The sequence below is a fragment of the Pteronotus mesoamericanus genome, unplaced genomic scaffold (assembly GCF_021234165.1).
Source record: "Pteronotus mesoamericanus isolate MK-2021 breed Mesoamerican mustached bat unplaced genomic scaffold, CSHL_Meso_final scaffold_167, whole genome shotgun sequence".
Lineage (NCBI taxonomy): Eukaryota > Metazoa > Chordata > Mammalia > Chiroptera > Mormoopidae > Pteronotus > Pteronotus mesoamericanus.
The window spans coordinates 49,190,107-49,331,813 of NW_026555308.1; the positions used below are offsets into that span (position 1 = coordinate 49,190,107).

The window sequence follows — 141,707 nt, forward strand, 5'->3', positions numbered from 1 at the left end:
TGACAGATTGAGGTCATTGAGCAGGTCGAATATGTCACACAAGTAAGCAAGTTTTTCTACCCATTCTGTGCCACTGATGACTGTTTTCTCTGGAACAGCTCTCATAACTCAAAACCGCTGGCCAGTGATCTAGCTTTAGAAAGCCATCTCACAGAGAGAAGACGTGTGTACTCTGTGTCTATCTCCTCACAGAGGTGGGTGAAGAGATATGAGTTAAAATCACGTAATTTATTATGTGATTGATAATTTTAATTACATCCTGTAAAATGTCATTAAGTTCAGGTGACATTTTCCAGATAGCCACCATTAGACTTATATTCAGAAGTGATCTCTTTGATCCAAGTAGTGAAACCAGAAAGCCATCCCATCACGGCAGCTGCTCTGTCCATGCATATACCAACAAAAAATGACCAGTTCAGTTTTCCTGATATGTAGTCATTCAAAGACTTGAATAGTTCTGCAATTGTGGTGTTGGTTGGCAACAGAAGTGTATATAACGTGTCCTCGTGCACATCCACCTGAAAAATACATTACACAAAAACAATAATTGGTGCCTTGTTGGCAACATTGGTAGACTCATCAACCTGGACTCATACCACAGTGATTCATTAATCCTAACAATTGTGCCTCAATATCCTCTTCTACTTCATCAATTCATCTAGTTATGGTGCTAGCCAAAAGAGGAACATGTGCCACCCTTTGAACTGCAGCCTCTCCTAAAAGTTCATGACAAATGTCCTCAGAAGCAGGCAGGAACAACCCTTCACCAATAGTAAAGGACTTTTTAGTTTTAGCAATGCAGTTAGTCACTAAGAATGATACTCTTAGGGTAGACACATTTGATGAAATGGTGGCCTTTAATAATTGTTTCTGTTCTTCGTGTTTTTTTTTTTCTTTTGAAAAACTCTGAAGGCTTGCCTTTTAACACAGGGTGCTTGGTCTCCATGCAGCCAAGCAGTTTTGAAGGTTTCATGGCTTTGTTGGAGACCTGGTCGCCACATATTATACAAAGTGGGTTTGGAGAATGTAGAACTCCTGTTGGAATGAACTAATATTTAAGTATGATGCTTGATATTTTCTTTCAAATGAAGCTTTCTTCTTGTTGGCTGTCTTAGAGCCTTCTGCTGTCTCATCATTGGGTCTTTCATCTTTTTCAAAGAAGCTCTCCAGTGAAAATTTGCTTTTTACTAACTTTGGCTAGGGTTAGCATGTGGGCTTATCAAAACTCTGACTCAGACAAGTGCTCAGTGTGGGAAAGAGGCACAGATAGAAGTGGTAAATAAAATAATGGGTAGACTTAAATTTAAGTGTTGGATTCTGACTTAAGGCCTACCACCAGATGCAGCTGTACACTTGAAGTACATCAACTCATTTGACAGTATAAAGCCTATCTCCAGTTGATGCTAAACTGTCATTTGACACTTACTGTTAGGGTTTTGATATGAGTCTGCAAGCAAATGATTTATTATGGTCTCTGTGCAGTCAAATTTTTCTGCTAATGATAATGTATATTTGCAGCCGCTGTCTAGCACTAGCATCACCGCTTCAGCTCCACCTCAGGTCATCAGGCATTAGGTTCTCATAAGCGACCTAGATCCCTTGCATATGCAGTTCACAGTAGGGTGCACACTTCTATGAGAATCTAATGCTGCTGATGATCTGACAGGAGGCAGAGCTCAGGTGGTAATGAGAGCTATGGGCAACAATTGTAAATACAGATGAAACTTTGCTCACTCGCCTGCCGCTCACCTCCTGCTGGGTGGCCTGGTTTCTAACAGGGTGTTGGGGACCCTTGGCCTAAGGAATAACAAAAATTTGGCTTACACCTGCCCATCCATACATTTATCAGTGTCAAAGGGATTGGATTACACTAATCAATTAAAATTAATCAGAGTGACCTCTAAAGCTGGATTACATGGCCACTATGGGGGAAAGGTGGAATGGATTTTGGATCAATAATGCCAACTTACGTTATGGGCACTTACTATACACATACCACTTATACGCCTACTACTTCACAGAATTATATCACCATATTTATTTAAATCAGTAACAGTGTTAACTTCATGATAGCCATGGAAAAGATGGCAATAGGACACTACGATTTTATTTCCTTTCTGTAGAATTTTTATGCTTTACTTGTAATTTATAATTGTTTTTAAAAAGCCCACAAAATTTACTTTTAACATATCCTTAAATTTCCCAAATCTTTTATCATATCAGCTTATGTAGGAGCTTATTTTCTAGCAGGGGAAAAGACAGGAGATATGTAATATAAGTGAAGTGAGGCAACTATAAATCATAATCATTATCGTGAAGAAAATAAACAATATAACTAGAAAAAGTAACTGAGGAAGGCCTCTCTGAGGAAGTGACATCTGGTCTGAGACCTAAAAGATGACAAATAGACTGTAATGAGAAAGCTGAGAGATGCATTCCAGGCCTGGAAACCACCACAGCAAAAGCCTACAAGTGGAAAAGCATTCGGCTGGCTGAGGAGAGAAAGAACGCCAAGTGCCCGAAGCACAATGAGTAGGGGAGCAAAATGAAGGGTAAGACTTTAGAGAGCTAGACTGAAGTGGGATTATGCAAGCTCTTGGAATACTATAGAAAATAGGTTGGATCTTCCATGGAAGGGTGTTAAACAGTGGAGCAATGTCATTTGTTATATGTTTTTAAATGCTCCTCTGGTTTCTATGTTGATAGTGGATTTGGGGGAGGGGAGAATAGGACAGAAATGAAAGTATGAAAAACAGGCAGGATACTATTATCACTTTCTTCCAGATAATTATCCTAGACTACATTCTGTCCTATATAGTTTTTTAAGAATAAGTTTGTTCAGCCCTGGTTGGCATGGCTCAGTGGACTGAGCACCAGCCTGCAAACTAAAAGATCCCCAGTTCAATTCCCGGTCAGTGTACATGCCTGGGTTGTGAGTGAGGTCCCCAGTTGAGGGTGGTAAGAGGCAACCAATTATGTTTCCCTCCCTTCCCCTCTCTCTAAAAAAATTAATGAATTAATAAAGTATTTAAAAAAAATAAGTTTGTTTATACAGTTTTGAAAATGTCCAATTAGTTTTATTTATTACTGTCTCATCATTTAAAATTAGATATTAATTTAATGATGAAGACCCATAAGACATCCAACTTCAACGAAGTACTTGAACTTATTTTCCCTTCCCTTCAAACATGTCTATTATTTGTCTTGGCTAATTAATTCAGATGAATCATGTAGGCTCACCCACCAACTCCTCTGTAAGTTTTCTCAGTGATATGTATGAAATAGTTTCATGTAACTTTTACTTACATTTCTCTATTTAAAGTTTTATTAACTAGTCAGAGGGGAAAAAACAGGTGATCCACAATAACATATAATATTAAGAAATCATAAAATCAAATTCATTTTAAAATAGAGCATCTATGCTTTCATGTAACTCTTCTACCAAGTCTCCAAATACTTCAGATTTCAAGTTTAAAAATTAAGATCTATGGAGAATTTAAAATACGGAATGAGGTAGAGAAGTTTCTAGCTAGAACACTATTACTTCAATATAAAAATTAGTATGAAATAAATAAATAAATATTAGAGAGAGCTCATTCTACTGAAGTCCATTAGATTTCCTGCTGTTCCAAAAACATAAGCATACTCTGGCCTTAAGGCTTTTGTCCTTGTTCTGTCTTCTACACAAATGACATTGCCCCTGCCAAATATTTGCAAGTCTCTCTCCTTCACTTTATTCAGTTGTAGGCTCACAGGTCTATTACCCTGTGACCCTGTTTAAAATACCATCTCCATCACACTCTATTTCTCTCAGTATATATATATATATTTTTTTTCTTCATAGCACTTACCACTATAAGATATAATAGGTTTATTTTCTGGCTTCCCTCACAGGAATATACACTCTAAAAAATGCAGAGACTATTTTGTTGTTGATTATAGTATCTCAAACACCTAAAATGGCATGATACACTGATATTCAAAGCAGTTGCTGAATAAAATGTGTCCAAATCATAGTAAGATCTATATTCTTTACATTAACTGAGTCTAGGCTGTCTTAAACTGATAATGGTTTAACTATATTCTTTTCAAGTGGAGACATTCTTTGCTCCTATATTATGAAACTTAGGGTCAAGATCTGGGGCCTGCATCCTCCTTGTGTCCAAGAATATAAGCTCCTTTGAAGCTAATGTCATCAGCTGGACCACTGTACCCATTCATTTCTAGTTACTCTCTTATTTATTGCCAATATTAGTTCCTGCTTTACTGTCATATTTTCCCTTTTTGAGACTATATGTAGTTATCGTCAATGACTTTCAAAATATATGCAGATGACCCATGCAATAGAAGTCTCTTAATTCTTTTCCGTTACAGTGTTTTTGGTTTTTAATCTCCAGCATTTCCTTTTGGTTCTTAGGGTTTCCATCTCCGCTTACATTACCCATCTGTTCTTACATGCTGTCTACATATTAGAACTCTTAGTATATATTAATCATAATTGTTTTAACTTCTGGCCTGATAATCCCAACGTTCCTGCCATGTATAGTTCTGATGCTTGCTCTCTGCCTTTTCAAGCCCCCCCTCTTTTTTCTTTTTTTGTACACCTAGGAATTATTTTTCTTGATAGCTGGATATGTTGTACTGGGTAAAAGGAACCACTGTAAATAGGCCTTTAGTGATGAGGCAGTGAGGTGTAGAAGGAAGGAAGCATTCTAGACCTATGATTAGGTTTCAGCCATTTAGTGAGCCTGTGCCTGTGTGCTTCTCAGTTTTTTCTGCCCCCTTAGGTGGGACAGGTTGGCTAGAGCACACTGGAGTTGGTTATTTCCCTTCCCCTAGGTCAGTTAGGATCTGATAATATCCCAGCAGGTTAGGGTTTGGTTAACTAGGTTTCCCTGAAGGCAGGCCTTGTTTAGGACAGAAAGCTCTGACACATTTCAAAGTGGTTCCATTTCCCCTCCTCCTGTTAGGAACACAGGGGATTTTTTTTTTTTTTTTTTTTTTTTTTTTGTCGTCAGATATTTACTGTGGGAACTTAGCTGAGTTCCTAGAGGTAAATCTAATGACACTATACTTTTCCCTCTTTGATTGGGTCCCCTGAGTTTTTAACTCTCATAGTTGCCTGCACTGAGCCTCCAGCAATTCATCATTTCCAGCTTACATTTACCCTGAACTGGTTCCCACAGTGGTTTCTGCTGGTTTCTGTTCAGATAAACTGTGACTCCCTGCATATGCTTTTCTCTCCAATATTGAGGAAAGAGGTTTGTTCTGTGTCCTCCCCCTCTCTTCTGGACCTTTTTCAGTCTGTTACTACTGAGCAGAGACTTCCAAGCTCTTTACACATAGAACTGGAAAAAACTTAATTCTTTAACTTCATCACCTCCAAAGATTCACCCTCATTTCATACCCTGGACTAACCCTGGACCATGTAAGCACTTATAATGGTACTACCTGTGAAATATCAATTTTGAATATCCTATTCAGTCTACCGCCTCCTATCCATCCAGCTCACTTTAGCTTGGCAATCAATCTTTAGCTTCTTGGAGATCTCCAGTCAGGCCATTGAGCACCCTACACATTACTTTTTAATTATAACAAAATCCCAAACCTGCTTGAACACAATTATTTGGTTCTTTGGGCACAGACCCAAGCAACTTTAACAATGCAATTAGGTCACTGATTTCTCTTTAAATTCACAACCACAGACCACAAATGAGCAGTCAAGCCAACCTGGCTGTTCTACCATGCTTCCCTAGGAAGTTCATCCTTATATTCTCTTAGCAAAAAAGGCCATATTTTTTTCCTGTTATCCTAAATTCCTTCACTGTACCCATTTTCAGCAGATGATACTACTCCATAAGTCACTGCAAATACAGAAACCATCAGAGAGAACTTACTTCATTTTTATTCCAACAAATATTCAAACCTCTCTGTATCTGTACTCATCTTCTCAGCCTTCTTTTCCTTAAAATTCAAAGTGTCATTTTTCCTACTGTAGGCAATTTTAACTCTTGACACCTATGTTTTCTCTATATTTTTGCTCTTCAACTATACCATCTCTCTATTACATATCAAATTTTCATCTTCTGCTTATTAGTATTTTCTATTTCAAAATATCCTTGACTTCCTCCACCTACTACCACATCTAACCTTTTCACAACAAAGCTTACACACAAATACACACACAATTTTTATTTAAAACATGATCTACAGTATTCCTCTCTCCACTCCCAACATTTCTAACTCTTTGATTTTTATCTCCACATTTCCAAATAATATGCTTGTGATTTACTAACATATTTAGGTAGTTTGGTAAATGAGAACCTTAACACAAATGTTACTTTTACATCCCAAATTTATGTTGATTCCATCTTCACTACATTTCCAAAACTACTCCTGTAATCCTAACAGCCATTATATACTAGAATACCTTTCTGAGTGGAGAGCCACTTTCACTCCTACTACTAGCTCTACATAGCAAATAGAACAATTTTGGAGAAAGCAAATCAGATTATGCTACTCTTTGGTGTAAAAACTTTCAATGGCATTCTTTTGTATTTGAAGTTAAAAGTTAAAATGTTTTCCATAGCCCACACAGCTCTGGATCAAAGGAGTTATCTCTGCAATCTAACATCAACTCAATTTCTCACTCACTATGCTTCAGCTATACTTGCTTCCAGCTCATCACAGGAACAAACTTTTCTTACCTAGGGTCTTTACATTTGTTTTCCTTTCTGTTCTCCCCATTATTACTGTTATAAGGCTCAGCCTCATTTTTCCAGTTGCAGTTCAAAGAAGCTCTCTCTGACCACCCTAGTGCTCTTTTCATTTATTGTTCTTTACACTCTCTGACATTACATTATTTCCTTGACAGAATCTATCCCAATTTGTAACCTCATTTCCTTATCCATCTCTTCTCTCACTCCACCAAAAAAGAATGTCACTTCAAGTGAGAAAAATCCTTGCCCCATCTTTAACAGTTTTTCATGTACCTACCCTGATAGGCACATAACGACATTGAAAAAATACTTGAATTAAGAGTGCAATCTGGAGTAAATATAAATTTAACTAGCTCAATTTAAGTATACATTGTATCCAGCAGGAGTGGGATAGTAAATAATAAGCCTGGAAATTTTTTAAGGCATGAGTTAATTGACCCACTCCTGCACCCAATCTGGCTGCACCCAATTTGGATTCTTTTACAGTCCTCTAGGGCCCTCCTGACAAGGGATACTTAGGTTTTTCATTTGGGGCAAGGGTACCCTCTTCTGGCTGGTGCAGAGTCTTTTGTACACAGGAACAGGAAGTGCTTGAGGGGTTCAGATAGTCCCATCTGAGGCTCCTTGTGGATATTGTATGCAACTACTCTACGTGGAGGATTGCCTACCAATTTTCTTTTTGGGAGATTTCTTTTGTATTCAGCTAATGCGAAAGGGCCTTATTGGGTTAGGTTTCTCCTTAAGTTGTCAATTCTTCTGGACTTCTGTTTCTTAGCAACAGCTGGGACTCTACCCATCGTCATTGTTCTTTGCCATAGCTTCAAAGCAAACAAGTGAAAAAGTATGCATGGCAGCCTGCAGTTTGCTATTTAGTAACATACCCAGACACAGTGCATTCCAATCCTTGTGGCTATTGATAGACAATGTGAAGGATCATCACACTTTTGTGAAGTATGGAAGGGGGTGGATAGTGGAAAATACTTGGAGATTGCTGAGGAATAGAATTTCCTTTATACCATTTACTCCTCCCTGAGAGTCCTAGTCCTATTCCTAAAATTTCACTTTCTAGTATTCAATGTATAAAGTCATTCAAAACAATGTGGCCAACTTTTTTTTTCTTCAAAATAGTGCTGCAATTCAATCAGCCCCTTGAGTATTTTCTTGATCTCATTATATATTCTTAGACAAAAAGCAAATGGTTTTCCTATAATGTTAAATTTGCCAAATTTTGCACAAGTTGCCAAATTTGTTTCAATCTACTTTTCATCCGGGAACCTTGTTAAGAATTCCTCTTTATTCTTAATGTACTTTTCAAATTTCCACATGTAGTAAATGAATACACTTGACTTTTTTTAATACTTAGCTAACAATTTCTCTAATGCCATGTGTAGCAGTTTATTTTTCCATTGTTAGGTAGTACTCCATTGTATGAATATACTTAATTTTGTTCCAGTTTGAAGCCATAATGTATCAAACTGCCATGACAATTCATATAGAAGAAGACTTAGTAGACACTTGCATTCATTTCTCTTACATATACACTCATGAGAGAAACTGCTGAATTATCGGATAGGTCTAAGTTCAGCAATGATGGATACTGCCTATCAATTTTCCAAAGTTGCTGTAACCAATTTACACACCTACCAGAAATGAGTTTTAGTTGCATTATATTTAAAAAAAAAACAACAGAAAAATAAAGTAGACTACTCACACTATAATAGTCATATTTCTTAGTTCTACAAATGTACTGGTTCTTTTGTTGCTGGTTTTAAGAAGGTTGAGTTTAGACTAAGTGGTTAGGTAGAGTAGATCATTATTCATTAGTAACCTTATCAAACTACAACTTCCATCAAGATTTCACCAGAAAATACTACCTAGCCTGCCATCCTTGATAGTAGACTTTCTCAACAATGGCACTATTGTCATTTGGAGCCAGATAATCCTTTGTTGTAGAGGACTATCCAGTGCATTGTAGGATCTTTAGCAGCATCCCTGGCCTCTACCCACTATATATCAACAGCACTCACACCTTCTTCATTGTGACGACAAAAATTGATCCAGATTTTGCCAAGTATTTGCCGTGGGACAAAATTTCCCCCTTACCCCATTAATAACTTCTATTTTCCAAATAATTGCCCTTGCTTCTCCACACTTCATCTTAACTAAATGTTATGAATCAATGCAGTGTTAATATGATGATGTCCATAGCTTTTCAATAATAATGGCACATTAGAATCATCTTTTAAAAAGGAAAACTTAAAGAATGCATATGCCAAGGACCCAACTAAGAATGGAATAGAATCTCATGAGGTAGGGCTTCAGCAGTTTAATTGTAAAGCGCCTTAGGTAATTCTAAATTTTGGCATAATTGAGACTACCTTAACAGATTGTCCTTCTCAGGAATATATGCTTTGTAATAGATTTCTATCAACGACTTTTCAAACATTAGTAGAGCATGAGACATTGCATATTATTTGGGGACTAGAAGGCTCACAGACATGCTCAATCACACCAATTAGGTGATCACCTTACCTATAGCCCATAACTATAAACAGTGGTTATCTGTTCAGTTCCTGATTGAAAAAAAGATTTTTTCCAGAATCAGACTTTGAAATATTAATGTATTTCATTTTTTGATGATTAATGTGTTGATCCTTTCAGCTAATTTTTATAGCTAACTCCTCTCTTCAACCTCTCTCAAAAGGGCATTTCCCATTTTTTTAAATACCTTAAGTCTTTCACTGACTCCACCTCGCAAAAGACAAATTCATATCCTTTCTCAAGTTAAAGTCAAACCATCTGAAAAATAAACTTATACTCACTGATATCATTTCTTTATCACATTCCATTTCAATCTGTCTTTTGGATCTATTATTCCAACAAAATAGTTTTTGCTAAGGTAACTGATGATGACCTTGTTACTAAATCCAGTTGTTATTACTCAGGCCTTATTTCATATGACCTCTCAACAGCATAAGTCACTACTGACCACTCATTCCCTTACTATCAAGCCTTTGTCCTCCACTGTACAACACCCTTCTGACATCTCAGCTCCTTCTCCAGCTCACCTTCCTCTACCTAGCCAAAAATTCAAAGTTCTTCACTGCACACTCCTAGGCTGTCTTCCAAGTCTACTTCACATACTCTTATGTACACTCAAGACTTTATAACATCTCCCTACACTTCTTTTCAGCCTAGGTTTCCCTTCTCAGTTCCAGACTTCAATCCAAAAACTCAGTAAGTCCTAGACAAAATTTATGTTTCCATACCTACACATCTCCAAAATTACTATTGTTCAAGCGGATGTCATTAAGTTCCATATCAGTCCATTGTATGTACCATTTCTCTTCATGTCCTAACCTTGAATCCAACTGCATCAACAAATCCTGTAGATTATTTCCTTCCTTTTCTACACTTTCCACTTCCAAATTATTACCCTTATCTTAGTTATTTCTAATCTTTTAGCACCCTAGCTCATTTAAGATTTTTTATCTACTTCAATGTGCCGCGAAGCTTTTTTTGGAATTTACAGCTAAATTTTTCAATTTGAAAATTCCATCATCATCATCCAGTTCAAAGCCCTTCAAAGGTTTCTCCTTGTTCCAACAACAAAAAAATCTGTATCTTTCTCCTGGCATTTGGGTCTGAATGTCCTAGCCCCTATGTAACTTCATCTTCCTCAGTGCTGTCTGTTCCAGTAGTACCATGCTTATTATAGTCCCTTATAGATATGGTGACAAAGTAATTTACCATTTAAAAGGTGGCACTACTGTAAGTAAAAAAGGCCTATCTGTGACAAAGTGGGCTCTAAGCTGACATCATTTCTCTGGCTCCAGAATTTTTGTCAAAGCTCTTCACTTCCTTTTTACCTGTCTAATTCTTACCAGTTCTTCAGTTCTCAAATTATGTCACTTCCTTTGGGAGACTTTTCTAACTAGGGTTCTCCATTATGAATTCTTACAGCACTACATGCTTTATACCATTTTTTTGGTTAGGATTTTGTTGTGTGATTGTTTCCTGCACTAGACTCAGCTATTGAAAATGCCTTTTTGCTCTATTATAACCTCCTCTCCCCTGCCCCACCAGAATGTCTGGTATACAATTTACTGAATGAATGTCAATATAGTGCACTGGGGACACACAAAGTCTGTGTTCAAGGCACTCGCAATATATAAAAACAAACGCTTTATTACAATGACATGCTGCATTTACAGAATACACAATTTGATATGCTAAAAGGGAGCTGAGAAAACTGCCTGACATGTTTCATAGGGTGTCAGTACAATTATATCATGGCACTCAACAGTTCTTGATGATTTAAATAAACCTACAAGAGACTGATTCATAAGATAGATGGATGATATATATTTAAAATGAGAGATACACCTTTCCAATGACCTGAAGAAATGTGTAGCTAGAGTGTCAAGTGTCTGCTGAGAATGATGGGAGATACTGGAGTCAAACTGTGAAAACACTAAATAATTAAATTATGTATGCAAATATACATGGTATACTTAAACATACGTATTTAAAGCAGAGGCGTGATTTCAGAAGATTTCAAGTCTGAAGGAAGCCTACAGGGTGAGCTGGAAAGAAAGATGTAGAGAAAATAAGGACTAAATAAACAAAGTAGTGGGGATTAAGAATAAAAGCTGAAGACAAAATAGATGAGGAAAATGGACAATAAATAAAGGATCTGGAGAAGGAATGATATAGCACTGATGCACTAATTTGGTATTTTGAGGTTAGCTACTTTTTTTTCCTTACTCTGTGTACACACTTAATTGTGTAAGTGGAGAAAACAAAATCTTTGTATCCACTTAAATGCCTATTACATTTTATACAGTGTCTCTTAGTATCATCTATAATAACTTTCTATTTGTAATATAACTTATGGTGATTCATGCATACATTAGTACAAATACACAAACACAGTGGCTATAAACAAGGTAGATGAGCTGTTGGTAGATTTCAGAACAATCCAGGAAATTTTTCCAAACAATACCTAGGACCTAGAAATTCTGTGTTATCAGAAGGGGGAGGAACGGGAGTGTCAGGCATGTGTAGTTAGGAAAAAATTTCCTAGATGACTGTCTCTTGCCCCCTCAGCCCAACACTGAGAACCAGAGCTCCTCAGGTTCTTCTATAAATTTTATGATTAAGAAAATAAAAATAACATCAGTAAATTTCCACTATAAGGTGGTTTGGAACTTTTTAGGTTCTATTTTAGAGGACTTTGTAAACTTAAGTATCATATTTGGAAAGCTCTTCTATTTGGCAAGGACCTGGGGGACAACGTCATAGGTTGAGATTCTAGGGTATTTTAATACTGATTGTTTTAGCTGTTTCTCATATGCAAAAACCTCTAGGCCACATGAACATAATTATGGAATTAAAATCTTATCATGGCATCCAAATGTTAACAGAAAAGCAGACTTGTCATTGTATGTTACAAATCTCCACCGAAAGGTACTTACCCATTAGTAACTAATCCTAGTACAGCATACTAGAATTAAAGACTCACAAAATTCTGTCTAGATTTTGTAAAAGTAATATTCTTTTTAAAGAATATAAAATTTCTCAAGTGGAAAGTCAGATGGTAATAAAGACCTCCTGATTGATGTTAATTTTCAGGGACTTTTACAAGACATATGTTGAGATTAGCAAGAGTTTTTCTACTTTTTTAGTATCAATAATTGAGATAGTTTATTCAAACTAAGTGAAACTGAGGGCTTAATAGTGCAGCAACAAATTGTAAAAAAACATTGTTCCAATTTTTCACTTACCTTGCATTTCTCCACATTCTCAACAGTCATTCTAATATTTTGTGCCAGTGTAACCCCAATAAATTTGATAAAAATAAAAAGTGAAATTCTGTGGAGTCAAGTTATACTAGGATTTTATCAGGTATATAAACCTCCGAGCATATCACATATGTATATATGCAGCATATCACATCTAAATGGCAAATCAGTAGTTTAAAAAGTTTTGACATGTGCTTTCAGAAAACATATACATTATATCCATACAGTAATGATAAAATGTAGCATAGTTTTATTTAAAGGTTTTATCTGATGAATACTTCCAATTATAAAATTCTTTATCTGCCATGGCTATTGCTTTTCTGGGGATTTAATTTTTTTACTTACCACTCTAGTAATCAGTGGTAAGAAATCAGCAGGAGGTACAGGAAGTTCCCATCATTAAGGCAACTTTACCACATTTTAAAAACATAATATTAAAAATTAGCACTCAGTTCCTACTTTTAGGGACTTCAGGATGGAGTTATTCCTCACAACCCAGCATTATAGCTATTTGATAACTGAGGGAAAAGGAAAGAAAGAGGCTGAGCACAGATCATTTTACAAAGTATAGTAGTGTTTCCTTTTGTTGCACTATTTGTTGATCACAAACTTTTTTTTTTTTTGAGTAGACCACGTGTACCTGTTTGTTTTTCCCTATGCCCCAAGGGTGAAGATACCCTTACATATAATTAACACATATTTGGAGTTATTTTTTGAGATCGTCTTTTGAAGGCTCTGAACCAAATTTTTATAAAACTTATTTCTCACATGTTGAAAGAATTACTTTGGGAATGCAGTTGCCACATTCAAACTCATCTGACTTGGAAGGTGGGCCTTCAAGTCAAATCAAATAACTGAAGAATAGGATTAAACTTTCAAAAATTAACGTCTAATGATTCAAGATTGATGTGTACCAAAAAAAATAATGAAATGTAAAAGATTTTTGATTAAAAAAAATGCTTTCAAGAAGAGTGAAGCACACCACCATCCTTGAAAAGATAGTGTTTTCATAGACACCTCTAAAGGACTGTGTCTGAGGCCGCAGTTAGTTATGAAAGAAAATGTCAACTAAATTGGAGCCCCTTAAACTGAGACAATTACTAACGTCCTTCGAATTACTTTTTTTGTTGCTATTCTGCACTGCATCCTCCACCCCGGTCTCCAGGGAAGGAACCTAGAAAGTTGTAAACGTTTTTTTTGTTTTGTTTTGTTTTTTTCCTGAACCAGGCAGGCGCAGCCCACAAATGAATCAAGAAGCTGCACAGGATGTCAACAAGTAGGTCTCTATTTTCTCCCGTCTTCTCAGGTGCTGCCCCGCCCACACAGAGCATTAGGCCCCCGAGGGAGCCTCTGTTGCAGGTCGCCTAAGCGTAAGAGACGGGAGGGTGACCACAGTTGCCCAACAGTTAGGTTCCCAGGATGCCTGGTGTGACGCAGCAGGCCCTTCCCCACCCCCTCCTGACAGGCACTCACACCCGGGCGAGGCCTGGGCGACAGGACCTCACGAAAGACCCGGCCCCTCCAACTTATCCAGTGTACCCCTCCCGCAGGTACTCGTATTCCACCATATTCTTCAGTATCACCCCACCTCCCTGCGTCCCCGTTCCTTCTCAGCCTCTCAGCCTCGAGATCCTTGCGCAACCGTCCAGAATAGCGTCCATACCCGCACGGAGCGAGCCTGCAGTTACCAGTTCCCGGAAATCAACTCAGAGCCGCTAAGGGAGTGTGCCCAAGCAAGGATCCGCGGCCCACAGCCCTGGTCAGAGTCCGGCCGCCTCCGCGCAGCGGACGTGCGCGCTCCCAGCAGAGCGCGTGCGCGCGCTCGCACGCCTCCCAGACTCAGTACCAATCGCTCTCTACGCCCTACAACTCCACAACCTAGCCCCTCCCACCGCCCGCGTTCCAGTCCGAGGGGTTCGGCGTGCTCGCGCCCGCTCGCCCGCCGGCCAGCCTCACGCCGAGTGGGGAAGGGGAGTGAGCCGAGGAGCTTACGTCGCGCGGGAGGCGGAGGCGACGGCGACCTCGGTGGCGGTGGCGGTGGAAGCGGCTACGACAGAGACGGTTGCGCTCGTTCTTTCGGCGTCATGGCGGCTGCTGAGAGCCGATAAGCGGCGGGAGCGGGAGCGCGCGCGTGGCCGCGGGGGCGACGACGACGGCTGATTACTTCTCGATCTTGCTGCCCTCTCCGTTGGTGCTTCAATAATGAATTGATTGTTGGATCAGATCCGTAGGGGTTCGCGCTTGGTGCCGCGGGCCGGGGCTTCCCCTTTCCCTCCGCGTCCTTCCCTTTCCCCCTCCCCTTTACGGACTCCTGCTAACCCCGAGACGCCCGGAGCCTGAGGACTCACTCGGCTGGAGAGACCGCGGGCCGGGCGCAGGGGAGGCCGCCGATCAGAGTCGGCTCTCTCCGCCCCGCGAATCCTGCACGCTAGCCGGTAAGAAAGGGGGCAGCAGGCGGGTCAGGATGTGGCGGGGAAGACGGGAACCGGTCGGGCGGAGGGCGGAGGCGGCGCGGTGGCCGGGCGGCGGCCCAGCGGCTGGACTCCGGGCGAAGGCCAGGGCGGCTCTGCGACGGCCGGCGGCGGCGGACGGGCTCGGCGCGCAGGGGGCGTGTTTGTGGCGAGCGCAGGCCGGCGCCGCGAAACGCATCCTCGGGCCGGACGGGCAGGCGGCTTGGCCGGTTGATCTCGGGCCTCCTCCGCATGGGGTTGGCGGGGCCGCGAGGGGAGAGCTGCGAGGTTCAAGCACTGAGCATTTGGCTGGTACGTCGGTCCCACAGCTACCCGGGCTCCCTGCACGTGGGGAGCGGCGGGGAGGGGGAGGGGGCGGCGGCCCAGGCGAGCCTGGGAGGGCGCGGGGCGGGTCTGCGGGAAGTTTGAGGCGGGAAGAGGGACTCCCGAACCGGGATGGAGGCTTTGGGAGGCCCGCGGGCGGGGGCGGGGTGGAGTGGGGTGGTTGGGCTGGGGTGGTTGGGCTGGGGTGGGAGGCTGATAGCGGCGAAGCTGCGGTGGAGAGATGAGGGAGGGTTTCCAGTCCTTTCGAGTACTGCCTCGAAAACTTAGCGGAAGCAAAGCAACTGTTAAAAGACGAGACGCAGAAGAGGATTGAAGAGGTTTAACGAGTTAGGGAAGAGTCATTGTTAAGACGCTTGAAAGGCTGGAGAGAGCTGCGTGTGCTTGGAGCTTCAGAACTTGGGGTTGTGCGAAGGGTCTCGGAAAGAGGACTTATTCGGAGAAGGAAGATGAGCGGGAAAAAGGAAGTTACAGTGTACAGAGAAAGCCATTTTGAGGGGCGAAAGGAAGGTGAAAAGGAAAGAACGAAAAGAGGAGTGAACTTTCTCTACGAAGAGGGACTTCTCGGGAAAGAGGCAGTTTGTTAAAGTACCTAAATTTTTAATACCATTGTAATAGTAAAGCTCTTTGACTAGCTGCAATGAATATTTAACATCAGGAATCAATGTTGCGGGGAATAGTTACTTTTTGGATAACCAGTTCTTGCAGAGTGTACTGGACTGCAGTCCCTGGAGAATGAAAATTTTGATCTAGATGCAGAGTTTGCTTGATCTAGATTGAGTTGGCAGCGATTTATTCCCCCCTGCTCTTTTTTTTTTTTTTTTTTTTTTTTGTGGTGTACAAATCACCGTAGGAGTGAATTCTCTTTGCTGAGGTCGGAGGACAGCTCTGCTCTCAGTCCGCTGTCTCGGTCGGTACTTTCTGGCTGGGGAAGGATCTGACGTCTCCTTCCCCCGCTTCTTCCTCTCCCTCCCCTGCCAGAGATCTCCTTTGTTTATTCGTGGATGGCTTGTAGGTGACTCTCCAGTGTTATGCTGATATCTTGAAAGGTAGAAATGCTGTGTCTTGATCCCTGATTTTTTTTTTTTTGCCCCAAATCATATTTTATTACATTTTTTAAAAAAATGGAATCTCTGCAAGTCCAAACTGAATAAAATGTTTTTTTTTCAGTCCACTGTCGGTTTACTTGGGAAAGAACATCTTTATTTTTGGCTCTACACATTTTCGTTAAGATTATGATACACTTTGATTCTGCCTTCATGTGAGCATTTTCAAAACTTTCCCTCACTCATATATATGAAGTTCTTAATAATAGGTATTTGTCCTCTATTAAGGGTAACCTTTTCCCCCTTTATTTGTTTGACCAGGTATTTAATAAGACTCCATTTTCTTTTCTTGGGGAGTATGTATATAACCACCACTTTTCTTTAGTTATCTATTACATATATTTATATATTGCTACACAGTTGCAGTTAGACTAAAAGTTTTATCACTCCACAAATATTTTAATTTCTTCTGTCAAAAATAAGCAGTGGTGTGCTAAATTATAGTAAGTAGTCAGGAATGTAGTTAATAGAAACAGGTATTTTGAATAAAAGACCCCTACCCCTTCCTTACACTGACTAATCCAGTGGCTTAGATAGATTAGTTTAAGTTGTACATAGACTTCTAAATATTTTTTTCTCAGGAAATTTTCTTACTTTCTTAATATATATATTTTAGGTGAATCAAAAAAGTTCCCAGGAAACCTGTGAATGTTGAAGAAAATTCATCTGTGAATTTTTGATATTGAAGGAGGAGTCAGTATTTATATTCATCTTTTAAACTGGGAAGATTTATATTTCATTTCAAAACTTGTTGATATTTACAATGAATGGACATAGTGATGAAGAAAGTGTTAGAAACAGTAGTGGAGAATCAAGGTAAGCACTTACTATCAAGTATTTATGAAGAGAATTAAAAATTTGTGATTGTTTTAGTTTTCCTGTTAGGTGACAAGAGTTTTCAAAATCAGATTCTGTTAGCTATCCAAATAATAAAAAGTAAAAAGTTTCTAATATATGAAGCTTTTTTGGTCATATAGATTTTAATTATTTTTCCTTTGAGATACACAAAGAAGAATTTATAGAATGTCTTATATCTCTTTAGATGTTTATATTGTTTGGGTTAATAGTTAAAGCTAGACCAAGTTTAAAAAAAAAAAAAAGACACTAAAATTGTCTCTCCAAATAAAAGCAGTAAGAATGCCTATACTCATCTTTTTTCTGGCATTTTGTCTTCTGCACCTGTACTGTCCAATAGTATGTAGTAGCCACTAGCCATGTGTGGCTATTTAAATTTGAATTAATTAAAATTACAACATACTCAAAATTTAGTTACTCAGTCACACTAGACACATTTCTAGTGCTAAATAGTCATTTGTGGCTAGTGGCTACCATGATGGACAGTACAGGCAGAAAACATTTCTATCACTGCAGAAAATTATTTTAGACATTGCTAGTCTGGACATTTGCTAAAGTATTGCAGCAGGACCCCTCCCCCCATTTTCTTTCACATTTGAGTTTTAATTACATATGAATGAGTTAAAGGTTCTTATTGGGCCATGTCTTTGCAAAGAAGATACAGTTTATGGAAATAAACCGTATTAAGCTATTTTAATATGTAAGAAATCTTTTGAAATACAAAGTCTTTAAATTCTTTTGTAGACCCCAAAGTTTGAATTATCTGCACATTACTAATACTATGCATGTAGTTTTTACATACCTATCAAATGTGGACATTGGGAATATGGACATTGGAGTCAGACTGCCTGATTATTTATCCCAGTTCTACTTATTAGCTGTGTGAATAAGGACAAATTATTTAATTTCTGAGGCTGTGATTTTTGCACTTATAAAATGGGGATTACAGTATTATTTATATTATGTAAAGTTAAGGATTGTGATGCTACATGTAAAGGACTTAAAGTAGTTCTTGATATAGTATGTGCTTAATATTTGCTTATTATAATTAGCATCATGTTTTATGTAACATGGGATACTACACAACTGAAACATTAATTATAGTGACGGACAGGAAACAGGAAAGTTTTGACAGGAGAATTTCAGAAAAAATGTTGGATAGACAATGAGGCAGTCGTTAGTGTTTGTTGAGGCTTGGGATTTTCTGGTCTTGCTGGCTCTTCTTTAGTTTATCACCTTTTACAGGCAGACTGGTTAACAAGAACATCATAATGAAAAAGGAGCAGTTATGGAAAGCAGCATGATTTAGTTGAACAAGTACTGGTTTAGGAGTTACAAAACCTGGGTTGACACTATCTTTGTACTAACTAGTTCTCTGAATGATTTCATAACTGTAAATGATTTTGAAGTTTCATCTCACCACTTAGTTTACAAAATACAATAATGTTTCAGACAACAGTTATACTAGAATCATCAGAGCTAAGAAGCTAAATTACAAGACTTGAATCTCAGCTTTGATTCAGTCTCTGCAGGTATATTGACTGTAGTAAGTGAATAGGAGAATCACGTTGTTCATATTCTCTTACTCATTAGATATCTAGAGGAAGCATAGGAACCAAGCTACTCATAAAATAGGAAAGGGATTCTTGAGAGCAAGAAATCATGTTCTATTATATTCTGACCTTTTCCAGTAATTTTTTATATATTTTGCTGCCATATCTAAAGCACAGGGAAGTACAGTAGAGAGTGAAATTTGGTAGTATAGGTAAAAAACAAAAACCAAGAAATGAATTTTGTTAATCTTTTATAATGCATACTTATTTTAAATAATTGCAAATCATATTCCCCAGTTTTTCTGAGTCAGTATTTCACCCATACAAGTTTTATGTCCTGAGAAATGTTTTCTAGTTCTTTAAACTGCCTTGGTGTTTATCAGAAGGAAGACCTGTTTCTACTTTACTTTCATTTTCTTCCTTACTGCTGTTTTGCTATCCTTTTCCTTTACTCTATCTACTGTCACTGTTACTAACCCGCAGGTCCCACCCCCCCCCCCGCCCCGCCCCCCAGCAGCCTCCACCATGACCCAAGCTTTTGTAACAAGGCAGTACAGAGAAGGGAGATTGTATCTACTTGAAGGGGGGCGGGGGGGGGGGGGCGGGGAGAGGAGGTAAACATTATAGATACAAGGATTTCCTTGCAACAAAAACATGTTACCCTAACTATGAATATTAATATAGAGTGATGAATGAAGAAATATACTGTTTGGAAAATACATATATTGTAAATTTGCTTTTTATTGGCTAGAATTTTTAAATGTATTTTTGCTTCAGATTTTCTCATTTTTCTTTGTGGAAGTTTATGAAATGAAATTGAATTAAGAAAGGCCACTTGGCATTTGAGGATAGTATAATTAGCTTTCTACTAAAAATGTTTTTGATTCTTTCCATGTAGAAAGCCCTCTAACCATTGACTGAAAGGAAGAATATACACAGGAAAATGTCTCTTAGGCTATGCTATAACTGTCAATTTTGAAAGTTATTTACTAAGAAATGTGGGTCAGGATGCACCTGTACATCAGTTGCAGCTGAGCACAAAGTTTATTACAGCATTGAAGTTAAGCTTTCTAAAGATACTATTGGAAGATTTGAAAGCATCAGTTCCCACCTGTGCAGATATATGTTGTTATTTGCAACCAAGTTTTTCTAATCCTAGTTAGACATTTTTTAATTTTTAAGTTATCTTGAATGATGATATACTTCAGAAATAGATTTATGGGTAAAGACCAGAAATATATAGTCATATTTTGTTAATTTTTGGATGATTGATATACATGCTTAATACTCAGAAGAAACTCTGCCTGTAAATTAAATTTTCAGTGATATAAGATTGTCCATGTAAATTTGAGAATTTATTTTAATCACTGTAATTACTCTCTCTATATTTTACTTCTGAAAGTTCTTACAGAGTGAGAGAACTTGTTGGTGATGTGTGATAATGTTCTGAGTCATTTAGAATTAAAATATAGCTTTGTTGACTTGATTCTTAGAGTTTTTTTCCTTTTATTTCATTACAACTTTTTATATTAGTAACAGTGCTTGATTTAATATATATATGTGTGTTTTAAATATGTGTGTGTATAAATTTTATAGTTACTTAGAGGAATGCTATGTTGCACTTATATTTCCTTGGCTTATAGAAAATATGTTAATCATTGTTTTAAGCTTCAAGAATCTTTAGATTTCAACTTTTAAACTATTCAAGGTAGGCAGTGAGTAGGAAATAGAATCAATGGAAATGTTCTAAATGAAAATCTCCTTTAGAGAAGTGCTGCCTTTAAAAGACATAATGGCTTTGAGAAGTCCAACAGTCTAGATGACTTGTTAAATTTAAGGAACACCAAGTCAAAGTGAAATTGAACACAGGATACATTTCTTACCATCTAACTGTTTCAAACTTGCATATATTACACTTACTTTGTGATAAACAGTTATATGTTGAATATTACTATGGTACACCATTTTTGGAAACTTTGCATTTATGTATACACGTACTAGAAAGATTTCTTGCCATCAGAATTAATTTCTTTCACTAAATAAATCTGAAAAAAATTTAAAGACACAGTACCCATTAAAATGTTGTTTCCTGAGCTTACTTTACAGTTAGCTCTGAGTTTTTTTAAAAAAAAGTTCATTCTTAAATTTCAGAAACGGGTGCTGAAAAGCATTTTGAGGAAGATAAGAAAATGTGAAATTCCAAAGGTAGAATGGCTAGAAATCATTGAAATAAGAAAACTGGTTTTAAATTTCCTGTGTTGTTAATTCTAGGAAAGTGTGCAATTCATATTTTGTTAATTTCTATTTTTCAGTTGATACTGTGCTTTCTGCATCTTTTCATATTAATTTTTTCTTTCCTCAGATATCTTTATATGCTCCTGAATCTAAGATCATCTTCTAAGACCATTTCTTAGGCTTTGAAAACTCAAACTGTTAAGCAGGAGCCTAAGTAGTGGGTTACTTTCTCTCAAAATAGAATTCACTCAATTAAAAATTTCTCCTGTACTAGGATTGTGGTTAGTCTAGGTCTGTAAAGTATTCAGACTTTTAACTGGTATGGATAAGAAAATTATATGTTACCTTTATCACCATATGTATGAGATAATGTGGGCAAACATTAATGTGTAGTTTCCTCATTTTAATATTGCCTAAGTAGTTGCTTATTTAAGATCTTGATGACTGGCGAGTTACATCGGGTACAGTCCTGTTTTAAAAATAAGGATATTGTGGTCAAAAGGTAAAGGATAGAAGGAGAAAACTTTTTGTTTTACATTTTTTATGGAAAATTTAAAAACATACAGAAATAGAGAAGTTGCAGCTTCAGTTATGGTCCTTGGACCAGAAGCATTGGCAACATCTAGGAGCTTGTTTGAAATATACGACCTTAAGCATCAGTTCAGACTAACTGGATCAGAACCTTTTTAAATGGATTCCCAAATAATTTGTTTTCATATTACATTTATATGCACATATATGAAGCTCTTTGCCTAAAGTCATTAAGCACCTTGCCACTTTTCTTTTGTTGTGGATGTTGTTGTTGTTGTTGTTATTCATACTTTTTATTTCCTGGGGATCCCATAAAAAGCAGTATCATAGGCAGTGCCAGCAAGAGGCTAGATATATATCCTTTCTCAAGAAACAATAATGATAGCAACCAGTAATTATTGAGCTCTTACTCTGACAGAACCAGGCATAATACATATAGTGTACTGTGCATTACATGAGTTTCTCGCAGGTCACCGTAACAAAACTCCTGTCAACATCGCAGTATTGATGATTCCCATTTGCCACAGGAGAAACCTGATTTATAGCCATACTTAAAAACCTTGTTGAAAAAAACTATTAACTAAATTGCAGGCTTTACTTGGAATTCATTGGTTTTTCCATTGATTTGCTCTTTCTATTCCACGATTTAACCTAGAGTACCATGTTGTATTTAATTGTCAACTCTCCCCAGTGTCCTCTGGTTTGTGAGAATTTCTAAGTCTTCTCTGGTTTCTTAACAGTCTTGAGAAGTACTGGCCAGGTATACTGTAGTATGTCCCCTAATTTGGCTATTTGTCTAATGTTTTTATTAGGCTAAGCTAAAGTTCTCAGTTTTTAGGAAGAATATCACAGAGATAAAGTGCTCTTTTAGTCACATTGTATGGGGAGCATATTTACATGGCATTACTGATGATGTTAACCTTCATCATTTGGCCAAGGTAGTATTTGCCAGATTTTTCCACTGTAAAGTTACTATTTTCCCCTTTCCATATTGTATTATTTTTTGAAGAATGTCACTCTGTCTAGCCTACTCTCAAACAGGTGAGGGTAGGAATGAGAATTAAGTTAACATAATCTGTTGGGAGGGGATATTTACATATAATAAGTGGATCTCTTGTGTAAAGAAGTCATTTCTTCCCTGTTTAGTTAATCATTTGTTTATATAAGCATAGATTTACATATATGGATTTTCTGTTTTGGGTTGTGATCCAATAAATTATTTATTTTGTTGCTCACATTGTTCTAGGCTTTCCTGTTGGGAGCTCTCTTTCAGGTTGGCTTCTGTGTCTTTTTTACTCCCATCCTTTTGCCATAGAATCAGCCATTTCTCCAAAGAACGCTGATTCCTTTCTTGGAGAAAAGCTTATTAGAAACCAAGATTTGGGTGCTGGATACGTTTGTTGCTCTACAGGTGTCACTGCTTCTGAGCCTTTTGAGCAGATAAAGCAGGCAGCTAAGTAATACAGGTATCTATACTAAACTATGTGTATCTATAGATCTGTAGTTGTTTCTTTATCTGTCCATCTGTATAATGTAATCACATGAGTTTTTACAGATGTCTCTAGTTCTAATCCTGTTCTACAGCATTCATCCTAAACTTCCTTTCTTGTTCTTTGATAACTTCCATCTCCAATGGAAGGACAGCTGGCTCTCACCATCCGTGCATTTCAACCTCAGTATACAAGTAAAGCAGTTTCAGAATTTCTAGACAATACTGTGAGAACTTACCAAGTAGAGTACAAAGTTTATGTATAGTGTATAGTTGCTGTTAAACTTAGCCTTAAGTTTATAGTCAAAAAACTTCTTTTCCCACGTTATTCAGGTTAGCTTCTTCTCTATTTCCACCTTCTTTGTGGTTATATCATAAATGTGTGTTGAAGTTAGATTAATTTGTTAACCATATGATTTCTTCCATCTTGGGATCCTCAGTCACATGGATTGTTGTTGTGTTTTTTTTTTTTAAACTTGGTGTATTACATTTAGTCGGTGAAATACAGTTTTAGGAGTTTGGACAAATATGTAGAATCATTTATCCTCCACCTAGGTACTATGTAGAAAGATTCCTTTATCCTGAAAGTTCCCATGTGTGTTCTAGGTCTGTTGAGTCAGAATTTTCATTTTAACAAGATTAATGCAAACCATTCACATTAGCTAGTTTACATCTCTCCTGTTGCTGCATACAAAATTCCCAGGAAATTTGTATGCATATTAAATTCTTATGCATTTATATGAAGCTATCACCTGGAGTCATTCAGTATCTTGCCTTGTTTTAAAATTATAAATTAACTTGAAGAAAGATTATTATGAGATGGCAGTGATAATGGAATAGCTGATTTAACTATACAATCAAGAAAGTACACTCAGATTTATGGGGCCATATAGTATGCAACTAAGGTGAAAGAAAATCAAATGGGGCTCATTACTGTAGTAATGTAGTGAGCTATATATGGGAAGTTTTGTTATGGAGCTCTTTAACTTTTGTAATCTTAATAATGATGAGAAATGCTACAGTTTTGTAAAGAAAGGAAGAACAAGTGGTATGTATTTAGAAGATTGATGAAGAGGAAGGTTTTTACAGAGATCATAGTCCTCCAGTAAGGAAGTGCACATTCCCTAATAAAGAGAACTTTGCAGTTCTTTTCTCTCAGATTTATTCAGTGTTATGCTGAAGTTTTTGCATGGTGTACTCCCAGGTGGATAAAGAAGAAAAAAGAAGGCATAGCTGAATAAATGCTGCATTTATTGAGAGATACCCATAAGAGTATATTACCCATGTGAATGGACTGGCCAGAAGCATTGGTTTTAGGGAAAGACTTTAGAAATCTATTGTTCCAGAATCGAGTTCTTCTATATGAATAACTGGGGACGTTATTGTTTATATTTAAGAGTATATTATGTCACTATAATGTGAGGTAACTGGTTACCTCAAAAGTCAAAAAGTCAACTTTAAATAAAAAACTGCATTCAAAAGTTTCATTAGTGTGCATAGATTAAGTGAGCTCTGTTTATCTTTGAGATTAAAATACAGAAGACACTCAAAGTTTGGCTAAACAGTACTGGCTTCTGGGATCCCAACATCTGCAGTATCTCTCAGAGTTGAGGCACAAGGCACAAAAATAGTGGGTAGCTTTTTTCTTAATGCAAACCATTCACATTAGCTATTTTACATCTCTCCTATTGCTGTTTTCATAAATACAGTTCTGTATCCTGAAATATTTATTTAGATAGTAATTCTTAACCTTTTTCATCTCATGGTACACATAAAGTAACACCAAAAAATACATGTTTTGTTGATCTGACCAAAAAATAGGGATACTTTTCGCTCATTCACATTGGAAAGCTATTGTGTTGGCTGTTGTCATTTTCTGATTTGACAATCTAAGGGAAAAGAGGTCAGTTTCCCAGACTAAATAGTCAGGTGTTGCATGTTTTAAAAATTCTTGCGGCACACTGGTTCAAAGTCACTGATTTAGATGATTGAGCAACTACAATACTATGTGGTAGATATCCTGAAATGCTAAAATTTGAGATTCTTGCCACAAATCTATAATCAAGAAAGAGACCTAAACCTTAAATATTTGTGGTATCAGGTGGATATGGTAAATACAGGGAGAGACAGTCTGTAGCAGCTCAGATGTAGAAGACAAGTTAGGTCATAAGATGGTTAATTTCTTCATCAATCCGAATATCAGGATGAAATTTTAAAAAAAATTTTAAAGGTAATTTAAAACCCTGGTAATCTTAAATATTGTGTGTGTGAAAAGTCCTGGCAATGTGGCTTTTATAAGGTGAGGTATCTTGACAGGTTTAGGCAAAAAGTAATTTTTATACCCAGGAAAAATGATGTTAGAAGGAAGTAAACACCATGATGAAGAGCTTTTACATAAAGGAATGATGCTGTTGGTGAAGTGGAGTTACAGTCTAAATTCCCTCAAGAAGACTATTCCTGTTTTTGTGCTTGAGTTAGATTATAATACGGTTATTGCCAATTGATGCAGCTACTGCAGTATTCCCAGTTATGTGACTAAATTTTGAATTACATTAATAAAAGGAAGTTTGATATGAAAGGAAATTGTAAAAGAAGAATGAAAACTAGCTGTACACGAGTATTAAAAATATAATCTCTTTATTCCAGTTTTAGCATCTATTTTATACAGAAGGATTGGCCTAGAGTGGAGTAGCTTATTCCAGCCATACTATATTACATTGATTAATTTATTTTGCTATATGACTCAGTAGTTGGAGGGGTTTTTTTGTTTTTATCTTCACCCTGGGATATGTTTATTGATTTTAGAGAGAGGGAGAGGGAGAGAGGAGGGGGAAAGAGAAAGAGAAGAAGAAAGAGAAACATGGATGTGAATGAGTAACATTGATTGTTTGCCTCTCATATGTGCCCCAAGCTGGGATCAAACCCTCAACTTAGGTATGTGTCCTGACCGGGGATTGAACCTGCAACCTTTTGCTGTATAGGGTGATGTTCCAACCAAGCCACTGGCCAAGGAATGGTGTTTTTTCGTTTGTTTGTTTGTTTGGGGTTTTTTTAAGACTTTATTTATTTATTTTTAGAGAGAGGGGAAAGAAAGGAGAAAGAAAAACATTGATGTGGGAGAGAAACATTGATTCTCTCCCATTGAGAAGCATTGAAACATATGCCTCTCGTTTGGTGCCTCAGCCAGGACCAAACCCACTACCCAAGCTTGTGCCCTGACCAGGTATTGAACTGGAGACTGACAATGCCCAACCAACTGAGACACACTAGTCAGGGCATGGAGATTGTTCTTATGTGCATCACACTCCCATGGGTATGTACAGATTGTGATAATTTTGTTAGAAAATAAAACATATAGTACTGGAAACTTCGTGTGGTTTTTTTTTTTTTTTTTTGACAGTATTCATTAATTTTAAAAGCATATACATATTTTTAAAACTTTTTAAACAAATTAATCAGTCTCTTCACAATTGAACCTTTAAATGTAGACATTTATTTGTGCCAACTTAAGAGACTGTATATAATTGCAGGCATATGGAAAAGCAGTGGTAACAGTAAAATGAACCTTCATGTACCTATCTAGATTCAACATATTTCATCTCATGGCCAATCTAGTTTAATCTCTAAATTCTACCTACTACTAACCCCTCCTACTCAATTATTTTAAACATTATTTTGAAACATCATATAATTTGTGACTATATTAGACTACATGTGATAGGTAATACCAGTGAGAAAAAAATTTAACATTATTAAGCTTTACCTACCTGTTGTAATTGTAAATTATATAATTTGAAATTAATCATGTCATTAATAGTATAACAAATTTAATATATATTATAGAACTATGCTCAGTGACTTCCAAGTATATATACATATAGCCCTTATTTCTCATCTTATTCCTGAATGCTTACTACAGAAACTTTTGAATTTACTGCCCTTAACTTGGAAGTAACATGACTAAATGTAAACAGTCATGCTAAATGTTACCTGCCCTTCCTAATATCTATTTGTAGCAGTTTTATTCTCATTTATTCAATTAGAGACTTTAAGCTGATAGAATTATACTGTATTTTAAGAAAGTTTTAATTTGTAATAGGAGTTTTGTTTTGGTTTGGTAATTTATAATACTAAAAGCTGTTGTATTTGTTTTTCAGTCCTTAAAAAGCAGTGACACTAACTTGTTTTCAGAACCATACAGGCAGATAGATAATTTCTGGATTTTTCTCAAATCTTTTCATGGTTATTTTATGGTTTGTAGTAAAAGATAAAATGGATAACAAATTTTAATACAATATAATTTTATAGAATTTAAAGGTGGTCTGATCTAGGTCATCATCTGGCGAGCTGAACCCTTCTCATTTTGTAAATGATTTGTTTTAGGCTAATATATTTTAAATAAGGAGTTGCAATACATTACAGGACCATGATCAGATATTTTTAAGTGAAGGAAATAATGTAAGCTAGAATAGAAAATATACTGTTCTTGTCCTTGCTGGTGTGGCTCAGCTGATTAGAGCATCATCCCATAACCAAACGGTTGTGGATTTGATTGATTTCCTATCAGGACACATATCTAGGTCACGGGTTAGATCCCCTGTATGGGCATGCACAATCCCAACCAGGGGCATGCAATTTTGGTCCGGGAGCACAGGGGAGGCAGCCTGTCGCTGGTTCTCTCTCACACTGATGTTTTTCTCACTGCCTTCCTCTCTCTATAAAAGCAATGGGAAAAAAAAGTATCCTTGGATGAAGATTAAAAAAAAATTACACTATTCATGTAGAGTATTTCATTAAACTATTATGTTTACATGTTTGCACATCCATATGTATTGCATCATAATCTAAAAATACGTTATATAAGTCATGGTCCAAAAAATTTGAAATCCATTGCCTTTGGCCACAAATTCATTTTTTAAATTGTAATTATTTACTCAATTCTTACTAATTTCTATAGTGTTTTTCTATTTTCATTAAAGTGGATCATAGTCTATAAAAATAACTAAAATAAAGGCCCTGACTTAATGAATTCCAGGGTATAGTTAGATGAGAGATACTGGTATAAAAATAATTGTAAGGGAATTATTAATAGCATGAACAAAATATTGTGAACAGATGGGATGGAACAGTGACCTATACCTGGAGAAATTGGAGAAGGTTACACAAAGGATATGGTATTTTTGAGTAAAGAGTAGGAGGAAGCTTAATCAGTTGCTTCTCAGAGGAAATGTTCTCCAGAGGGAAAAGTATGGGCTATAATACCAATACAGAGCTCTAAAATCACTCCCTCCATAAAGCCTTGCTCCTGTTTTATTTCCTTCAACTCCAGTTCTTCAATCAGGAATTGATTCATCTTTACATCATTGATCCTCATAAATTTTACTTTTGCCATGGTATTTTGTTCCTACTAGACACTCTTGCGTAGTATTTGTTTAGTTGAAGAGATGAGCAAATGAATTCAAATTATATATGTACACAACTTGTTCTTTGAAAAAAAATTTTTTTAATTTTTAATTTTTTTATTTTTTAACTTTATTTTTTCACATACATTTGTCTCTGCCTTCCCCCCACCACTTTCCCTTGCCCCTCTCCCTCCTCCCTCTCCCTCAATCCTTCCCCTTTGGTTTTGTCCATGAGTCCTTGCTATATGTTCCTTGACTTTCCCCTTCCCTTCCTTTTCCCCCGCCCCCTCTCCCTCCTTCCCTCTTGTCTCTGTTGGTTTCTTTTCCTTTCAGTGTTGCTGGTCTTATTTTCCTTGCATCTTTGTATTGTTGGTTAGGTTCCACTTATAGGTAAGATCATATGGTATTTGTCTTTTGCACCCTGGCTTATTTTGCGTAGCATAATGCTCTCTAGTTCCATCCATGCTGTCGCGAAATTTAGTAGTTCTTTTATTCTTTCTGCTGCGTAGTATTCCATTATGTAAATGTACCATAATTTTTTGATCCAATCATCTACTGATGGGCATTTAGATGCTTCCAACACTTGGCTATTGTAAATTGTGCTCCTTTGAACATTGGGGTGCATAGGTTCTTTTGAATTGGCGTTTTGGGATTCTTAGGGTACAGTCCCAGCAGGGGAATCACTGGATCCAAAGGCAGTTCCATTTTCAGGTTTTTGAGGAAATTCCACACTGCTTTCCACAATGGCTGCACCAGTCTGCATTCCCAGCAACAGTGGACTAGGGTTCCCTTTTCTCCGCAGCCTCGCCAGCACCTGTTGTTTGTTGCTCTGTTTATGATGGCCATTGTGACCAGTGTGAGGTGGTATCTCATTGTGGTTTTGATCTGCATTTCTCTGATGGCTAAGTGATGGCGAGTGTCCTTTCAAATGTCTCTGGGCCCTCTGTATCTCTTCCTTGGAAAAGTGTCTGCCCAGGTCATGTGCCCATTTTTTGATTGGATCATTTGTCTTATTGGAGTGGAGTCGTGTGAGTTCTTTATATATTTTGGAGATCAAACCTCTATCTGATGTATCATTAGCAAATATATTTTCCCATACGATTGGCTCCCTTTTCATTTTGCTGATGTTTTCTTTTCAAAAAATTTTATTATATGAACATAGTAATTGGAGAACCAATTAAAGTGCTATTTATGGGGTCGAACAAAAGTAGGCTTACAGTTGTGAGAATGCAAAACAGTTAACTCTTATCTTATTATTCATTGATGATTGTATTATTTTCCATACAAACAACTGTGAATCTATTTTTTCCGCACCCTATATATTAGAGACCTCAAAGCACCAGGGCTCAAATACAGTTATTTTTCAATTTCATAGTGAGCTCTAATACTTGGTATTATCCAGGTACTCTGGCTAGTGGGATAGCTTTACCTTTAACATGTGGCTTATATTGCTCCAATGGTTGTCATTTTTAGCCAGTAGGAAGAGGACGGGAGTGTGGAGAATTGAAGGCAAGCCACTTCATTTTGAAAGCTATCACATTGAAATTCCACATCACTTCTAGCCATCCCTCATTGGCCAAATCCTGTTCACATGTCCATACCTAGCTAAAAGAGATTCTGGGAAATGTAATCTATAGCTGGATAGATGTATGCCACTGAAAACTGAAGGGACAATTAAGTAATAATAAAAAGTAAACAGTGGATACTGGGTGAATGGGGAGGAGCAAGTAGACAACATACATATAGTACAAACCTAAAGGAATGCTATTTCAAAATAAATTAATCCTGTCACCCTAAAAATTAGGGGCTTCCATTTTTCCGAATTTTCTTTCAATTCTTGATATATACTCATAATTTGTACCCTTATGGTATTGGTATTTGTTTTCTTCACTTAGTCTCTCTGAGCATCAGTTTGTTTGTTTGTTTATTGTATGAAAATGAAAGAATTAAGGAGAACCCAATCTCTGGTCCATAGCAGCAGGTAGTAATTATTGTGTCTTTTTTTTTTTTTTATTAAACTTTGCTTTGAAATTTTAGTATATCTATAGGGTTTTTGTTTTTAACTCTCAACTGAGGATATGCATTTATTGATTTTAGAGAGGAAGGGATAGAAAGAGAAAAACATCAGTCAGTTGCCTCTCATACATTCCCTGACAGGGAATCAAATCTGCAGCCTTTGGGTGCGTGGGACAATGCTCCAACTGAGTCACCTGGCCAGGGCTTTGTAGGTTTTATTCATAGGCATTTTATATATTTATACTTAAGGCAGTCCAAAAATCACCTAAACCAAACTTTGATATAATGATTCTGATCTTGAACTCAGGAAAAAAATGTTTTTCTAAAAAAATTTCTAATAGGTATTAATGTTGAACTCCTGTATTTCAGACAGTAGGCTTTACATCTTTTAATGTTCACAGTAATCTTTACATGTGTTCATTATTTCCATGTGGCAGAAACCTGAAATTCACGGTTGTAGGGGTATAAATACAATTACAATGAGAAGAAAGGGCTAGAAAACTAGAAAGCTAGGAGGAAGTAAGTCAGGGTTGAACTTCAGAACACCATCAAGTGAGCTTTGAATTTTCTGTCGAGCGTCTGTCAAAAAATATTTTCAGAGGGGAGGGGAGCATGTGGCTGGGGGGGGGGGGACTGGAAGAGATAGGCCGAGGAACATGTATGCAAAGCCCATGGACACAGACAGTAATGTGGTGAAGGTGGGAGTTGTGGGGGAGGTGGGGGAGGGAAAAGGAGAGGGGCATGGGGGATATCTGTAATAGTGTCAACAACAAAATTTTGTTTTTAATCTTTCAAAACTCCCCCAAGAAGTCTTTTTGAATGGCATTGACACTTCAGCAGTTAAGGAGAAAGGGAGCAAGGCATTAAATGAGAAGTTAGTGCAATATCCTTGCTCTTCAGAGTAGTAAATACAATTCTTTGATTGTGTATGTATTAGTGAATTTATTTGTCAGTCATATGGTTCTAGTTTTCTTTGTATTTCTGTGGAAAATCAGTTTACCTTGTACTAATATATGCTATGGCATTCCTTCACCTCCTCCCCAGTCTTAATCTATCTACTTGTTTAAAAAATAAGAAAGTGTTCTGGAAATGGCATGAACTAGAAAGAAAATCTTTCTAGGGACAAAAGAAGTAAATGGATACATTATTGAAAAGAATTAAAATGAGAAATCATTGATCGAAGCCTTTGATACAGGTGGTCTAATTTACATATATTTAAACATGCAATTTTTTTTTTTTTTTTTTAGTGCTGCTGTTCTGAGATCTTCTTTTCATTCCTCCTCAGTACTTTTATACCCACCCCAATATCACTTTCTTGACTTCTTTTTATCTATTCCAAGAATAAACAGGGTCATATTTTTTCTATTGGTGATCTGTTGGTAAGGAAAACACCTGCCCATTGCTACCATTTTTTTAGAAGGTCATTCGCTATTTTATTCATTCTTTCTTTATGTGCCATTGCAGACTAGTTCTCAATTCCTGTGATTAAAAAAAAAAAAAAGCAAAGAATACTTGTAAAATAGAAGAATCTTTACATATTTGAGAATACATCATTCTCATGTATCCAGGACAGGTCTCAGTGGTGTTTTATTTTGATTTTTTGGTTTTGGTTTTGTTTTTTTTTTGTTACGTTTTTTAGCTTAAAGGATTTAAGTGGAGAGTTGGTTACAGAAAGTGGAGTTTGCTATTCTGCCATATTCTGGGCTGAACTAATATAGACTCTCATTCTTACACGCAAGCATATGAAAATGCTAAATAAAATAAAGGGAGAAAAAGTAGGCGCATTGGTGAACTTCAAAGGAATGCTTTCACATGCCAGGATCAAAAGGGATCTCAAAGTCAGAGCAGTAAGAAACAGCTCTGAGCAAACATGAGAGCACAGGGGGTATTTGGAGGGATAATAGGCCCCTATGACAGGAGGTTGGGGTTGGGATTGGAATTAAGTATTTAACTGTTGAATTAAGTCTCTTTAAACCTGGGACCCTGTAAGGGTTGCCTCCTCTCCAAAGAGTCTAGAAAAACCCTCTATGTATGCCTACAAAGACATTTTTGTTGTTGTTATAAGGGTAAAATGCAATATAGTATGAAAATATTTTGGAGGTTGTGAAAAGATATTTTACATTTCATCTTAATTGGTGTATAAATGAGAGGAAGAGCCATAAGGGCCAAGCAGATAACATAAATGAATGAAGCTGTCCAGGTATAAGACATTGGGGATAGGGTAGGTCGGGGACAACAGGTGAATTGGAGATCATATGTATCATTTAAAGGAACAAGTGCTACTTAGTAATAGACAGTTGTGACTGTGTGATAAGTGGACTCAGTGGTTTCAGCTTTCTGATTTGTTAAAAGAAGCTTCTTACTGCACCCCCTCCCCACCACCCTATCCCAAGATTTAAAATTAGATAGATGACTTGGAGGGAAAAAAAATACAAAAGAAGAAAAGCAGATACAGAGAAACCAGGAGGAAAGAACAAGAAAGTTTAGTCCATGTACCTTAATCAACTAAGTCCATGAAGGATTTAGGCTTATGATGTTTATAAATAAACAAAAAAGCAAAGAGGAGGTAGTACTAACCATTTATTAATTCACAAATAACGTATACTCATATTTTCAGAGTCTGTCAGATAAAGTGCTAGAAAGTAGGGATACAGTTGTTAAGTAAAACACCCCTGCATTCATACTAGCTTATGTGAAGAGTGTACTGAGTGCCAGACATCATGCTAGGTGTCTTACATAGTCTGGGAGTGGAAGTCTAGGAAAAGCTCAATTTGAGAAGTGAAGGATGAGTAGAACGGGAGCATGAGGGAAGAAGGTGGGGTGGGGATTAACAAGCTTTCCAGATACAGAGAACTGTTTTGCACCAAGGCTACGAGGCGAGGACACAGGGCAAATTCAAGAGCTGAAGAAGTCAGGCTAAGGTGCAGGCTAGAGGTAGAGGAGTGGTTTTAAGATGAATTTGGAGAGGAAGGCAGAGATCAGATTTTATCCTGAGAACAAATGTAAGCCATTAAAACCCTCAAGATCAGACATAGGGCTGCTGGCTTCACCGCAGAATATAGGATGGGCCCCAAGCACATTTAATTAAAAAAATGGAGAAGGATGATGGTCTTGATATTTGTTAGAATTTGAGAAGCATTTCTGTAATCTAATCCATAAAGAATTGTAACATTTTAGTTATATGGAATTCATGACGATAGCTACATTATAAAGCACCTAAAAATTTAACTTTAAAAAACAATTTAAAAATGGATTACATGCCTTATTGAACAGAATGTTAATTTTTTCTGGTCACTTAAATCATTAAGAACATTGGCTTATAATAATCTTGGGGATATTGGAAAAAAAGTATTGGCATCTATAAGAATCTGTGAAGATGTAAACTTTGAGTACTTTTTTCAGCCTTTTTTTTTTCTGTCAGTTGCAAACTTTGAGGGCAAATTAGAAGAGTGGGAAAAAAAAAAGAAAGGAGTACTCTCTAGCTTAGCCTCCACTGAACAGTCTTTTGGGGAGTACAACTTAACATTTCTGCCTATATCTTATTTGTCAAAGCTTAAGCTAATAGTAGCCACGCTAAGTTGTAGGGAGTTTATGCCATATATTCTTTTCTACTGAGTGACCATAGCATTGAAATTTCTGTTATTAAAGAAAAGCAGATGACGTACTGAGTTAGGCGCCTAGCAGTTTTTAAGTCAACTGTTCCATACAAATGGTCTCTAATTTTGCCTCCTTAATATTTTTACCTTTCCAGGTCCCTTGATGCCATTTTTATACTTTTACCTATTTTGACCCTTTAATGGATTGATTGTGTAGTAGATTTATTTTTCATGCCATTGAATTGCCTTCTTGCCAGTTTCATGCTCATTTCTGTGGCTTTTAAATATTTTCATCTTTGTACCTTTTATTGTCTGCAAATGAGATTTCACAGTACTGAATATAAATGACAAAAGCTTGTGGTATTGGAAAACATTTTTTTATTGACATTTATACTTTGAAATAATTTCTAATTACTGAAGAGTTACAAGAGTAGTACCAAGAACTTCATTGTATAACTTTTGCCTACGTTCACTATTTAAAATTTTGCCATATTTCCATGTTACTCTTTGTCTCAGTCTTCTTTCTCTTTCTCTTTATGTACACACACACACACACACACACACACACACACACACAGAATGTATTCAACCATGTAATACGAAAAATAGAAACATTTATTGAAGAAGATACACGATACAGGAAACATTGTACATTGGAAAATGACACTTCAGCCCCTTCATGTAGGCACCTTGGGACCTTACACAGTTCTCCGAGTGTCTCTTCTGCTGCTCAAAACAGTGCAAAACCCTGTGTTGGAATTGCCATCAGCTGCCCTGTCATATTTTCCTGAATCTCACCAACGATCTGAAGCCTTTTCCCTTTCAAAGGTTATTTTAGTTTTGGGAAAACCAGAAGTTATAGGGCACCAAATCTGAGCTGTAAATGGGGCTGAGTCACCTGGGTGATTTGATGTTGTACAAAAAAAATTTTGCACGAGACATGACATGAGTGAGTGCGTTGTGGTGATGAAGCTGCCATTCACCAGTTGCCCATAGCTGCAGCTGTGTTCATTGTATTGTACCTGTCAACCAATGGAGAACATTAAGGTGTAGTACTCATTAATTGTTTGTTCTGGAGGGGCATACTTGTGATGGACAACACCTTTCCAATCAAAAAACAGTTATGGTCTTGATCTTGCTGTGACTTTGCCTTGCCTTCTTCAGGTGTGGAGAACCAGGTGATACCATTGGGACAGTTAGGCCTTTGTTTCTGGATCATAGCTGTAGACCCATGATTGATCTCCAGTTATGACCTTTTTGAGGAAATCTGGTCCACTGGGAGTAGTTTGAATCAAGTCATTCACAACTGAAGCATGATGTTGCAGATGGTAGCAGAAGCTGCAGAAAGAATTTTGCCATGACATGTTTCATGCCAAGATCATGCTAAAGTCCTGCATCAAAATCTCAGACACAGTGGTATTTGGAGTCCCCAGATCAGCTTCTGGTTCTCGCAGTGTCAGACAACAATCTTTGTTGATTGCAGCCTATATGGATTCAACATTCTCAGGTGTTCTGCCTGAGTTCCAAGCCTTCCAGAACATGGATCACTTTCAGCAGATTCTCAACCATCTTTTAAGAGTTTGTGCCACACTTTTATTTGCTCTGAACCCATTGCATTGTCCCCAAAAGCCTTCTGAATCAATCAAATAGTTTCCACAGAGGAACGTTCAAGCCTAAAACAAAATTTGATGCAGATTTGTTGCTCTCTTTGCTCAGTCATTTTGAATGCGATGGCCACACAATACACATGCTCACTCAGTGGCATCTGCCACTTCCACTGACAGTGAAGTCATCATTGTTCATGCTTGTGCATTCCAGTCCACCCCTCTTGGCTGCCAGGTTACATCGATATCACACAAAACATTCTCTTTATATTAACAATAGTTGGACTTTTTCCTGAATTATTTTTGAGGAGGTTGAAAAAATCATGCCCCTTTATACATTAATAGTTCAGTATATATTTTCTAAGAACAAAGGTATTCCCTTAAATAAGCCTTATATTGTTACTAAATTCAGGAAAACTTACATTGATATAATACTTTAATCTTTAGTCTTTATTCCAGTTTGGTGAGTCATCCCAGTCATCTTTTAGTACAAAGTCCAGTCTAATATTACATATTGCATTTGGCTGTCATGTCTTTTTAGTTTTCATTTTAAAAAGTCTTTAATCTGGAATAGCTCTTCTTTTTTCGTTTTTCATGACCTTAGTATTTTTACAGCCATAGGCTAGTCATTTTATAGACTGTATTTCTCAAAATAAGTTTATGTTCATTTATGATTAGATCCAAGTTTTGCACCCCCCTGCCCTCTGCATCGTGGCTGGAACACTGTGTAAGTGATATGTCTTTCTCAAAGATATATCTGAAGGCTCATAGTGTCTGCCTTTTCCTGTGAGTGATATTAGTTTTGATCATCAGGACAAGGTGGTATGTGGTTTCTCCACTGGAGTTTCTAATTTACCCACTATAGCTAATAAACAATTTCTAAGAAGATGACTTTGAGACTATGCAAATGTCTTACTCATGAAACTCTGATTCATTGAGCAGTTCTTGATGATTTTTGCCTGAACCGGTATTTTCTGTAATTGTAAAATGGTAATTTTCTAACTCTACCATCTTGCTAACATTTACCAGTTGGCATTCAGAGCTCTTTAAGGGTCCTCTCATCTGTCTGCTTACCTACCTAACCTACCTACCTACTCATGATAGTTGTATCATGAGCATGGACTTGAGAAATTTTGTTTTATTTATTAGGTAGTAATCCTTTGCTTTCTGTTTTGATACTCAAATCAGATATGGCCAGTGGAAGGTCCTTCAAGTTGGCTCCTGTGTCCTTATGTCCTGGTTTTAACCCTAACCCTTTGTTCTTTTGACAATGCCCCATTTTTTAAAAAAGTATTTTGCTTCTTGGCACAGCAAGGTTGTTTAAATTCATCTTGCACCTTTCCTGTCCCTGCCTGAGAACCTGCCATTTCTCAAAGGACTTACAGTTTATGTAACTGTGGAATAGTATATAGAAATCAATATCTGGGTGCCAAAGTGATTATAAATTTAAAACTTCAAAGGGGCTATGTTTACATTTGTTAATAAGTAGCAAATAAGATATACCACCATAAATACAGAAAGAAATGCAAAAGGCCATTTTATTTTGTATCACTATTTGTAATGCCAAAGGATCTTTGAGGGGCAAGCTGAAACAATGTTGTGTCTACACAATGGAGTAAATGTAGTTGCATAAAGGAATGGGGAGTATATCTACTACTGAGAAATGATCTCCAGGAAATAATGTGTGTATATAGATGCTCTTCAACTTATGATAGGGTTTCATCCTGATAAACCAGTTTTAAGTTTAAAATATCAAAAGTTGAAAATGTGTTTAATAATTTAACACATTTCAGTAGAATAACCTACCAAACATCATAGGTCAGTTTAGTTTAACTTAAATGTGCTCAGAACATTTACATTAGCTTAGAGTTGGACGATAACCATCTCAGTGCCATTGCCCAGCATCACGAGAGAACATTGTATTACACATTGCCAGCCCAGGAAAAGAACAACTTTCAAAGTACAGTTTCTTCTGAGTGCCTATCACTTTTGCACCATTATAAAGTCAAAAAATTGTAAATTGAACTATTATAAGTAGGGGACCATCTGTAACATACTTATATCAGTGTAAATGTGATTATTTATGAAAGGAGAATATAAACATTCTTATTCATAATGTATTTAAAAAGGGGAAAATAAAAAAGTTTTAAAAAATCTTTTTTTATTACTAACGGGAAGAGAGAGCATACTATAGAAAGGGCAAGAATGGAAGCTGGACTTTAACTTTTGCAGCTCTCAGTTTGGATCCAAGTAAATAATAAAGCAACATTAAATCAAAATGAATAAAAAGCAGTCCCTAAAAGTGAGTAAACAGCAAACAACCCAGTTAAACCAAGTTTGTGGCTATACACAACAGAAGTAAAATATTTGAGTTGACTTAATAGCAATAATGTGATTATGAGTATATTTCTGAAGGACAAAAAGAATTGTAAATAATCTTAACATTTAGTAATCACATTATTAGTAATAATGGTATTATTTTGAAACTATAACACATTCATTTTTTAAAGTTTTTTTAAAAAAGATTGTATTTTTAGAGAGAGGAAGGCAGGGAGAAAGAGAAGCATGAACCTGTGGTTGCCTCTCGCATGTTCCCTACTGGGGACCTGGCCCACAACCCAGGCATGTGCCCTGACTGGCAATCAAACCAGCAACCCTTTGGTTCACAGGCTGGTGCTCAGTCCACTGAGCCACACCAGCCAGGGCACAAACATTCTGTGATAAACCAAGCAAATAATTTTATTAGTGGTTTTTGGAACCAAGAACCTCAACCCAAATGATGCTATAATGAATATGAAATCAACAAGTAAAAAACCTACAACTTTGAATTGGATATACTGGTATAAATTCTTAATGCGTCTCTAGAAATACACATATCCTATCTCATTCCATTAACAAAAATCTTAAAAACAACGACCAATCCACTAGTAAGGCCCACCTAATACACAGATTGCAATTTAATTTTCAATTTAAGTGGAAACTGGACTTTTTGAGCAAATGGCTAAGTTATACTTTGAGGCAAGATGAGTCTGGTTTGCTCATCTTGTCAGACCAAAAAGTGAGGATGCTGTCAAAGACTACTTGAGGTCTTGCCAAAAGGATTCCGGAACTAATAAAGGGTTTCCTGTTGACTAAAGATGGGGTAATTTGGACCTCAGCAGCAACAGTGACAGTGGCTTAAATTCATCAAATAATTCCAGATCCATGAGTTTACAATGAGACTTGAAAAGAAATCATATAATTTTATCAAAGTGCTCATAACTGTGATGGTGGATTTTCTTTTGTAAATTGAGAAAGGTGAGGAAAATAATTCAGTGTTTTTAATAATCTCCCACCTTCTTACTATTGTGCTAGTGAGATTTAATGTAATTAATAAGGATAACTCTTAAATGATATACAGACACTTATGTTGTGTAAAAGATTAGTGGCATTAGGTAAAACTGAAATAAAATGTTAGCAGGACCTCAGAAACATTTCTTAGAACCAAATTATATTTGTGAGTTTTATACAAGAATTCATATGTGTACACAAGGTCTGTCCAAAAAAAGTCCAACCATTGTTAATCTAACGAAGGATGTAACCTGGCAGCCAAGGAAAGTGGACTGGAATGCATATACATGAACAACGACAACTTCACTGTACTTATCAGTGGGGGCAGTAGGCAGCGCTGAGTGAGCATGTGTACTGTGTGGCCATCACATTCAAAATGACTGAGTAAGTAGAGCAATGAATCTGCATCAAATTTTGTGTTAAGCTTGAACATTCCTCTGTGAACCTATTTGGGTGATTCAGAAGGCCACAACTATGGGCAAATGGTGATTGGCAACTTCCTTACTTCAGCATGCCTGCTCATGCATCACATCTCGTGCAGAGTTTTTTGGCAGAACATCAAATCAACCAGGTGACTCAGCCCCCTTACAGCCCATATTTAGCACCCTGTGACTTCTTGCTTTTCCCAAAACTAAAATCACCTTTGAAAGGCAAGAGATTTTAGACTGTTGGTGAGATTCAGGAAAATAGAACAGGACAGCTGATGGCAGCTGGAACTGTGTGAAGGTCCAAGGTGCCTGCTTTGAAGGGAACTGAGGTTTCTCTGTCCTGTGTACAGTGTTTCTTGTATCTTGTATCTCCTTCAGTATCTCTGTTTTTCATATTATATGACTGGGTACCTTCTGTACAGACCTCGTATATCTTTGGTGTGTTTGTTTTTATGTATATCCACACACCCATCAAATAGATATTGAGTTCTTTAGTGCTCAGCATACAAAGGGCAACAAGTGAAAATTCCAGTGCTCTAGAAACATGGTAGAATATCAAAGGTATAGAATACCTATAAAGCAAAAGAAAACAAAATTACAGTAAATACTATGTGGTATTCTCACCATGTAGTATGTGTAGATAGCAATATGGATAGGATGTATTTGGAATGCTAAAGGAGGACACCTGATTTAATATTGGTTTGAGAAGGGAGTCAGGAGATATTTATTGGAGAAGTACCCATGAAGCACAGCCGAGGTAGGAATTACATAGTGGGGTGGGGAAAGAGAAATTTGTACTAAAGCAGGAAGTGGAAAGAGAAACGGGCTCTCAGAGAATTATAAGTAGTTTGCCACTGTTAGAATTAAGGGTGTAAGTAGGAAACTGGCAGAGACAAATTCCTGAATGGCCTCATAGGTGTTTAAACTTGGTTATAGAAACACTTTAGATTTATAAAAGAGTTACACCATGATCAGACTTTTATTCTAGAAGGAGCATTTGCAGCATGGGCTGAAATATAATTACTTTATTAGGAAAAGGCTTTTCACCTATTTTAGTGCAAAATTTTGTTTGACTATAGATCTCTGCTCCCCTCCCCTGGACCTGTATATATTTTTCTTTCAATTTTTAGGATTTTAAAAAAATGAATTATGTAAAATATTGACATGGTTCAAAAGACAGTGACTTATTTCAATCCATGTTCCTTCTGTTCCCTAATGTCCCTCCCTCTTTCTGTAGGTTGTCATTTTTAACTTATTTGTTGGTTTATGCTACCATTCTTGTGTTTTTTTTAATATAAACAAATATGTACAAATATTTTTCCCTTATACAAAGGAAGCTAACTATAAACGCGTGTGTGTGTGTGTGTGTGTGTGTGTGTGTGTGTGTGTGTGTGTGTGTTTCTTGTTCGTTCCCCAACTATATCCTGGAGATCATTCTTTGACTACATATTAGATATTCCTTACTTGTTCTCAATCCTTCTAAGAAAAACTAAATAAAATAAATATTTCATACTTCTAGTATCTAAGGTAAAAACATTCTAATAATAAATCTATGCCATTAGAGTAGCCTAGGTTCAGGCTGTTTGCCTTTCCCTCCAGCCAGAGCTATGTCTGCCTCATAACAAGGGATTCTGACTAGTTGTCCATTTTGAATGGCTAATCAAGGTGTAATCAAGAAGATGGATCCACAGTTGCCCCCCGCCCCATGTTCACTCAGTCATTCATCTACTTTTCAAGTATTTGTTGAGTTGCCACCTGTAAAAGGTACTATGGTAGAGACTCTGAAAAAACTGAACAGTACCCACAAGAAGCTTATAAGCAGTTAAAATGATACACGTCTGCCTAGTTATTCTTTCTTAAAGAATTAGTTCAACTATGCTTTCTTCTAAATGTTTCTGTACCAAACTTCGTTGTATCTTCAGTGTTCCCCATACACCTGGATCCATTATCTTAAATATAGCATGGAATGGTATTTATTGATTGACGTGACCATCTCTTCATACCAGGCTAGAAGTTCTTTTAATTGTAAGAACTGTCTTACCTCGATCTTATCAGTGACTATCATGGTAGTTCTTAAGTGAAGTTTATTGAATAAGTAGATGTCTCTTACTAGGTTAAAGGAGAAATGAAATTGTGTCTAAGGAGAAATATCTTCTCTAGTACTCTTGCTGAAATTTCTCTCAAGGGATCCAAGTAAAATATGGAAAGGTTTTTGTTGTTGTTTGTTTATTTAATTGAAGGGCACTATGCTGTTTTTGGACCTCAGAACCATTGTGATCAGAGGGTAGAAATTGTGGCAAAAATAATTTTCATATCATAGTCCTTAAGCAAATTTTTGTTTACTGTTTCTATGAAGAAAAATATTCCACTAGATTTTTAAAGTATGTATATATTTGTTTGCATTTAAGCATTTTAATTTATATCTCACTTTTGGAATCAGAAGTCTTCTTGCAGACTTTTATGTCTTTGTTTCCAAAATGTAGAAACTATTAACTTCTTGCTCTTAGATAGGAAAAAGACTTTTAGAAAGGAATTGCTTTTAATACTGGTCTGTTTTCATAGAGTAATACTTCCATCTGGTGGTTTTTCTTAAAACTACAGCAGAAGACATGCAGTATGAGTTTTTTTGTAAACTGCGTTACCTGTTGTTTCTCACAAAGCCAGATGAATTTACATAAAAAGTTGTCTACAGTGTCTATCAAAAATTTTAGTCCCTGGTTTTCAACTATTCAGATGTGAACACCACGTGAAGAAATGATCTTGAGGATAATAATAATTTACACAGTAGTTGTTTAGTTCAGACCATATCTAGGCTTCCCCTAACAAAGTTAGGAATGGAGAAAATGATAGTTTCTCAGTTAACTGTTAATTGCTTTCACATGTGTGTGTATAGCGGTTAGGAAAGATAGAATTTGCTATTATTTCAGATGTATTATTGTGGAATCATGACAGAGTCAGTGATTTTCTCAGAGAAGCAATTACTGATTTTATTTTTTAGTACATTGTATTCTGTCATAGCCTAATTATAATAAATCACACTTACCTGGAATGATAAACTATAGATACAAACTTGAAAACAAGTAGAAACTAAAAACTTCTTTTCTAACTGTTACTATGAGATTTTTCAACACAATTTTTAACTTTTTCTCACACAGGGTCTACTTTATATTTACTACAGCTAACTAGCTTTTTAAGGATATCCCTGTGGCTTAAACTTTCCCAGTTTTTAGCCCAGGATTCTGTACTTGATAGAATATGCTCATTATGTTGGAGGAAGATTGTGATCTGATTGCTTATATTTTGGACCACACTACAAAATCTATTAACCATGTCAGTTACTACTGTATTATTAACAGTAATTCCTTTTTCTATTTGGCTATAAAAAGTTGAAATATGAAATAAAGTTTAATGATTTGGGGCTTTCCGCTGATTGTTTAAGGAAGATTAAATTCCTGATGAATTTTGTTTGAAATCTGTTTATTTTCAAATTGCAGCCAGTCGGATGATGATTCTGGGTCAGCTTCAGGCTCTGGATCTGGTTCCAGTTCTGGAAGCAGTAGTGATGGAAGCAGTAGCCAGTCAGGTAGCAGTGACTCTGACTCTGGATCTGAATCGGGCAGTCAGTCAGAGTCTGAGTCAGACACATCCCGAGAGAACAAAGTTCAAGCAAAAACACCAAAAGTTGATGGAGCTGAGGTAATAAATAAAGTATCCAAAGAAATATAGATTTATAACATTGACTTATAACACTCTTAATCTACCTTTTAGAAAACATTAATTTTAAACGTTAGAATTTACTCTCAGTGATTCACAATTGTGGTTAAATATTGGTGGAATAAATTGGCTTAGAAGAGAATCTGTAACTATGAAACAGCAAGTACAAAATAAACACACACAAAACCTTTTCAACCTCTTCCTGAGGTAGAAATGGAGTCTTATAAATATTCAGTGTCTAACATAAAAATTAAACGCCTTGTGAAATATTTTTGTTAATCCTACAGTGTCCGATCTCTACCTTTAAGATCTTCAAGGAGACACTTCATTGCTAGTAGCTGGAGAACTCTGCTTCCTTGAAGATGCTTGGTAGAACAGACCAAAGGACATTCAGTTTGTAAAAGCTACCACAAGATTTAATAAAACTTGTCTACGTCTCATAATACTATAAAGTAGTGTAACGTAAAGTATCAGTCTTAAGATGCTTGGACCAGAGTTGCAGTCATAGGATGCTTGTACCAGAATATAAATCAACACGTAGCTTTCTTCATTGACAAAATACTGCTATTAAAAAAAAAAGGTGCTTAGTAATGTAGTTGATTTGCATTCTGATTTAAGCTTTTCATGTTCACCTCACACCAGTTAAAAAGAATAAGAAACCACCTTGAGTAACACTGGTGTCTCATTAATTATCACTTTGTTATTGAAAGTTATACTTGTTAACACCAAAGAACACGTTGATTAATACTGTCCTTGAAACTTGCATAAATTCTTCATATATAAGTAAAGTACAACATTTTAATTATATTGCACTAATATTACATATAATGTAAGTAAGGAAAATAGTCTTAATTTATTGTTCGTAGGCAATGAAAATGTCGATGATGCTTTTCAATAAAAGAACCTCTTCAGTTTTTGCAAAACTTGATCCCTCGCTGGTTCATATTTCTATTATAGTTCTGGAAATCTAGCCCTAGTATTCTGGCTGTTCAGAGATCTGCAATGCTCAAGAAGCAGCAGCAGCAGCAACAGCAGCAGCAACAGCAGCAGCAGCAGCAGCAGCAGCAGCAACAACAACATCAAGCTTCATCTAATAGTGGATCAGAAGAGGTAAGTTTTCATTATGAAAGCTACTATTTTAACAGTAGGCAAGGTGCCTAGTCATTGAAGTAGGTAGATACTCATGAAATTATTAGAAACAGGTGTTTTGAAAGAATAGCCATGAAATAACTACATTTGATTATGTATATCAGCAATCTTGAAATACAGACATATTTTATCTAATAATTGTACTTTTAGGGATTAATCTAAAACAAGCAATCAAAATTTATGTGCGTTTGCTCATCAAAGCAAAACTGGAAAAAATCTAAATGTGAATACTAGGAAAATAGATATTCACAAAGACATATATATGCATGTACACATACATGAATGAAAAAAATACACTCTTTAAGTCATATTTCTACAGAATATTGACAAGAGTTCTCAACTTTTTTTTTTTTTAAGATTTTATTTATTTATTTATTTTTAAAGAAATGGGGGAAACATTGATCAGTTGGCTCTTGCACGCCCCCAGCTGGGGATCTGGCCTACAACAGAGACATGTGCCCGAACTGGGAATCGAACCTGTGACCTTTCGATTCTCAGGCTGGCACTCATTCTACTGAGCCACAGCATCCAGGGCTGTCAACATATTTTTAAAAGAATTGGGTGCAGCTCTGAACAGTACAGTTCCTATGTACATGTGAGCACATATGCATGTGTGTTTTAAGAATTGTTTCAAAACCTGCCTAATAAAGAAGAAAAATAGTAAAATTTTATCATAACAGTTACGATTCTTTTTTGAGGCCATACTAGGCAATAATAATGGTTTTCAGAGTTAACAGATTTTTTTTCCAATTACAGTTGACTTTCAGTATTAGCGTCAGTTGTACAGCGTAGTGGTTAGTCATTTATATAACTTACAAAGCAATCCCCTCTGATAAGTCTGGTACCCACCTGTCACCATACATAGTTATTATAATATTATTAACTTTATTCCCTTTGCTGTACTTTACATCCTCATGACTGTTTCATAATTGCCAGTTGGTACTTCTTAGTTCCTTCAACTTTTTCCCTCAGCTGTCTAACCTTGCTCCCATATGACAACCATCAGTTTGTTCTTTGTGTCTATGAGTTTATTTCTGTTTTTATTATTCATTTATTTTGGGTTTTTTAGGTTCCACATAGTAAGTGGAATTATATGGTATTTGTCTTTCTCCATCTGACTTGTTTAGTACAACATCCTCTAGGTCCATCCATGTTATTGCAAATGGTAAGATTTCATTCTTTTTTTTATGGTTAATATTCTATTTTATATATGTCCCTCATCTTCTTTATCCAGTTGTTTATCAGTGGATACTTACGTTGCTTCCATACCTTGGCTATTGTATATGAAATGTTTTACTTTTTTTGTGTCTTTTTATAACCTTTATTTTTAAGTCTACTTTGATATAAGTGGTGTTATGCCAGCTTTTTTTTTCATTTCCACTTGCATGGAATACAATTTTCCATCTCTTTACATTCAGTCTGTGTGAGTGTCTTTCAACCTGAAGTGGATCTCTTGTAGGCAGCATACGTAAGAGTCTTATTTTCATCTCCATTCACTTGCCCTGTGTCTCTTGATTGGAGCATTCAGTCCATTTCCATTTAAAGCAGTTATTAATAGGTATATAGTGATTGCCATTTTACTCATATTTTTTATCTTTTTCTCCCTAAGTTTCTTTAACATCTCTTTTAATACAGGTTTGGTAATGATGAACTTCTTCAGTTTTCTCTCTCTCTTGGTTTTAAAGTTTCTGTTGAGAAATCAGCCTGCAGTTTTGTGGGAGTTCCCCTGTATGTAACAAAGATGAAAGGGTTTAAAGTTTTGTACAAAATCCTGACATTGTGATATTTACCTAATTTCAGTGGCTGTTACAAATTTGAATAAAAATGTTATGAGCCATTCTGTGTGCTAATAGTATAAATAACATAAACATGGGGAAAAGGTTTTATAGATAGTTATTAACAAAGTGAACTTTAAATAGTATGACAAGTAAAAATGTGTGTGATGGTTAAATTGCAATCATTAATAACATTTTGCAATCATTAATAACATTAACTTTGTTTTTTGTTTTTTTTTCTACAGGATTCTTCTAGCAGTGAAGATTCCGATGACACATCAAGTGAGGTTAAAAGGAAAAAGCATAAAGAGTATGTCATTCTGTTTAACTGATTACTTATTCTCATATCAGGAAAATCCAAATAATTCTATATTTCTTTATTAGAAATTGTTGCCAAAAGTGTACTTTTGTAATTTTTTGGTTTATGACATTTTATTAGGTTAATTTAAACCATTAATTCATATCTTTATGTGATGATTTAAGATTTTTGTGCCACTTGTTTATCTACTGTAACTTCTATCCCTCATGTGTTTTTAAATTTCAAATTTTTATTAGTCATAATGTCAGAAAATCTTAACTTGTATAAGGATGTAAGGGATCAACTGATGATAGATACTGGGTAATTCTATTTATGTTAATAGTTATCCTTACTGTTCATCTGCGCATGAAATTTACTTATTCTATAGAACTAATTTAGAAACTCAACAATAATTTCCTAAAGAACTTGACCCAGAAAATGTTAAGGGAGTACTTCAGATTCTCAATTCAGATACCTAGATGGTCTGAGTTTTTTCCTCTCTCATTTTTTCAAGAACATTTTTCTATTGTCTTATCTCTTATTTTTCAATTTTCTTTTGATATTTTATGTTTTCACTTTGGTGCATCCAGCTTTGAATGTTTTTTATTCCACTTTTTGAACTGGATCTTATGCATCTTTAATGTGAAGATTTGTATCTTTTATTTAGCTGCTGAAAATTTAGTCATTGTATTTCTAGACATTTTCTATAAGTCTGGTACTATTAATAGATGTAAATATTATATTTGTCTTGGATCGTACCTGTTGTGTGTATATATATATTGGATCATCCATCCCATCCTCCATGAATCCTACTCTATCATGTGTTCTATCCCTTTATTGCTGTTCTATAATCTGGTTGATTTTCTCAGATCTATCTTCTAGTTTATTAAGTGCATTTTCAGCTACTGTGTCTCATCAGTTAATGTAACTCTCCTCTGAATTAGTACTTTCTAAACTCAGCATGGGTGCAAACAAAGAATATTTTTAAAAACAAGTAATTTGGGATGATGGATAGACTTGCTTGGATATAAAAATCATAATTTTTATTATAAAAATATAAAATGGAGACTTCATATATTCTGTCTCTTGTTACTGTTAACATGTAAACTCTGAAAAGATTTTAAGATAAAAAAGAATTTGTTTCTCTATTGTGTTTTTAATATAAACCAGATCTTACCATATGTACTTGTTTATGTAATCATTAACATATAGTCATTGATGCAGGAGATGCAGAGTAATGGAGTTGAATCAGTGACTCTGAGACAGAATACAGTGTATATGTATAAGAACTAAATGTGTATCTTTCATTTGGAGTTTATATTATGGCAGAATATTATGTGCATCCAGTATTTTTTCTGTACATGTTGATTGGAATTAATAGTCTGAAAATAGTAATAAAACTAATAATTGAATATTTACATGGACTGATTTTTTAAAAAATATTTTTGTAATCTGTTTTAATTTCTTAGTGAACATATACTGTCTTTAAAAATCAGTTTTGAAATGTATATTTCTAAAATCACTATCTCCAGGAAATTAAAAGAGATTGAATCTTTTTTATGTTTTGTTTTGAGAGGGCAAAGTATAATAATTATACAGTTATGCTCTTTAATTAGCATACCATGTTTTCATCCATAATGATAATCAAAATAACAATTACTACTCACCATTCATTGAGGTATAAACTAAATTATTAACAAAATTCTGGAGCTAGAGGGAGAAATCTATGATGAATATTTTCCAGCAGTTTTCTTTTTCTACAGATATTTAAATGTTTTTCATATGTGTGAAAACAATATTTTTAATGTTAAATAGAATGCAATTTTCTGTTTTCCTATTTTTGTATTTTATTAGAGATAAAATTTGTTATGACATAAGTATAAATAAGCATAATTTACTTATTTCATTTACAGTGAAGATTGGCAAATGTCTGGGTCAGGATCTCCATCTCAGAGTGGTTCAGATTCAGAATCTGAGGAAGAAAGAGACAAAAGCAGTTGTGATGAAACAGAATCTGATTATGAGCCAAAAAACAAAGTTAAAAGCAGAAAACCTCAAAATAGGTAAGTGTAGTATATTCGTGGTTTATGCTGAAAATTATTGGTTATAGAAAGTATTCATTCTTTTTGTATATAGTTCCTCACTTATGGTTTTATGCCAATTTTCATGTAAAACACGTGTCTACCCCTGGTCTACCCTAGAACTAAGACAAAAAATGGAAAGAAGATTCTTGGACAAAAAAAGAGACAGATTGATTCTTCTGAGGAGGATTATGATGAAGATTATGATAATGATAAAAGAAGTTCTCGTCGTCAAGCAACTGTCAATGTGAGCTATAAGGAAGATGAAGAAATGAAAACAGATTCTGATGACCTACTTGAAGTCTGTGGAGAGGATGTTCCACAACCTGAGGAAGAGGAATTTGAAACAATAGAACGGTTTATGGATTGTCGGATTGGGAGAAAAGGAGGTATTTTTTAAAAAAACATTTATTTTTTTTAAAAACATTTAATGGTTCAATAATAATATACTGGATGGCCTCTGGCTGGTGTGGTTCACTGGGTTGAGTGCCAGCCTGTGGGCTGAAAGATCACTGGTTCAGTTCCCAGTCAGGGCACATGCCTGGGTTGTGGGCCAGGTCCTCAGTTGGGGGTGTGTGAGAGGCAACTGATCGATGTTTCTCTCCCTCTCTTTCTCCCTCCCTTCCCCTCTCTCTAAAAAACAAAACAAAATAAAACAAAAACTTTAATAATAATAATAATGTTACTAGATTAAATAAAGTACTTCTTGAAGATTTTTCAATTTTGAGAGCCAAGAGGGTAGATTTCCTTCTCTTTTGCTTATTTGCTGTAAAATATACTTTACTTAGCTTGAGTATGTTTTTTCTCAACAAATATCCATTTGACCTCAGTTCATATATTACAGATAATTAGAAAGTTTTTAGCCAGTATACTTGAGTTTTTCTGTTGCCATTCCTAAATAATAGTTATTTAGGTTTGTACTTTAAATTTCACAATTGCTTTGGTTTTTTTAAAATGTGTTTCTGTTTTATTACAAACATGTCGGTTATTTTTAGTTACCTGACATGCATTTTTTCCCCTTTCTGTATTATTGAGATATAGGTGATATACAGCATTGTATAAGTTTAAGATGGACAGCATAATGACTTATGTGTATTACAAGATGATTAGCATGGGAAGTTTAGGTAACATCCATTATCTCATAATGCAATAAAAAAAAGAAAAGAAAATTTCTCTTGTCATAAGAACTTTTAGAATCTACTCTCTTAGTAACTTTCAGATATACCAGACAGCAGTGTTAACTGTAATCATGTTGTACATTATATCCCTAGTACTTATTTATCAGCTTTGAATTTTTCAGCCACATTCATCATATTCCTACATACTGCCTCTGATACTTATAAATCTAATTTATTTTTCCATGAGTTTTTTTTAAGATTTAATATACGAGATCATAGAGTATTTGTTTTTTTGCGTGTGTGACCTATCTCACTCAGCTTAATGCCCTCAGATTCTATCCATGTTGTGAAAATGGCAGGATTTCCTTCCCTTTTTTATGGCTGAATAATATTCATATATGTGTGTGTGTGTGTGTGTATACATATACAGATACATATACATATATATGTGTGTGTGTGTATATAAAACTTCTTTATTCATCTGTTGATGGACACTTAGGTTGTTTCCATGTCTTGGCTTTTGAGAATAATGCAGTGAACATGGGAGTACAGATATTTCTTTGACACAGTGATTTCAGAAATGCAGTTTTGACAAACAATTTTAAATTATATTAGTTTCTAATTATCAGTCTCTCAGTCAACAGTTATTGTAAATTGCTGTGCCACTGTATTTTGAACATGTTTATTCTAATTTTAAAACTGAGGATTAAATTAGATAATGTTTCTGTTCTAAAATTCTGAAGTTTTACTTTATATATATGTATTGTAAGTTCACAAAAACTCTGTGCCCTGATACTTCACTAATTTAAGAGAGCATATATTTTTCTCTTCATACTCTTCAATTTGTTGGTTGAATGGAAGTATCCCTGTAACAGAATTATAGGTAATGTATTGTGCTTTCTTTTTTCAGCTACCGGTGCTACTACAACCATCTATGCAGTTGAAGCAGATGGTGACCCAAATGCAGGATTTGAAAAAAACAAAGAACCAGGAGAAATTCAGTATTTAATTAAATGGAAAGGATGGTCCCATATTCACAATACCTGGGAGACAGAAGAAACCCTTAAGCAGCAGAATGTTAGAGGAATGAAAAAATTGGATAATTATAAGAAAAAAGATCAGGAAACAAAAAGATGGTAAATATACTTAATATTTTATAGATCAAAGATTATTGCCAGGGTTTTTATTAATAAGGAATACATTGTCAAGAATCAAATGATAACCTAAAATAACTTATTTATGGACTTATTTGTATTTTATCTCAAGGTAAAAGTTCTTGAGGAATACCCATACCTAAATCCTTGACAATAGTCACAAAGAGCATCTCATATATTATAAATTTTATTAAGTATATTTTATTGATTATACAATTACAATTGTCCCATTTTTTTCTCCCCTTTATATCCCTCCGCCCTGCATCCTCCCATCCCACCAGCATTCTAGCCACCCCTTAGTTCATGTCCATGAATCACACATACAAGTTTTTGGCTTCTCCATTTCTTATACTATTCCTAACCTCCCCCTGTCTATTTTGCACCTACTGTTTATGCTTCTCATTCCCTGTACTTTTACCTCCATTCCCCCCCCCCCCCGACCTAAAACCCTCTACATGATCTCCATTTCTGTGATTCTGTTCCTGTTTTAATTGTTTGCGTAGTTTTTGTTTTTTAGGTTCAGTTGTTGATAGCTATGAGTTTGTTGTCATTTTACTGTTCATAGTTTTGATCATCTTCTTTTTCTTAGTTAAGTCCCTTTAACATTCCATATAATGAGGGCTTGGTAATGATGAATTCCTTTAGCTTTATTTACCTTGTCTGGGAAGCACTTTATCTGCCCTTCCATTCTAAATGATAGCTTTGCTGAGTAGAGTGATCCTGAAAGTAGGTCCTTGCCTTTCATGACTTTGAATACTTCTTTCCAGTGGCTTTTTGCTTGTAAGGTATCTTTTGAGAAATCAGCTGATAGTCTTATGGGAACTCCTTTGTAGGTAACTGTCACCTTTTCTCTTGCTGTTTTTAAGATTCTCTCCTTATCTTTAATCCTGTGTAATGTATTATGATATGTCTTGGTGTGTCTCTCCTTGGGACTCTCTGAGAAGGAAGTCTGTTTCCTTTGCCAGATTGGGGAATTTTTCTTTCGTTATTTTTTCAAATAAGTTTTCAATTTCTTGCTCTTCCTCTTCTCTTTCTGGCACCTCTATGATGCGGATGTTGGAACATTTCAAGTTGTCCCAGAGGTTCCTAAGTCTCTCCTCCTTTTTTTGAATTCTTATTTCTACATTCTGTTCTGGTTGAATGTTTATTTCTTCCTTCTGTTCCAAATTATTGATTTGAGTCCCAGTTTCCCTCCCTTCACTGTTGGTTCCCTGTATATTTTTCTTTATTTCACTTTGCATAGCCTTCACTTCCTCTGTTTTGCATCCATGCTCAACCATTTCTGTGAGCATCCTGATTACCAGTGTTTTGAACGCTGCACCTGATAGGTTGTCTATCTCTTTGTCACTTAGTTCTTTTTCTGGAGTTTTGATCTGTTCTTTCATTTGGGCCATACTTCTTTATCTTGGGGCACCTATTATATTGTAAGGGTTGGAGCTTTAGGTATTCACCAGAGCAGGGCAACTGACTTTGCTGGGTTGTGGTGCTGCATGTGGGGGAGGGATTCGAGAGGGAACAATGCCACTTGTTTGGCTTTCCGCTGGCCCTCAGTCACTTCCCCTGCTACCCACAAGCAAATTGGGCCCTTCTGGTGCTGATTCCCAGGTGAGTGGTTTGTGTACGTTCTAGGATCCCTTAGGTCTCTCCAGTGAACTCTCCTGTGAGGCTGGGAGTTTCTCCCGCTGCTGCAACCCCCACAGTTTTTACAGCCAGAGGTTTTGAGGCATTAGTTCCTACATTGGAACCCTGGGTTGTGTTGTCTATCTCATGCCCCAACTGTCCCTCCTGGCTTATCCGCATGCAAATGTGGAACTTCCCAGTCTGCCAGCTGTCTCTTGCCTAAGGGTTCAGCCTTGCCACATATCCTCCTTGCCCCCACTGCCCATCTCCACCCCTTCTACCAGTCCGGATGAATGTTTCTTCTTTGACCCCTTGGTTGTTGGACTTCCATGCAGTTCGATTTTCTGGCAGTTTTTAAATTTGTTGTTTTTATTTTGGTTGTATGAGGAAGCAAAGTGTGTCTGCCTACACCTCTCTCTTGTCTGGAAGTACTAAATTTTTCAAATTAAAAATAAATCATACTTTATTTCTGCCTCAGTTGCTTTATTGTTTAACCTAGCTCCTGAGGTAATGGGAGATTTCGTGCTACTGGTAGTTTTTGGGTGGACTGGTTATTTAGGAGAAATTCTGAAGTTTGTTCCTGGATTCAATAATCTTTCAGGTTGAAAAATGCTTCTCCAGAAGATGTGGAATATTATAATTGCCAGCAAGAACTTACAGATGATCTACATAAACAGTATCAAATAGTGGAGCGAATAATTGGTTAGTAATAAGTGATTCTAATTTTAAACATCTGAAAAAACCCTTAAATTTACTGCTTACACATTAAACACAGTAGCTTGCTTTATTACGTTATGATAGACTATTATAAAGCAGATGACTAATTTTTACTTCCAATTTTTACCTAAAATTATTCATTGGATAAGATTTAATGTAAAAAATATATATATATATATCTGATTTATCTCACAGCTCATTCCAATCAGAAGTCAGCAGCTGGTTATCCTGATTATTATTGTAAATGGCAGGGCCTTCCATACTCAGAGTGCAGCTGGGAAGATGGCGCTCTCATTTCCAAAAAGTTTCAAGCACGTATAGATGAGTATTTTAGCAGGAATCAGTCAAAAACCACTCCTTTTAAAGATTGCAAAGTGAGTATTGTTTGACATTTTTAATTACTGATAATGTATTTATGCATCATAAATATTGTAAGCCCAGGATAGCTGGATCATGATTTCAGATAGGCTAAGGAAGAGAATTGCTTTGTTGGTAGAGCTATAGGAAATGGTATTCCTGTAATTACTCTGTGATCTTAGATGTGGTACTGTATTTTAGCTTTGGTAAGTAAAACCATGTCAGAAAGATGATAAATTGGTGGTGATAGTTGTGGTAAGTTGAGGAGACCAAATAGAGACAATCCCTTGGAAACTGGATGTACATGATTGGTTTAAAAGGTAGCAAATATATTCTTTGAAGGTAGGAAAGGAAAAAAGGTGTGTACCTATAAGAAGTTATCCTAATATAAGATTTTTGTACTTCAAGTTACTTTTAGTGATAGTTTTGAGGTCCAAGTAACACTAGAATTTATTTTTTTTTAAGGATTTGTTTTTTCTTTTTTTGAGTCTAGAGAGATGGGAACTGAAGGAGGAAGAGAGGGAGAGAAACATCAATGTAAGAGAGAAACATTGATCGGCTCCCTCTTGTGTGTGCCCCAACTAGGGACCAAACCCACAACCAAAGCCTGTGTCCTGACTGGGAATTGAACCTGCAACCTTTCAATTTGCAGGAAGACTCCCAACCAACTGAGCCAGACCTGCCAGGGCTAGAATTTGTTTTCTTATTATATGATTGAAATAAATTTATAGTGATCATTTAGATATCAGAAAATAAGTGGGAAGGTAAGCCAGTTTTGTGGTTTATTTCTAGGTCAGGACAGGAACAATGGTTAAAGTGAATGAGTAACATAGCTTTTGTTTATGAAATACATAAGACACTGAATATTTCAGCAGGACCTTAATTATCTCTCTAATTTTTTATTCAAAATGAAGATAAAATATATCACTTTATACTATTGTTATAGTTAGAAAACAATCTTTTTTCTTTGAATCTTCAGATACATTTTGAATCATAGAATTTCTGAGTTTGATGATTTGAGATGTTATTTCAAAATTTAAGATTTCTCATTCTTTGATATAATTTCTTACATTTATTTCTACTAAAGGTATTAAAACAAAGGCCAAGATTTGTAGCCCTAAAAAAGCAGCCATCCTATATTGGAGGACATGAAGGTTTAGAATTAAGAGATTATCAACTGAATGGTTTAAATTGGCTTGCTCACTCTTGGTGCAAGTAAGTATATTTTCAATCATTATTTAATTTGAGAGAGTAAGCATTTTACAATTACAGGACTTGGAAAAGATTTCCACCAACATAAAAGATAAGAACTTTTGGTATTTATATACAGGCCTTTGAATTTTCTTGTATATAAACAATACTTATTACATACTAAGAAGCAAAACCAGTGTAGTTTTGAGTTTAACTTGTTTGATTGTCAGAGAACTTATAAGTTTTTATTGAACTTAAACTGAGAATATATACACATTCCTATCCCACACTCGTCCTAGACTATTTCCCTTCCTCCCAGTTATTTCTGATACCCAATTATCCTTTCATTTTTTCCCCTCTCTCCTATGTCCTGCTCCATTATTAGCAATATAAGGTGACTTTAGGGTGCAATTTTTTTTAAACTTTACTAAACGTTTTTTTAAGTTTTTTTTTAAACTATAGTTTTTCTTGCTACATAGTTTTTCTGTCTACTATTTACTTAACATTTTTGAACTCTACCATTTGCTGATGGATTGAGTACTTGGCTACATAACTGATTAATTGAAAAGTACTGTCAGTTTTTAAAATTCTTCTGACCTAAATAGTAAACTCCCTCTACTTCTCTTGAACTATTACAAAGGCCTTTACATTTATTATTTATAGGTAATAAAAGTGTTATTGTGTGTAACAAGTATCAGATTAATTTTATTTAACTGTTTGTATAAACTTGTGATAGGTTATTAAAAAATGTTTCTCTGTAAATTTGAATCTTTGTTGCATACCTGATAATTGTTTTTTATCTTTGTAGAGGAAATAGTTGCATACTTGCTGATGAAATGGGCCTTGGAAAAACAATACAGACAATCTCATTTCTGAACTATTTGTTTCATGAACATCAATTATATGGACCTTTTCTGTTAGTAGTACCACTCTCCACTCTTACTTCCTGGCAAAGGGAAATTCAGACATGGGCTTCTCAGATGAATGCTGTGGTTTATTTAGGTGACATTAACAGCAGAAACATGGTAAGTGGTTTTGCCACCATTTTCGAAATCTAGGCATACTTTTCTTTGAAGACCAGTATTTTATTTGTCTTTACAGTTTTAATTTCTAATACAGAACTTGCCAAAAAGTAAATGCTCAGTACATTTTTAATTAGTTGTAATTAAAAATTAATTTTTGCTTAATGTTACCTTAAAGATCATGTTTTCTTTCTTTTGGAAAGTTTCAAATATACACAAAATCAGACAGAAGAGTATAATAAACCTTCATATGTCTGTCTCAGGCTTCACAGTTTTAACTCACTGCCAGTTTCGTTTCATCTGTACCTCTAGGTTGTATTTTCCTCCTAATTATTGTGATGCAAACCTCAGATATCATATTTCATCTGTAAATGTTATTAAATGAGTTAATCAGTAGTATTGTGTTAACTTTCTTCAGTGAGAAGTGTACAGTATTAAAGACGTCTGCTTTATTTTATAAAAGATTTTGAAAGTGTGGTATTTACATGGTCAGCATAGCCTGTTAGACTAGGTAAAGAATAATTCAAACTATTATATAAACATGTATACATATTTTTGTGTATGTTTTGAGTGAATTTTATTTTAGATATGCAAGTAAAAGTATACTTTTTTAAATTTGTGTCTTAAAATTATGTTTAAAATTTCTTGATAGATAAGAACTCATGAATGGATGCATCCCCAGACCAAAAGGTTAAAATTTAATATACTGTTAACAACTTATGAAATTTTATTGAAGGATAAGGTGTGTATTACCTGTGTTTCTATTTGATGGATATTAATGCTTCCTTTACAATGTGTTGTGGATAAGATGAGAAAACTTAAATCAGTGGTCTGCAGACTATAGCCTGTGGGTCAAGTTTGGCTTATTTTTTTATGACCCTTGAACTAAGAATGATATTTACATTTTAAAAGGTTATAAAAACAAACCAAATAATATGCAACAGAGACCATACATTTGTCTACAAAGCCTAAAATATTTACCTTCTGGCTCTTTACTTTAAAGTTTGCCAACTCCTGACTTTCATGAAACTAGTTTGGTGTAATGGCTATTGATTTATAAGAGGAGAAAGATAGATAGCTAACAGGATTAAATTATCATTGTGTGTAGCACTGTGCTAAATGCTTTATAGCTATTGTCTTATTCCTTTATAGTTAATATCTTAAGTAATTCTTACTTCACAAGATACTGCTCTCTCTATTAGAAAGGAAATCAAGTTTCAAAAAGGTTAAGGAACTTACATAAGGTCATAAAATTATTAAGTAGCAATGTCAGGACTGTCTGTTTTAAGTCAGATACCTGTGTTTATATATGAGAAATCTACAGTTCATAGAAACCATGCAATGAATTATATTTATCATATATATGTAATTGTGTATAATATACATTATATATATATAACTCACTTGGAGTGAGATACTGTTCCAAGTTTATATTTTCTCTAAATTGACATTAATAGAGGCTTTTACTGGACTTTAAAATCTCTCATAAAATTTTTATTTGTTATTTTTTTAAATAGAATTCTTTTATTTTAATCCTCACCTGAGGATATGTGGATATGTTTTATTGATTTTAGAGTAGAGGGGAGAGAGACAGACAGAGAGTCATTGATCGGTTGCCTCCCATACTTGCCCCTAGTGGGGACTAAACTTGCAACCTAGGTTTGTGCCCTGACTGGGGATTGTACCCACAACCTTTTGATGTATGGGATGATGCTCCGACGAGCTGAGCCACCTGGCCAGGTCTCTTGTAAAATGTTTAAATATTATTGGTTTTCTTCCTTTATTTTTTCCGTAAGCTAATACAAATTTTTGTTCGATATATGCTCTGTTTTCTCATAGCTAAATCAGCTATGGAGGGAACTTTATTTTGCATGTTGACACACTTGATTTGAAGATTCCAGTTAATCTTGAAATGATACAATTTTTTAAAAGATTTTATTTATTTTTAGAGAGGGGAAGGGAGGGAGAAAGAGGGAAACACCAATGTGGTTCCTTCTTGCACGCCTCCTACTGGAGACCTGGCCCACAACCCAAGCATGTGCATTAGACTAGGAATCAAACTGGCAACCTTTTGCTTCACAGTCTGGCGCTCAGTCCACTGAGCCACACCAGCCAGGGGAAAATGGTATAATTTTTATTTAAAAATTGAGATAAGTTTGTTTCTAATTTGCTTAATTTTAATAATTTGAATTCAGTTCAAATGGGAAACATAAGTTTGAATTCAATTTTTCATTCAAAATATTAACTGTATTCTTCTGTTCATTTTAAGGCATTCCTTGGAGGTCTAAATTGGGCTTTTATAGGTGTAGATGAAGCACATCGATTAAAGAATGATGACTCTCTTCTGTATAAAACTTTAATAGACTTTAAGTCCAATCACCGTCTCCTTATCACTGGAACTCCTCTACAAAACTCCCTCAAAGAGCTCTGGTCTTTGCTTCATTTCATTATGCCAGAAAAGTAAGATAAATCAGGATGTAAAATTTTAATGTTTTCATACTAAGTTTAGCAGGAAATAATTGGTGTATGTAATGTCACAAAGAGGTTTTATTGCTCTAAAATATTGGACCACAGATTATTAATTTTATATTTGTAGTGCTATTTTAATCTTTTTTACTTTGCAAATAAATAAGCTTGAGCCCATTTATAATAAAAACTAGTTTCGTCCATGTTCAAAGTATACCTTTCTTAAAAAACTCAAAACTGATTACCTTGATGGTAGTCCCATTTTCTGAATGAGGAAAATTAGATTAGATGTGTATAAATAATTTGTTCAAGGTCACATACATATTCTCTCTGTAGCTTCAGAACTTTAAGATTTAAAATATTTGAGAAATATTTTAGTGATAATTATTCCCATATTTAAAAATACTTCATTGTTATTTAATTCAAAGAGAATTATAATTTTTAAAAAACAACTCCTTATATTTTATCTTTATGTAGTTACTAAAAGCGACTAGCGTTAACTAATTTTTTCCTAAAAATCTTTTTTTTTTTTTGTTTACATATGAATACTGTGAAAAATCTCTCATGCAGCTTGACTTTTTTTAGTGATTCTTCCATTTTCTTACACTTGTAAGGTTTTCTTCCTGGGAAGATTTTGAAGAAGAACATGGCAAAGGTAGAGAATATGGTTATGCAAGCCTCCACAAGGAACTTGAGCCGTTTCTGTTACGCAGAGTTAAAAAAGACGTGGAAAAATCACTTCCTGCTAAGGTTGAGCAGATTTTAAGAATGGAAATGAGTGCTTTACAGAAACAGTATTACAAGTAAGTTGTAAATAAGCACATGATCTGAACATTTAATTCTAAATAATCCCCCCATACTTATTACATTGAGGTGTCCCCATCCATCCAATGGGTTAACAATTCTTGAATTTTAGAATAGGTTTATTCTGCAACATTTTGGGGGCAAAGAGAGATTTTATGGCATGTCCAGTGGCATCACCTATCGTGGGTGATATAAGACTAAATAATTCACCTAAAATATCAGTTTCTTTTCTCTCATACTGTCGTAGAGGGTTCTTTTTCAGTGTTAGGATTTCCATGGTACTAGGACATTATTGTGTAATTATAATAATTATGTAATTGGCAGATAGACGTAGAGGTCAGAAAGAGAAACTTAGAAAATAATTTTAGGCTTGTTTTTTGATACTAATTTTGATTACTTTGTATAAATTATGCATGTCACAATGATATAGTAATAAATTTAAAAAAAACTCCTAAGAGCTAAACATTTAATTGCATAAAATGTACTGCTCTATGCATTTGACTTCTCAAAAACATTGTATAGTAAAATCTGTAAGAGCTGTACATTTAAAGAATAAATTTATCACACGAATCTTAGGTTTTTATTATGGAAAATTTCAAACATATACAAAAAGATCATGTAATAAATTCCCATTACTCTAAGTTGTTTTTTTTGTTTAACTTATAGCCAATCTTTTTTTCGTGTGTAGTCACCTCAGCTTCCTCCACCCCCTATCATTTTGAGGCAAATCAGAGATACAAGGTGGGGGGGACCCAAAAAAATCCCCAGAATTTATTTATAGAAAACTGTATTTATTTTTACATGTTTAAACTTTAGTCATTTTCAGAGTTTTCTCCATTCAATGGAATACACCTAGCAAGACGTTTTTTCACTGCTCAGAACAGTTTTTGAACTCATCAATTTTGAGGCCTTTTAGTGTTCCTGCTGTTTTTTATTTTACTTCTTCCGCATGCAAAACATTTCCCTTTGAGGAATTTTTTCATCTGGGAAAACACAAAAGTTGCTCAGGACGACATTGGGTAAATCAGGAACGTGGGTGTGGGGGTCATGCTTTTTTTGGTCAAAAATTGCTGAACAGTCAGCACCGTGTGGACAGGTTTCCTTGTAAATCACCCATCATGAAATGTGCAAACACAATGAGTCTTCAAAAAAAATCCACTGAACCCAAAGGCAGCTTCTTACAACAATGCCAGCTGGTGCACCAATACAGATGGGTTTCTAGAACACTTACCTGGAGGGGGAAGCCTGAGTATATAGGCCCTCCAGAAGATAATTCTGGGGTTTTTTGAGTCCCCCCTCTTAAGTATTTTAAGTACCTTTGTAGACTAACACTGTAAAAAGGAAGAAAATAAAAGGTGGTAGAAAACAAAGTGGATCATGGCAAGACGAAATGTTGTGCTGTATAATCTAGAGTAATAAGATAACCACCCATAATTTTTCTTTAATTTGTATATGTGTTGTGTAATTGTAATTTAGAGAAGACAGTGTGGCTAAACCAGGTATCTGCATGAGGTTTCTTTTAGGTCTATGCATTAGCTGCCTGACAGAGTGAAACTTACAGAAAGATTAAGATAGAAAATACAGTTGACCATTTTTAAAGTAAATTTTTGGGAAAAGGATTAATACACTTTACTCACTATGTTACATTAAGCCTTTACCATTAATTACGTGTAGATAACTAGTTATCATTCGTCTAATGAACGAGGTTTATCAGTCTTGTGAACAATTTTTGGTCCATAATGTGATACTGTGAACTTCATAGTGGTGCAGTTTTGCTTTGGTGAGAGAGAGAGAGAGAGAGAGAGAGAGAGATTGATTGATTGATTTTAGAATCCATCCTGGTAATTTTTCTATGCTAAACATCATTTTCATAATTTTTTTAAACAGGTGGATATTAACTAGGAATTATAAAGCCCTCAGCAAAGGTTCCAAGGGCAGTACCTCAGGCTTTTTGAACATTATGATGGAGCTAAAGAAATGTTGTAATCACTGCTACCTCATTAAACCACCAGACAATAATGAATTCTATAATAAACAGGAGGCCTTACAAGTAAGAATTTTAAATTTCGGTAAAACAAAATTCTAGAAATGTTTATTTCAGTTATAACTGAAAATGGCTTTAATATATTGGTTAGAAGTTCTTTTGATTAATGGTATATCTAAATAATGGTCATTTTTACCTTTTAGCTTTTATCAAAAGCATTTAAAATGATAATTTATTCAGTTATTTTGATCATTTTTCTAAAAATGAATCTTTCTAAATATGGGCTGTTGTAATTTATCCAGCAAAAATCTCATATTTTTAATTGTGAAAAAATTCACTAATAGCAATTATGCAGAATTTGTAAAATGGCAAATAGTATTCTTCAGAAGGCTATCTTTTCTTTTGAGGATTTAAACATTTTATGGCTTAAATTAATGGGGGAAAGGTCAAATGACAATTTTAATAGACTTTAAAACAGTGTACAGGTATAAAACACTGGTTTCTAATTCAGAAGTTGGAGGAAGATATCCAGTCCTTAAACAGTCTACACAATGTATGCTGGTAGATTACATGAAAGACTATGTACAATCTTCAGCTCTTTTTTTATAGTACACAGTCTTAGGAAGACTGTCTTGACTTCACATCTTACCCTTCCTCTAACTTGGAAGACAAATCAAAAGTGTAAACGAAGTGCAGTTGCCAGTCTGCCATAGTAGAGCTTTGAAGTGCTAGGATCATGAAGTTCTGAATGTATAAATTAGAATACACTTTCTTACTCTTTTAGGTTTTTTTTGTTTAATCCTTACCCAAGGATGTGGTTTTTTATTGATTTTAGAGTGAAAAACATTAATACAAGAGAGAAACATTAATCGGTTTCCTCCCCTCTGCGTCCTGACCCAGAAATGAACAGCAGCCTTTTAGTGCACAGGAAGCTGCCCCAATCTGCTGAGCCACGTGGCCAGGTTTCATCTTAGATTTTTTGGAGAAACAGTCTAATAAATAACAAGTAGAATGAAACCGTTGTCTTTTTTCTCTCCTGAAAATACAACAAAAACCTAGGTACTAGAAGGCAAGGAAAATTTTAGCTTAAAGCATAGAACAAAATAATTAAGGTCCTAGAAGAATTAGTAAACTGAAAAAAACTGTTGCAGAATTATGAAAATTTAAAATCTGTTTAATTAAACTGAAGTGTTAAGTGGGGCATTTGTTTCATTTGATTAGTTCTTTTAACTATTATAACAGTTGTGATTTATTGTTTCCTAGCACTTAATCCGTAGTAGCGGAAAATTGATTCTTCTTGACAAGCTGTTAATTCGCCTAAAAGAAAGGGGCAATAGAGTTCTTATTTTTTCTCAAATGGTGCGGATGTTAGATATACTTGCAGAATATTTGAAATATCGTCAATTCCCCTTTCAGGTAAGCATTTCATTTCATTTTTGTTGATTTAAATTTCATATAATTCTTCAGCATGTTCCATAAACCTTTGAAATTCTTTTCTAAATGAAGTAGATTTTTATATAAACTATTTTTAAGAAAATATGTTTAAAAATCCTATTTGTCATTGCTTTCTTTTTTTCTTGACCTTACATTTAGCAGTAAGGCGATTTTTAATTTTTAATTCTGTATTTCTCTTCTATGCTCAAATCTAAAGGGTTTCTAAACCTTATATATTAGGCTTTAGTCTGAGGAAGGAAAAGAGCAGCCCTTGTGAATGTTACCAGGACTGTTGCAGATTCTGAAGATTCATGTGTTCATAGTTATTCTAAAACATAGTTTGCTGAATAAAACTAGATGACTTTAGAGAGGGGACCAGAGACCAAAATGGGTTTATATTCCATCTATGTAGTATTTACTTTGAAATTCATTCAACATAAAGTAAATATGAATGAATGTGTAGTGTTAGAGTCATGTGCTAGTTCCAGTACTTTACATCTAATAATTTTAATCCAATATATACAGCTAGTGAATTACCATATTTTGCTGTGTATAATGTGCACTTTTTTGCCCAAATTTTTGAGGGAAAAATAAGGATGCATGTTATACATGGGTAGCGCCTGAAATACCTTGTATCTGTTCTTGTGTTTTGTAATTATTTGTTACACAAAATTTCTTGTACCATAATGTGTTCAAAAATAAATACTAAAATTCCTTTATAATACAAAAAACCCCCAAGTCTCTAAATAATAAATGAATAATTGAATTTAAAAATTAAAACGAAAGAGTTTTTTTTCCTGAAAGTTGGGGCCAAAAATGTGGGTGTGCATTGTACATGGCAAAATACGGCGTTTATATTTAGTTCAGGCAGTTAAATAGAAGTAGAATTATAATGATCAAACTCAGCACACATAATCCCTGCTCTGTTGGAGTTTACAGCAGGTAATTACAGACAAGTATCTCAGTACTATTTTGGTAAGTGACTGTGAAAGACAGGTGGTTGGTGAGAGGAACACGATTGAATAATATGTAGTCATTTAAGGGTAAAAGTAGAAAGAGTACCATTGATTTTTTTTTTTAAACAGCTTTATTGAGATATAATTTCTATTCCATATAATTCATCCACTTAAAGTGTACAATTCATTGATTTTTAATGTATGCATATTCACAGATATATGTAGAATGTTTTTAGCATCTCATAAACAAAGTGCACCCTTTAGCTGTCACCTTCTGTTTCCCCTTCCCACCACAGCTCTGTTGGTTTGTTTTTAGACAGATTGTTAATATGTAGATGGTCAAATAAAAATATAGTACAGAAGTACTTGTAAGCAACTGTTTTCTGCACCTAATACCTTTTCATTTCCAGATCACTTCCCAGAGAGAATAATTTTTAACTTTTTCGCGGGGGGTGTGCGGTCATGCTTCAAAAAATGATATACCACTAATTTTAATTTTAATTTTTTAATGCATTTTTAATCCTCATCTGAGGTATATTTTAGTGATTTTAGAGAATAGGGTGGGGAGGAGAGAGACAGAAACATCGATGTGAGAGAGACACACTGATGATGCCTCCTGTATGTGCCCCAGCCGGGGGTCAAACCGACAACCTCGGCAGGTGTCCCAACAGGGGATCAACCTTTGGGTGTGTGGATGACACTCTAGCCAGCTGAGCCACCTAGCTAGGGATGATATACCACTATTTTTTAAGTTTCTTCTAATTGTTTTTAGTAAAAAAGAACACTATTTAAAATTTTATTTTTATTTTGGACATCTGTTGGTTTGCTAATGTTAGTAAGCACTCAGATCGTCAGGCACTGTGCACTAAGGGTTTTACTACATTCTCTTCACTGAACCTTCTGTATTATATGAAGTATTACTATTACATCCATTCATTAAGGAGGAAACTAAAAAGGATAAAAGTCAAATCACTTGCCCAAGGCACCCATGAATACATAAATGTGGATTATTTGTGTAGAGCCCCCAAAGAGTGATTCTCAAATTTTAACTGGAGGGTTTTTCTCTCTCAGAGTTTCATCAGTCTGGAATGGAGCTCAACAATTTACATTTCTAAAATGTACTTCTTACAGTGGGTCTCCAGTAGGATGACAGCCTCTGCTATTAACTATTCAGGAAGCAGCCCTAGTAGAATGCCTGGTCATTGGTTTACTGCTTAAAAAGTACTTTTTACTCTGATAGTCTTAGTAAAAGCAATGCTACATTTCTATACATATTTAAATATATAATTTATTTTAATTCCTCTGTAAATTTTTTTATATGTCGTATTTTAATGTGTTTTCTAGAGATTAGATGGATCAATAAAAGGGGAATTGAGGAAACAAGCTCTAGATCATTTCAATGCTGAAGGATCAGAGGTATGAATGCTTTTAAAATTGTAAATTGTTTTAGTTATTTTAGTCAATACTATTTCCGTGTAAGACAGTTAATTTGCTTCAGATTATCCCACTTTCATTAGAATTATTTTTTCATTAGAATTATTTTTTAATTCCATGTTTATTATTCCCATGTATAGCTGTATTTTGGAGTCTTGTTTGATTTTGTAGAGGTGTATATATTTCATTAGTATTTTTAAAAACTACCTTTTAGTTTTATTCGTAAAATACTTTTAAATTTAAGGAGGCAATTTTAAAATCTCATTTTGATTATTTAAGTTATAACTTGGAGAATTTTAAAATCATGCCTATTTATAATTCCTTATAGGATTTCTGCTTTTTGCTTTCCACGAGAGCTGGAGGTCTAGGAATTAATTTAGCTTCTGCCGACACTGTTGTTATATTTGACTCTGATTGGAATCCACAAAATGATCTTCAGGCACAGGCTAGAGCTCATCGAATCGGGCAAAAGAAACAGGTATTTTTTATTCCCCTTATTTAACTCTTTTAGAATCTTTTAATGATCAGTGTGATCTTGGTTTATCCTCCTGATTAGATTTTTTAAACACAGTCATTTTGCTATTTAATAAATAGTGTATGAGGAACTCAAATTTACCAGAATCTCCTGGAAAGTCTGACAGAACTGAAATATAAATATGCCTGAATAGGATCATGCACTCTCTTTTAATAATGTATTCTGTTTACAATTGTAGAGTACATTTTCATTCAGTATAAAACTTTAAAATATCTTTTATATTTTAACTTAAACTATTGAAAAAGATTTTGCTTAGTACCTTGCTACCTCTTTGTTAGCCTGTATTTTATACCTGTGCCTATAAGATTCTTTATGCAAAAAAAGCTATTCTCTTTTTAGTTTTTGGACAACGGTCTGGCAATTATAACAGGCCTTGAGAAAAACTGTCACCCTTTTGATACCTTGGTCCTTGTATTTTATTTCACTTATCTCCATCTATATAGTATTTCTCAAACTTGACCAAAGCAGATGATATGAACAAATATCACGAAAAGGTTTATTAGCACGTTTTTAATGCCTTATTATTAAACATTCATATTTTCTTCTAAAAATATCCCTAATTTAAAGCTAAAAATATTTTCATTCAGATAATTATCATAAAACTGCCTCATTAGGAGTATGTCGTGCTTCTTCCTATAATTTTTTTATACTCTCAAACAACGTTGCATACCCCTAAATGAAAGCTTGTGTAAAGTAGTGATTCTCAACTTCATTAGACAAAATGCAAATGACCCCTTTTTTATAGCAACTGTTTTTAGTACCCTCTTTTCTATCTTGAAATGGATGCATGTAATTTGAAAAGCCATTTCAATGCCTACATAGTTATTTAGGTTAAAAAGAGAGAGAGTTCTTTTATAGGTATTTCAATGTATATGACTATACTAGGATATAAAGGATAAGTTTAGAGTTGCAAAAATAAGAGTGGAACTCATTCTTTTTAAGAACTACAAAAGAAGGAAAAAGCAGAGGTATATTGGTGCATAAGACAATAAAAATTAGTATTAGATAATAACAGATTTATTTATTCATTATATAAAAGAACTTCAAGTGGTAACAATAATAAAGCAAGGCAAATTATAGACTTAAAAGAGGAGAAAGTGAGAAAATCCAATATTCTCACTGGTGAGCTGGGCCTAATAATACATATATATGAAAAGTCAAAGTATTACTGTGTTATGAATGAGATGGGGAATAATGGCTAAATGCACCAGTCAGTCACTTCCTATATTGAAGTGCTCAACACACAGACAGACTTACATTCCACTTACTTATATTATTTAAAGACCTTGGCCACCACATTTCCTAGTAGGTGATAGAAAATAGAACCTGTAAGAAGGATACCATAGGAAGTTGCATGGTAGACCTCTGAGAAGAGTATCTGAATAAGATTACAAATAATGGCAGTACAGATTTCTTACCATTAAATTACAAAATGTTTTAAACAAACATTATACATGTGAAATGCATTTTTATTATTGATAATTAATGAGGCACATTATTATTTCATTATTGATGAAACATAGTAAGATTCCTATGCTTCCTATACATGCTATATAAGCAAGTATTTGGTTCTAAATCTGACAAAAACAGTCTCAGATCTCCTGTTTAATATTTGCCTGCAGCAACTACAATATAGGTAGGTGTAGATGACAAATATAGATGTTTTATTGGTGACACTAATACAGTAAGCATTTGGAGATGATCACTTTTGATAAAGATCAAAATAAAACAGTATTTAATTACCTATTGATTAACACAATAGTTGAAGTCCTGAAAAAAATTAGTGTACGTCATAATTTTGTAAAAATGCTTCGTGTTTATATTAAAATGGAGTTAGAATTTAATGCAAGATAATTAAAAATGGTTTTTAAAATCATTTGAAGACTTGAAAAACACAGGGTAATTTTTCCACTGTGTCACAAAGTCCAGTATAATGCACATTGTGTAGTACCTCTGGTTTCTGTACTCTAAATACTGGTAATCCCCTAATTATTGTGAAATTAACAATATTCCCATAAATTTTCAAAATATCTCTGTATGGCAGTTATGTTTGTTACAGAACCATTGACTTTGAGAAATAGGACAAAATTACTGCACTTTAGTTTTTGTTTATTTTAGAAAGCTTTGTTTTATAGCACACCTTATCATAACTTGGAGACTGGTTTATAGAATTTTGGATTGTGTGGAATAATGAAATATCAGAACTGAGAAAACTGGTTTAAGGTATTCATAAATTTACCATTTTTTTCCTTTTTACATAGTTAAAAGATAATTTAAAAGTTACTATCATTCTTAATTTAAAGAAAGCAAGTAAAATCTCCTAATCAAAATGTAAGAAGGGAGGACATTATACCTTCAGAATAATCTCTGAATTGAAGAAACGTAGCTTTGAACACAAACTAATATATGATTTTCATTTTGCTTTTAACCAGTTGAAAACCTCATGTGGGATGAGCTTCACTCTGTATTCCAATATTTGGGCACTTAAATTCCAATATTTGGGCACTTAAAGTTAGCAAAACCTTTCTATTTCAGTTCGTTTCATCATGCATATCTTTACAGGTGAATATTTATCGTCTAGTTACAAAGGGATCAGTGGAAGAGGATATTCTTGAAAGGGCCAAAAAGAAAATGGTTTTAGATCATCTTGTGATTCAAAGAATGGACACAACTGGGAAGACAGTACTACACACAGGGTCTGCCCCCTCAAGGTAGTTATTTTAAAATATACCGTTTTAGAATCCTTCTATACTCATTTTTTGGAAATGTTACATACTGTAAGGAAAACATTGAAGTACTGTATTTTGTGTTGTAATAATTTTCTATTTTTTAAAGCACGTACTGATTTCTATTCAAAGACATACATTTAATACCTGGTTTTGCCATCCTAGTTTTGTAATCTTGGGGGAAATCCCTTTAACATCTAGGCTTCAAATTCATTTTAAAATAAGTATACTATTGATGCTTTATCTACCTAATTGTCATATAACTGTTATAAGGTGACTCTGTCAATAATTCATAAAAGTGCTATGTAAATGTTCAATTTTTAACTGTGGGTATTAAATATTATCTGTTTTTCTTGATTTTAGTTCTACTCCTTTCAATAAAGAAGAGTTATCTGCCATTTTAAAATTTGGTGCAAAATAAATATACTATTGATGCTTTATCTACCTAATTGTCATATAACTGTTATAAGGTGACTCTGTCAATAATTCATAAAAGTGCTATGTAAATGTTCAATTTTTAACTGTGGGTATTAAATATTATCTGTTTTTCTTGATTTTAGTTCTACTCCTTTCAATAAAGAAGAGTTATCTGCCATTTTAAAATTTGGTGCTGAGGAACTTTTTAAGGAACCAGAAGGAGAAGAACAAGAGCCCCAGGTGAAAAACAAAACAAAACGAAAAAATAACAAAAAAATCAAAAACCTTGTCTCAAAATCTGTTATCTATTTAAACTGTATATAAGTATGAAGTATACTTTATTTAAAATATATGAAAGTATATTTAAAGATTTCTTTCTAATTATAGGAAATGGATATAGATGAAATCTTGAAGAGGGCTGAAACTCATGAAAATGAACCAGGCCCTTTAACTGTAGGAGATGAATTACTTTCCCAGTTCAAGGTAAATTTTCTTAAATTTTTCTTTATAACATAATGTAAATTGAGAGGGACTGACCTTTTTTCTTAATATCTTTTGTCTCAAAATTTTATAGAATTATTTTTTCCTTATTCTGACAAACCAGTAGAAAACTGATTTGAAAGAGATCAGCTCATTTATGAATAGTTACTTTTAGTGGAGTAGGGAATGATATTATTTACTTAAATTAGCACCTAGAATAGTACTCAACAAATAGCATGCTCTCAAATATTTGGGTAAAAGAATGATCTCTTAATAGATTGTCATGACTGATATCTTTTATTTAATTTTTATCAGAGCAGTTTTGACATTAGATTAATTTAAGTAAGCATTATCACAACTAAGAAAACTCAAGTCAGTCAGTCAAAATGAGCAGTAAACTCTTACTAATACTTAGAAGTACCCCAGGTTTGGTGAAGGCTAAAAGGTTTCTGGGAGTCATAAAGCAGTGTTAAGTCATCTGATCTACCTCTTAGAGAAAGTGTGCTAACTATTTAGTATAAACAAGCAGGCTCCTTTGGATCCTAGGTATTTTCCACAGACTGAGGTTTGTCAGGATCAATTTAATTTGTCATTTGGTCATTCAACAATTGATTGATCACTTGTAATGTTCCATGTACAGGGACACAGCAGTGAATAAAAATGTTTGTAATTTTAATGGATCACTCCACTGCAATGTGGAGGATGTACTGTATTGGAGAAAATTAAGCAGGGATATAAGTTTGAATATTATTTCAGTAATTGTAGTAAGAGATAAATGTTTCTGAAACTTGCACTGACTCTCTGGCTATGGTCTAATTAACTTTTTTTTTTTTTTTTAAAGATTTTATTTATTTATTTTAGAGCAAGGGGAGGGTAGGGAGAAAAAGAGGGAGAAAAACATCGATTGGTTGCCTGCTGCATGCACCCCAACTGGGGACCAGGCTTGCAACCCAGGCATGTGCCCTGACTGGGAATTGAACCAGTGACCCTTTGCTTTAAGTGATGATACTCAACCAGCTGAGCTACACTGGCCAAGGCTAACAAACTCTTTCTTTATATGAAGTTACACTGTCAGCTTTTCTTAATTTGACTAATTGAAAATTTGGAAAAAGTCATAAAAAAACTGGAGTATACATTTATGTGATATTGATTAATTTTATACCAGTAGTTTGATACTCATACACAGCGGGCTTTAAATAACGAACATGAGAGAATAAACGCTGTTGTCAGCCCCATTCCTTATGGCAGCTAACTATCATTTTCTTGTCTTCATCCAGTTATCTATAATTTTTAATGTATTAATATTGGCAATTAGCTTAAATTAGTGCTTTTTGTATACCAGACTGCCCAGTTTCTTAAATATATTATTTAATCCTCAAAAAAGTTAGTGTGCTGTCATTATTCCTTTTTTTTAGAAGTAAAAAACTAGGGCTTACGGAACCTAAATAAATTGAGGGTCTCAGGCTCTTGTAGCTTGTCAGTAGCTCTTTAGGTACTAGTTTTATCATAAAAATAATAATGTTGGATTGTTCTACATCACTTGGTAGTTAACAGACTGGTGGGATAATTCCTGCAGAAGGTGATTTAGCATGTTGCTACTGTAAATTGCTTTGTTGTTCTCTTACCTTGCTCTAGCTCTTTTGTAATAGTTTAATTGAATAGCAGGATAAAAGAGAATCACTCCTAAAAAAGAATTCTTAGAAGTAATTTGGTTTGATCTACTTTGACCTAATAAAGAAAAGAAATGAACTTAAATATTTTAGCATTCAGCATTCATACTTGGTTTAATCTGCAGTCATATTCATTATCCTGAGGAACTTCAAGTTTTATTGTTTTATTCTGGTATGCTACTTCCCATACTAAAAGAAAATTTAAGGATGAGTTGTTTTTAATGCTTATTCCATTAATATTCTGGAATACATCAGGTTGCCAACTTTTCAAACATGGATGAGGATGACATTGAGTTGGAACCTGAAAGAAATTCAAAAAATTGGGAAGAAATCATTCCAGAAGATCAAAGACGACGATTAGAAGAGGAAGAAAGACAAAAAGAACTTGAAGAAATTTATATGCTTCCAAGAATGAGAAACTGTGCTAAACAGGTAACTTTTTAATTTAAGAGATATTTTGTAGGAGTATGTGTATCTGGACTAATGTCTTTTTTTGTTTGAGAGATATTGGCCTATAGTTTTCTTGCAATGTCATCACCTGATTTGCTAATGCTTGCCTTATAACTGAGTTGAGGAGTATTCCTTCCTCTTCTGTTTTTGGAAAGACTTGTAGAATTGGTATTATTGCTTCATTACACGTTTGCCAGTATTTGCCAAGGAAACCATCTAGGCCTAGAGTTTTCTTTCTTAGAAGAATTTTTAACTGTAACTTCAATTTCTTTTATAAATACGAACTATCCAGAGTATATTGTTTCTTGAGTGAATTTGGTAGTTTGTTTCTTTCAAGAGATTAGACCATTTTATCTAACTTGTTAAATTTAGGGAAATAAAATTATATATTCTCTCATTATCCTTTTAGCATTTATAGGATATTTATTGATTTTGCTCTCTTTATTTTTTCAGCAAACTTTTTATTTATTGGTGTTTTATTAGTTGATAAAATTATGTTTTAGGTGTGCAGCTCTATAGTCCATTATCTGTATATTGTATTGTATGTTCACCACCCCAAGTCATGTCTCTCTTCATCACCATTTATCCTACCCTAACCCTCTTCTACCTTTCCGTGCCCCACTTTGCCTCTGTTTCCATCTGGTATTCACCAGACCATTATCTGTGGGTTTTGTTTTGTTTCGTTTTTTTTTCCTGCTTAATCGCTTCTTTTTTTCTCTCGTCTTCGTTAATATTGCTAAATTTTTTCTTCTTCATTCTAGTTAGAAGTTTATTTCATTTACCTCTTCAAGAAAACATCTTTTGGTTCTTTGATTTTTCTATTTGAAATTTTATTGATACCTGCTTCCTAATCTTTTTTTTGCTTTGATTTGCTCTTTTTTGTGTCTTAAGATACATGCTAAGATACATTCTTCCTTTTCTAATATTAGCACTTAATGATACAAATTTCCCTCCAAGTCCTGCTTTTCTGAATCGCCAAATTTTGATGTCTGTTGTGTTTTTATTTTCATTCATTCAAAATATTTTTTTTATTTCCCTTGTGTCATCCTTTTTAACCCATACAGGTTTTTTTTCCTCCACATGTTTAATTTCCAAATATTTGGGAGATTTTTCCAAGTATCTTTGCTCTTAATTTCTAGCCTAATTCTGTCATGGTCAGAGAGCATACTGCGTGTCATTTGAATATTTAAAAATTTGATACTTATTTTGTGGCCCAAATGAACAAAATATCAGATTTTTAAAATAATGATAACAGTGCCATGCCAAACTATTCTGGATCCTGTGGCAAAAATTGGGGGGGGAGGCGGGAAACAATACTGAATTTTTTTTTTTGCATTAACTTTTGTTTTTTAAAATACTGCATTACAGTATTAGTTGTCTTGATTACTGAGTTTTCAGTGACTCTTTAAATTTTGAGTCAGAGGGAAGAGGGACTTGCCTCACCCTAGTCTTTGTCCTGCTACTCTTCTTCCAAGGGTAGAGTTTTTTGGTTTCCTTTAGCTTCATTAGGTCTTCTCCTGTGCCCTCACTTTAGTAGGTGAGGTGGGTCTGGCAAGGTTTCCTGCCTACCTTCTCAAAGGTGTTTGCCCCCTTAGTTCAGGCCTGCCCCACAAAGTGAAGTTTTCTCTGATTTCCCTCAATTGCTTCCAGTATTTCTCATGAGCACCTGGTGGAGTTTTGTGGCGAAGCACTTGAGATTGGGTGCAAGTTCGCCCTTTATCTTTGATTCCCAGGGTGTTTGTGCTCTCATAGTAGCCCACAGGCAACCTTTAGCATATTTTACATGACTTCCTATTACCTGCTTTTATATTTGTTGTCTAACCATTCGTGCTCTTTACAGGTGACAGTGTTTGAGTCTTATCTCTTCTTACATGCCACTATATTTCCTTATATTTGAGACTACTAGATTGCCTTGCTCTTTTGTTGTGTTTAAGGAAAGTTATGATTTTTTTTAAATTTATTTTTTCAAATACATTTGTCTCTGCCTACCCCCCACCACTTTCCCTTGCCCCCTCCCTTCTTCCCTCCCTCAGCTCTTCCCCTTTGGTTTTGTCCATGAGTCCTTGCTATATAGTTCCTTGACGGAAAGTTATGATTTTTAAATTAGATTTTATAGATTATGATTTTGTTAGGGTAGGCGCAACTTACCAACTTTCTACATCTATGCAGAAATGGATGTGTTCTATATACCAGAACCAAATAATGTGTTTGCTCTGAAAGTGGCCATGTATGTAGTTTCTTGTGTTTATTTCTTCAAACCCTGTAGTGCTTTCCTTTTAAAGTTTATGGGAAGCATAGCATTATATTAGATCTTGTGAAAGAATGAAAGGAGGTTAGAACAATAAGGACTAGATGCCCATTCTTAAAACTTTCAATTAAATGTTTAGCATATTAAAGGTATTAGAATATGTACTGAGATTTTGAAAAAATTCCAAAAACTTACAGAAAATAGGTTTTAGTGTATCTTTTAAACAACTAATGGATGTTTAGTTATTTTTAATAGGATTTTATATGGTTTCAGCTGGCATATTTTTCTTTTAAATATCTGATCAACCAAATTAGAATACCAAGAAGTGGATACTTAGAAGAATAGGGAGAAAAATGACACAATCTGTCCACCTACAGATAACCACTAGTAGTATTTTTACATAATTCTAATTTTTCAATATATTTAATTTGCTAAATTTAATTGAAATATTAATTGGGAAGTTTCTTTCCTTTGACGGTATATAATGAATGTTAATTATTCTACAACACAATTTTTAATGACATCTCAGCTTTCCATTGTATAGATTATTTGTCCAGTCTCTTTGATAAACATTTAGATTGCTTTCATTTCATTTTTTAATTCTATGATATAAATTGGCCAGTGTTACTTCACATTTCTGATGTCAGGAAAAATGCCTGGGCGTGTTGTTGCTAGGTCAGCAGAATGATAATTTTCATGGCTTTTGATATAATATTGCTAAATTGCCCTCTGTCCCAGTTTAAATACCCACCAGAAGTGTGTTACTTTTAATTTTTCTGTACCATTACTAATATTAGCTATTACTGCTTAGTTGGTGTTGGTCAAGTTGATGGATTAATAACAGAATTGCCTTTCTTTGTTAGTTTCTCATTTTTAAGAAATGTACCAGTGGGTTTGTATAATTTTATGCTTCTATTATTTGATTGATTAAGCTTTTTCATATTTTTAGAAAAGGGCAGTGTGTTTTCCTGCTGATTTTAAGAATGCTTTACTTATTAAGGTTAATAACTTGTTGTTAACATGCTATATTTTTCTGTTTTATTGGCTCTTTAATTTTATGTAGCATTTTTGATATACAGAAATATTTTGATTTGTTAATTCTGTTGATTTTTTATAATTTTCTTTGCTCTTATAATAGAAACCTTCCTTACCTTAAGCTTGGGTTAATTTTTGATTTCAAATTTCAGGTTAGTTTCAATGGAAGTGAAGGGAGGCGCAGTAGAAGTAGAAGATACTCTGGATCTGATAGTGATTCAGTCTCAGAAAGGAAAAGGCCAAAGAAACGTGGAAGACCACGGACTATCCCTCGAGAGAATATTAAAGGATTTAGTGATGCAGAAATTCGGCGGTAAGATGACATACACCATTTTACTTCGTCTTGCTTTTGTTAGAGGGTGAAACTAAAATAGAAAGCTCATAGTTTTCAAACAAAGAGACTAATATAATTATTTAGGGATTGGATGAGTTCTGCTTTTGGGTGTTCATTATAACTATGAGAAAAAGTTTGGGTATTTAATCTTTGCACATTATTTATTGTTAGTCTGTTTAGACTGCTAAATTTTTTTTTGTTTTCTTAATGTGGTTCATAATGGTGGCCTTTTTGATAATGAATGTATATTTCAATATATTAGACTTATTTAATGATATTCTCACTGCACTTATATGACTTCCAACATTACTATTTTTACGTGGGAATAATTTAGTTCCATATTTTTCTAGTTTTTAAATTATGAAGTGATTTGTTTTTTGAAAGTAGCCGTGTTAAGGGTATTTCTGATAAATCCAGATAGGAATTGAGGTAAGATTGGCTATGTAAGATAAATTGTAGTTTTCTTTTAAAACATGTTTATTTGTATATACAGATGTATATCTAAGGGAAATAGAATAACCATTTATTTTTATGTAATAATTTTACTTATGCAATTTGTAAAAAGGTTGTTCATTGTTGTATTTTGAGAGTTTGTTGTTTCTTTCAAGCCATTGTAACTCTTTTCTTTTACATCATAGACCTGACCAATAAAGTTCTTCCTCATTCTTTCTACCAGAAAATTAAATATGTTGTTAGATTTTATTAAGGGTATTTTATGATCACCTGATTTGCTGGACTCTCTGTCTTTAGTTGAAGAGGCATTTCAACTTCTACTTTTCCTGGATATTTTCTCTCATCCATCAACCACTTGGATAGCTTTGTTCTTAAGTAAAATTTTTATTTTCCATTGTTGGTTTAATACCGTACATCTGAATTAAAACTATTTTTACTAAAATTTTATCAACACTTGGAATGTTAGGAGGTGTAATATGATTGATAATTCTGGACACACTTCCTGTGGTAGACTTAAACTTTTTTTTTTGTCTTGTGAAAATAATAAAGTAATTTCTAAAATAAAATTTAGCTTCTATTGTTTTATTTATTTTGGTTTCTAAACATCACCCTGGGTGTTAAAATGTCTTGTCTTACTTGGTATATCTTAATGTTTCAACATTTTGGTTGCTAGCATAGTTTATTCATTTTTGGTAATAATAATACCTTGAATTAATTTGGGTGCTAATAGAAGTATTTTCTTATTTTTATATATTTACATATATATAATGGGTAGCGAAGCCTTAATTTAAATCAAACAATTATTTTCTGTTAGGTTTATCAAGAGTTACAAGAAATTTGGTGGCCCTCTGGAAAGGTAAATACATGTTATTCTTCTAGAGTCATAATGTGTTTCATGTGCTTGTCAGCGTTATTTGTTTATACTAATACTCAGTTTAGGTATTTTGTTAAATTTGCTTTTAATAGGCATTTACACAATTAATCTGTATCAACCAAAATTCAAGTATAGTTTTGAAAAATGTTTTTGTACGATCCTTAATTCTTTCTAGTCTCTAAAATTTTATCTGCTAATGAAATTTTCTATAAAATACTTTGTATTTTTATGATTCTAAGGTGTTTTTCAAATGCTTTATCATAAACTTATAAACTAGCAGATTTATTCTTAGAAAAACTGAATTGCTAACCTAGCTATGTTACTTAAAGACCAGTTTTATTTTCCCTTACTAGGGAAATTTCCTGAAGTTTCCCTAAATACAGCTTCTTTTTATACAAACTATTAAAATCCAAGTTTTCAAGACAGGATTTTGTTTTGTTTTTAAGTTATCAGTTAATCTAACTCATTGTTGGTAATTTAGATATTCCTTGTCCTTTGTTGTGGCAAACCCACTGTCTGGATATATAGAGTGGCAGAGACGCAAATTGATTTAACTCTTATTTTTTCTCTCCAAAACTCATTCTTAAAAAAAAAAAAGGTATTTTCTGTTTTAGTTTTAGATGACTTGTACGCAATACAATGAAAGACTTGCATAATTATTTTTACGATGCAAAAAACATTTTGGACATTAATAATTATTATCTACTCAGTGCATAGTAATAAAGTATAGAACTTTATAATACCTTTATAATTATTATAATGCTTAACCACTTTTGAATTTAAGATCTGATCAGTGGTAAAAAGCTCTTATAGAAGTATTATGTAATCTTCAAACTTGGAACATACTATTAGCTCTGTTAATGAAGTGGTTAACTTTATTATTATTCTTGAATATAAAGATGAATTGTTTCGCCATCAAATATTTCTAGTTTTTATGTATCTTGTGCCAATTATATGAACTAGAATTTGTAGAGACTGTAATAGTGTGATTTGTAGACTTGAGATGGAGTGAAACTTAGTCTGCATAACTACCTGAAAATTGTATTATTTTATTACAGATTAGATGCAATTGCTCGAGATGCTGAATTAGTTGATAAGTCAGAGACAGACCTCAGGCGACTGGGAGAATTGGTACATAATGGTTGCATTAAAGCTTTAAAGGATAATTCTTCAGGAACAGAACGAACAGGTAATATTAAAATGAGAATGATTTTAAAGAGAGGTAAAGGGAAGTTTTAAAATATGCTTTTATTGAGGTAGGTAGGTATTACATCTTAGGTTACCTATTCATTAGTTCTAAAAGATGCTTTACAAAACAAAGCAAGGACATTTCTGGGTAATAGGAAATTGCAGACAGAATTGTATTATTGAAAGCAACAGAATCTGTCTGCTTGCTGTAATTCTAACTGGGAGGTAATGTCAGAAATTACTGTTACTTGTACTGTATTTTTAGCATACGTGACTGGGAAAAGATGTTGTAAGAATACACACATAATACTGGTTTGGGGCATAATTACTTCATTATGTTTATTTTTCAATTCATCTACTAAAAAAATATTTTTATTTTTTTATCCTCACCTGAGGACATGTTCATTGATTTTAGAGAGAGGAGAAGGGAGGGAGAGAGAGAAGGAGAGAAGCACTGACGTGAGACAGAAATATCAGTTGGTTGTCTCCAGTACACACCCTATCTGGTAACCAAACCCACAACCTAGGCATGTACCCTCTGCGACCTTTTGGTTTATGGGTTGACACTCCAACCAACTGAGCCACACTGGCCAGGGACACTAAATAAAAATATTTAGATTTAATAATCAGTTATACTGGAAAAAAAAAATAATGCTAGAAATCTTATTTAAATGCTAGTTGTATTAATAGATATCTCTTTTGCAATTGATAAAACACTTAAATACATGAAATACTTTTTATGAATCCACATCTGCTATATTATAATCTCTAATATGTACTGAAAATCTTGTAGTGAAATTTAAGGTTTATTGGCAACTCTCCCCCCAAAATAATACTAATATAGGTAAATAAGCGATACTTATTAATATAGCTAATAACATATGTTGCTTTTTATTTTGTAGAGTTACATATTTTGTACTTTTTTTTTACCTTTTTTAAAAAAATTAAGGTGGTAGACTTGGAAAAGTAAAGGGTCCAACATTCCGAATATCAGGAGTACAGGTGAATGCCAAGCTAGTCATCTCTCATGAAGAAGAATTAATACCATTGCACAAATCCATTCCTTCAGATCCAGAAGAAAGAAAGCAGTGAGTTTGTGTTTTCCATTGTTAAAATGTTTATCGTTATTCAATAATTTGGATATGGATATAGTTTAAAAATGTTTATGTCGTTGGCTACTTTGAAATGTTTTTAAACATAAAATTAAGTTCTAATGACATTATGTTTTTCAAAGTAAATTTTTAATAAGGCAATTGTAAACTTGACATTGGTTATTAACTTTAATGCTAGGTACACTATCCCATGCCATACAAAGGCAGCTCATTTTGATATAGACTGGGGCAAAGAAGATGATTCCAATTTGTTAATTGGTATATACGAATATGGATATGGGAGCTGGGAAATGATTAAAATGGATCCTGACCTCAGTCTGACACACAAGGTACTTAACTATTTCATGATTCTGTTGCTCATTAATGTTGAATGTTTTGCTTTTAAACTCAACTAGAAGTCAGGAAACCAAGGTTCTAGCTAGTTTTGTAATCTTGGCTTCTTTAGAATATGTTTTCATGAAGGAATTGAATTTAAATGATCTTTAAGGTTTTGCTTTATCTCTGAAATTATATTTTTGTTATTAAGGCATAGGTTTCTTTTTCTTTAGGTTAAAAGTACATCTGTCATTCCATCATTAACTAGATTAATTCAAGGGCAAAAAAAGGATTCTGAAATATTTTGTAATTTTTTTAATATTAAACCATGTTTAGGATTTTTGGTGATGTTACCACATTAGTGAAAATCATTGTGTTGCCTAGAATGGAAAACACAGAAGCATTGCCTTATTCTTCTAATTTAAGTTGCCATTTTATGTGTTAACTTCACAAACAAATGGGAACCTTCGGATGATCCCGCCATAAAATTTTTCTCACAATGCATGTTGTCGGTCATCTTCCAGATAAATGATATTTTGTATTCTGGGAAGTTTTGTATACTTTATAGCTAATATACTTTTATAAGAATACCATAATGTTTAGTAACACTGGATGCTAAATACACTATTGTACATTGAAATAAATTTCTAACTTCACACTGTGTATTCTTATTTTGAATGGAGGGATTTTTTTCTTGTGTATTTAGGATTCTTTCCCAGGGAAACTAAATCTTTGACTATGTCATAGCTACCAAAAAATATATATATTTTACATTCTAAGTCATTTATTCCTACAAATTTAAAGAATTATAATTTGTTAGTGAATTATATATTTTTAAAAATGAATAAGTAGTTTTTAGCTTTTAAATTTTTCATATTAATTAAAAACAACCTGAAAAAATTAATTGCTTTTTAGATTCTTCCTGATGACCCTGATAAAAAACCACAAGCAAAGCAGTTGCAGACTCGTGCAGACTACCTCATCAAATTACTTAGTAAAGATCTTGCAAGAAAAGAAGCTCAGAGACTTTCTGGTGCAGTAAGTTAAAATTCAGATGCTTAAGAGCAATTTACTTTTCAATAAGATAAGTCTAGTTTACTGATTACTCTAGACCAGCAATTTCCAGCGTTTTTCATCTCATGTCACACATAAACTACTAAAATTCTGTGGCACACCAAAAAATATACTTTTTGCTGATCTGACAAAACATAATAGGTATACTTTTGATTCATTCACACCTGACAGCTATTGTGTTGGCTGCTGTCATTTTTTTATTTGACAGTCTAAGGGAAAAGAGGTCAGTGCTCCTGGCTAAATAATCAGGTATTACATATTTTAAAAATTATTGTGACACACCAGTTGAAAATCACACTAGACATCTTGGTTAATATGCACTTATAAGTGTATTTTCCTGTAATTTAGTTGCTTTATTTGAATATGGTAGTATTTTTGCCTTAAATTATTTCAGTATTCATGTTAACAGTGATGAGTCATTTCTTTCAGAAGTGAGATTAATTTATTTTTTCTGGTATTTGGAGAGGAAGTAAGGCAACTTGTTTAGAATAGAGTACTTTTTGAGAGGTCAGGTCTCCATTACTGTGTTATTTGGAGACATTGGAAAGCCTAAAGGACAGCATTAAAGATCACTGAACATATGTATGAGGAGGCTCCAGAATAGTAGGAAAAAGACACTGGAGGAGAGGTATTTGGGGACCATAGCAACCTTTAAAAGTTTACCTATGACCACAATGTCATAACTACCTATGTACCATTAAAAATAATTTCTAATGCTATCTCTGGTAGCATTAATTTTACATGATAATAACTTAGGATGGTGAAAAACCCTCCTATTTCTCTCTAATTCTTCTAATTCCTTTTTATTGTTAACTGACTTTCATTGACTTTCTAAGCCTGATATAGCTTATCACCAACAGGCTAAGGATTGGGTAGAAATATGTGTTCCTTTGGGTTTTTTGATTCAGAATTTAAGAAGTTTTTTATAAGTGTAATCTGTGGAGGTGGTTAGAATTAAAATAATTATTTTTAGGGCGGTTCAAAGAGGAGAAAAACTAGAGCCAAGAAGAATAAAGCAATGAAATCTATAAAAGTGAAAGAGGAAATAAAGAGTGATTCATCTCCCCTGCCCTCTGAAAAGTCTGATGAAGATGATAAGGTAAGAAAATGTGTTTTAGAAAAGCAACCTATTATAGAGAAAGGAACATGGCATGTTTTGGTATATTTTACATTTGATATTTGAACTAAGGCCTGAAATTTTACTTTTGGTTATGAGGGATTTTTGTTTTTGTTTTGTTTTGTTTTATAGTTTATTATGTAGTCTCACTAACAGAACAGTATTCTACTCATCTAATACAGTATTATATATCACTAGAGAGATAGAGCAAAGGTCCTTCCTTTTCAAACATTTGCCATTTGAATGAGGTTCTGTCTCCTTTAATTTTATTATGAATTTTGAATGGGACTGACTTATGTTAGTTGTTTTAAGAAGACTTGCATGTATCGTTATTAATGGGATTCTGAGTTATTTCTTTCAGAATCCACATACATGCAATCAATAGTCATGCAAAAAAAAAAAAAAATTAATCTTTGTCACGATTTGGTTAGTAATACATTGGCCATACTTGCACTTTCCAGGATGAGATCACTTCTGTGAAACATCCAAATAAAAAAATTAAAACAGAAAGAGACAGTGAAGAAAAACCTGAGCCAGATGTTTGTATAAAGAAGGAACCAGAAGAAAAAAGGGAAGCAAAAGAAAAGGAAAATAAAAGAGAACTTAAAAGGGAGATAAAAGAAAAAGAGGATAAGAAAGATATAAAAGAAAAAGATTTTAAAGAAAAAAGAGAAAACAAAGTAAAAGAAGCTATAGAAGCTATGCAGAAAGAAAAAGACATAAAGGAAGAAAAGGTATGCAAATCATAATGTAAACTTTAGAAAGTTACACACTTAGCTTGTTTACATTTTAGGAGAATAAATTGTCTATTAGTCCAAATTAGTCTTAATAACTGAGTTCAAAACATGTGGGTATCTCATAAAAGAGAAAAATAGGTTTAAATTCTTTTTTAAATTCTTACCTGTAGGGTAACATAACAGAGTAGCTTTATTTTTGGTTTCTCCAAGTAAAATTGGGGAAAATTAAAATATGTAAGAATATTAATGTGAATAAAACAGTTGTAAACCATAATAGAGTAATTGTTTTCTGGAAATGTTAATCATTTTGCCTTTGTTGTTGTTGGGTTTTTGTTTTTGTTTTATTTTGAATTTTTCTTTAGTTGAGCGAATCCAAGTCTGATAGCAAGGAAAAATCCAAGAAATCTTCAGTATCAGATGCTCTAGTTCATATCACTACAAGTGGTGAACCAGTTCCCATATCTGAAGAATCTGAAGAACTGGATCAGAAGACATTCAGCATTGTAAGTAGTAGACTTTCTGGTTATTTATAATAATACTAACATTTAAATTACAATTTTATTTTTTAGAACTTTTAATTTAGAAATTTCTTTGAATTTGTTGGTACTGCAATTCAGGTTAATAAAAGCAATACACGTAAAAGTTTAAATTTAGAATCAATCTTAAGTTTAGAATCAATTTGGAAAAACTTCTTAATAAGTTAAAAACTTGAAGGAGAAGCATTTAGGGACTACTTAGAGTGAACATTTTTTCCTCCCACTGTAGAATTTGTAGAATTTCAAACTTTCAATTCCTGAACCTGTATAACGGTGCTTCTTACCTAGAGTGAAGAAGTAACTTCTTTTCCAGTATTTTAGAAAGTACAATAAAAACAAAAGTGAAAACTTTTTTTAAATGTACAAAATACAAGCCCTGTTGTTTTTTAGTAGTAGATTCAGTTGGCAGGAATCACCCTGACAGATAGATACAAAGGTTTCTAAAATTTCTCTACCTATCCCCTAGGCTAGTACAGGATGATAGGCTATACTTTGAGTAACACTAGTCTAAAATACACGGGCTTTACATGCTCTCTTGCTTTTCATCAAAGTAAGGGGCACTCTGCCTTGTCTTTTTCCAATGGGTTTATAAACTTATTTTAAACTTTTATTTATTCTTAATGTTGGTCAAGTACAGTTATCTCCATTTTCCTGCCACCACTATACCCTGCCCACCCACCTCCACCTCCCTCCCTCAATCCTTCTCCCGCATTGGCTTCGCCCATGTGACCTCTGTACATTTTCCTTTACGGCCCTTCCCCTTCTTTTCCCCATTATCCCTCTTCCCCCTCCACTCTGGTTACTGTCAGTTTTTCTTTATTTCAATGTCTCTGGTTATATTTTGCTTGCTTATTTGTCTTGTTGATTAGGTTTTACTTATAGGTGAGATCATACGTTATTTGTTTTTTGCCATCTGGCTTATTTCACTTAGCATAATGCTCTCCAGTTCCATCCATGCTGTCTCAAAGGGCAGGAGATCCTTCTTTCTTTCTACTGCATCTTGTTCCATTGTGTGACTGTACCATAGTTTTTTGATCCACTCATTTACTGATCAGCACTTAGGTTGCTTCCAGTACTTGGCTATTGTAAATTGGGGTGCATAGGTTCTTTTGAATTGGTGTTTCAGGATTCTTAGGGTATACTCCCAGCAGTGGAATCACTGGATCAAAAGGCAGTTTCATTTTTAGTTTTTTTAAGGAAATTCCATACTGTTTTTCACACAGTAACTGCAACACTCTGTATTCCCACCAACAGTGTACTCTAGGGTTCCCTATTCTCCACAACCTTGCCAGCACTTGTTGATTTGTTTATGATGGTCATTCTGACCAGTGTGAAGTAGTATCTCATTGTGGTTTTAATTTGCATCTCTCTGATGGCTAGTGGTGCTGAGTACCTTTTCATATGTCTCTGGGCCCTGTGTATGTCTTCCTTGGAGCAGTGTCTGTTCAGGTCCTTTGGCCATTTTTTGACTGGATCATTTGTCTTCCTGGATTGGAGCCACGTGAGTTCTTTATATATTTTGGAGATCAAACCCCTATCTGATGTATCCTTGGCAAATATATTTTCCCATACGGTTGGTTCCCCTTTCATTTTGCTGATGTTTTCTTTAGCCGTACAGAAGCTTTTTATTTTGATATAATCCTATTTGTGTATTCTTTCCTTTATGTCCCTTGCTCTAGGGGACATATTGGTGAAAATATGCTATGTGGGATATCTGAGATTTTCCTACCTATGTTCTCTCGGACTTTTATGATATCACTGCTTGTATTTAAGTCTTTCATCCATCTTGAGTTTATTTTTGGGCATGGTATAAGTTGGTAGTTGAGCTTCATTTTTTTGCATGTGGCTGTCCAGATCTCCCAACACCATTTGTTGAAGAAGCTATTTTTACTCCTTTTTATGCTCCTGCCCCCTTTGTCAATTATTAATTGACCATACAGACATGGGTTTATTTTTGGGTTCTCTATTCTGTTCCGTTGATCTATCTGTCTTGTTTTATGCCTGTACCAAACTGTTTTGGTTACAGTGGCTTTGTAATATAGTTTGATATTGGGTATTGTGATCACTCCTACTTTGCTCTTTTTTCTCAGAATTGCTCAGGCTATTTGGGGTCGTTTGTGGTTCCATGTAAGTTTTTGAAATGTTTGTTCTATACCTGTGAAATACGTCATTGGTAGTTTAATAGGAATTGTGTTGAATCTATAAATTGCTTTGGATAGTATGGACATTTTAATGATACTAATCCTTCCAATCCATGAACACGATATATGCTTCCATTTATTTGTGTCTTCCCTAATGTCTTTCTTCATTGTTGTGTAGTTTTCTGAGCACAGGTCTTTCACTTCCTTGGTTAGGTTTATTCTTAGGTACTTTATTTTTCTTGTTGCTACTGAAAATGGGATATTTTTCCTAATTTTTGTTTCTGAATAGTAACTTTGTATCCCACTGCTTTGCCAAATACACTTATTAGGTCTAGTAGTTTTTTGGTGGAGTCTGTAATATTTTATATGTACACTATCATGTCATCTGCAAACAATGACAGTTTCACTTTCTCCTGTCCAATTCGGATGCCTTTTATTTCTTGTCTGATCGCTCTGGCTAGGACTTCCAGTACTGTGTTGAATAAGAGTGGTGATAGTAGACGCCCTGATCTTACTCCTAATCCTAAGGGAAATGCTTTTACTTTTTGCCCATTGAGCATGATATTGGCAGTAGATTTCTCTTATATGGGGCCTTTATTATGTTGAGGTATGTGCCCTCTGTTCCCAGTTTGCTGAGTGTTTTTATCTTAAATGGGTGCTGGATATTATCAAATGCTTTTTCCATATCTATTGACATGATCATGTGATTTTTGTCTTTAATTCTGTTTATGTGATGTATCATGTTTTTTGATTTGCAGATATTGTACCATCCTTGTATCCCTGGAATAAAACCCACTCGATCGTGGTATATGACCTTTTTGATGTACTGCTGGATCTGATTTGCTAATATTTTGTTGAGGATTTTCACATCTGTGTTCATCACAGATACTGTCCTTTAATGTTCTTTCTTTGTTGTGTTTTAACCTAGTTTTGGAATTAGGATAATACTGGCCTCATAAAAAGAGTTTGGAAGTATTCCCTCTTCTTAAATTTTTTGGAATAGTTTGAGAAGATTAGGTGTTAGTTCTTTGAATATTTGGTAAAATTCTCCTGTGAAGCCATCTGGTCCAGGGCTTTTGTGTACTGGGATTTTTTTATTACAGCCTCAGTTTCACTAGTTGTTACTGGTCTATTCAAGTTTTCTGCTGCTGCTTGATTCAGTTTTGGAAGATCGTATGTTTCTAGAAATTTATCCATTTCACTCAGGTCGTCCAATTTCTTGGCGTATAGTTGTTCATAGTAATTTCTTACAATCCTTTGTATTTCTGTGGTTCCACTGTTACTCTCTCTTTTTTTCTTGATGAGTCTGGTTAAAGTTTTGTCACTTTTATCTTTTCAAAGAACCAGCTCCTGCATTCTATTGATATTTTGAATTTTTTTAGTCTCTGTCATTTATTTCTGCTCTGATCCTGATTATTTCCTTCCTGCTTTTACTATTTTTTTTCTTGAGTCTGTAACAATGCCTAGAACATAGTGTGCACTGAAATTACATATATTGAATAATTATCTAGTAGATTATGAACTATAAAAATTGATCAAGAAAAAAGAAATGTAGAGAACAGGTATAAGTAATGCTAAAAATTAGAAAGGATATTAAAAAATTTTCCCTTTTTAAAAAAAGACAGCAGGCCTTGCTGAGTTCTAATTTTAACTAAGAAATACATAATTCCAATGCTATTTAAATTACTCCTGATGAAAGATGGAAAACTTCCAAAATGATTTGGACAAATAGGTCAATAAAACAATGAAGTACTCAGAAACAAATTCATACATATATGCACATTATTTTTATGATAAGAATGGACCTGCATGGCAGTGATATGAGGCTTTCTTTTTTTAAATAAATGGTGTTGGATCAACTAAATATGTTGTCTGTAGTTACTCCATCCCTACATTCCTTGAATTAACCCAACTTGCTACTAGTAGATATAACTATTGTTAATTTTAATATTGTTTTGCATTTATATAGGTAAGTAAAATTTAATTGTTCAGTAATATTTTTAGTCTGGTTTTGGTATAGGTTAGTTTTTATTATAGAAATTGGAGTTTAGTTGAATCATATAGTTTTTAGTATGGTGTCCTTTTGTCAGCATGCCAGTGATAATATAGGCCAAGGAGAAGGTTGGCCCAACTCACTGACCAGCAAAATATGATAGTAACAAAATTCATCATTAACTGCTTTGTTTTGTCCCAAAGGTTTAGAAGACTAGACAGTTTATATTTGTAGTTATTTTTATTTTAATAGCTTTACCAGTTTATTATATAAAGATCCTTATTTTTTACATTTTATTCTGTCATAGTAAATATAGGATAGTACATAATATTTTGAAATATTTTATTATCTTTTAACATTCAGTGATTAAGACTGCTTAGAATGGTGTATTACAATGTAAAAAGTACCACTTTTATAGAAGGTAAGTGAAATCCAAAGTGTTTATTTACACAGAGACTGATTTTAAATGTTTATGAAAGCCTTACTTTCCAAAGAGGATCTGAGTGAGAGACCTTTGGTATTTAAGAGCTGTGAGGTAAGATTTAATGCTTATCTTAGCATCAAACAATGCTATATTTACTCATATAAATATCATTGAAAGATCTTTGTTGCATTTATATTTTTAATACATGTATTTATGTTCTTATTTTCCCTTTTTACAGTGCAAAGAAAGAATGAGGCCTGTCAAAGCAGCTTTGAAACAACTTGATAGGCCTGAGAAAGGCCTTTCAGAAAGAGAACAACTAGAGCATACTAGACAATGTTTAATAAAAATTGGAGACCATATCACAGAATGTCTGAAGGAGTATACAAATCCTGAACAAATCAAACAGTGGAGAAAGTAAGTGATGTACTTTCCAGGAAATGTTAAATTTGTGGTTATGTAACCATCTGTCCCTTACATTTCAATTTATTTTTCTACTTTTGAAATTTAGTAACAATTTAGTACCTCTCTAATGTTTAGAGAGGTAACTTGAAGATGATCGTTTTTATTTTTTCTTTAAAGCTTTTTTATTCATGAGTGAACACTTAATTATGCATCATGATTATCACCAACTGTGATTTGTAACTAAACTGCTATAATATTATACAAATCACTTAATGATTACCAGATACAGATGAGTGTTAAACCAAACTTACACAAATTTGGAAAAAAAGATAAAATGAACACAAACTAGTCCCTCATATCAGTTTATTAGTCTACTGATTTCTTTGCTATATGCAGTGCAGCTACATATCAAAACAGAAAACTAACATTTCTAGAGGAGTGATTATGATTAATCTAAAATTTTAAAAAAAATCTATACTCATTTTAGAGAGAGGAGATAGGGAGTTAATCATGGTCACTAGGCTTTTGAAAAGAAGTGAAACTACACTACCATGTCTGAAGAAGTTAAAGCCATGCATGGACAATAATAATAATAGCCTGAAGTCATGTGACTATAATACCACGGAATATTCACTAGAGTTGGCACCAGAAGATGTGCTCAGTCCCTATCTTGGCTAATTTTGGGCTTTGTGAACTTGAATAATCACCAGTATCTCTGAGCCCCTGATATTATCATTGTGAAATAACATCTATATTTGAAGTCCTTTATAAATTTTGAGGTGCTACGTATTTTCTACTTACTAAACGATCATGATAACATTTATTATGAGGAATGGAGGAGAATAATCCTAAAGTACTACAGAATATATATTCTGTCTTAGTCTTTTATTTTTGGTTGGAATAGATATACTGACTGGAGCTTTTAACGTTTTCCTTAAATACCATAAAGCAATTATTTCATCCTTTTGAAGTCCTCTGATGATTCCCAAAGTGCAGAGTCAGAGAACAAGAATACAGTAAATATCAGTTATATGAACCATTGTTAATATAATGAGAACAGTTTGCACAACATCTGTATAACCTGGCAGCCAAGGAGTGGACTGGAATGTGCAAGTGTGAACAATGACAACCTCACTCTACTAGTCATTGGGGGCAGTAGACGCCATTGAGTAAATGTGTGTACTGTGTGGCCGTCACATTCAAAATAACTGAGTGAGTCGAGCAAGAGATCTGCATGAAATTTTATGTTAAGCTTGAACATTCCTCCACGGAATCTTATTTTGATGATTCAGAAGACCACAGCTATGGCAACTGGTGATTGGCAGTTTCATTATGACAATGAGCCTGCTCATGAAAACTCTCATACCTCATGCAGAGTTTTTTTGTGAAATAGTAAAACCCAGGTGACTCAGCCCTCCTGCAGCTCAGATTTGGTACCCTGTGACTTCTGGCATTTCCCAATGGGAAGAGATTTCAGACCATTAATGAGATTCAGGAAAACTCGATAGAGCAGCTAATGGCAATTGGGAGAACTGTGTGAGGTCCCAAGGTGCCTACTTTGAAGGGGACTGAGGCGTCATTGTCTTATGTACAATGTCCTTTTATCTAGTATCTTTTTCAGTAAATCTCTCTTTTTTTTCATATGGCATGGTCAGTTACTTTCTGGACAGACTGTGTGTGTGTGTGTGTGTGTGTGTGTAATATATATATTTTTTATATATATATATTTTATATATATATTTTATATATATATTATATATATATAATATATATATATGGCTTTGATGAAAATCTGTTTTTATACTCAGAATCCAAAGTGAAATTTTCTCTGTCAGTGGCTCCCAAACATGTCTTGATTGTTGCTTTTCTTTGATAAAATTAGAAAAATAAAGGTAATGCAGTGAATTATTTTTTAAAGCTAAATTTAGTTAATTTACAGGATTATATTAAGTGTTTTTCCTGTTTTTAGTGTAAAAGAGCCTGATTTCTATCTGAAACTATTTCATTGTATATTATGTACCATTTTTTTAAAACTTAGAGTTTAGATTTTTGAAGTTGTAAAGAGAGAGAAAATTATTTTACCTTACTAGAAAGATAAGAAATAAACATCTTGTTGAAATTATATTGTGACTAATACAAATATAATGCTATTTTGGATTTAGTTTATTAGGAAAAAGGGAGCATGGGGAGAAAACCTCTAAAACAAAAGAGATGAGTAGCTGGGAGATTTATTGCATCATGTTTGCCTTTACCTCCTAAGGTTTGATTCCTCTTTTTACCCATCTGGGGCAACACACCTTTTTGTTTTCCTCTACTTAGTTTTTATCTACCCTGACTTCACTGATAATCAGTTAATGGGGCAATGTAGTTTAGAGAGTGCTTCTCAATTTTTATTTATCCATTTATTACCCATTGTCTGTTAAAACTCTCCATTGGTAAAAAGAACTTAGACTTTGTGAAAAAGCAAAACAGAACTTTCTTGATATGTTTTGGGGCTATATAGTATATTAATTTGAAAAACTCAGCAAGTGTGAACCTAAAAATTGTGCATTTTATTTTATGTATATTTTATCTTTAAAAGAAAATAAACAGGTATCAACTAATGATACATATGCTGAAGTATTTAGGGGGAAAATACTAATACCTGAAATGCAAACAAAAATTACATGGATTGCCAGAGGCATGGATGTATGAAAATATGTCATGAAGCAAGCATAGTAAAATGTTAACACTAGAATCTAAGTAGTAGGTATGTGGGTGACCATGGTAAAATTCTTTTTATCTTTGATGTATGTTTGAAAATTTTCATGATGTTGAAAAAAATTAAGAAACAATGTAATCTCTGCATACATATTTTGAAAGTGTCCCATTAGTTTAAAAAAGCCTGATAATATTAGTTTTTATGCTTTAACATGCTATAATTTATATCAATACCCTGATTTTACAGGCTACGAAGTATCACGACAGAAGCAAATTTTAAGTGTTATGCATATACATGTCCATTAAATATGAGAATATGAGTGACTGCTCTTTAAATTGCAGTGCAGTTTTACAGTCTTTTTTTTGTAAAATTATAGGCAAAAATATTGATGAAGGATAAATATATGCTGCAGTGAGGCAAACAACCTTCACAAAATAAGTTTATAATACTAATGGTAATTTATATGATTATTGAAACAAAAAAAGGACTGAAAAAGCCACAACTGACGTAAGAATTTTTCTGGAATAATTACCAACCTCTGTATGCACATGTGCTAGGACAATTTTGCAGTTAATGCGTAACTGACAGACAGTGCATTCCAAAATCTACTGACACCTAGCAAATTTTTAGTAATTTACTAGCCAGCAGCTAATCCTACATGTCGATGTCCAAAATCAGATGGTTGGGAATTATTTATCTTAGTGAAAGGCGAATTAGGAGCCCTGTCTTCTACCTTTACTTAGCTATATGAGTTTAGGCAAGTCACTTAGCCTCCTTACTTCATTTGCTTATTTTAAAAACTGGATGCTGTATTTACTCTGCCTACCTAACTAAAGATTATTTGTGGAATTAAATAATAGAAAAGAGCATTGAAAATATTAAAACTTGGTAAAGCACCTGTTGTCAATAGTCTCTCATTCCAGGCTTTATAAATTAATGTGAGGTTTATAGTGATAAGCAATAGGTGCTTGATATTTGAAATTGTGTCAGCCATTTAAAAGTCCCCAGAGTGTTTTATATAATTTCTTCCATAAAATAGAATGAAAAGTTATTTTCCAGATAAGAATTTTTGCCTTCTCAGACCTTTTTTTCCTTCCATCAGTGTCATTGGAAGATGGCTTTCTTTTAGGTAGTCATTATTCATACAGAGGTTTATTTTTTTTTTAATTCCTTAAAATTGATTGGTTCATTAAAGATGTTTATGTTGGGTAATATGCCAGACTCCATCATTGGCTAATTAGTAATTTCTCTACCCTGTTTATATAAGCAAGATTCAAAATCATACTTTAAAATACCTTCTGAAAAATCATTTAATAAAAAATTGTGAATATGTGAAACCATTTCTATTTCAGTGATAGCAAATAGACTTCAATTCAGGTATCACTGATTATGAGTGACTGTTGAGGAAGCTGTGTTAAGAAGTACTCACAGGCTACATCTGAATTTATCATAATAGAGTACTATAGTCAGTTACTAATTCTTGCCTTGGGGTGGGAACAGAGGCCTAAAGACATGCTGTCCATGGTTTATAGTGTCTGTTCATACTATTCTCATGACCATTACATCAAAATTATGAAATGACAATTGTTTTTTAATGCATTATTGAGCACCCTCTTTTTCACAAGCTTATATTACTGATTTTACATTTATTCAGACTACTGACATAACTTGTTCCTTTTATAACTAATCTGAATCATATTATGAGTCCCTTCCTGATTTGTAAATTTACATCTCTGGTTTCAAATTAGGATTGATTACTACTTTTCACTCAAAAAATTGTAAAAATGAAAAGATTTGGAAGAGAAGTAAAACCTAAAGTTTCATTTAGAGTTTTACCCATATATGAAGTTTATAAAAAAACACTAGAAATAATCATCTTAGACGTTATTCTATAGAGGGTAAAATCTGTGTGTATTTTTGTTTCTGCAGAGGGAATTATGAAAAAGCTAAATATTTTCCACCAGACTAATTTGCCTTTTCTTTTTCTAGAAACCTGTGGATTTTTGTATCTAAGTTTACTGAGTTTGATGCAAGAAAGTTGCATAAGTTATATAAGCATGCTATTAAAAAACGGCAGGAATCTCAGGTAAATTAATACATCATTTTTTTTCTTATTTATCTTACTAAAATTGAGACATTCTTCCTTAGAAAAGAATTGAATGAAAAAATGTAGAAGAGTTAGTGAACAAGAAACAAGATAATAGCAGTCTAAAAGTGTCTCCTTCAAGATGGATATTAATTGCAAAGAAAAACAATAACTTTTAGAAAAGAAACCCCCCAACCCCACTGTAAGTAAGCAATTAAGGTTAACATCACCAGTATAATAGCGACATCATGAGCCACCTGATATGACGTTCTGGGAAAGGTACATCACTTGTGTGGTTCGCATAATCTCAGTCTAATCATGAGAAGATGTGAGACAAACCACAGTTGAGAGATATTCTATACCATAACTGTCTAGTACTCTTCAGAAGTGTAGACAAGAAAAAAACTAAGGAGCTGTCCCACATTGAAGGAAGTTAGACATGAAAACTAAGTGTTAAGTGGAGTTCCAGATTGGATTCCAGAGCAGAAAAATAATCTAAGTAGAAAAATGTGAAATCTGAATGAAGTATATGTTCATTTAATAGTGTTGTACTAATGTTAACTATTCACACGTTTTGATCTTTATGCCATGGTTATATAAGATACATTAGGAGACGTTGGAAGAAAGGCATATGGTAACTCTTTGGTATAATTTCGCAGCTTTTCTGTTAAATCTGAAATTATTTTAATACGTCATGGGACAAATATTTTGTTTTTAAAAAGATATCTGCAAATGCTGCTCTTACACATTCTAGTGTCTTATATAAGGACTTCTTTCAGCCTTGAGATTTTCTTTTTAGGGTTTTTTTCCCCTGTTTTGTAATGGTTTTGATGCCATTTATAATATTCTTATATATGTGCATTTATTTTAGCAAAATAATGACCAGAACAGCAACTTGAATGCTCCAGTGATTAGAAATCCAGGTAAGTCAACTTACTGTTGTTTTGGAAAGTAAATTTATAAATTGTTTTCCTTTAGCGGGTTTGTTTTAGATAATACCCATATTATTATAATGGGTCTATTATCTTAAATAATAATCCTTTTTTCTTCTTATTAACCTTTCCATAAATCACCTTCTACCACTTTTTAAAAATTATAAAATAAATGTTGAAATGATGAATTGCTAAAATGATAAATTAAAAAATTTTAGAATACAATAATGCATTTTTTCTGTATAAGAATCACAGAAATACAGTCTATGTTGAAAGGAAATAGGCCTTTCATATTTCAGTTGTGATTTTTCATATTTCAGATTAAAGTGATACTTTTGTAAATTTTAGTACTGCTTTAATAGACTATTTCTAAATACTTTAACTACCCATATTTGGGAACTGATTTTCTGTAGCTGGAGTTAGAACTGGAGTTCTTGTAATCTAGCAGCAAAGTTACTTTTTTTTTAACCATGTATTTTTCGGAAGTCATGAATAAAAGTTTTTTTGTTTTTTTTTAATCTAACAGATGTGGACAGATTGAAAGAGAATACAAATCATGATGATAGCAGCAGGGACAGTTATTCTTCTGATAGACACTTATCTCAGTATCATGATCATCATAAAGACCGACATCAGGGAGATTCTTACAAAAAGAGTGACTCCAGGAAAAGACCCTATTCTTCTTTCAGTAATGGCAAAGATCATCGTGACTGGGATCACTACAAGCAAGACAGCAGGTAAATTTAACAATCAGTTTTAAAATTTTTCTTATTCATGTCTTTTTCTTTTTTATTTTATTTGCTATATTGGACCTTAATGGCCTCTTCAAACTTAATCAAGCAAGCCTTATATGAGAATAAGGTTTATTTGCAAGTAAGAAAAATATGAACTCTACTGTATTTTTGTTAAGAACTTTTTTAAATTACAAATTCAAGGTCAAAGTGCAATAAGAGGAAAGTGTAGGGAGTTCTATAATTATGTCATGGGATTCATTGTCGGTTTTGGAGAAGATTGGCTCAAAAACTCTTCAAAATAAAGTAGGGTAAAATAAAAGCTTGATGAAATATGGATGAAATTTGATGGAGGAAATTCTTTATTCCACTCCATTTAAAAAAAACTCAAGGGAAAATTTACGTGAAAATATCTTATTGCAGTTAAATTTAATCACAGCATCTGGGATGGTCCTGAAATCAGGATTTTTTTTAGTTTATTGTTTTGGGTTTTGTTTGCTTTTAAACAGTAAACAACTCTGAATATAATATAATATAAGACATTTTATTCCTTTATTGTAAACAAATATTTTCACCAGTCGATGATCATCACTACAAGCAAAATACAAATGAATAAAAGATGAGAAAATAAAGATATTAGATTTCCTTTGTATTTTAATTGTGCTCACTGCAATAAATTCTTCTCTGAGAAGCAGTGTCACATTATAATACATCAAACGTAGACTGGCTCTTAAAATTAGAGAAGGACATAAAATGAAAAGAAAAAGCTGTGTTTGTGGTAGTAAATAATTCAATGTATTTTATTTGAAAAAGGAAAACATTTTAAAGATGACTTTTCCTTAAACTGCTATAATTATTTATTTTTTAGCAAACTGCCACATTTAGGAACATTGTAATAATGACTCATGTAATCAATCAAACCTAAGGAAAGCTTTTAAAAGGTATCATTACACCAATAAAAATTGTCTTTTACAAATTATTTCATAGACTGCATTGTAGAGATTTTATTTTTCCCCTGCTTAGGGGCTCATAACAAGGATCTGATTTCAAGTGTATTCTATTCTAGATAGTTGTAGTTACCTTTATTCCAGTTTCTAGATAGTTAAGATGCATTAATACAAATGATGTATAAAATGAACATGTGAAATTAGATGCTGAGTGGTCTGTGTGGTTCACTTTTGTTTTATAAGTCAAATAGTTTTTGAGAGGCATGCAAAGATATTTGTGGTTAATTTTAAGCTTACTTAGGAAGTTCTATAATGAAACACTGAACTTGTATACAATTAAAAGTAGGCTTTAAAGTATTTTTGTTTTATTTTTAATAAGGTGTTTATTTGGAAACATTTAATTTGCATTATTAATTTAACTAAAATTCCTAATTTCTCTTTTGTTAGATATTACAGTGATAGAGAGAAACATAGAAAACTGGATGATCACAGGAGTAGAGATCACAGATCAAATTTGGAAGGAAATTTAAAAGATAGATCTCATTCAGATCATCGCTCTCATTCAGATCATCGGTTACATTCAGATCATCGGTCAAGTTCTGAATATGCACATCATAAATCTTCCAGGGATTATAGGTATCACTCAGATTGGCAAATGGACCACAGAGCTTCCAGTAGTGGGCCTAGGTCACCACTAGATCAGAGGTCTCCTTATGGCTCCAGATCTCCATTTGAACACTCAATTGAACACAAAAGTACACCTGAGCATACCTGGAGTAATCGGAAAACATAACAAAAACTGATGTGTTGTCTTTCTGGACTTTTCTGTTAGCCATATATCATAAACCAACACAGTAATTGCCTTACATGACTTGAAAGATATAAACAGATCTTCTATCAGTAGCAGTATTGTTACTTCTTTCCAGGATGCAAGGTCTATTATCCCAACAGAAGAGAAAATATTTTTATATTTAAGGATTATGCTGCACTGTACTACAAATATTGTAGTACTTTTTTTTCTTTTTTAAAGAAATGGAAAATGTTTACTATTACAGGGACCTCAACACTGCCCTTCCATATAGGCTGGATAAAACTGTTTTTAAGTCAGTGATTTTAGACTGACCTCCATTTAAATTATGTTTGTATATGAACTTTACTCTGACCTGTGATCATGTTTCAGGAAGGAATGAAAGAGAGTTCTTTTCTTAATAAAGAAAAAACACTCAAGGATTTTGTTCACTTTCCAAAGCTACTTGTTTACATTGTACACTGCGACCACCTTGCCGCTTTTCATCACAAGCTTGAATATTTAAATTCTGTACTTATATCTGTAAGATAGCCAGGAACTTCCTGTTTGTGATCTATTATTATGCCTTTTTACATACACAAAAAAATTGACTGTAAATTATTGTAAATGTATTAAATGAGCTTTCCTTCCTTCCCTTCTCAGGCTTTTTTTGACTGTTCCTTTCCCTACCAACTCAGGCCTTCTTATTGTTTAAAAAAAATTAGTGTAATAACACTTTTTAATGATTTGTCTTGATGGAATCATTGTTTAGAATGTAAAAAATGGGGAAAGGGGCCACTTAATTCCATTAGTCCTCTTTTTATATCAACTATTTTATTAAATACATGTTATTTCTTTCTTTTTTCTTTTTATTTTTTGGTCAATATTGTGTTTGTAGTAACAGAATACTGAGATAATAATGTAAGATCTAAACTGCATGCTCTGGAAACATTACTTTCAGATGCATTTGGTTTAAAAGGGTAGGTGTATGAACACTTTCAGAATCCAAAACAGCCAAAAGTTATTGTAAATCCATTTGTTTTCCCTTTTCATGTGGGCAATAATGTCAAATGTGCTATGCAGCCAGGTAACATTTTAGATAAACTTGATTGACTTTTAATATAAACTGTTACAATGCACACTGATTGTATATAAAAACCTTATATATGACAAATTAAATTTAAGAAAAAGGATATGTGGGCTCCTGTAATTTTCTGCTGCATTTTTATTCCCTCAAGCACTTAACTTTTTTTTTAAGTAGTAACATTTATCTGCCAGAAAAAAAAAGGATATTTTGATAAGCAATTGAATATAGTTAACGTGTAGCACTACAACTAAATCTATTTTGAAGACTATATGAATTTATAAAGTAAAATTTAGATCATTGAAATTTTTGTTTGACTCTGGTTTTCTGCTGATATTATTTTAGAACACCTAATATTTATTCGCAGATTTTTATTTTGTTATATTCAGTGGGAATTTTTGACTCGTAGCATACATTCATTCTTGGATGTGTGCTGTGATGTAACAAATTTGAATCTTAACTTTGACAAATACATTGATATATTCCAATAATATTTTTAAATGTGTCCCTATTGATTTAGCTGTAGGAGCAATCTACAGAAGTTTGTTTGTGGATGTATTTTTTAATATTTTTTTATCCAATTAGGTCTAAAATTTACACTATGGATACAAAACAAAGCTTTCCTTTTTTTTTTAAAGCAGTGATTCCTCTTTTAGATAGTTACCTTGAAGAATGATGATCTTGTTTTTTTTCCTGGTATATCAGATTACATGAGGAATAATACAATTTTTAAATATCTTATTTATAATTAAATATAAAAGTGATAAAACAATTTAGTGCCAATACACATTTTTTAACCTTTTTTACTTTTTACCACATTTACTATAAATGATGACTTTGTTCTATAAGATAGCACTGAATAAAAAAATACTTTTTATTAACATAAAAGAAATCAGGGTTGGTGTTTTTTAATTCATCACTTTGTAGCAAAGACATTTGCATTATATCCTATTGTTCAGATTTTGCAAAAGAACAGTATTACATTTTTTGAGACAATGGAATGGACTCTAACTTTCTTAACAATTCTACATTTAGTTGAATATTTCAGTCAACTATTAGCTGAGTTGAAGTTTAAAACTGTATGTAACATTAATTGATGGAAAATATGTTCATTATTTGTAAGAAGTAAGCAATTACATAGAAAAAGAATAAGCCATAGATTTATTAAAACACAATGGAGAAGAACATTAGTACATAGATATAACACGGAACATTCTCTATAAAATATGCCTAATTTTTGTCTTTGACAATGCTCATTCTGCTTTGCATTTTTATCCATTTGTGTTTAATTTTTCAAGGATGAGAGATTATGCATAGTACTGTACCAATTAACCCTCCACTTTCATAATATACAATAAATGATTCTTACTAAAAGCAATGGCCTGTTTGCTTATAAAGAAAATATTTTTGATTAGGATATGTTAGAAAATAATATTCAGACTGGAAAGCTGTGGAAAACTGGAGTGTGAGTGTTTCATTAATTTCAGAGTGAGTGGCTTAGTAAAATTAGAACCTTTACAGTTGTATACAATATAGTAGGTTACATATAATTTTTCTTAAGTTTTTTGTAGTTAAATAATGAAAAGATTGTGTAGATTTATGCTGATTTACACATTTAGTTTTCTTGTGACTTATCAAGAATATGCACTAGGGATAAATGACATAATTCTTATCTGCACCATGACTCTGTTTTTGACTAGAAAATGATCTTTGGGCCATAAATATTGTAGCTTTATAACTGACAGTTTTGTGAGGGAGAGGGATGGAAAAGCAACTAATTTTTTATGGAATTTTTTTAGATTTCATCTGAAGTGTGAACTGGCAATGTGGCTTAATTGTTAAAACTTTGAGTAGTTTATTAGCAATATTGTAAAACTTAAAGTATTTCTGAATTGATATATTTAAGCATATTAATATAGATACCTCTATCAAACATTACTTAAATTCAAGACTCAATTAAAAAATAAAAACAGAATGCTTAAGTGGAGGCTAACTAGGCAGTAATGCAACAACAAAAACATCTTGAGGGAAAATGTCAAAATTGTGTTAAAATTCTTAAGCCATCATATTTTAAATATTTAAAAGAAAACTCAGTTGGAATTATGGAAACAGGCAATGACTCTAGTGGCTTTGTAGAGTGCTTTATGCAATTTTTTTTTAAAGAATCTAGGTTGATTTTATTACAGAAAAATCTTTGGATTCTTTATAAAGACCCAGGGATAGGAAATAGTAGCTATGTTAGAGAATGAAAGATGTGATTGGTACAGTAGGATTAAAAAAAATAACTTTGAAGATTTTTCCAAGTATCTGTATAAACTCTCCAATGACGCTTCAGACTTTCTACTAAGAGACTATAACCTTGTCCTTTAGTTTAAAAAAGAAACACCCAAACCTTTATTTGAAACAGGATTGGTAGTTCAAACTCCCAAGGGAATGAGATACTTTTAATTCCATGTCTCACTGTACATTTGAGTCTTGATAAAAATACTAAAGAAATGTAAGCATCTCAAAAGCAAAAAATACCAGCTCATAATGATTAAATGAGCTAAAAATACTTGTTGCATTGTTGATAATACACGTTTCACCTAACAAAAATGTGGGTTGCATTGTAATGTCATTATTGTAGGCTACTGCTATTAGGTTTCACATATGTAGAATGAGCTGTGGAATTGAACTAGCACTCTTATAGTACTTGTTTTTTCCTCTTCACATCTCTGCATTGCCTGGTGTTCTGCAGTAGTGCTATGTGAGTCTGGGTGTGGTTTTACTTTTACAGATTTTGCCTCTTAACCTATTTTTAATTTCTGGAAGTCCTGTGGTATTGCTATCATATGACTTCTAATTTCTCCTGTCTCAACAGTTACAGTATTTTTTTTCTTCTCTTTCCATGTCTATGGAGTATTTTCAGCTTCAACCAGTCTCCTGAATTCATCTCCATTTAGATATCTAATAGGTACCTATTCTTAAAACATGTAAGACCAGACTCAACCCTTTCCCACCAATGACCTGTAAAAAACTTTTCAATGTTCCATAATCTTTGATAAATGAATGTACTGATGTTTCAGAGCTCTCTCACCTATGGCACTTTTCCCCCTACCAATTTCTGTGCTTTTCTTATCCATGCTACTCCCATTGCTCTTAGAAGACACCGAAGAACACTTCTGGGTCTTTATATTGTTGTTCCCTCTACAAGAATGCTTCAGCTCATGCCATCTCAGGTCTCCAAATTAGTACCTTGCCCCATCATCCCCTTTTTTTTTTTTTCAAATTTTATTTGGGCAAAAATTCAAATTAGGCAACACCAAATCAGACTGGGCATGCTCCACCATCAGGAGCTGAGGGAGAAACATTCATACAGAAAAGGCCGAAGCAAAGCAAGGAAATTGATTGCCTAGGTGGCTCTTTGTGATTGCTTGTCCTTAGTGCATACGTGTAGCTTTGAAGCATTTATAGTCTCAGATTTTGGTTTGCTTGTGTAGGCAGCCATGGCATTGGAGCCACCTCAGCCTAATGGCCTACTTATTTTACAAATCTAGGTTTAAAAGGCTCTACCATGGCCAGTGTAATTAAAGACTATCTGATAGAATTAACCTGTTTGTTTAGACTTAACACTTTTTTTTTTCACCTGAGACCTCACATAAGACCCACTTCAGCTTAAGTTGGACCAAGTCCGACCCCCGGACCCAGTAGGACACCAGCCAGCTTCCGGATCCGATGGGGAAAAAGAAATGCTCAGATGAAGTCTGAAAGCTCATAATGCAAAAGCACAAAGCTAGGGTCCAGGATTTGAGGAGGATTCACCCCCCAACTACTTCCAAAGACAGCAAGCTCAAGGTGACCCAGCAGGTACATTTGCCTGGCTGCTCATTGCTCCTGGGGCCATGGTGGGAGCTCTGCTTTGGTTTCCTCTTCTGATGTTAGAATTGTTAAAAGATAAGTTGTGGCATATTAACTTGAGTTTATTTGAGTAGAAATTGATTTACATAGAGCAGCACCAAAGCAGAAGTAGCTAGAAGTGCTCACACCCTTGTCATTTTATACTCCTTATTTTGCCTTTTCTTTTAGCACACTTACCAATACATCTTTATTATGTTTTCATTTGTCATTGAGTGCATTCTAATTAGAATGTAATGTAAGTTCCATTAGGGCAGGAACTTTATTTAGTTCGCTGCTGTATCTGCAGCACCTAAAACTTCAGGGCCTCGTACCAATTATTTTTTCATTATTTTGATATCTTTCCCAGAAATGCTGTGTCTCATTACTGAATTTCTTTTTTCTTGCCATCGATACATGATTTGTTAGTATTATTGGAAACGTTCATATGCCTTATCAGTATCTCTGATACTAGGGTGCTATAAACATTCATGTGCAGGTCTCTGGATAGACATAATTTTTCTTTGGTACGTACCTTGGAATAGGATTGCTGGGTTGTATGATAAAGTGTGTGATACTAGAATCTGTTTACCATCTTCCACTTTTTAAACGACTAATAATCACCTGAGGTACTTGAGAAATATTGAAACACCTATGTCTCATTTCTAGGAGTTAAAATTGGCAGAAAAAGGTCCCAAATAATATGATTTTGGAGATTTTAATATTTACTTGATCAACTTGAATAATAGATTAATTCCATTGTTATAGATTATTTACTGTACTTACATATAAATGAAAAATTGAATTCTGTAATTTATGGTTACTTAGGAATTACAATGATTCTTTGAAGAGATATTCAGAAACATGTAATAGGAAAATATAAAACGTTTTTGTTTTTCTATGTTATTTCTTTATCCTTTGAAAGAAAATATATTTTTAAAAAGCATGATACACTATTTTTTCCTAGTTACAAGTAAAAACAATTTGTAAAGACATTATAATGCAAGAAAAATATGTTGTATTTCCATTTTTTTTAAATGAAATAGCAAAAAGAAAATCTCCTTTCACTGGTACTTGGTATGTTTTTTTCTCTTGAAAAATTTAGGTCATATTTACATAAAGTAAATTCTTCATCTTTAGGTACAGAGCATGATGAACTTTGATATATTCTAGTGTGGTGCATACACTAACCTATCTAAGGTATAAAACATTTCCAGCCTAGCCCCTGGCAACCTCTGATCTGACCCTACTGTTTTACTTTTTCCATAATGTCATATGAATGGAATCATGTAGAATTTAGGATTTTGAGCCTGCCTTTTGCTTAACATAATGTTTTTAAATTCATCCATGTTTTTGCATTTATCAGTAGGTCACTTCTTTTTATTTATGAATACTAGTCTTTATATTGACTATACTACAATTTGTCCATTCAACAACTGAGTTTTTAATCTTTTGGCTGTTATGAATAAGGATGCTATAAACAGTCATGCACAGGTCTCTGGGGTAGACGTTGCAATTTTTCTTTGGTACACACCTCGGAGTAGGATTGCTGGGTTGTATGATAAAGTGTATGTTTTACTTTCTGAAGACTACCAAACTATTTTCCAAAGTAAATACACCATCTTACACCTCTAGCCAGTACAGATGGGAGTTCTTGTTACTCTGTTCCACATGAGCATTTTGTGTTTCATTTTAGCCATTTTGATAGGTGTATACTGGTAACTTAATTTGCATTTTCCTACCAACTAATGATACTCAACATTGTTAATGTGTTTATTTGCCATCCTTATCTCTTTAGTAAAATATCTGTTAAAATTTTTTCCAGTTTTAGAATTGGAATTACTTTAATCAGTATGTTTTGTTTTTTCAATGTACAGATATTGCACATTTATTGTCAAATTTATCCCTTACTAGTTCATATTTCCTGCTGTTATAAGTGACTTCTTAATTTGAATTTTTAAGTGTTCACTTACATTTAACTTTTATTCTTTTGACTTTGCTATACTCACTAATGAGTACTAGTAGCTTGTTCCAGATTCTTTGAGATTTTTAACATAGATTATCATATTTTCTATGAAAAAAAAGCTTTATTTATATCTTCACAACCTTTATGCCTTTTCTTTTTGCCTTAATGTTCTTTCTGTGACATCTAGTATGTTGGTAAGAATGGGCATCTTGACTTTGTTCCTGTCTGGTGGTGTGGAAGGTAAGAATTCAGTCTTTCACCTCTGGGTTTGCTGTTAGCTGTAGGTTTTCTTGTAGATGACTTTTATCTTATTAACGAAGTTCCTTTTTAATATTAGTTTTCTGAGAATTAAAAGAAAATTATATTTGTTTTTCATTCTTTAACCATAAGTACTTATTCGTGGGATATATACACCTGTTGTACAACTTCTTAAATCATAGAATCTCCAATACTTGTTCCACATTGATTTTTTCACTTACTTTTTGTCAAAGAAACCACCAAAAAACAGTTTGGATAATGGCGGGATCTAATGAAGCTGAACTTAACTCAGGCTGATAGTTAAGTTTTGTTGGACTGATGGATGTTATTAAATGTTTCCCTTGCAAATTTAAAATTTCCTGTAGCACTCTGGTGTTTTCACTGCATTTGCAAATTACAGCACCAGCCCAGACTCAGCCTTTAGGAATTCATTAAAGCTTAACTGATTTATTCTTTCCTGCTTTATGCACTCTCTCTTCCTGTCATACTATGTCATATATAGAATACAGTTCATGTATATCAGCTTCTCTTGGAGAATTTTGTCATTCTTTAGACTTCAGCTCACTTGGTTGCTCTGCTCTCAAAATGGGTACAAGAAAAATTATGATTATTTAGTTTAACCATCTTTTTTTCTTGTTAGGGTAGGAGGAATGTTTTCTTAAAGTTATTTACATCTTCAGAGGGAAACTCTCAAACGAGTGGGGTTTTTTATTATGGTGGACTTTATTAAAGTGTAATATACATGTAATAACTTGCCTGCACTGTTGGTGTACACTTTGGTAAGATTTGAGAAATGCATACACTAACATAATTAGAGAATGTTTCCATCATCCTGGAAGTTTTCATTGTGTGCCTTCCCAGGAAACCGCTTATTGATCTGCTTTAAATTACTATGGATTAAACTTGTTTAATTAGAGTTTAATAAGTAAATTAATGAAATCATACAGTATTCACTTTTTTTTGTCTTATTTTGCTCAACATAGTGTTTTGAGATTAGTTCATGGCATTCCTTTTTTATTGCAGTGTGCTATTTCATTGTATGGATATACTGCTCATTGGGTTTCCAGTTTTTAGTTAATATCAATAAAACCTCTGTAAACATTCCTTTACAAGTTCTTTGTACATATGTTTTTACTTCTTGGGTTAATACCTTGGAAAATAATTGCACTCATATGATAAGTACCTACTGAACTTTTAAAGAAACTGCCAAACTGTTGTACAAAATAGCCATACCATTTTGAAATATACAAAAGTTCCACTTGTTTTGCAATCTTGCCAGTGCTAGCTATTGTCAAATTTTATTATATAGTTGTGTAGTGCAGTCATGTGATGGTTTCATTTGCATTTTATTAATGTATTATGTGTAATTATGAATTTACTTTATTTATTAATATAAATTTGGCCAGTTATATGTCTTATGTGAAGTACCTGTCAAATCTTTAGCCCATTTTGTAACTGGGGTGTTCGTTTTCTTGTTATTGATTTGGGAGTTTTATTTTTCTATTGTATTTCTTAATCGATTTTATCTTTTAGAGAAGCTTTAGTGTTACAACAAAATGGATCAAAAGCTACAGAAATTTCCATAGTCATAGCTTCCTCCATTATTGTTAACCTCCATAAGAATTTTTAATATGTTCTGAATACCAGTCCTTTATCATATATGTGTAAATATTTTATCCAAATCTATAGCCTACATTTTTCGACAGTAATTTTCAAAGAAAAGTTAAATTTTTATGCAATCTATTTTCTAATTTGTTCCCTTAATATTTCGTACATTTTGTATCCCATCTAAGAAAACTTTGTCTGCTATATGGTCCCAAAGGTTTTCTTATCTTTTTTTTTTCCTAGAAGAATTATAGTTTTAGCACTTATGTCTAGGTCCTTGTTTCATTTTAATTTTCCTGTATAATATGAGGTAAGAGTCGGAGTTCATTTTTTCCTCCATGGATATCCAATTTCTCCATCATCTTTTATTGAAAAAGATGACCATTTCCTCATTGAATTATTTGATCCCTTTATGAAACATCAATTGATCAGGTTTGCATCTATTTTTGGTCATTTTATATATCTATCTGTATACCAAAATAAAAAGGTCTTGATTTCTATAGCTTTATAGCAATTCTTCAAGTCAGGTAGTAAAAGTGCTCTGACTTTGTATATTTTCCTAATTGTTTTGCCTACTGTAGGTCCTTTGTATTCCTTTGTATATTTAGAGTCCACTTACAAATTTCTACCCAAAAATATCTTGTTAGGATTTATATTGAAATTGTCTTGCAGCTGTTGATAAATTTGGAGAGATATTGGTACCTTAGGAATATTGAATCTTGTCACCCATGAATATGATTTATCTTTCCAATTATTTAAATATTTAATTTTTCCAAATTTTTTTTAGTTTTTAGTGAATTAGACTTATATTTGTTAAAATTATCTCTACATATTTAATATTTTTAGATGCTATTATAAATAGTTTATTTCCATTAACTTTTTTTATCCTAGTGTATAGTTACACTATTGATTTTTGTAAGTGAACCTTGCATCCTGCAAACATGCTAAGCTCAATTATTCTGTAGATTTGGGGAGTTAATTTCTTTAAGTTTTTCTATATACATGATCATGTTTGCAAATAAAAACAGCTTTAATTCCTTCTTTCTAACCTGTATAATTTTTGTTCTTGCCTTACTGCATTAGCTAGGACTGTCAGCACAATATTGATCTGGGGAAGGTGGTGACAGTGGACATTCTTGTCTTAATCTTTATCTCAGGGTGAAAGCATTCATCTTTCTCAGTTACGTGTAATCTTAGGGATAGATTTTTTTATAAATGAATTTCATCACATTTAGTAATTTACCTGCTGTTCTTGGTTTGTGGAGGAATTTCATCATTAAAAACCTCTGGAGATATGTCCTTTTTTGTTTATAATTAATATGAATTACATTGATTTTAAAATTCTAAACCAACCTTGGTTTCCTTGGATAAACCTCATGCTATCAAGGTGTATTACTCTCTCCATATACTGCTGGATTAAGTTTGCCAAAATTTTGTCTGGGATTTTGCGTCTATGTTTATGGTAATATTAGTCTGTAGTTCTCTTGTTTTATTTTGTAACTTCTTTTTCTGTTTAACTATAAGGATAGTGCTGACTTTATAAAATGAGTTGAGAAGTATATCCCTTACCTCTATTTTCTCAAAGAGTTTGTATGGACATTGCATTGTTACTTTCACGCAAAACTGAGTGGAAGGTTCAGAGATTTCTGATATACTTCCTACCCCTACATGTGCACAGCCTCCCCCACTACCAGAATTCCTCACCAGAATGGTACATTTGTTATAATCAATGAGCCTACCTTGAGCCATCATTACCACTCAAAATCCATAGCTTACATTAGGGTTTACTCTTGGCAGTACGTATGTGATGGGCTTAGACAATTGTATAATGACACATAGCCACCATTATAATATCATAAAGAATAGTTCATTGCCCTATAATTTCTCTATGCTCTGCCTATTCATTCCTCTCTCATACCCCAACTCCTGGCAACTGCCGATCCTTTTAGTGTCTTCTTAGTTTTGCTGTTTTCCAAAGTGTCATACAGTTGAAATCAAACAATATGTAGCCTTCTTTCACTTAGTTTCATGCATTTAAGTTTTCCCCATATCTTTTCATGGCTTGATAGCTAATTTCTTTTTTAGCTCTGAAGAGTAACCCATTGTCCAAATGTAACGGTTTGTTTGTCCCTTCATGACCAAAGGATATCTTCGTTTCTCCCAAGTTTGGGCAGTTATGAATGAGGCATTCATACAAAATTAATGTGCAGGTTTTTGTTTTCATTAGTTTTCAACTCTTTGGGGTAAATACCAAAGAGATGTGTGGTACTATTGTATGTTCAGTTTTGTAATAAACTGCCAAACTATCTTCCAAAGTAGCTACACCATTCCCTCCACCAATGAATGAGAGTTCCTGTTGTTCTATATCCTCTCCAACATTTGGTGGTGTCAGTGTTGAACTTCGGTTATTCTAATAGGTGTGTAGTGGTATCTCATTGTTATTTTAATTTGCAGTTTCCTTATGACATAAGATGTTGAACATCTTTGCATATGTTATTTTTTAAATTTATTTTTGTTTTTTTATTTGCACTTCTCTGTATTAGCAGTGAGTTCAAGCATCTCTTCATGTATCTCATTGGTTTGAAGTTTTTTTTGTGAATTGACTATGCATATAGTTTGTCCATTCTTCCATTGCTTTTCTCTTTTTCCTGTAGATTATTGTTTCTTTGGGATGCTGGAAAATTATTACCTTCTTGGTTTAAAATATTGTAAATATGCCCTCCCAATTTATTATATACAACTGTTTTCTGCTATCTTATATTGAACAAAAACTCTTAATCAAATCCATTATATTCCTTGCCTGTGGTTTTATACTTCTGGATTTTGATTAAGTCCTTTATTGGCACCTTGGTCATATTATCTTATATTAATTTTTTTTTACAGTTTTATATTTTACATTTAAGTTTTTGATTCATTTGGAAGCTCTTTGGTTTACAGTTTTAGGTAAGAATATAGGCTTGACATATATCTAGCTCCTGTGTATATTTATGTATTTGCACCTAAATTTGTGCTATTTGGTTTCAATTGTCCACTTGTCTGACCACTTTATTATTATATCACAAGGGGATTGTCATGCGGTGGGGCAAATCTTCCCTCTGCTGTTCTCAAAGCTGATATGAACATTTATGTATATTTAGGCGAATATAATTTTTTTCTTTGTACATTGTCTTTATTTGGGCATTAAGGTTTCTAATTAATTTGTACAAATTAAAAATGTATAAGGAAAAATGTGTGATCCATTTGATGCAGAATTTCTCTGGCTGGATTTATGTTTTTGGTCTATGCAAATCAGTGTAAAGTAGTTAATATCTCTATTATAATGATATGTTTACAGTGTATTTATGCCAGTGTCAAAGCAATTAGTAGAAGTATTTTTTAAATTTAAATTGGTTTAATCTATATTCCTTAAGTATTTTGGAACTAAATACATGGATGCATTTAGGGGTTTTTTATTTATATGAATCAGAGTCAGAAATTAATCTTGGAATTTGCTTTATTTACTTCATTTAGTAAATAAGCAAATTGAGACATAGAGTTAAATTGACCTGCCCAAGTGGATAGAGGTTAAATTTTGGTGAAGTCAGTAGTAAACACATATTCCTTAACTTTGGCTTTATTATATGTATAGCTTTGAATGTATCTATGAATTTTTTTTTTTTTTTGGCTGCTGAGTCTTTGATTCAGTTATAGGAAAACATTTGGCACCATAGGTTTTTCAGATGTTACAAAGAATTCTTTTCACACTACTTTGTTCCTTCATTACTCTCATTATGAGCGTAAATCTTTTGAGTGTGAGCAATAATACTTTTGATCAATTTGGGCAAAATAGAGACTAGAGGGTGTGACCTTTTGTTAGAAGTCTCTTATCATCACAGCGAGAAGTATAGGCCTGTAAAAGAAAATGCTTTCAGAATGTGCATTTCTCACCGTCTACATCTTAACCAACTTCACAGTACAGTGCAGTGCATTGCATCCTTATTTATAACATTTATAAGCTTTCTTACTTATAACTTCTCATTGAAATAGTAGGATGCCTGAGCAGGTGCAAGTATTTTACAAAAGAGATGTTATTAAAAGGCTTTGGTAAAGATCCATGTAATTATTTAAATGTTCTCTCCAAAGACCATCCTATTAGACTATAAAAAAGTAACACCGTGATAATATAGACTTGATTTCTTTCATGAGAGACATGCAAGTTTTGATGACTTTGTCATGTGTCAGCTTGGCTAGGGTATATTACATTCCGCAGAATTCCCTTTCCAGCATGTTGCCAGCCAGGGTGAGCCACAGGGGAGACTTCTGCGGGGGATTTGGAGGGCAGAAGGGAAGAAGCAGCCATTTGTACAATGTCCATCATGTTGCTTACCTCCTGGTTCACCTGCTAGTGTAAGGCAGTGGCATGGACTGCACCATCCCTGCCTCCTCTGGAGTCAGCATCTCTGATGCCTGGGCTTGACGAAGGGCCCCAGGTCTGCTAGGACACTCATTCCATTAGGGTGAAAGGTAACAAGAATGTACACATTTGTCCACCTGTCCTCATGCACTCCAGCACATGCTCGTGAGTTTGGGATTGTTCTTGGTGTTCCTCATATGACATCCATCTTGCTTTCCCAACTGTTTGCCTCATGGACTTCAAGCTTCTGTAGCAGATGTGAAGTTTTTCAGAGACTACTTAACTAACTTCCACAATCAGGATCAAATCCCTTTATTTTGTCTGTCCATCATCTGTCCATCCATCCATCCAACCATCCATCATCTGTTTATCTAATTTTTTTATATTACCTTGACTAATATTGCAATGCAGGATTTTTCACTTAGACAAGTATGATTAAATACTCTTATAAGCTGCAGGCATTAAATATAACATGTGCATATTAAACAAAATTGAAGATTTCAATTTTTTTTTCGCTTTTAGTTTGGTTTTACACCAGTGACTTTTTCTTCTTGAATTATCAGAAACTTTGGCACTGTTGATCCTCGCTCTCCTTGATTTTAAGATTCTCATTGTGTTTTATGTGTTAATTTGCATATCTAGCTGCAAGTGGAGTAACAAAAAATCTTAACTGATTTTTTTTTTTTTTTTAAGATGCAGGCTCTTTTTTTTAATATTTGTAGCTAGGGTGTTTTTTTTTTTTGTTTTGTTTAGATTATATTTATTTTTAGAGAAGGGAAGGGAGAGAGAAAGAGAGGGAGATAAACATCAATGTGTGGTTGCACCTCGCACACCCCCTACTGGGGACCTGGCCTGCAACTCAGGCATGTGCCCTACACTGGGAATCGAACCGGTGACCCTTTGGTTCGCAGGCCAGCACTGAGCCACACCAGCTAGGGCTTACTCAACTGATTTAAACGCTGCAGAGAAGTTATCTCCTAGAGTCCTGAAGTACTTTGTCTCTAAAGTAGTTAATCAACAATTCAATGACATAATCAAGAACGGAGATTCCTTCTGTGTCCTCCTCTGCCAACCGTGAGCTAGTTTCCTTTATCACTGCAAGGTGGCTGCTGCAGTGTGAAGAAGAACGACGTCAGCAGAAGGCTGGAAGCTCATCTTCTCATGTGTTTTTCATTAGCAGCAAAGATATCTTTCCCAGAAGCCTCCGCAGCAGATTTCCCCCCATAATTCATTGGCTAGAATTGTGTATTTGTACATATGCATGTGTATGTGCATGTGCTTGAACCAGCCAAAGGCATGGTGACTGGTGTACATCAGTAGGGTCTGCCCTCGCGCTGCAGTAGCCCACCCTTCCCTGAGTGAAGGGGAGCACAGTGGAGTCAACTGGGACTTAGAAAACAGGAATGAAAGAGAAAAAAATGCCACGTAGAAGCGTCAGTAGTGTCTGTTACATACTAGATGTTTTATGTTCCTTATATCAGACCTCTTTCTCTGTTTGGAATCCTTTAAAAATACACCAGCCTCTTTGTTTTCTCTTCACACAATCTCCCTTGGTAATCGCATAGACTTTCACAGCTTTAGGCTTTATTTTTCAGGGCCTGATTCCCACATCATTGTCAAAAGTAACTTCTCCCAAAACTCCAGAGTGCTGTTTTTAGAGGCTCATTGGACATTTTCATCTGGTCATCACCTCAGGCTCTGTTTAGTTTTTAGCAACCTCTTTTAGTGCTGTGACTGATTGAACATGTCAAAAGTGGTTTGCAAAGTTTTGTGCTGAGGATTTCTTGCTGGACAATGCTCCATGGTCAGGTAGACTAGTTGAAGTTGATAACGATCAAATCAAGACATTAATTGAAAACAATCAAATTATACCATGTGGGAGATAGCCAACATACTCAAAATATCCAAATAAAGTTATTTGTGAAAACAAAAATTGTGTCTTTTCTTTTACAGATTTTCTGGACAACCCAATATTTTTCCTATTTTAATTCTAGCCATTTAAGCTATAAAATGTCAATATTAATAGAACACTTTAGGAAGAGATTGGAATTTTAACTTAATGTAACTAATACTTTATTTTTGCTGTGTATAATGCATACCCATGTTTTTGGCCCAAAATTTCAGGAAAAAAATTTTGTTTTAATTTTTTAGTTCAATTTAAAAAATTCAACAAAACCAATTATTGTGTTCCAGGGTATTATTTTGCATACTGATACCATTATTGCTGTCTAGAGTTACACTTTTAGCGCATAAGCATAAATAAAAGAATTAAAAACATTTATATAGATATGGAATTAGTACCACCCATGTATAATGCGCATCCTTATTTTTCCCTCAAAAATTTGGGCAAAAATGTACACATTATACACAGCAAAATACGGTAATATTAACTATTTTTGAATTGATGACAAAATAATAATAAGTAAAAGCAGATATTTTAATATTGTTGGCAAATCTCTACTCCAGCATACACACCTGGCTATGTGTAAGTTTGAGGGTCTCTGCAAAAGAGTGAAACTAGACTGCTGACACCATATACAAAATTTAACACAAATGGCTTAACGACTTGAATGTAAGACCTGAAACAGTAAAATATGTACACAGAAACATAGGCCCTAAACTTACAGGCCTTGGTCTCAGAGGACTTTTTTGTGACCTGCATCCCAAAAGAAAAATAACTGAATGGGACTACATCAAACTAAAAAGCTTCTCCACACCAAAAGAAAACCATCGACAAAACAAAAAGGCAACCATCCGAACGGGAGGATATAATTGCAAGTGATACCTCCGGTAAGGAGCTCATCTCCAAAATTTATGAAGATCTCAAAAACAAAAATATCTGATTTAAAAAAGTGGGAGAGGATGTAAATAGACAGTTTTCCAAGGAATACATACAGATGTGTGTATCTACACAGAAGGAGGTGGTCCGGTAATCATGCGCAGTATAGCTGGGCCGCCGCTCTTGTCCCTTAAACCTGCCCTCTAATCACAGGGAAGACTTCTGTGGCCAAGCGTGTTCTTTGTCAATGAATTAGCCAGGATTTTCCAGAAAAACATTGTACATACAGAATATAAAATATATATGTGTGTAAGCCCTGGCTGGTGTGGCTCAGTGGATTGAGTGCTGGCCTGCAATCCAAAGGGTCGCTGGTTCCATTTCCTGTCAGGGCACATGCCTGGGTTGCGGGCCAGGTCCCCAGTAGGGTAGGTATGACAGGCAACCACACATTGATCTTTCTCTCCGTCTCTTCCTCCCTTCCCCTCTCTCTAAAAATAAATAAAACCTAAAAAAATAAATAATATACATGTATATAGAGAGAATGTGCATATATGTGTATCTATGTGTAAATGTAGATGCACATGCATAGATTTTAAGCCTTTGCCTCACATGATTATGATAGGAGAGAGAGGAAGTTTAATAAAGATAAAAGGAAGGAAATATTTCAGAGAATGGGAAAGAAAACATTTTGGAAGCTATATGCGATAGCATTGCTGTGGTTAAAAAAAATGACCAAGATACTCCATCAAGTGATATCCCGCAACTACCTTCTGTATCCTCCAAATGGACAAGCCTGCTTTCAGGGGGTCCACCCCGCGCTCCATGGGCCACATGTGGCCCAAGATGGCTGTGAATGCAGCCCACCACAAAATCGTAAATTTACTTAAAAATTTTCTTTTGCTAATCAGTTTTCATTAGTGTTTGTGTATTTAATGCGTGGCCCAAGACAACTTTTCTTCCAGTGTGGTCCAGAGACACCAAAATGTTGGACACCCCTATTTCAACTCCATAATACAGCATTTACAGTTGGTTGGTATTATTGAGCCCCCTTACCCTATGTGTTTTTACAGTTCTGCATGGCACCTGTGAGGCCACTATTTTAACCATTTTACTGTTGTGAAAACTGATCATGAGAAGTTAATTCTCCCAAGATCACAGCTAGTGATGGGCAGGATGAAATTCAGATAAATTTTTTTCAAATTTCATTATCCTCGCTCTTTCCACTCTGTCATGCTTTCTGCATAATAAACATCCTAGTTACTGACAGCATCAGGGCATGGCGTCCCTGGGAGCAGAGATGGGCAAGGAGAGAGAACGCTATGGGGTACAAAGGCACACCTTCACCATTGCACTGACAATACCTACAGGCCAATTTGCATTCCGCTGATAAAGTGTCTTTGTTATTTCCCTCGACTCTTTAGCACTACTGTCTGGATGTCTCTCAAAAGCAAAAGCTTTTTGCTTGGTCAATGCCAAGTTGTAATTATTTACAAATCAGCTGAATGAGCTGAGTTTTTAGTCCACTGCAAAACCTTAATTTCCAAAATTATTTCATAAAATTCATGAGAATATGTAAGGTTATGGTCATCTATATAACATATTGCTGTTTATATGGTGCAAAAAAGAAAGGAAATGGAAATTCCTGTGTTTCCAAGATGCCACGTCGAAATCTATATGTTATGTGTTTCAACCATTGTAACCACCAGAGGGCAGTATAAATCCACCCATTAAACTAAAATACATAAAAGCCATTACTTTTTGACATGTTCTGCAAAATTTTTGCTCTCATACTTCAAAAAGTAATTTCAAAAATTATAAATTTCTCTCAGTTTAAGTTTGTATCTAAAAACTTTCAAGTTAAGTACATACATTTCTTATGTTATAGCAAAGGATATCATTTCTGGCATATTTAAAACATTGACATTTAAAAATGAAATTTATAACAACTTTTCTATATACCCAAAGACATGATAACTTAATACTCATCACCATCAATTTAAAAATTCTATGATGGGTGTGGGAGAGGGAGGGCCCCAAAGGACCTATTCCTCTGTGGATGGTGCCCCCTACACTGCCCTGCCTGGCCTCTCCTTGTATTTAGTCAAACCCACTTTTTTTAACCCCTAAAAAGTTTATATGAAAATCCTTTATTTAGATATTGGAAAAATGTGTATTTTCTGACTTTCTAAATGTATATAAATCCCACTTATATCGCAATACGTGTACGACGTCTGTCTGGAAAGAGTCCAGCCATTGTTATATAGTGAGAATGGTTTGTGTTACATTCACTTAACCTGGAAGCCAAGGACAGTGAACTGGAAAGTGCATGCGTGAACAATGACAACCTCACTGTGCTAATCAGTGGGGGTGGTAGATGCCGTTGAGTGAGCATGTGTACTGTGTGACTGTCACATTCAAAATGACTGTGCAAGCAGAGCAACGAAACTGCATCAAATTTTGTTTTAAACTTGAACATTTCTCTGCAGGAACTATTCAGGTAATTCAGAAGGCTGTAGCTATGGGCAACTGGTGATTGGCAGCTTAATCATGACAATGTGCCCCCTCATCCATCATGTCTTGTGCAGAGCTTTTTGATGAAACATCGAATCACGCAGGTGCTTCAGCCCCTCTACAGCCCAGATTTGGTGCCCTGTGACTTCTGGCTTTTTCCAAAACTAAAATCACTTTTGAAAGGGAATTGATTTCAGTTGATAAGATTCAGGGAAATACAATGGGCAGCTAGCTGATGGCAGTTGGGAGAACTGTGAGGTCTCAAGGTACCTACTTTGAAGGGGGCTGAGGCATCGTTATCTTATGCACAGTTTCTTGTATCTTGTATCTTCTTCAATAAATGTCTCCATATTTCATATTACGTGGCTGGATACCTTCTGGACACACCTCATATATACCTAGAAGGTTTTTTGTGTCACTTTCTCTTAACATCCCTGAAACAAAAATATGTATATAATTTGAAATACAGTTTTAAAAATGTTCAAGGGACCATACTTATTATACTTATTACTAATATATAATTAATCACAATAGCATAAATATATTATAAGCATTAATACATAATTATTAAACCCAAAAAGTAAAATTGTACTTGAAATATAGATATTAATAAGATGGATGAGAATGTATTTACTTTAGAATGAGACAGGATTCAGCATTAATTTTATTTCTATTGCTCTGTCAAACTTGATCATATAAATAAGTACATGGAAGGAAATGGAAGGAGTTTTTTTTTAGTCCCTTAACTCCTCCCATGTTACACACCAAGTCATGTAGGGATTGATCATCAGATATATTTTAATGATCTATTAGTTGACAAATTAGGCTAGGTCATGCTTTTTTGTGGTAAGAGAGATTTGAAACTATTGATACTTGATTTCCAAGGTGAATGTCACCCATTTATTAGAGTCAGTCATGTGCTTAAGAAATATTTTTAATTATCCCATGACTTGAGGCTCCAGAGGTTTTTCTTTTTCTTTTTCTTTTATTTACTTATTTATTTTTAGAGAGAGGTAGGGAGGCAGAAAGAAAGGGAGAGAAACACCACCGATCAATTGCTTCTGGTACAAGCCGACCAGTAGCCGGCCCACAACTCTGATGTTCCCTGACCTGGGATCGAATGGTGGGTGACCTTTCACTTTGCAGAGGACCCTCAACCAACTGAGCCACATCCATCAGGGATCCCGAGGTTATTCAAATCAGGGCATTGATCCCTGCTAAGACTAGGGAAGGCTCAGGGAGATGCATTTCATTTGTAAATTGGGAGAAGAGTATCTATGAAGAGGGAGTGGGCAAGGAAAACCACCATAATGTTCAGCCCCGGGGACGGCTTCGGGCAGAACAATTTTTAAAAATCCTACATATGAAACGAGGATGTGGAAATGATATGCACATACCCCTTAGGCTTCATATAGGCCAGTTGAAAGATAACTGTTTTAACTTAAAACAAAAGCATAGGACTTTTCTCTCTTCTGGACCTTTGGAATCAGTTGAGGTGAGAGCATGTGATGAAAACTGAGAAGTATGCAGGCCCAAAATTTGATTTTTATCTAAGTAAACATTTTTTTAAGGCTCAAGAAAGAAGTTTCAGCAAATATATGTATTTATTAGTCCGTATGAATTATTGTTCATACGATCATAGATAGGATTTTGTATTCTGCATTTTAACTGTTTGAAATATACATTTTTATTTTATTGAAATACTACACATCATATGAAGCCAGAGATACCTCCACAAAGCTTTTAAGAAAAAGAGCAATTCTGTGTCTTACCCACCTCCCCCGGAGCCTTGTTTACCTCCCTTTTTAACTCTCTTGCCTGACTTGTGATTGTAACTCACATGTACACAAATAAAATATGTTCATCACCACTTCCTTAATCTTATAGTTTTAGGCATTAAGTATTACGTTTCTATTATGAAAGATGAGGGATTAGTTCAATTTTATTTCCACTTGTGTCCCACATGCAGTTCCCACGCCCCAACCCTTGCTGGGTAGGTATATCTGTAATAGGAGTCATGCTCACTTCGCACGTACTGATAACCATCTAGTACTCTGTGATGACCCTGTCTTGCCCGCACAACATTGTTTTCTTTGGAATTTGTAAGTTTTGCTTTGTTTTCTATGTATTCAATTCGGTGTCAGGCTCTCCCTGAATTATATGTTCTGGTACCTTAGGTATTCCATCAATTTCATCTTCCAAAGTCTTCTGACCTTCCCCATTTTGGATGGGTGTCCTCTCTCTGCCTGCACGGCTGTGACCTTGAGATCTTCCTTCACCTCATTCAAGGGTTCTGTTGGCTTCCCTCCTGCCTTGGGTCCCCTGGTGACTGGATCCCATGTGTTCCTCTTTGTTTTAGCTCCTTATGCCGTGGAGCATGCTCTTTAAGACAATTTTGAAAAAAGATGAATTTGAATTGAGTTTTTGAGGGTATATTTCAAAAACATTCCTTTTTAAACCTGCAACTTAATGGATAATAGGGAGCCTTTAAAATTCTAAAATTAAAATTCTAGGTTGGAAATTATTTTTTCCTTTTTTCTAATCAGTGTGTTTAGTAGAACATGTCACTTTCCAATCCTTTTCCATATTTATGGTATCTTCTTCTTCTTCGCCCGCTTTAATCCATTGTGTCAGACACTCACAAATCTGATCTGGAATGCTTTAAGATCATATATGCTTCTGCCTTCGGGGTGAGGAGGGAAGCTCAAAACCTTCAAAAATAAAGCAAATAGAATTTGAGGTGTCATCACTGTAGGGAACAAAGAATTACCCTTTTAGTCATACTCACAGTCATTTTCTGTCTCCCATAGACAAATTTTTCACTTGGGGACTGGTCTGTTCACCACCCTCAAACATACCTTAGTTGTCACAATTCTGTGCCTTTGCTTGGACAATTTTCTAGGCCCTGAAATATATTAACAAAGTCTTGTTTTTCAGTTCCCACTTGAGTTCCTATTTTCTTCATGACATTTTCACCGTTTACTTCTTTTAAAAAAGATATTTATTCCATTTTTGAACATTTGATGCAAACTTCCAGTGGCTATGGGCCACTTTATATGCAAAGTTCAGCCACTAATTTTTGGACAGCTCAAAACCCAAGAATTCATCACAATTTCTAAAAGGGAAACAATACTTCAAACGTTGATGATTTTTGTTTCAAACCATGGAGCAGAATGGCAGTATGTGTAGTTTTCATAAAGGTAGCACAGAAAGTTTCCATATCTCGGGGATTTTTGTCTTCATCTCTGTTTCAATTGAATTAGAAAATTATATTTGTGTATCATTGAGAATGGGAGCAACACTTTGTAATCAGTTTTCCATGTTTTTACTGAATGAGAACCTTGAGGTTAAAGAGAGAATGCTCAGTGAAGATGATTTCACTTTGTTGGACATGTATAGACGACCTGTCACACTAAAAACAGCAACAACAATAAAAACCTACATGGTTAATTGCTTTGACACATAGGTTGTACTTGCAGGTTTCACTTAGCTCTGAAATATTTCTTTATGTTCTGTTTTAGCACTTAGGTCTAGCCAAAGTTTGCAGAATAAGGTATCATTGATTTCATTCACTGAAAAATGAAAAAAAAATCGAGTGTTTGCAAAGTGTCAAACTCAACAATGCAATAATTTAAACAATTTTGTCTTCTAAGGAAAATGTATATCTTATTTTCAACATTAAAACTTGTGTGATTTGGTCTTAAACTGTTAGATTCTGGCTATTCACCAGACTAATAACAAAATCAAATAGTAAAAATTAAAATTATTGGCATTTTCAGTGTCATGGTAAAGTGTTTTAATTTCATCTCTTTGAAAAACTTATGCAAACAACTTACCTTTCAAAAGTTGATTTACCATGGATGTTAACAGCAGAGTCATTTACTTACATGTTATTTCTTCATGTAATGTGAAGAAAGGAGCTACAGTCACCACCACCACAATTTAATTACTATTAATAATTTTCACCATTTCAATCAGTGCTGACTCATGATTGAATGTTATATTTTCTACATAACTGTGTTCTGGGAATAAAACAGTATGTGCATTGGCATTAATTTATAAATTATTTGCAATGTATATTTCTTTCTTCCTGCATATCAGTGCAGGAAGTTTTGATCTGCAGAGTGTTTTGAGACATACATTTATAATCTGTCATGAGGGTCAGCAAAGTGTTCTGTAAATAGCCATAGAGTTAACTTTGCAGGCCCTACAGTCTCTGGTGCAACTACTGTTCAGTTTTTATAGCATCAAAGGAGCAATAAACAATAAAAAATGAACGTGCTTGTATTTAAAAAAACTTTATGTATGAACACTGAAATTATAATTTCACATTTATCACATATCAGGAAATTTACTCCTTTTTTCAATGTATCAACTATTTTTTTCCTAAAGATTTTATTTATTTATTTTTAGAGAGGGGACGGGAGGGAGAAAGAGAGGGAGAGAAACATCAATGTGTGGTTACATCTCACGTACCCCTTGCTGGGGACCTAACCCACAACCCAGGCATGTGCCCTGACTGGGAATCAAACCCGCGACGTTTTGGTTCGCAGGCCAGTGCTCAACCCACTGAGCCATACCAGCCAGAGCAGGAAATTTACTCTTTAAAAAATTTTTAACCATTTAAAAATAAAGATATTGTTAACTGGTGAGCAAACAGGTATTGGATCAGATTTGGACCATAGTTTGGGCCTAAGGACCATAGTTTGCTAACTTCTGGTCTGTGTCATGGCTAAAAAAAAAGAAAGAAAGAAAGAAAGAAAATGAACCTCAACAAAATAGAAAGCCTATTCTCACGTAGTCTGGGTTTTAAGTGTTAAGCAAAACAAACAATAAATCATCAAATACTTCTATCTTATATGTGCCTCATAAAGGGCCAAATCTGAATCATACCTGGACCATCAGTGATAAATAGTGAAGTAAATTATCTGCTGGCACACAGAAGAAAATAATTGCTCTTCCGCATACTATATTATAATGTCATTAATATTATATAACATCTAACAGCGATCTTTTAAAAAAGGAGTTTTACCAGTGGCTTAATTTTTACCTTTATTGACAGACAGATAAGAATATTTAATTGTTGGTATTCAAGTTTCATTATAAATTTGTTCCATCCTAGTCCAGGTGTTTTTATTCTTTTGACACAAATTGTGGCCAAAAAGATCTCGCACAAGCTCAATCGCTGTTTAAGAAAAGTGTGTATTTAAGAGGAGTTATGAAAGGGCGTGCCTGTGTTTTAATCTCGAGTCATGCCTTTCATCGATTTTAGAAAATGCTGTCATTATCCCTTTGAATAAACCACTCTTCCATTTGTTCCAGCATTTCCTTCTGGGACTTCTATTTTATTTATGATGGACTTCACATCTTCTCTGCCATATCTCTTAAACATTTTTATTTTTTTACTATAAACTATTTTAAGCATAAAATAGAGAAATTGTAAAAAATAATGCAATTCACACCAGTAAGTCAACTTTGTCAAAGCATAGCATTTTGCCATGTATGCTGAAGTTATAAATATTTTTGAAAGAGAAAATGTTATAGGTATAATTGAAATCTCCCTGATACCTTCTGTGAATCTATTTTCCTTCTTACCTCTCCCCGTTAATGATTTATTTAAAAATATTTTTCTATATAAACATGTACTAAAATTTCATATCACAGTTAAATATTTCAGATGCATCAATCTTTTTTTCATGTAGATTGCTTTTGATTTTAGTATATTGTTTAAGAAATTCTTAAGTTCATAAATAATTAAATCTACATTTTTTAACACTTAAAAAGGTTTTTCTTTTGACATTTATGTTTTTAAACCATTGAAATTTATTTTCTTGCAGAGTGAGGTACAGATACAATGTTACTTTTTGCTTATGAATAAGCAACAGTTCAAGCACACTGTATTAAATACCTCCTTCTTTTCCTCTAATTTGAATGATGAAATCCATCGCATAGCAAATTCCTATGTATGCTTGGATCAATTTCTGGCCTCTATTCTGTTTCACCAGCTTATTTTTCTCATTCTGAGGCAGCATCATTGTTTTAGTTGTTATGGTATTCTGTTATTGATAACTGGTAGGGCATGTTTGGACATATTTTTCTTCAAAATTATTCTGTTTCCTCTCTCATATAGTATATGTCATTGACCTTTTTTGGTTTTAAAGATTTCACAGCAATAAAAGGTAGCAAGTATATACATATGAATTAATATCACTCTTTAGTTTTATCTGCTTTCAGAAAAAAATTAAGCAAGTAGTATTTTTTTGCAGTTTTATAAAACTGATTAATTTTACAAGAACAGCCACTATGCATGAAATCCTCTAAGGTTCTATGCTGCCGTAGATGAGTCTTTTAACAGATGATACCTTGGGACTGGTGGCAAGGGATCAATTTTCCAATAAAGCTCATTTATCTTAAATTCATCATTGTACTTAATCACACTTTTCTTTATTGGCTGCATGTGCAAAATCCCTGCAGCTTTAGGTTTCCCTCACTCCAGCTTTTGTAGATTCACATTCTATGTACACACTGGAGTTCTGCTCCCTATTTATATGTCTACCTTTATTCTGAGTTGCAGTATTTCCATTGCCATTTTCATCACTCCTTTTAATCTTTAATAAACTTTTAAACTATGGATATATATTTTTTCACTAGGATGATAATGAAAAATGAAAATTTAACAAATTTAAATGATAGTAGTCAACTAACTTGAAAACACTGTGAACAAAGAGGAAATAGTTCAGGTGAGTTGAAGGTTAAGCAAGAGTTTCTGATCAATACAGTCCAAAAACCTCTAAAAGCTGAGAAATAGAACATAATGAATGAGATTTTTTAAAATTATATTTATTGATTATACTGTTACAGTTGCCCTGATTTTTCCCCCTTTGCCCCCCTCCACCCAGCACCCCCACTCCCTCAGGCAGTGCCCCACCATTGTTCATGGCCACGGGTCATGCGTGTAAGTTCTTTGGCTACTCCGTTTCCTACACTGTGCTTTACATCCCCATGGCTATTCTGTAACTACCTATTTGTACTTCTTAACCCCCTCACCTCTTCACTCATACCACAAATCCCCCCTCCTATATGGCAACCATCAAAACACTCCGTGTCCATAGTTCTGTCTCTGTTCTCCTTGTTTGCTTAGTTCCTTTTTTTAGACTCAATTGTTGATAGATATGTATTTTTTGTCATTTTATTATTCATAGTTTTGATACTCTTTTTCTTAAGTAAGTCTCTTTAATATTTCATATAATAATGGTTTGGCGATGACGAACTCCTTTAGTTTTTTCTTGTATGGGGGGCTCTTAATCTGCCCTTTGATCTAAATGATAGCTTTATGCAGTGGAGAAATTTTGGCTGTAGGTCCCTGCTCTTCATGACTTTGAATACTTCGTGCCAATCCCTTCTAGCCTGCAAAATTTCTCATGAGAAATCAGCTGACAGTCTTATGGGAACTCCCTTATAAGTATCTAACTTCTTTTCTCTTGCTACTTTTAAGATTCTTTCTTTATCTTTAATCTTTGGCATTTTAATTATGATGTGTCTTGGAGTGGGCCTCTTTGCATTCATCTTTTTGGGTCTCTCTGTACTTCCTGGACTTGCATCTCTTTTGCCTTCACCTAATTAGGGAAGTTGTCTTTCATTCTTTTTTCAAACAGATTTCCAACTTGCTCTTCCTCTTCTCCTCCTGGCACACCTGTGGTGTGAGTGTTGGAAGTCTTGAAGTTGTCCCAGAGGCTGCTTACATGATCCTTGTTCTTTTGGATTGTTTTTTTCTTCTTGTTCTGATTGGTTGTTTTTTGCTTCCTTATGTTCCAAATCATTGATTTGATACTTTGTTTCATCCACTTTACTGTTGTTTCCCTGGAAATCGTTCTTTATTTCAATTAGTGAATCCTTCATCTCTGACCGCATCTTTTTTATGCTGTTGAGGTCCTCACTAAGTTCCTTGAGCATCTTTATCACTAGTGTTTTGAACTCTGCATCTGATAGATTGCTTATCTTCATTTCATTTAGTTCTTTTTCTAAAGTTTTGATCTCTTCTTTCGCTTGGGCCATGTTTCTTTGTCTCCTGGTTTTGGCAGCCTCCCTGTGTTTATTTCTACGAATTAGGTAGAGCTGCTTTGACTCCATGTCTTGGTCGTGTGCCCTAATGTAGTTGGCGTCCTGTACGGTCCAGTGGCATAGGCTCCCCTATCACCCAAGCTGGGTATTTGAGTCGTGCCCTTCGTATGGGCCGAGTACACCCTCCTCTTGTAGTTGAGCTTTTGTTGCTGTTGGCAGGCCAATGGGAGGGATTTACCCAGGCCAGTCATCTACAAGGATTGGCTGTGACCACTTATCACCAACCTCTGCCCTCTGGGGAAGATCAGCTGTGCAGGGGCAGGGTGGTGGTGCTCCTGCATGGTCTGTAGCTGTCCACTGTGTGCTCTGGCCCTGGGGCTTCCCAAGTGGTGCAGGCCAAGGTCAGCCCTCACCTGTGTTTTCCCCAGGGCCACCCTGCCTGCTCTATAAAGCAACCTGAGATAGCTGCTACTTGTGCTGGGCTTGGAGATTCCAAGTGAAGCCAAGCTGTGACTCTAGGCTGGCTGCTGCTAGTGCCAGGCCTGGGGCTCACTGAGACCAGCTGTTGCTTGTTTGAGAGGATTTAAGAAGTTGTGAAACATGAGCCAAGCCCAGCCATTCACATGGAAAAGCAGCTTGGGTGGATCCATAAGTTCAGTGGGGCTGAGTCTCTGGCAATTTCCAACGTGGATCAAAACAGTGTTAGCCAGGTTGATGGTGTCTCAGATATGGCACCAGCTTGCCAGCTCTGTGGGGGGGAGGGTTTATAAAAGGGACAATGACCTCTGCTCACCTTAATGCCAGACACTTCAGTTCCTCCCATTATGCCACTAGTGCCTTTCAAGCTGCCACCCTGGTGCTGGAGCTCAGAGGGAGTGAGTCTGAGTAGATGAGTCCATGTGTGGGTTCTTTCACAGGTACTGCTTGGGGCTCCAGAAGTTTCTTCCATGACTCAGTCCCTGCTTTTTTGCAGCCAGAAGTTGTGGGGACTTATCTTCCTGGCACTGGAACCTTAGGCTGGGATCCTGGTGTGGGGCTGAGACTCCTCGCTCCTGAGATATCCCTCCCAGATTTTTATCCACCACATGTGGGTGAGAGATCAGACCATGCCCCATCTCTGCCCCACCTACCAATATGTATGGAGGTGGTTCTTTTAATTCTATAGTTGTCAGACTTCCACTCAATTCAATTTCTGACAGTTCTGAGTGATTGTTGTTCTTTATTTCAGTTGTAATTTTAATGTGGTTGTGCAAAGAGTGAGCCATGTCTGCCGATGCCTCCATCTTGAATGGAAGTCTCCATAATGAGATTTTAGCAAAAACTCTCATTACTCTTACATTTCAAATTTATAAGCTATATGCAAATTGTTGTAAGCTTTAAAGATGTTTTATTTGCCAGACAGACTCAGGATAACTTCCCAGACCATAAGAAACCACCCAGGGTCTGAGGAAAACACTTTTAAAAGCACTGTCCTGAAACATTTACTTCAGCATTTAAAAGCTTTGTGCTATGTTTCAGAGAAGTAGAACTTTAACAACCAGAAGACATGGTAGTTGGCAGAAGAGTTTTACTAACCCAGTTGTAGCCAGATCTAGATTCTGACGTGCATTACTTTAAATTTCACTGTCACCCCAGAAACTCCCTAGGCTCTATCATCAGATTATTTGAAACTGGAAATTTCAGCATTTGTACTGCCTGTCACAACCAGGGCCAATAAGTAGAGACAAGGATTGAATCTTTATGAATGCTTCATTCAGATGGCCAGTGATCTGAGGAGATGGTGGGTTATGTACCCTAAAAATTGTCTTTACATCTCATCTCAAGCCGATCTTTTTATAAGGGGAAGGAAGGGTAGGTAAGGGGTTTGGAATTCAGGGGAAAAGTAAGTAAGGGGTTTGTAATTCAGAGGACAGCTTAATCAGATAAAAGTTGCAGTCTGGCGATTTTCCTAGCATCCCTTCATCTGCTGAGCAGCTATTCCTTCTGTGCATCTGGATGTTCTGTCCCTGGAGTACAATGGCTCAGATACCATCGTGATCACTCACAGTCCTCCTGGAGTCGGGGCAGGGCGGGTCATGCATTCCAGTTCCTGGAACAACACCTTTCTACATGCATTAATCACAAAGCCTATTAACTATAATTGAAGCTCAAAACTTTAAACTCTTGAGCTCTCCCATTATACATATGCGCTGTAAGTGAACAACAGCCGTTTTAGTCATTTTTGTGAGCTGAGAAGTTTGTGCACTTGTTTGAATCATATTTTTAATTTTTGACAGTAATCATGCTCCTGGTTTAAAAATGTTTTTAATTACCAAAAGGTTTAGGGGGAAAAATCCCACACAGTTCCCATGACCCTTTCACACCCAAATCCCATTCCCTGAAAACAACTACTTTAAGCTTTTAGCTTTTGTTCCTCTGTTATTTCCCTCCACATGTCTATATATTTATTGCTTTCTCTTAATTCACCAGTTGTAAGCATTTTCTATTAAATTTTTGTCATAGCAGATAATTTGAGCTCTCTCACATCCTTCTTCCACCTCTTTTTTCCAATATGGTATGATCACGAGATTTAGATACATTTTTATAATGTTTCCATTAGTATATTCAAATCTTTCTCTTTACTGGACCAAGTAGAGCACAGTGACTTTTCTTGTAAACCACCCCCCCACCCCGCAACGCACAGGAATTCATTGTCTAACTTTTTCATTTGCTTGGCATTCTTCAAGTCTCTTTTTCCAAATTGTTTTTTCTGTTCAGTTTTTCTGGACCTCCTAAGTGTCAATATCTACATCCAGGATGAATGTTCAAACAAAACAAAACTTTTCTTTTCCATTGTCCATCACGTTGTTTTTCTGTTGTACCTTTCTGGACACTTCCTAGGCTTATTTTCCAAGTGATGTCTTTAATCCCGCTGCTTTTAATTGCCCAGAGCTTCCTATTTGTTCTTACAATTTTAAAAAAGAAATAGAATCCAGTTCCCTGACTGCAGATATACATCTGGGGATACCCTTCCTGCCTTGCCCCCATTTGCTCTCTCTCTCCCTCTCCCACCCACTCTGTGCATAGTGGGCCTAAAGACCAAGTGGGCAGCTTCACTGTAGAGCAGTAGGGTGTTCAGTTGTCTTTTTTTTTTTTATTGGCCTCACCTAATGTTTGTATCTTTAGGTTGTTTCTCTGGGCTGGTTTTTTGAGTGGACACATGGGGTCTTATTGTTCACATATAATTTCCCTGTGTTCAGTTGCCAGAATTTCCCAGGCCTTTCCTGGCACCAGATCCCCCCATTCCTGAGCCTTTCAAAAGCGCTGCAGGGCAGACTGAGGTGCTTCCTGCCATGTCTCCCTTTACTTTTACCTGCATTGGATTTTTCTTCACTCTGATGACCTTTCCCCTACTCACGTCTGATTTACATTTTAGGAAATACGGATTTATTTTAGAATCATCAAAATTTGACTTTTTGTTTCTTTTCTGTTCTCATTTTTGGGATTATTTAAAAATGAGCTAGGGGTTAAACGATACTTCCTTTGCCATTTTGTACCTGGTCGTGAGATTAGTCTTGTCTGAGCTGATAATGCCTCCTCCAGCTTCTGAATTGTTTGGAGCCAGACTCTGGGGTGTAATATCAACCCAGGAGGAGAGGAGCGCCATGCTTTGCACGTACAGGAGTCATTCAAGTTTACTCAACCAACTAAGCCAGATACCCTATGATTTTCAATAATTCAAGAAACTATTCACAGCATGCTTCATTGAAATAATCACGGAAAAACTGTTCCTGAGTTCTCAGAATTTTTGGAGGCTTAGGTTATTTATTCTCAGGCAGTGGACAGTGCCATTAACCAAATAAGATGGACAACTAAGACCATTCATCAAATGGTAGTTCATTCTTTTTTTTTATTGTTCAAATACATTTGTTTCCATTTTCCCGCCCCCACATTCCCCTGCCCCCCCCACCTCCCACCCTCAATCCTTCCCCACTATAGCTTTGTCCATGAGTCCTTTACACACGTTCCTTGATTTGACCCTTCCCCATATTTTCCCTGTTACCCTCCTCCCTCCTTCCCTCTTGTTACTGTCGGCTTGTTTTTCCTTTCAATGTTGCTGGTTATATTTTCCTTGCTTGTTTGTGTTGTTGATTAGGGTCCACTTATAGGTGAGATCATATGGTATTTGTCTTTCACCCCCTGGCTTATTTCACTTAGCATAATGCTCTCCAGTTCCATCCATGCTGTCATAAAGGGTAGGAACTCCTTTCTTTCTGCTGTGCAGTACTCCATTGTGTAAATGTACCAGTTTTTTGATCTACTCCTTTACTGATGGGCACTTAACATCGCTTCCAGCACTTGACTGTTGAAAATTGTGTTGCCTTGACCACTGCGGAGCATAGGTTCTTTTGAATCAGTGTTTTGGGATTCTTAGGGTATAACCCCAGTAAGAATCACTGGGTCAAAAGGCAGTTCCATTTCTAGCTTTTTGAGGATATTCCACACTGTTTTCCACAGTGGCCGTACCAGTCTGCATTCCCAACAGCATACTAGGTTTTCCTTTTCTCCACAACCTCGCCAGCACTTTTTGTTTTTTGATCTGTTTATGATGCCCATTCTCACCAGTGTCAAGTTGTATCTCATTGTGGTTTTAATTTGCATTTCTCTGATGGCTAGTGATGCTGAGCATCCTTTCATATGTCTCTGGGCCCTGTGTATGTCCTCCTTGGAGAAGTGTCTGTTCAGGTCCTTTGTCCACTTTTAAATTGGATTGTTTGTTTTCCTGGAATGGAGTCCTGTGAGTTATTTATATATTTTCGAGATCAAACCCTTGTGTCTTCCTTAATTTCTTTCTTCAGTGTTGTGTAGTTTTTTGAGTATAAGTCTTTTACCTCCTTGGTTAAGTTTACTCCTAGGTACTTTATTTTTCTTGTTGCTATAGCAAATGGGATTTTTTTCTTTCTGATTTCTGATTGTGATATTTCATTGTTGGTGTACAAAAATGCCTTTGATTTCTGAATATTGACTTCGTATCCCACTGTTTTGTCAAATTTACTCATTAGGTCGAGTAGTTTTTTGGTGGAGTCTATGGGGTTTTCTATGTATATTAATTCTTAGTAGATGACACAGGGTGAAGGCTTTGTGGCCACTGCTGCCTCAACATGTGTAGGCACCACAGACTGCTCCATCAGGAAGTGGGCCCCCCCCCCCCCCAATTAGAAGGCAGGAGGAAGGCAGTGCACCTGCAAGCTTTAAACCACTGCAGTGATTTCCCACCCTTCCATCGTGGCTAAGATCACAGAGTGTCTTAAGGTCTTCAAGAATCCAATAATCACTTTAAAAATCACTTGAATTTAAGTTCATATCTATATATTTATAGCTATGCCTATATTTATATATCTATATCTATAGTTATATCTATATCTGTGTCAGTTATGTTTGACCCTACTAGGAAATAAGGATATACATATAAGTGAATTTTCTAGTTAATTTTATTATTTATGAATTGCTGTATATTTTCTTGTTTTCCAAAAAGACTTTATGTAGATTAAAAGATACACATGATAACTAACCACTCAGTGCCTTAGTTTTATATTTTATATTTTTTATTTTTAATATATATTTTATTGATTATGCTATTATAGTTGTCTAATTTTTTTCCTACCCTTTATTCCTTTTTGTCCTGCATCCCCCATCCCACCAGCATTCCCCTCCTGCTTAGTTCATGTCCATGGGTCGTACATATAAGTTCTTTGGCTTCTCCATTTCCTACGCTATTCTTAACCTCCCCCTGTCTATTTTGTACCTACTATTTATGCCTTTTATTCCCTGTACCTTTTCTCCAATTCTCTCCTCTCCCACTCCCCCTCTGAGGTCCATTTCTGTGATTCTGTTCCTGTTCTAGCTGTTGGCTCAGTTTTTAGTTTTTTTTTTTAGGTTCAGTTGTTGATAGTTGTGAGTTATCATTTTACTGTTCATAGTTTCTGATCTTCATCTTTTTCTTAGATAAGTCCCTTTAACATTTCATGTAATAAAGGCTTGGTGATGATGAACTCCTTTAACTTGACCTTATCTGGACAGCACTTTATCTGCCCTTCCATTCTAAATGACAGCTTTACTGGATAGAGTGATCTTGGATATAGATCCTTAACTTTCATGACTTGGAATACTTCTTTACAGCCCCTTCTTGCCTACAAGGTTTCTTTTGAGAAATCAGCTGATAGCCTTATGGGAACTTCTTTGTAAATAACTGTCTTCTTTTCTCCCTCTGCTTTTAAGATTCTCTCCTTATCTTTAATCTTGGATAATGTAACTATGATGGGCCTTCATTTGTGCTTCCTTGGGTCCAACTTCTTTGGGACTCTCTGAGCTTTCTGGATATCCTTAAAGTCTATTTCCTTGGCCAGATTGGGGAAGTTCTCCTTCATTATTTTTTCAAATAAGTTTCCAGTTTCTTGCTTTTCCTATTATCCTTCCGGCACCCCTATGATTTGGATGTTGGAATGTTTAAAGTTGTCCCAGAGGTTCCTAAGCCTTTCCTTATTTTTTTTGAATTCTTGTCTCTTCCTTCTGCTCCAAATTGTTGCTATGAGTACTGGTTTCCTTCTTTTTACTGTTGGTTCCCTGTAAATTTTTCTTTATTTCACTTTGCATAGCCTTTACTTTTTTCTCCATTTCGTGACCACAGTCCACCAATTCTGTGAGCATCCTGATTACCAGTGTTTTGAACTGTGCATCTGAGAGGTTGGCTCTTTGTTCATCGCTTAGTTCTATTTTTGAAGCTTTGGTCTGTCCTTTCATTTGGGCCATATTTCTTTGCCTCAGTGTGCCTGTTACATTGGAAGGGGCAGAACCTTAGGTATTTGTCTGGGTGGGGCAACCCAGGTCACTGGGTTGTGATGTTATATGTATGGGAGGGGTCTGAGAGGGAACAATACTGCTTGCTCAGCTCTCGGCTGGCTTTCAGTCACTTCCTCTGCTACCCACGAGCAAATTGGGCCCTTCCGGCCCTGATTCCCAGGTGGGTGGATTTGTGTACTAGGACCCTGTGGGTCTCTCCAACAGACAATCCTGTGGGGCTGGGAGTTTCTCTCACTGTTGCATCCCCCAAAGGTTTTTACAAACAGAGGTTTTGAGGCTTTGTTTTCCTGCCTTGGAACCCTGGCTTGTGGGGTCTGTCTCGCTCCCTAGCTTTGCCTCCTGGTTTACCCCTGTGCAAATGTGGGCCTGCCCCGTCGCCACCCACCACCTTGCTGTGCTTTCCTCTCCACCCCAGCTGCCTGTCTCTGCCCCTCCTACTGGTCTGGATGAATGTTTCTTCTTTAGTTCCTTGGCTGTCGGACTTCCATACAGTTCGATTTTCTGGTAGTCTGGTTATTTTTTTGTTTTTAAATTTGTTGTTTTCCTTCTTTTGGTCATGCGAGGAGGCAGAGGGTATCTACCTATGCCTCTATCTTGGCTGGAAGTTCAGTGCCTTAATTTTTAATGATCTATTTATGCCCTTACATTTATGAGAAGTGGATCATACAATCTTAGCTTTGAACTTTCTGGTACCATAGCAAGATAGGAAAGGTGATCAGCTATATGATTCACAGAGCCCCTTACTTAAACAAGAGATAGTATTATTCTTTATATTAAAATCAGAGAGAAATATCTCCCTCGGTCTTACTGTCTATTATTGCCACCAAGTTTCTCATAGTTAATGAGGCAACAGATTTTATGGGGCTGTGTCTCATCATCCCCTTTAGTCACCCCATATATACTGCATGAGAGTAACCTGGGGCTGCAACAAACTTGCAGAGGTCAGGACACGGGTCAGTTACATACTATAATTATGGCGGGGCTTAATTGAGGAATAACTGTGAGAATGTCGTTAAGAATGAGAAAATAGATTATCTTCTAGGCCTCAGTTATTTGAAATTAAAAACAAAAGGCAGGGGATAGGAGTGGAGTGGGGTATATAGTAAACACTTCATGTTTATTTAATAAAAGAATGAAATCCTTTATTTTGGCTATTTTTATTGAAAAACTAATATAATGGGCAATGCACACTCTGCCATTTTGTTGGGGGATTCAAAATATAATTTAGCCTTTTTCTTGGTGACTCAGTTCCACTGTAATGAACACCAGTGATGCTCTCTCAGGAGGCTGAGATGCCTCAGCCAGTTTGCTCCCTGACTCTAATGTAGAAAGTTATGTTTTTTATTCGATGTATGTTTCAAAGTTCTCCCTCCTGCATCCACAGCAGTTGTCAGGTTTATTTTTGATTATTGCTAGCAGGCTTGCTTCTATAAGCCTTCTTTCTTCCCTCTGTATAGTTGTTGGTTGAATTGAAAAAGAAGTTGGATGATTAGGATGTAAGAATTGTATCAAAAATAAGAGTAAATAAGCCCTAAGCTATGGCCAGAGAGATTCTCCTATGAGTAAAATGCACAAGTAAAATGCACTGTAAGATTCCTTCAGTGGCTCAGATGACTTTTTATCTTATTATTTACTCTTGGCTATGTTTTTGGATAGTTGAATTTGCCAGATAAATAATCTTGGGACAAATGCAATATTAATCTACACAGGATACAGTGCCATGTTGAGTAAGGTGTCAATGGGAGAGTTTCTTTCAAACTATTTCATGAGAAAGAGATTGCAGAAGTGTTGCTGGGAAAGTCTATCTATACATATAGATAAGGTAAACGAGAGCTCCAAGTGATTGGGGATCAGATAAACCAGACTGTCACACCCATGAGTCATCCAAGTGTATTGCCAAGAGGTGTTGAAGGCCCAGGGCTTGGAGCTTGAATGTCCTAGATACCCATCTGTACCCACCTGAAACATCACTTGCTTGCCCTTGGAGAAAGAGTTGGATGGTTAGTCAGTGCCACGCTTTATCATTTTCACATTCCATGGGTGGAGTGAAAAGAACATTCCTTTCTCCTCTGAAGTTTGGCCATGTTGCATCCAATTTTTGCTTAGTGATTTTGTTGTTTACCCTAAACATTTTTAGCTACCTAGGGATATTTAGAAATGGCACAACAAAATACATGGACAATATAACACAATATGATCTCAAAGAGTTCAGTTTTAGCACCATGAACAAGGTCAGTTTAGTTTTTTAAGTTGATGATTGCAGATCAGTAAACTTGAGAAGTGAAGTAAGAGTTTCAAGAGAATAAGAGATATATAGTTTCTAAAGAAGAAGCAAATCCTTGAAACTGTTTTCTCACAAAAAAATAGTGTGACCCAGCATGACATAGTAAAGACTGCATTGAGAGTATTTTTAAATTTTATAAAATTTAGTCCACATTCTCTACCTATTTGGGCATAGTATTCCCATTTTAATCACATAATCAATTGCTAGCAGTTGAGCTTGTTGATGCTGCTGCCAACCTGATTAATGAAATGTAGTGTTTGCAACACTAATCCATTTATTCCTTTAAAAGCAAATCATTTATTTTTGTTTCTGAAACTTATTCCCACATGTCAACTACCTTGATCTTTATCAAATTATTTTTAAAAAATCTAAATGCATCTCTTTCCTGTAAAAAATGTGCTTCATAGTGGGTGATTATTGTATTGTCAATTGGCTTGTTCAATTTACTTTAAGGTCATGTTAAAACTACATTATTCCAACTTTAAATAAATTGCTTAAATTGAGGTCAAAGGTAGCCCAAAGAAAGTAACCTTCTTCACTGAGCCACCTGAGCCCACTCCCAGAATTCATTGACCTGCGCACACAATCCCTGTTCACGATCGATTCCGAGTGCCCTCCAGTGAACCTGCCTCCTGCGCCTTTCTTTTTAATCTCATCATTGAGAAAGCTTAGGAGCCAACAGGACTGTCCATCGTGATGAATGGCAGCCGGGCTTACACTGAGGATGGCAGCTGGTAAAAGGGCCAGAATCTTCGCTTGTGGACAACGTGAGCTGAAGAAAGCCCTGCTCTCCATTATTCCAAAAGGTGAGGCAGGAGGAAGTTCCTGTGAGGGAAAACTGGAATCTTCTTACACACTTTTCTCTCTTCCTGACATGCCAGAAGTTGTATATTTACCATGAGGAATTTTCTAAACCCCACTTAGGTATATTGTCTTTTTAAGAAGACTAAAATATACAGAGAACTAGAAAGTTCTAAGCATCTAGTGAATATTCTGGTGTTTCCCAAGCCTGTCTAATGATCCTATTCAAACATGAAGAGTTAATAAAAGTTTTCCCAAAGTTAATATATGTCAGTTATTGTTAAAAATTATTCATATTTGTTTCTCTTTTATGTGGAGGACTAGGGGAAAATGTTGAAACATTTACAATGATCTTCTCTATTCATGGGCAAACAAGAGATTCATGAACCTATTTCTAAATTAGAGCAGATTAAGCCTTGGCCCAGTAGTTACACTGTGGATTCGAGCTCCTTTCAGGGAACATACAAGAAACAATGAATGAATACATGAATAATGGAACAACAAACTGATGTTCTCCTCTCTCTTTCCCTTCTTCTCTCTATGATCAATAAATTAAAAAAAAGAATTAATGCAGATTAAAAGACAGCCTACTCAAAGTTAATTCTTATTTTTGAGCAATTTATTTTGGTAGACATTTGGGGAGAAAAAGCCAAAAAAACAACATACTCAATAACAGGGACACATCAAACAGCATTGAAACTAACTTTGAAGAAGAGACAATATTTTCTGCCCTTTGGCATCAGTTGTAGATTTTAGGAAGACATGATTTCTGAATTATGAGCTATTTATACACTTAACAATATCAAATAGATGATTTCAAAAAATTAATTTCTATTGAAGTGATGGAGAGCTGAAAGGATAATGTACTCTAAGATTAAGCATTTCAATTTATTATCACTGAAGACTGTGTTTGAATTCATTATCTTGCCCTGGATATGAAAGCCTTGTTTCTGTGCTATGTGGGATGTGGGTGTGTATGGTGTACCTGTTAGACCTGAATTAGTGCCTGTCTAATGATGTGAAGGCAGTTCTTTCCTCAACTGAAGTATTTCCTCCTTTCCCTTAGAAACATGTAGTTAGGGTAACCTTGTTTGTAAGACAGGTGATGATTTACTGCATTTAAAAGTTTTAATACCAGGGTAAAATAATTTGAAATGAACATTGCTCAAAACAGCAACTTTCCTATCTGTGGCAGGTGTTTTTCAAATATATCTAAAGATAACAATAATCCCACATTATCTTCTACAATGTGATCTTGATATTCGCTCAACAAGAGAGAGAGTTTCTCTACTTTCTTATATTTGAATATGCCCTGTGATTGCTTTGACTATAAAATACAGTTGGAGTGATGCTATGCAAGTTACTGGTGTAGCATTTAAGTGCGTTCAACTTATTACCAACCTTGGATATTAAGAAACTGCTTTTGCCCTATGCTTGCTTTTGACATGCCTCCCTTCAGAGCTGTTGTTGGGTGCAAGAGAACCCCAAGTCAGAGTCACATGGAACAGCCATGTGCTGGTGCTCTGGTTCACGGCCCCAGCTGGCCTCCCAGCGGTCACAATTGACAGTCAGCTGTGAGCCATCTTAGGTGTCCAGCCCCACGGACCCTTCAGATCACTGTATTCTGACCACCACTGCATGAGAGATCCCAAGGAAGAACCTCCCAGCTGAGCAATCCATAGACCCACGAGAGAGAAAGCACTTTACCTTATGGAAACTGTGGATAGCTGCTAAAGAAATGAATTACATTTGGTATATGAAAACCATCTTAACCTGTTTTAAAACATTTCCTTTCAAAGTTGAGTTCTGAGGGTTAAACATAACTTTCCTTATTTCCTTATATATAAGACTATAAATTCCTCTAGGAAAGGAAATAGGACTACTCAGCTTTGAAACTCTGGCATTCAACAGTGTTTTGTTCTTAGTAGGCACTCAATAAATGGTTGTTAAATGAATGCCTCTTCCCTTTCACATTACACTCAGTTCAATTTCCCTGCTCATTGAACTCCCTGTTCAATTGATATGAGTTATTTTATAAATTGAGTTCATAATTTTATCCCAGGATTGCCAAAGAATGTGGTTCTGATAAGTTGACAAGTTTCAACACATATTTGGAAGGTGATTAGTAATGTTAAAACTTATATAAGATTTTATTAATGTTATGTATACATAGGTGTTTACACATAAAACAGGCTAAACATTCATTAAATTTTGACCCTATTGACTCAGACAATGATAATAAAGTTTATTTTTATATCTAAACTAAATTTAGATATAGAAGTTTGATAAGTAAGATTATAGATGTGCTGTTTATCTTCTTATGATAATCTCAAATATTTTAAAGGCCTGTTAGTAAACAAGTAAAATGGTAATTTATAGTATTTACTTACTCATAAAAGAAAGTCTGTTTAATAGGGCTATTTATGCAGACTTTCTTAGCATTTTCTTTCAAGGAGTTACTATAATTTAATGTAAATCATATAACAATAGTGAAATGTTGCTGAGTTAGAACATGATGTCACCTGGCAAGCATGGATCTTACAGCCCCAGTGAGTCTAGATTTTAATCAGCAAGGGTGTCCAACCTGCAGCCCGCGCTCAGGATGGCTGTGAATGCAGCCCAACACAAAATCATGAATTTACTTAAAACATTCTGAGATCTTTTTGTGATTACATGTCACAACGTATTTAATGTGTGGCCCAAGACAACTCTTCTTCCCGTGTGGCCCAGAGACACCAAAAGGTTGGACACCCCTGTAAGTAAGCTCTGCCCCTCACTGCTTGGTGATCATAGTCTAATTATTCAACTTCTCTGCTCAATTTCCTCAAATCTCATAGAGCTTGCAAGGTGCTTGCATTATGTCTAGGACATGATAGATGATCAACAAAGACTAGATGCCTTTGCTTCCCCTCTGTTGGACACAGATCAGTCTAGTTCTAGAATCAACTGGTTCCTTTTCACACAGCATCCATCTTGATAGTGTTAATAGATGTGTCAGAAAAAAGTGGTTATCCTAAGCTTAAAGTATTCCTGATTCTAATAATCACACCTGTCAGCTAATCCTTGACTCCCCAATTCTTTGTTTCTCCTAGTTTCAATCCTTGTTCTGCTGCTTAAACATCCCTAATGTTAATCCCTTCCTCCCTCCTTTCCTCCCTCCTTCCCTCCCTTCCCTCCTTCCACAAAAACTCTATTGATGATACATAGTGGACACCATTGTCTTCTCTGGGGACAAAGCAGTAAATAGTAAATCTCTGTTCTTACCGAGTTTACATCACAGCAAGGGAGACAGACAATAAACACATGAACATGAAATGTAAGATAGTGAAGAAATAAATAAAATGGTTTGGGAGTAGAAAGCAAGGGAGGTCAGATAGGACTCCAACGGTGGGCCTTTCAGAGAGTAATTAAGACCCGACAGCTCCAAAGAGCCAAAACTTCACAAAAGCCTGTGGTGAAGTGAGAAAAATTCCCACTGTCCGTTTTCTGTTCTGTTTGCTTACCTGGCCTAAGTTGGGCCCAAGAAGTGCTCCCAAGTCCCACTAGGAATGTGAACTCACTAGAGGTGGATAGAACCATAACTGTGTGAGGGGGTCATATCCCACCAAGAGTATTTGTGAGGTAGAGAAATGAGCCTGCAAAGTGAGAGAGAAGAAAGTGCTTGTACAGGCAGAAGCAGCAATGAGATTGTAAAGACTTCCTAGACTCTGTGTTTAGCCCTGTGGGCCTGGCTCCACTCCGGCCCTTGGGTTCTATGAGATACCTCTGTGACTTTTCAGTCAACCCCTCCTTTCCTGCTTTTTGTTGGGGTAGTTCAAACTGGATTCAAGGAAATCAAAAAGTCTTAACCAATTATTACCCCTTCAATGCCTGAGGGATATAGAATACCTTTTTAAAAAGAAAATATATAAAAGGAGAACGTGATGGTTAATTCTAGGTGTCAAATTGACTGGGCTAAGGGATGCCCAGAGAGCTGGTAAAACACTTTTTGGGTGTGTCTGTGAGAGTGTTTCTGGAACAGATTAGTGTTAATTCCACTGGGGGGCCTGAATGGAACAAAAAGGAGGAAAGACAAATTCTCTTTTGAGCTCAGGCATCCATCTTTTGTCCTCAGATAGCTCCTGGTTCTTGGACCTTCAGTCTCTGGGACCTAAACCAGAGGCCTTTAACACGTCTTGTTACAGGCTTTGGCTCACGTGGTTGTGGAGACTCAAACAAAAAAAATAATACACACACACAGATTGGCAAGAGTAGGTTTACAGTTGTGAGTATGCGAAACAGTTTATTCTTGTATTATTTATTAACTTGTATTTTTCCATATGACCAACTTAAACCTACTTTTGCCTGCCATATATATGTGTTTGTATGGTTATATCTATATTCTTCTGTTGGATCTGTTTCTCTGGAGAACCAGAGAATAATCCGATTCATGCCACTGCTTTTCTCCATAAGTACCTCAAGCACTTACCTGCAATTTTGTGTCTCTATTCCATGTGTTTAGTAGCTGTATATGACTTTTCTCAAATATTTCTCCTTTATCTTTTACTTTTCTTTCTCTGTCCCATTTCTATTGTTTTTTACTCTTTTTCAAAATCTTTTCTCTACATTAACTTTCATTCCATGTTGCCTTTTTTTATTGCATGTCTGTGACAATTTCTCACAACTCCTCTCCTCTGACTTCTTACATTAGAAAAATCCTGAGATCACAGAGAGGAATGATTTTGCTCAGTTGAGCAAATCTGAGTCTGTCGGCCACCATGGTAGGCCCTCCTCTTTCTCCCTTTTCTACTACAAGTAGTTCTGATAGGCTAGGAGCACTATACTGGCCTGGTGTGAACAAGTAGGGGATCCATGGATAAGAGTTAAGATTATGATGTGGGTGCTAGAGGCCCTGTTTTCAAACCTTTTATGTGCAACCCAATGTATAAAATCATTTCAGAGTGTTCTTCGCCAAAGCTGGATCTCTCCACTTGGGACCCCTATTCGCTTAGGCATGTAATACTTGAACAGAAACCTCTAGCAATAATTTCACTGGTAGCAGCTTTTCTTCAGACTTCTTCCTGTCCCCAGCCCACCCTTAATCCATGAAGTTCTGTCTGGGGCAAATGGTTGCTCACAAATCAGGATTACTGTCTTTGTAGTGACCTTACGGAGTTTGTGCTGAGATTCCGGGGGGCGGGGGGCTGCGGTGAGGAGGCAAGCAGGAGACACCTGGTATTTGGCTTTGCACTTGCTCTTACCTATTCTGCTAGGAGCCGTGAGAGAGAGTTCACCCCTCATGGATATGTTTAAAGTCAGGTGCCTACTGAACTTTGACCCAGCTGTAAATTCTAGAATGTACACAGGGCCATAAAGGCAAATGTAGTTCTAGGAAGTGCTCAAGGTTTTGCTAGTTCCCCCAAGTGAACATGGAGTCCCCCATCTCAGGTACAGTTTTGAGGAATGTGTGTTAAGTGCTAAGTATGTACTAGGTACTGTGCTAAGAACTTCAGATATAGTAACACATTTAACTCTCACAATGAAAGTTTGAAGTGCGAAGCTTTATTAGGATTCCCATTTTACAGATGAGGATGTGGCTTGGCAGGTCTAAGGCTGCACGCCTAGGAAAGTGGGTGGGCTTAAACTCAGAACTATGCAACTTCCCAATCAGTAATCTTCTCTGCTATGCTATGCTACCTTCTCTAAAGCATATAGAAAATGTAATACAAATATTTATGTACAAATGAACACAATATTGGCTTTGTGGCCCAAACTGTAATCAGTTTGTGTTCCATATGTCATTCTGGTTTGTGAGCCACTCCCTGTCCTTCTTCCCAGTGCCCCAGATATACTTTCACTTCTCTCCCAGCCACTAAATGTCATCCAAACTTCTAATTTGACTGGATGCTGAGAATCTTACTATTTTGTGCCATCCCAAGTAATTTCATGACTCCTTCCTTTTCCTTGTTAAGAAAGATGACTCTTGTGGTGGCTGTGGCCCAGAATCCTCCCCTTGTACTTAGAGCGAGCCAATCAATAGCTCTCCCTACAGCCCTCACCGCACCGATGGCCTGCAATGCATTAATGGCATTGCTCTTTGGCACCTCAAAAGATGGTCTTGCTAGAAAATAAATTTATCCCCCCCCCCCGCTTTCTTCTTCTCAGTGACGCCTACCTTACTGCTTCCTGTCAGAAGGCTTTGGAAGCCCTGGTGCCATCCAATAGCACCATGGAGATAATCCTGGTTTTTAAAAGTGTCATTTATGGAAGATGCAATTTCTACTTGGTCAATTTGCACGTGGTCGGTCTTGTATATTTAATCTGGCAGCAGAATGCTTACATTTTTTTCTTCTTCTGAGGTTAAAATTAAAAAATGGGTCCTAAAACTATCACCCATGAAAAACAATTAGAAAACAATTCCCTGTTGCTTTCTTCTTGCTGGAGTCTGATGGACTGACTTTAACATATTCTAGTGGACAGGGTTGGTTTGTTCAATTGGTTTGAATGTCATTCTGATGAGTCCAAGAGTATACACCCCATCTCTGCAGGATGTGAGTGTATCCCCCTGGGCACTGGGTGTCCCATTCTCCCTGTAAATCTGCACAAGGGAGAGGAGACACAATGACATTCCCACTCCAAGCCCATACCTCACAGACATCACATGTTGGGTACAAGGTTACTGCATATTGTCTAGTTGATAGTGTCAAACATCTTGCTTACTGGAGGTACGTAGAGGAAAATCAGTAAATTCAAAAGAAAATACCATCTAAATAATAAGAGTACGAGTATTACTTGTCCACTTCAAAGACATGCAGAAAATGCATGGAAACACAAACAGTATGGTGAGCAAGGCAAGAGATATCTGTGAACTGACTCCTCTTTCTTCAGTGTCTTGATCACACTCTCCGTGGGAGGGGGGATGCTTCTTAGTTCTAATACGAACTTAAGAGAACAGGGGTAAGGGGGGGAGGGGGGACTGTTCACGGTGTCTGTTCAGAAAGAACTGAAGCAACCCAAGACTGTTATTACATCTGATTGCCGGCAACAGAATGTTGCTAAAGCCCTCCCTTTTAGGATTTTGGACAGTTGCTCGAGTTTCAGTCTTTGAAAAGCTGAAGTCTGGACAAGAGAGCGTGTTAAAGAAAATTTGCTTTTAAGGATAAGCTTCACTGTGATGTAGATTACTTCTTAGTGTTCACTCAGCGAAGACATGAGTACTGTAGATACTCAGGGGCTATGGCACTGTTTTGTGTACTTCAGATGACATAGTTTTTCTATTTCTTCAGAACTGGTCTATATAGCTTTTCATTGAAGAAACGATTACATGCGTTTCCCCTAATCAAAATTTGATCCATATAGTATTCTACCTAATAGCAGTAACAGTGCTTTCCTGTGTCTTCGGTTTGGGTTCTTTTTCAAAGCTTCTCTACCCTTTGGCGTATTTCTTAAACCTGTCATCTTGTGATGTCTCTTTTTAGAACACCCAAGAAGCAGGGATTTAAAAAAGTTCCTAAACTAGGAAATCCCGCCCCCAAGCTCTTTCCCACCGAGAGTAAGTTGTTGCCGTCCTGGGGCCTTGCAGGCCCCATGTCTGTAAGGGACCAAGACCACTGCTTCAGACAGACCTTTGGGATAACACCAGTGGGCCAGACTCACAGATTTTTATTTGCAGTTGCTTAAAATTTAAAAAGGCAAAAAAACCCCCACCCTACAGTAGTGATATAGTTCAGAAAATAAGTGAGTTTGTGGGCAGGTGGTACAACTTATTGTCAGTAACTGCAGCATTTTGCACAAGCATCCTCTCTTCCATCCATCTGTTCGTTTCTCAGCTCTGCCAGGAGGTGTCACTATAATCACAGAACAAACATTCCACAGCATGGTATGTAACTTTATTTTTCTAGCATAATAATTTAAAGTATTTACACACTTGCACACTCACAGTTTTACAGATACTTATTCATATACCTATGAACCACATCTAAAGACTCAGCACACTGTGGGATTTCCAAGCATAAAAAGAGGACAAAAAATGTTTTAAGTTTTTTAAAGACAGCCATATGGAACATCTGTGAAAACCAGTGTTTTCCTCCGAGTTTTAGGCTCCCCAGGAGACCTTTGAACAGCTACAGCCTATCCATGTGTTGCTGTGACCCAAAACTCTTCTGGTTAAGGAAGATTTCAAAGACCAACATGTGCAAGGAGCATTTTCTCTAGAAATCCTATAAAAGAAACAGGAGATAATAAAGCTGGCCTCTCTCCAAGTACCTGCATTTCTAAAACAGTGATCTGTGAGGACAGTTAAGTGTTGTACAGGAACACTGGCTAAGGGAGAATAGCTAAATGTACTGGTACCATTCCTAGTGATGTAGGATGGTTTTAAGCATCTTTTCCAGTTAAATAGTATGGCAAAATGACACGATTTTCTTTCCCAGCTATTAGTAGAGGTGGTCTGCTTTCCCTACAAAGGCCAAAGGTACATTAACCATACACACTCCAAACCCAGACACTGTAGAAATTTCTACTCTTGTTTTCACTTCACTTTTATACTGTTTGCACAGTCTCATTTTCCCAGACTGGCCAGAATACTCTCTTATATAGCAGAAAGTGGAGAGGAGCTTTGCCACCTCTGGATGAATTGCAGTTCATCCTGTGACTGGATGATCAGTTTACTGAAGGAACTTCACAAAAATGACATCCTTTCATCCCGCCAGTTTGGGCCTCTGGCAGTGCTACCAACCCATGGCATATGGCACAAGGAAGCAGTTACCTGGCTAACAGAAACTTAGCACAATCTAGACCCAAATTACTATGGTATTTAAAGTTTATTCACTTTTGTTTACATTAATGTAAACTTAAGGTAAAGCACAAATTCTATCACTTTTTCTTGGAACCGAACACATTTTAGAAAGAACAATACAAACCTACCCATTTTGGAGTTTACTTTCTCAGTTAACTGTGTTTGCTGCTGTTGATAGTGTTTTCTTTTTGCAGGGGATTGTTGACAAGGAAATTGAAGAGGTAAAAATTTTTTTTAACTTTATAGGGATTTTATGAAGTTACATGAGCAACTGACAAAATATTCACTTACAGACATTAACAGGGATAATATCTTATTAAAGAGACCACCTGGGAGCAACCGCTGCTTAATGAGAATCTCTAGATTAACTAGCACCCAGAGTTCAGCCACATTCTGAGTCAGGCGGAGGAAGTGTTTGTCATTGACACCCTAGTCCATTCCATCATGCAAACAGACGTGTGGAAGACCGTGGATGCTACGGTGAAGAACATGGTGTGGAGGGAAACAAAGAGTGGTAAACTTGGTGGTGGGACCTGGGCCTCAGTAAGGAATCTAACAGTCCCCAGTGCCTGAGGTTGAGGAGGGCTTGCTGTGGGTGGAGACAGGGAGCAGTACGTTTCTGGGCCTGAAGAGTCAAGGAGGGAAGGCTAAGAATGCGGGCTTGCACAAATCATAGAAAGCGGCAAGCCATGATCACTAAATTTATGTTTTTGTGTTTTGTTTGTTCAATGTAAAATAGTTAAAAGAAGAAAAAAACTACAGTTTACACAAGGACATGGGATGCAGACAGACTGAGCACTACCGGAGTCTAGCAAAATGCCTGGTACTTACCTAGGAAATTGTCATCACTACTAGCCCCTTCTGACCTATAAAAACAGCAGTTTCATATGGTTCAACTTAATACACTGGAAATGCTCAGATATAACAATCCTAGTTTAATAAGGATTGTAGTAATATTCTCTCCACTCTCTTGGAAAAGCAACAGCTGTTGAAGAGGGAGAGGGCTTCCTAGACATCAGTCTTTAACAGCCAAAAGCACCTGCAAGGTGGAGTTAACTATTCTTCCGAATCAAGTGAGGACAGAAGCGCTGGGGAGGCTCCACCAGGAGGTGAGTATGAGCTGCGCACCATGGGAATCAGTAGCAAAGGGAAAGGGCAGAAAGGAACAGCCAGGAACAACTACAAACATCATCACTGTTCGTTTCAAAGGGGACGCTGCATATGGTGTCTGTGTATATGTACTATACATACTAAACAGGTACACACATAAATATTTAATATATAAAAAATAAAG

At 35.1% G+C, this 141,707-nt stretch overlaps 1 protein-coding gene across 2 annotated transcripts; it reads left to right on the forward strand.

The window, feature by feature from the left end:
- Positions 1-14,418: 14,418 nt before the first annotated feature.
- CHD1 (chromodomain helicase DNA binding protein 1) lies at positions 14,419-95,370 on the forward strand. 2 transcript variants are annotated; one of them, XM_054590025.1, is made up of 37 exons: positions 14,419-14,958; positions 17,038-17,237; positions 42,955-43,156; positions 44,132-44,284; positions 46,344-46,408; positions 48,310-48,459; positions 48,598-48,866; positions 50,506-50,731; positions 52,971-53,071; positions 53,282-53,460; positions 54,531-54,658; positions 55,443-55,659; positions 56,309-56,398; positions 57,926-58,116; positions 58,737-58,925; positions 60,814-60,976; positions 62,174-62,326; positions 64,645-64,716; positions 65,063-65,212; positions 67,832-67,980; positions 68,556-68,652; positions 68,800-68,895; positions 70,818-70,994; positions 74,448-74,608; positions 75,897-75,938; positions 77,015-77,145; positions 78,094-78,232; positions 78,435-78,585; positions 79,487-79,609; positions 80,619-80,744; positions 81,224-81,496; positions 81,862-82,002; positions 86,832-87,010; positions 91,689-91,785; positions 92,657-92,708; positions 93,244-93,454; positions 94,843-95,370. In XM_054590025.1, exons 2-37 carry the CDS (start codon positions 17,185-17,187, stop codon positions 95,186-95,188), a joined length of 5,442 nt encoding a protein of 1,813 aa, XP_054446000.1. In that variant the 5' UTR covers positions 14,419-14,958; positions 17,038-17,184; the 3' UTR covers positions 95,189-95,370. The 2 variants fall into 2 exon arrangements, with proteins under 2 accessions (XP_054446000.1, XP_054446001.1); XM_054590026.1 differs by lacking the exon at positions 81,224-81,496 and having other exon boundaries at positions 14,420-14,958.
- The last annotated feature ends 46,337 nt before the right edge of the window (positions 95,371-141,707 follow it).

Bases quoted from the DNA above. Each gene is read 5' to 3' on its own strand.
- CHD1 (XM_054590025.1), top strand. From the start codon at position 17,185: ATGAATGGACATAGTGATGAAGAAAGTGTTAGAAACAGTAGTGGAGAA. The intron at 46,409-48,309 runs GTATGTCATTCT...TTTCATTTACAG, and splicing joins AAAAGGAAAAAGCATAAAGA to TGAAGATTGGCAAATGTCTG. The intron at 56,399-57,925 runs GTGTGTATTACC...GTTCATTTTAAG, and splicing joins AAATTTTATTGAAGGATAAG to GCATTCCTTGGAGGTCTAAA.